The sequence below is a fragment of the Rhamphochromis longiceps genome, linkage group LG8, assembly GCF_057381845.1.
Source record: "Rhamphochromis longiceps isolate RC_006_pf linkage group LG8, R_longiceps_female_GT1.1, whole genome shotgun sequence".
Classification (NCBI taxonomy): Eukaryota; Metazoa; Chordata; class Actinopteri; order Cichliformes; family Cichlidae; genus Rhamphochromis; species Rhamphochromis longiceps.
In genome coordinates, this window is record NC_140564.1 from 7,165,330 (window position 1) to 7,279,296 (window position 113,967).

At 40.9% G+C, this 113,967-nt stretch overlaps 1 protein-coding gene across 1 annotated transcript; it reads left to right on the forward strand.

The window, feature by feature from the left end:
* Positions 1-15,886: 15,886 nt before the first annotated feature.
* LOC146663024 (unconventional myosin-XVB-like) lies at positions 15,887-83,381 on the forward strand. Its single transcript, XM_085415606.1, has 48 exons — positions 15,887-15,950; positions 16,303-16,348; positions 17,177-17,301; positions 18,762-18,876; positions 18,970-19,145; positions 22,918-23,011; positions 35,290-35,352; positions 35,437-35,494; positions 35,630-35,754; positions 36,224-36,319; positions 36,417-36,652; positions 42,253-42,422; positions 42,540-42,612; positions 42,718-42,903; positions 43,012-43,121; positions 45,386-45,453; positions 45,900-45,984; positions 48,282-48,314; positions 49,139-49,219; positions 50,034-50,137; positions 50,230-50,502; positions 55,079-55,154; positions 55,633-55,761; positions 58,030-58,198; positions 59,273-59,363; positions 59,467-59,707; positions 59,868-59,977; positions 61,738-61,797; positions 61,903-61,978; positions 62,097-62,215; positions 63,823-63,938; positions 70,728-70,869; positions 70,995-71,106; positions 71,209-71,515; positions 71,622-71,685; positions 75,713-75,785; positions 75,874-75,950; positions 76,030-76,106; positions 78,801-78,931; positions 79,019-79,113; positions 79,760-79,837; positions 79,938-80,034; positions 80,671-80,819; positions 80,898-81,028; positions 81,818-81,951; positions 82,032-82,165; positions 82,388-82,528; positions 82,978-83,381. Exons 6-48 carry the CDS (start codon positions 22,967-22,969, stop codon positions 83,056-83,058), a joined length of 5,016 nt encoding a protein of 1,671 aa, XP_085271732.1. The 5' UTR covers positions 15,887-15,950; positions 16,303-16,348; positions 17,177-17,301; positions 18,762-18,876; positions 18,970-19,145; positions 22,918-22,966; the 3' UTR covers positions 83,059-83,381.
* The last annotated feature ends 30,586 nt before the right edge of the window (positions 83,382-113,967 follow it).

Sequence of the window (113,967 nt, forward strand, 5' to 3'; positions counted from 1 at the left end):
TTTACTGATTTACTTGATTTACTCTGCCTTACAGAAACCTGGTTGCAACCAGGTTTCTGTAAGGCAGAGTAAATCAATTTGTTGATCAATTATTAAGTCATGTACTAACAGAGACTTGGAGGAGAGAGACCTAATATTTAATAATCCACATTTCACTGTTTTACTCTTTGGTTCAGATGTGGATACTGTATTGTTCTTTCTTTGTAATTGTTTATGTTTAAGTTGTTTGTTGCTGGTTTTTAGTTTGTTATTTGTCTTTTTGGAAACTGACACAGTCTCTATGGAGATGGGTTTTTGGGGGGGTAGCAGGAGGAGAGAAGCTGCAGAGAGGCGTGTAAGACTGCAACTCTGCTTCCTGGTCCCAACTCTGGATAGTCATATTTTGGGGGGTTTAATAAATTTGTCCATATTTCTAGAAATGAGAGCTGCTCCATCCAAAGTGGGATGGATGCCGTCTCTCCTAACAAGACCAGGTTTCCTCCAGAAGGTTTGCCAATTATCTATGAAGCCCACATCGTTTCTGGGACACCACTCAGACAGCCAGCAATTTAAGGAGAACATGCGGCTAAACATGTCACTCCTGGTCTGATTGGGGAGGGGACCAGAGAAAACTACAGAGTCCGACATTGTTTTAGCAAAGTTGCACACCGATTCAATATTGATTTTAGTGACCTCCGATTGGCGTAACCGGGTGTCATTACTGCCGACGTGAATTATGATCTTACTGAATTTACGTTTACCCTTAGCCAGCAGTCTTAAATTTCCTTCAATGTCGCCTGCTCTGGCCCCTGGAAGACAATTGACTATGGTTGCCGGTGTCTCTAGCTTCACATGTCTGAGAACAGAATCGCCAATTACCAGAGTTTGACCCCCGGCGGGTGTGTCGCCGAGTGGGGAAAAACGGTTAGACACATGAACGGGTTGGTGGTGTACCTGGGGCTTCTGTTTAGGACTATGCTTCCTCCTCACCATGACCCAGCCGCCCTCTTTCCCCAGCTGCTTGGGGTCTGCCGGGGAACAGCTAGCGAGGCCTACACTATCTTCGGCTGCACCAGCTACAGGGGCCTGGCTAGCTATGGGTGAATGAAGGGTGCGAAGCCGAGTCTCCAATTCAGTAATCCTGGCCTCCAGAGCTGCAAATATGCTACATTTGTTACAGATATCATTACTGCTAAAGGAGGGCGAGGAGTAACTAAACATCTGACACAATGAGCAAGAAAGTGCAGGAGGGACAGGTGAAGTAGCCATGGTGCTAACGAGTCGGCTACGAGCTAAGCTAAGCTAGCGAAACAGTACAGAGACAGTGAGTGAATGCTTTGGCTATAAATTAGGTAGTGAGTACACAGAAAGTGTGCTTCGGATAGGGTTGCCAACCATCCCTTAAAATACGGAATCGTCCCGTATTTCGAAACAAAAGTACACGTCCCGTATTGAGCTAATAAGGGACGCACTTTGTCCCGTAATATAGTGAGAATCAAAAGTAGTCTATAAATGTTAATGGAATTAACGCTTTGTTTGAAAACACAATTCCCAGCCCCTCTCCTGCTTTGTGACCAATGAGCTGACAGCACACTTATGACAATTCGAGTATGACAATTCAGATTATCTCATTGGTCGAGGAAAGGTCGCTTACAGAGAAAATACCGGAAGACAACAGATGACCACAACAACAAGCATGGCCAACAGGGAAACAAACGCCGACACTGCGGTGCAAGTCTCGGATGACAGTACACCTAAAGCTGGGCAAACACTGTGCGATTTTCAAACTGCACGATTGACTCGCAGGGGTTAGAAGTTGGTAGGTCACGATGCAGGTCTCACACTATACCGCCCGATGCTCTGATGCGACCTGAGAGCTCACACTGTGCCTCCATAAAATGAAGGTTATAACAGACAATCTGTCGCTCGCTCTCTCTGTCTTTCACTCACACAGACACACCACCACCATCAACTTTGCTAAATTGCTAATGAAAAACACTGATCAGGCAGCTGTGATTAAGCAGCAGTGTAAATCCAACTGTTTTCACGGTTGTTGTGGTCGTGATAATTTTGTGATGCCACATCGAAAAGGCTTGGATGAGCTTTCTAAAGTTCTACAAGTTGTGCCTCCATGGCTTGTGTCCAGATCACACGCTGCACAGCTGTGCTGCTCCGTCTTTTTCACCGACGTTTACGTGTTTGCGCGTGCGCAGTGTGAGCGGCTGCGGTGACACCCTCACGAGCGATTGATGATCGGGAGCTGGTCGTGAGGTGTTAATCGCTTCTCGTTACCCCACGTATACTACACGACGCACGATGAAGGCCAAAATCGGTCTGATCACCAAATCCGTCGCACGACTCAGAAATCGTCTCAAAATGGGCCAAAAATCGCACAGTGTGAGCCCAGCATTAGAGCAGCAATGTTTGTTCGCTCAGAGAAAGAAAAATAGGCTGCAAAAGCACAGGGAGGAATGGGAAAAGGAAAACACCTGGCTGGAAAAAGTTAATATGGGCATGTGCAGTGAATATCAGCGCTATGTGGCCAGAAGTGTGATAATATAACTTATTTTGTGTAATAAACATCTGTAAGGATAGATGATTACAACAAATAGATGACTAATACATAAAAGTAATACATAGATGAATAATGATGATGAGTTATGATGCGTAATCATGGGAACAAGCGGGTTTACAAACAGGAGCAGCTGATTAGCATTAGAAAAGCTGAAATAATACCTCAACTGAAGCCAATTGTACTAAATGCACTATATGTGCACAGTTACAAGAATATTTTTCTTTCTATTGTTTTCTATTAATTTATATAATTTTAAGTTAAGCAGGACAGAGTTCTTTTAAAGAAAGATTTACTTATATTCTCAAAAGTTAAGCATGACAGGCTTCTGTTTAAGAAGGAGACCTGTTTTACTGTGTTAATGTTGTCATTTTGAGCTAAAAATAAATGGCTAAATGATCATTTGTTTCCCATGTGTTCATATCACAAAGAATATGCATCTGCTTAAATCAACTTCAAGTCAAATGGTTAAAAAAATAATTTCACACACAAAAAAAGAGCTACCACACTGGGAAGCATAGCTGGACTGGCCATCGGGCATACCGGGCATTTGCCCGGTGGGCCGCTGGCGATTTTTTGTTTTTATGGGCCGATGGATTTTTTTTTTTTTTTTTTTTTTTTTTTTTAGGAAGGGTATATATAATGGAAGGTGTTGGATTGGCCAATTGGTCATGATCGACTCTGGGCTGGACCAATTACAGCCGAGGAGGCTGGATGCACCCTCCCCCTTGTTTAGCAATCACGTGATTTTCGCGCATTGCATGCCGGGAACTCGTGGCAAAACAATCCAAGTACCGCATCAACTGCAAACATTTGCAGCACCGCAAAACGTTCATTCTCCGGTTCCAATACCTTCTTTTTTTTCTTTGCCGCACAAAAAAGGAATATACAAAACAAAAGGAGAACAATGCCGGTCCGTACAAAGACAGACTCGACGAAAAGACAAAGAAAAGATACGAGGAAAAAATCAAAGGAGTGAAAGAGTGGACAAAAGACGTCAGCGTGCTGCCCAACTTTCACCACGCTCATATTTATAATCATACGGTTCTTGGAGTGAGTGCATACACTCATGAAGTTTAGTAACTTCAGGTCACTGCAACAAGCCCAGGTACAGTTTACCGACGGATGGGTACAGGACCTTGAAACGCACCGTGTAGAACGAAAGACTATTGTACATATCATAAGTTTACCAGTCTCACAAATCGTCTTCATAAATACACATTCATTAACAGTTTATTAATAGGACCTTTGAGCTCAACGGTAATTAATTAGTAGTGGAAATAATTTCTGGTAGTGTAACAGTGTTTATGTGGTATTATTCCACTTGCCACCATTATCAGTGTAATGGGGAAACAGCGCCCCCCCTCTCGGTGTGGCTGGCTGCAGTAATCGCTGCCAGTCTGCCATAGCCATACGAGAGGTGAGTTGTATTGTTCCGCACACAATATAGCTAAGTAGTACAGACACATAAAACATGTTTGATTAGCTGAAGAGCACCGAGTGTAATAAGTGCTTAGTGGACACATGTCCAACACCAGTTTTATGTACTTTTCATTTGTTTATTAATGTGTGAAACTGTATGCTAAAGCGGAATGCTAATGAGATGTTCTGCCGTAGTGTGCTGTGCGGAGTGGTGTGTGGCGAGCCTGTGCACTGATAATGCACCGTTGTTTCCATTCAGGAAATAAAGTGGCAACGATCGATCAGAGACTCCTTGTCTTTTTAAAAACACTACACAACGCAGAGTCGAGGAGTCTGTTTGGGCCGAACTGTTGCAGCGGGATGAAGCAGAAACCGGTTACAGTAGCATTACAGAAATGTAGCAGTGACAATAATATTGTATGTTGTAATCGCAATGGACAATTAGTGATACAAAACAACTGTTTTATCTTGTGAATAAAAGTATATGGTTTTGTCAGTGTACCATGGTTATAACAGAAGCGAAACGCAATATTGTGTCAGGACAATTCACTATTTATGCACAATAAACAAAGGAGCATAGTGCGACAATTTCTGTTCAGCGCCAGACTTGCTTGTAACCTATATCACCAATTATGTTAAGAAAAATGACGCATTAACTACTACAAAACTCTGACCTTTGTGGGAATGCTTGGATCAGACTAACATGTGAGCTGGAGTGTTCTGAGATGTTATATTTGGTATATCCAGACCATCCGTCCGCTCTTACTTCGGAAACATGGCTTAAAAATTTTCACTTCAACGACGTAATCCGATAAAAAAAAAACGATCTCTTTACCCATCGGCTTCCCGTGGCTGTCATGCGACCGGCTATTGCAGTTAATAATACAACAGCTTCTTGCCATTTTTTGGGTTTCTTTTTATCGCTGTGTAACTGAGTTCAATTGAAAGCCTGCGTGCGCTAGTACCTCTTGCCACAAGTTCCCAGAATCCTTTGCGGTTTTATCCCTGAATGACGTCACATTTCAATCTTTATCCTGGTGGGCCGGTCTCTAGTCAAAATGCCCGGGCCGATTTTTTGTCCCAGTCCAGCCTTGCTGGGAAGGGTGAAGACAACTGGGTTGCCCGGCCCTGGCCACGAGGTGTCCCTTATTTATTTTTCAGGGAGTTGGCAACCCTAGCTTCGGATGAAGCACGTGAAGATTATACTATGAAAGAAGAATGTATTTGAAAGTTGTTAATTAAATTGCTAAGCAAATAAGTTACTCAGAAACACCACTGTGTTTGAGCAGGAACAGGAAGTGATACTCTACCGCAGAGTGAGTGAACACCAAATGGTCAAACATATGTTAAGTTTACATCTGAGAAGGGAGATCTTATAGACAAGTGGGCTACTTCAAGAGAAGTGAAGAGAGACTCTCTTCACTTCAAGAATCTCTTCGCCAGTTAATCTTGTTGGAAGATTTTAAGAATCTATCACCAGAGAAACTTGTAGTTTTTTTTTTTTAAAAAAGAAAGAAAATTAACCAAAAAAAGAAAAGAGACCACCGAGTCCACAGATTTCAGGCTCAAAGGGAGAGAGTTCCAGAGTCTGTTACAAAAGCTCTGTCAACTTTCGTTTTCAGCCTTGTATGTTTGAAAACCAGCAAGCCCTGATCACATGATCTCAGTGACCTGCTGGGGATGTATGGCTGTAAAAGATCTCTGATGTATGTTAGTGCTTGTCCATGCAGAGCTCTAAATTTCAAAGTCATTAATTAACGTGGACTCTGAATTTAATGGGGAGCCAGTGCAGCTGGATCAGCAGGGGTGGGACATGAGAGTACTAGGAAGACTTGGCCAGAAGGTTTGCAGCAGCATTCTGAACAACCTGCAGACGTTCCAAGGAGGTTACATAAACAAGTGAACAAAGAATTACAATACTCCAAACAAGATGAAACAAATGCATGTATGACAATTTCCAGTTCTGAGCGTGACACAATGGGAGTCAGCAGTATTTCTCAAGTGATAAAAACAGGAGCAAACCAGAGATTTAGCACGCACGTCCAAAATCAGAGCTGAGTCAAAAGTCACAACGAGGTTCCTCCGAGGTTCACACAAATAAGATGCAAACCAGTCCAAAGCAGACCCTGATAATACCACCCAGTGTCTCAGCCCATCTAGCAGAATGTGATGGTCAACAGTATCAAAGGCAGAGGTCAGGTCCAACATCAGCAAAACAGAGCATTCTCCTGCAACACGTCTAATCAAGATGTCGCTTGAGACTCTAAGAAGTGCAGTTTCAGTAGAATAAGCTCTACGAAAGCCAGATGGGAATTTATCCAGAATGCTTCATCCAGAACAGCTATAAGCTGCTTAGCCACAACCTTTTCTAACATCTTAGCGATGAATGGTAGTTCTGAAATTGGTCCAAAACTGCTAAGCAGAGAAGCGTCAACCTTGGGGTTTTTTTAACAGTGGGTGAATGAGAGCAGGGACCTGACCAGAAACCAATGAGGTAACAACTGTAAGCACACAGGGACGGATAGACTGAAAGACATTTTTAAACAAAGATCCAGGTAAAATATCAAGAGAGCAGGAGGATGCTTTCATCAAATCAACTAATTTGACTAACTCAGTCTAACTAAGGACACAGGTAAAAGTCTTTCTAAAATAACAGGTCTAGCTTGAGTTGGAGCAGAGAACAGAGACACAGAAGGAGAACTATTGCTCCTCACATTACTGATTTTTTTCAACAAAGAAAGAAAATTTCACAATCTTCATTTGAAAGAAATTGGGACAGCAGGTGGAGCATTAGCAACAATATCACTAATGGTGTCAAATAACACCTTGGGGTTACCTCTGCTCTTTCAAACTAGGTCTGAGAAATAGGCAGGCCTCGCATCTCGAACTGAAGTGTAAAAGTGTAAAAAGAAACTAAAAGGTCCTTTAAATGATCGCTCAACTTTATGACAACAACGCTTTAGACAGAGAATGCTGTCATTTATCCAGGGGGACGACTTTGAAACAGGAGCTAGTCTGGTTTTGACAGGACATGTGGAAATGGAAAGACAAGAATTATTTAAAAAAATAAGACTTTAAAGTGTATGACTCTTAAGTTCCCCTCCGCGAATCGCTACCTTATCATGCTGGATGGGTTTGTGTGTCCCAGGGATCCCAGGGACACACAAGGGCTGAGGGCTTTTGGTAGGATCTCCCATGCCAAATTGGTCCTGGGTGAGGGACCAGACAAAGAGTGATTCAGAAGACCCCTCTGAGAAGAACATCGGGTTACCGGGGCCCTGCCCTGGAGCCAAGCCCAGGGAGGGTGCTCAAGGGCAAGCATCTGGTTTGTCCAGGAGGCACTGTAGGGGTCGGGTGCATTGTGAGCCAGGAAGGGGTGGAGCCGAACCCGAATACGGTATTTGGAAAAGCACAAATAACGTGTTTTTTACAAATAGTTCTTTCGAACAAATACTTTAAAAAATATTTCTATTCGGGAACAAGAAAAACTTTATATCAAAAAGCTGAGTTTCCTTATGAGACCGCAGTGCATGCCCAGATGAGTGAGTGACGTGTGAAAGAGGTGACTGACACGGGCTGTTCCACACAGCAACAGAGAGGCTCGGCTGAGCGAATAAAGGCTGAACTGCATCACTATTTTTGTTGAATAGATTTTTTTGTACCTTAACTGGGTTCCGGAGGCAGTTTATAACTTTCGCAAAGATCGGGAGATTTTTCCATTGCCCTGCATCACTGACGACTGCAGTCGGGTGCTCGCATGTTCGTTCTGTTACGTAGCTCTGTTGCTCAGTAATTTACAAATAGGCTGTTGACAGAGTAACGTTTACATTCGGTTTAAAAACCTAAAATGATGTTTGTGTAGTTGTGTCGAATTTTATGCACTTGTGGGAGTTATATGGTACGTTTAACTTAGTTTAAGTTCGTTTTGCAGACAGCAAGATGTAGGCTATAGACTAATTAGCATAGCTTCCCGTCACTCGTTAACTTAGCTGAAACTCCCCACATGGATTTGGGCAATCAAATAGAAAAGAGTGTTGCTATGTGGAAGCATTTTACAGTCAGTACTGCAGATGAAACCAAGGTGAATATATATATATATATCAAACATATATATATCAAACATATATATATCAAACATCTGTCAATATCTGCTATGCATAACCATATGCACTTAAAGCATCCTCTCCTGGTACTGGCCTCACCTCAACGCATGGCTTGGGCTCTGGGGCCAGTCTCGAGAAGAGGGGCTGGACTCTGTCTCAGAACTTTAAAAAAAAGTTATAAAACAGGATATAAAATAGATTTAAACAGTTTTACATCCATTATACATTCAGACTATTCTCCAGCCTGGTGACATGAAGAGTTCGATTTATAAATGATAGAAGTGTAATTTGTCTTTTTCATTTAACAACAGGATGCAGATATTATTATATCACATTACAGCAACATCCATCCTGAGGAAAGACAAGTAAGGGAGAAGCAAGATGTTTGCAGAAACCTCCTCCTTTCATCACATTTGTCCTGTGCCAGATGTTCTGTTGACCAAATGAGACAGACATCATGTCAGAAAAATTTGGAGGACTGAAGTTCAATCTTCTTCAGACCTCCAACATAGACCCGCTCCAGAAAAGCCCACAACTTTATAAAGATAATAAACCTCGTTTTGTGTAATATTAGAAGTACTTCAGATTATCCCTGGACAGGCACGGACGCTCTTGACTTTTACATAATGATGCTATTTCAGTCCTTTAGAAAATTAGACTTAGACTTAGACTTAGTTCCTCCTACGCCGGGCGGTGCATCGGGCAGCTAGTGTTCTCCATCGATGTCGGTCAGCAGCAACTGCTTCAGCTTCGTCCCAGGCAATGTCGACAGTTCTCAGATCGTCCATGAATGTTCGACGCCATGTGGTCTTTGGTCGGCCTTGCTTTCGCTTGCCAGTGCGTGGACGCCATGTCATGGCAATCTTAGCTGGGCGATGAGGGGGTAGGCGTAAAATATGACCCGCAAAGCGGAAGCGCCTTTCTGCAACAACATCGGCTAATGGGCGGGTGCCTGCTCTTGGTAGGACCTCCTCATTTGTTATTCGGTCCCGGTAGGAAATTCTCAGGATTCGCCGCAGGCCACGTTGTTGAAGCACGTTCAGGTGTTGAATAATTGCACTTGTTGAGCGGCAGGTTTCACTAGCGTAAAGTGCAGTAGGGAAGACGATAGAGTTCAGTAGTCCAAATAGGTTGGAGACGTTGCAGGACACCAACTGCCTTCCCTACTCTGGCGTCGACATCCCGATCAGAGACCCCGTCATTCGAGATGATGCTGCCAAGATATGTAAAATTCTCTACCTCTACAGCACGTTGTTGGTTGATCATGACAGGAATGCGGGCACATGCATAGCCAACTCGGAGTACCTTGGTTTTTTTGGCGCTGATTCTTAATCCAACTTTCGTCGCCTCCCTCTGCAGGGCCGCGGTCAACTTTTGGAGGTCTTCCTGAGTCGAGCCCAGCAGGCCGATGTCATCTGCGAAGTCCAAGTCAGTGAGATTACGCGCTTCGTGCCAGGGCACACCGATGCCAGCTTGGGCAACTGATCGTCGCATGATGAAGATAAGATAAGATGGCGCCGAGTATGGCAGCCTCGTCGCGAGCTCCCCCAAGCAACGGCTTTCTTCTGTGTTTAATTTTCCTTTTCCTTTATTTTTTCACGAGCAGCACTTGTCTCCTTGTGTACGACCGACAAACCTTACTGGACATAAAAGACGGTCTTTCTTATAACTTTCCGGAGTTCAAGTTTTGCAACACGGACGCTCCGTTTGCAGACCCCCCATTCATCTCACCTGAGACGCCTTTGTTCTCTGGCCCTGGAGGCCGCAAACGCCGACGCAGAGGGAGAAGATCTGGCGTTCTGGTTCGACTGAGACGGCGCACTTACAGACCACCGTTACCCAGTTTATTACTGGCTAATGTGCAGTCTCTGGAGAACAAGCTGTGCGAGCTTCGGGCACGGATCTCATTCCAGCGAGAGATGCGGGACTGCTGCGTGATCTGCCTCACAGAAACCTGGCTATCGGACAAAGTACCGGACTCCGCAATACAACTGCCGGGGTTCTCTGTGCACCGCGCGGACAGGTCACAGGATCTTACTGGGAAAAGCAGAGGCGGTGGTGTATGTTTCATGATCAACAACAGCTGGTGTGATTATGCGAACGTGCACCCGGTCAAATCCTTCTGCTCACCGGACCTGGAGTACCTGATGATTAAGTGCCGGCCATTCTGGCTACCGAGGGAATTTACAGCAGTGATTATTACGGCTGTTTACATACCCCCACAAGCCGACACTGACCGTGCACTCAGGGAACTGTACAGCGCGATCAGCAGCGAGGAAACCGCACACCCAGAGGCAGCGTTTATCACAGCCGGAGACTTTAATAAGGGAAACCTGAAGAAAGTCTCACCAAAACTCCATCAACACATCCTTTTTAACACACGTGGAAACCGGCTACTCGACCACTGTTACACCTCTTTCCGGGATGCGTACAAAGCCCTCCCCCGCGCCCCATTCGGCCAATCAGATCACTGCTCCATCCTGCTCCTGCCCGCCTACAGGCAGAAGCTGAAACAGGAAGCTCCAACCCGGAGGGCGGTGCACTGTTGGACGGACCAATCGGAGTCCGCGCTGCAGGACTGTTTTGATCACGCGGACTGGGAAATGTTTCACGTGGCCGCCAGAGACATTGATGAGTACACAGACTCAGTCTGTGGATTTATCAGGAAATGCGTGGAAGATGTCGTCCCATCCAGAACAGTTAAATCCTTCCCAAATCAAAAACCCTGGATTAACGGAGATGTTCGCGCGGCACTGGCGGCACGGAACACCGCCTTTGCCTCCGCGAACACATCGGACTACAAACACGCACATTACCAACTCCGGAAGATGATCAAAGCAGCCAAACGTGAGTACAGGGACAGGGTGGAGCAACAGTTTGACAACCCTCGGAGTATGTGGCAGGAACTAAACACGATCACAGACTTTAGAGGGAAAACCAGCACACCGCAGACCACGGCCTCTCTGTGTGAGGATCTAAACGTATTCTACGCTAGATTCGACGCAGCGAACACCATGAGACCGGACAGTGTGCGCACCGCGGATGACGTCAGTGCGCACACTGTGTCTGAGGAGGATGTGCGGAAGTGCTTCAGGAAGGTGAACGCGCGCAAAGCTACTGGTCCGGACGGGATTCCCGGCCGCGTCCTCAAGTCATGCGCGGCTCAGCTGGCTGGAGTGTTCACGCACATCTTCAACCTTTCCCTCTCTCTGTCTGTAGTCCCAGCCTGCTTCAAAATGGCCACCATCGTCCCTGTACCCAAATCCTCCACCATCTCCTCATTGAACGACTGGCGACCTGTAGCCCTGACCCCCATCGTAAGCAAATGCTTCGAGAAGCTGGTCAGGGACTTCATCTGCTCTGCACTACCCGACTCACTGGACCCTCTACAGTTTGCATACCGCCACAACAGGTCCACTGATGATGCCATAGCCCTGACACTACACACTGCCCTGTCACACCTGGAGAAGAGAGACACGTATGTGAGGATGCTGTTTGTAGATTACAGCTCAGCATTCAATACCATCGTTCCCTCGAAGCTGGACAGGAAACTGCAGGATCTAGGACTGAGCAGCTCCCTCTGCAGCTGGATCCTTAGCTTCCTGTCTGACAGACGCCAGGTGGTCAGACTGGGCAGCATCACCTCATCCCCCATCACACTGAACACTGGTGCTCCACAGGGGTGTGTACTGAGCCCTCTCCTGTACTCACTCTACACCTACGACTGCACAGCCACTAACAGCTCCAACATCATTGTGAAGTTTGCGGACGACACTACAGTGGTGGGTCTTATCACCAACGGTGATGAGACGGCTTACAGGGAGGAGGTCAGCGCCCTGACCCACTGGTGTCAAGACAACCATCTCACCCTCAACGTCGCAAAGACAAAGGAGTTGATAGTGGACTTCCGGAGGTGCAGAGAAGTACACATCCCCATCACCATCAACGGCGCTGCTGTGGAGAGAGTGAGCAGCTTCCGGTTCCTTGGAGTACATCTGGCTGAGGATCTTACGTGGTCAGTACACACAAACAAAACAGTGAAGAAGGCGCAGCAGCGCCTCTTCTTTCTCAGGAGACTGAAAAGATTCGGCATGAGCCCCTCAGGACCTTCTATCACTGTGCCATCACCACCTGGTATGGCAACAGCACCGCCTACAACTGCAAAGCTCTCCAGCGAGTAGTGCGGTGCTCTGAACGGATAATTGGAGGTGAGCTTCCCTCCCTCCAAGACATCTACAGGAAGCGGTGCCTGAGGAAAGCGGGGAGGATCATCAAGGACTCCAGTCACCCCAGCCATAAACTGTTCAGACTACTTCCATCAGGAAGGAGGTTCTGCAGCATCCGGTCCCGTACCAGCAGACTGAGAGACAGCTTTTTCCATCAGGCCATCAGACTGCTGAACACTTCATAGACACCTCAGCTTCACTACTGGAACTTCAACATTATGCACTCCACACTGTATATAAATGCCACTTGTTTTGCACATATTCAACTCTGTATATTTTATATATTTTATTATTATTTTTTTATTTTTTTTTTTTATTATTATTATTTTTTTTACTATTTAATTTATAAAAATGTGTATACACACACACACACACACACACACGTAGGAAAATATTTAGTATACACATCCAGAAATGCATACACTATTATATATTGTACATATATTTATTAGTTTCAGGTTGGCCATTCTTGTATTTTGCTCGTTTGTGTTGTTGTGTTTGCACATCTCTGTTGCTTGTGGGGCTCGCACACAAGAATTTCACTCGCATGTGCTGTGCCAGTGTGCCTGCACATGTGATGTGACAATAAAAGTGATTTGATTTGATTTGATTTGAAGTCAATTACCAACAGGAAGAGGAAAGGGGATAGCACGCATCCTTGTCGGACGCCAGTATTGATCTTGAAGAAATCTGTGCAGCCGTCCTCCGTCCGGACACAGCAACGGGAGTTTGAGTAGAGACAACGAAAGGCATCTACAAACTGCTGAGGGACTTCATAGTGGCGTAGGATAGCCCATAGAGTCGGCCGGTGGACGCTGTCAAAAGCCTTCTCGAAGTCAATGAAATTAATAGAAATCTTCCTTTGGTATTCCAATGTTTGTTCAATGATCATGCGGAGGGTGAAGATTTGCTCGACGCATGACCGGCCACTCCGAAACCCAGCCTGCTCTTCTCGCAATCGTTCGTTCACTGCGTGTTGTAGCCGATTCAGAAGAGCGAGGCAAAACACTTTCCCGGGTACCGACAGCAACGTGATGCCCCGCCAGTTGTTACAGTCACCCAAATCACCTTTTTTTTGAAGTTTGATGATGGTGCCTTTTGTCCAGTCATCGGGTACATGTGATGTTGACCAGCAGGCGTTTAGGAGTCTTGTAAGGGCGGCTTCAAGATGGGGTCCGCCATGCTTCAGCATTTCGGCGAGGATTTCGTCCAGGCCTGCTGCCTTTCCACTCTTGAGGAGTCGGATTGCTGTCTTGACTTCAGTGATGCTGATTTGTCCGATATCGACAGGAAGAAGATCCATGGAAGGTGCCAGGTCTTCGGCCTCGAACCGTTGGGGTGGCTCAGGTTGGTTCAGAGTATCGCGGAAGTGTTCGACCCATCATTGGTCTTGTTCAGCTGCAGTAAGGAGGACACGTCCATTTTTGTCTCGGCTTGGAACACCGCGGTCACCACGAGTCCCAGTTAGATTTAGAAAATTTATATATTTAAAATATATACAGTCAGGGAAAAATGATTTGAACCCCTGCTGATTTTGTAAGCTTGCCCACTAACAAAGAAATGATCAGTCTATAATTTTAATGGTAGGTTTGTTGAACAGTGAGAGACAGAACAATATCAAATAAATCTAGCAAAATGTTTTTCAGAAAAGTTATAAATGAATTCTCATTTTCATGAAGGAAATATGTGTTTGATCTGCAATCAATGAGCAAGCTTACTAGCTCCCATGAGTGTTTTTTACAGGTAACGAGCTGATACTGGGAGCCTTCTCAACTCGTTACCTCTTTTTTTCTTTCCCTCTGGTCCACTTGGAAAAATAAATCTGTTGGGCATTTTTTTGGCCTTCAGACAATAATACTGTTTGCTACAGTGCTGGACAGGACAGGCAAAATAAATACATAAATGATAAATTGATCATTTCTTTGTTAGTGGACAAACTTACTGCCTGTAGTGGCTGTCTTCATCACTATCCATGGGTCATTGTAGGGATCATAAAGGAGTACAAGTACTTGGGGACCATCTGCAACAGCCACCTGAGGTTCTCCCCAACTCTGAGGTCAACCTGAGAAAGTTCCACCAGTCAATGTACCTCCTTAGAAAATTGAACTCCTTTTCTGTCAGTAATAACATCCTACTGACCTTCTACTACACCAGTTAAAGTGCCATGTCATTTTCTGTGGTCTGCTGGTTCCATACCATAACCCTGCAGCACAACATTGTCAAGTTGTGCTCTAAGAGTATTTGACTTGCAGCTCCCTGACATCTTCAACGCAGCAACTCCACCCCAAGTCACTACTCCACAGACTCCCCCAAAATGGGACATTTTGCCATCATTTTTATGCCATGGGAGGAAGTAGAACTATGTTGTCCATCTTTTATGCAGTCATTGTTCTAATAATGTGATGGAGCCAAGTAATGATTTCTTATTTTGTTTTCCCCAAGGTGGATGTAGCTTTTGATAGTAATGGAGATTCTAAGTGATGCTATTAAATAAAATGAACAAAGCTTGATTCACTTCTGTGTTACCAGGCTATGAGTTTGTAATGGATGGATGTATTGTTCAAATCTTCAGTTTGTTTTATATCATCCTCAGTTTCATATCAAAAATTCAAAAGAAAAAAATCAATTTGCTAATAATTCTGATATTTACAATAACTGGGCTGCTGATGGCATATCTTTGTCTAAAATAAGGATAGTGACTTACTATTCATAAAAACTGACTATGGCAGTAACACAGCTGTGAAGAATTGTTCACGGTCACATCCTGTGGGTGTGTGGGTGAGAGTTTGACACTGAGTGTATCCCCAGTCACTACTGTCCATACAAAAATGCAAGATTGCAGGGACATTTTGGCTTTGCTTTTGCACAGTGGGAGTAATGGGAACAGTGTCCTCCATCTTTTATACAGTAATTGGCTGCAACACGTTCATCCATAAAATTAGCAGTTTTCTGATATTTAATTTTAACAGATTAAAGTCGGCTGCACTGAGAGATAAATGTAAACAATCTTATTGCTAGTTTGATATTTACCTTATTGTTCCTTAAAAGAGACAATGCGCCCTTAAAAGTGGTCAACATCCAAATGTTCTGATACTCATCACTGTCTATCCTCACTCACTGCCCACCTTTCTTTTTCATCAGATGCTAGATATTATTCCAGGATCCTTTTAGTTTATAACCAAATATCAACAAAGTCTTAAATTCTTTTTTAAAGGGCATAACTGATAGAGCTGACCAAATTTAGTCCAATAAAGGACATCTTTGGTGTTCTGTGGGTGGTGTAGGCTCTAACTAAAAGTTATGAGACAGGTGGCTTTCCAACTGAGGGAACACTTTGTGTTTAGATATAAAGCCTATTCTTATAACAGTTCTCACCAGAATGGGTGAGAATTACAATGTTCTAAGATTTAAACTGTTTTTCATATGTAGAATCAAGTACCTAGGGATAAATTGCATATTTTATAGGGATATTTACATTATAACTTTTATATGGCCACAGATGGTGTCAGAGCTGTTCCAGAAGGTTCAAGACAGTTATGTTCAGCAGACAGAGTTGGGCTGGAAAAGAAGGGGCCAGCGCCAACAGTCCACTACTGCGGCTTCGCATTTCCTCCAGTCCTTGACTGAACTTACCACCCGCTTGGAGAGGTACCAACAGAGGAAATTGGCTGATACAGAGCATCATTATCAAATCTGTGGATTTGTTTGGAAACCAGCTCAGTATCATCAGAAGGGATACTTTTTCACTGCTTGTGTAGAAAATACAGTTTTAGCAAATGGTTCCATTCATAGTGCTGTCAAATAGTTTTGACAGATTCATTTGATACAAGTTTAGTTATGATTTTATAGCAACTTTTTTTGACAAGTAAACAAATGGTAAACACTGATGTCAACACAAAACATAGGATTTATTATTAAAAACATTTGCAGTTCAGGCTTTCTTGATTTTAACTCTGCCTTTAGGAATAACCTGTAACTGTATTTTTCTTTGATATTCTAGATGCAAAACTTCCTTCATTCATTGTCTGAAGCCAAACTATGTCAAGGTAACAAGACCAATTTTACAGTAATACACATATTTCTTTTCCATTAACTTGTGACATATGTGTAATGTGGAACAATTTCTACACTGCCCTAAGTCATGAGGTCTAAATAATCACTGAGGACCCTAACCCTAATTCTAACCCTATTTAGAATAATGAACAAAAAAATTGAATTCGGTTTACTTTTTTCCCTCAAAAAGTACTATTTGCTTGTCTAGTAATGGTTTATGTTAGGGTTAGAGACTTGGGTTGGTATCATTATTACTGACAGCTCAGGGCTCAGAAGTTTAAAGAAGGTCAACAATTTGAAGATGAAACCTGTGGATTGGGTTGCCATGGAATTACACTAGTTGTTCCTAGGTGTGTAATGCTTAGATTGAAATGTTGAGAACTGGGACCATGAAACCAAGATGCCAGTTTTTGTCAGCTACTCTGCTGTTTACCAATATGTAGCAGTAATGCTTGTATGACCATAATAAATAGGTTTTTTGAAGGACATAGTTTACATTTACAGTAAAATTTAAATAGACCTTTTCCGTTTTTCATTCACAAGACATGCCATCACATCACAGATGTCATCACAGTTCATTTTCCAGATTCTATTAATATTTGGTTCCCAGTGGGAGCCAGATAAATTGGGTTCTGAACCTTTTTTGTTTTTCTAGAAGGATTCAGATTTAGGATCACAAATCGGAACAAAACATTGGTACAATGGATAAAAATCTCTTAAAGTAGTATTATGACATCCCTTACTATTCATGAAATTGGAGATTTTTTTTAATTACAAGACAATGTAAAACCATGTGTTACTTCTCACATGTTTCTTATCAGCTTCCTGGTATCTTTGATGTGGACTATGTGTCAGCACAGCTGAGGCATGCGGGGTTGCTGGAGACCATCCACATCCGGAAAGAAGGTTTTCCAATAAGGATTCAGTACTCCTACTTTGTCTCAAGGTGCTGCAAACATACATACAGTGCTGAGCTCATTGCTAAAAGATAGTTTGCTTCTCACTTTCCTCCAAGCAGATGATCATTCATGAACGTTAATGTAGCTCAAACTACATGCAACTATTCACTCTTTTCAGTTTAAATTTATAAACAAAAAACAAAAATTTCAATAAAACAGTGGTGTGAAAAACCAGAGTAAAAAACACAAGTGAATCTAAGATGAATGACTGTATTTTTAAAATAAAAATAAACAAACAAAAGAAAATGTGAAGGGAGAAGTGGGTCCTGAATGTTATTCGGCTTCCAAAATGGGGAATAACAAAAAATTTGAGAAACACTGCCATAAACATATGCAGAAAGCTTATTGTTGACAGATTTAATCCATTTGTCAAAGACTAAAACTAAAGACATTGAATTTTTTGTTTAGTGTCTGTTAATCATAAGAACTTTGGCATGCACTTAAGTAGGATTTTTATTATAGGACTGTTACTTCTATCCATCCATTCTCTTCCTCATATCATTACTTGTATTTTATTTTAATTAATGTTGTACTCGTAAATAATCTAAAAATGTCTTCCGCCGCTCCCAATTTTGGTATCACTTTTTAAAAAGCTGTGTCCCTATTTTAAACCTTTTTATTAATCAGTTCTGATCTTTTTGTTTTCATACCACATATTTAGTGATGACATGTGTCAGCTATTCTCTTGTTATGATCTAATATAATATTATAAACTACTAAATTCCATGTGTTAAGTGAATGTAAATTCCATGACTGTAGTTTCCTTAAACACTAATTTCCCTCCAGGTTGCCTCGAACCAAAGGTTCTCCATAAATCTTAGCAAATTTGAAAGTTCCTGCTGTCTCCATGAGAAATAAAATGTAAACATTTTTTAGGTACTGGCATCAAATGATCGATAAGGATTGGTGGCAAATTAAATCTGATATGTTTAAATCACGTTCTGTTCTGGAGGGCTGTGGCTCAGGTGGTAGAGGGGGTTGTCTCCCAATCTGAAGATTGGTGGTTCACTCTCTGGCTCTTTAATCTGCAAGTACCCTTGGGCAAGATACTGACTGCAAGTTGCCCCCTACACTGCAAAAACTCAAAGTCTTAGCAAGTATATTTGTCTTATTTCTAGTCAAAATATCTCATCACACTTAAAATAAGACAAAACCAGCTAAAGAGTAACAACTCAGTAAGATATATGAACTTGTTTTTAAACTGTGGAGCTTGAACTAGAAAATTTTCACTGTTCCATCAACAGATTTTTCCTCTTAGATGTTACTCTTTACCTGATTTTGTCTTATATTAAGTGTGATTAGATTTTTTTTGACTAGAAATAAGACAAATCTACTTGTTAAGATTTTGAGTTTTTGCAGTGTAGGCATCCACTGCATTATGAGTGTGTGCACAAATGTTGGACAAGGTGCTTAAAGGTCTTAAAGGTGTCATGTCTTTCTGATCCAGGTATGGGGTTCTGAAGGCCCAGGAGTTAAATGAAATATCAGACAGAGATCAGACAGTGGCTCTGCTGGAAATATTGGGTGCTGAGGAGGGACAGTACCAGTTGGGACTCACCAAGGTGACAAATTGTTCAATCATCTCACCATTTAGTTTGTTTTTAATTAGAAAGGTAAAGCAGATTTTCATTTACTGTATATGCAACTACATTTAGGTGTTCCTTAAGGAGCAACTGTACCAGCAGCTGGAAGAAAAATGGAGCAGCACTCAAACATGGGCTGCCATCACCATCCAGAGAAACATAAGGGGTTTCCTCTGCAGGAAGAACTTTAGATTCTTCAAACAGAAAGCCATTGTCATCCAGAGCCACATTCGAGGACACCAGGCCAGGTCTACTGAGGGAGAGGGGAAATCTATGCAATCTATGACATTCAATGGTGTTTGAGAAAGTGGTGTTTGGCCCCTTCCTGATGTCATACGTTTTTGTATGTTAATATTAGACAAAGGTAACACAATTAAGTAAAAATCAGTTTCCAAATTAAGGTGTCTAATATTAAGGGGGGGGGAATCCAAACTTACATGGCCATGTGTGAAAATGTGACCCCCACCCCACTTATAACGCTTGTGGCAATTGTGGTAAAAGACCTTAGAACTGCCGGCATCACTTGCCTCAATTAAGGTCAGTGCTCCTGACTCCACCATAAGAAAGGGACTGGGCAAAAACGGCCTACATGGCAGAGTTCCAAGAACCAAAAACAATGCTAAGCAAAAGGAACATAAAGGCTTGTCTCAGTTTTGCCAGAAAGCGTCTTGATGATCTTCAAGACTTTTGGGAAAATACACTATGAATTGACAAGACAAAAGTTAAACTTTTTGGAGGGTGTGTGTCCCATTATGTTTGGTGTAGAAGTAACAGCATTTCAGAAAAGGAACATCATACCAACAGTAAAATATGGTGGTGGTAGTGTGATTGTCTGGGGCTGTTTGGCTACCATTGATCCAAAACATACCAGCAAGTCCATGGCTCAAGAAAAAACAAAATTTCTCTACAGCACTCTAAAAGACTCATTGCCAGTTATTGCAAGTGCCTGATTGCAATTGTTGCTGCTAAGCAATGGTCCAAGCTGTTATTAGGTTTAGGGGGCTTTCACTTTTTCACACAGGGCCATGTAGGTTTAAATTTTTTCCCCCATTAATCATAATGATATATTTGTCTAATATTTACATTTGTGTGTAAATAAATCAAGTGTGAAAAACAAAAAAAGGAAATCAGGAAGGGGGCAAACAGTTTTTCACACCGCTCTGTGTGTGTGTGTGCGTGTGTGTTTATATACTAGCGATCATATATGTGTATATACTGTATATGTATGTATACATATATATGTATGTATATATATATGTATGTATATATATGCACACACATATATATACACATATATGTACTAGTGCTGTCAGCATTAATCTCGTTAAAATGATGTTAATACCATAACCGCATTAACGTGCCAAATCCCTGTTAGCGACAGGGAATGTGCATCTTCTTTTTGTTTTCATATTTTAATTTATATTTAATTGTGTTGTGGTTTGCAGTGTTTTGTGTTGTTTCACTTAAAATTAGTTTAAAAGGAAAAAGCTGAAAATTTAAATAGTTAAAAGTTGAAATGTAAAAAGTTGGTTTTTATATTATATGATATATTTATTACATTTTATGTGGAGTGAATAAATAGAAGTATATTTACAGTGGCCCTAGAGACAAAGCACGTACAAACTCCAAAACACGTACAAACTCCAAAACACGTACAAAACACAAGAGAAGTGCTCCAGGATGCTAGGGCTTTTGTTACCTAGTGGCTACACAAGCCAGGAAGTACCAGCAACCGGATTTGGTGTGTGGTAGTAAGAGGTAAATGAACATTTTTTTTAATTATTTGAATATATATGAGTGGTTGTGTATAAATACACAAACAGCTTTATTTGCAACATGCAGGTTGCCCTGCAGTGAAATGGGACACCCCCCCCCCCCCCCGACCTTACACACACAACACAGACATCACATGGGGATACAAGTCGGAGATCGGTAGCGTTACAGAAAAACACTGAAATATACACTACAATAGGAAAGTACAAGAGGAAAAAAAGAGACCTCTACTCATGCTGTGCTTCCATGGTAGGACAGCATGAGAACAGGAAACAAAAAAATTCCTCTGCACAAAAAGCACATAAATGTCCACAGCACAACATTGTGAAAGACATGACAAGCCACAGGATTGGGTGGGGGGTGAGGAGTAATCCGAAGCGAACACAGCAGCCGCCCTGCACAGCACTACCATTCCAGCGCGGCACATGGACCCGCCGTGTTCCCCCACAGGAAACAAGCATTGAAGGCGTTTGGAAATGGAGGGGGGATGAGTGTGTGCTTATCAGTGTAAGTGTATGTGTGTGCGTGTCCAGAGTTCAGCTGAGACAGTGTCCTTCGCCCTGCCAGGCTAAGTAAACAGTCTACCAGCCAACCCAGGTGGCCTTGCATGGAATGGGAAGGAACAGACTAAACACAGTCGTTATCAGGGAGTTTTTGTTCAGCTCCAGCCTTGCCGCTGGCGCCAAAGGGGCTATCCGCATGAAGTGATGGTGCTTTTTACTTTAGTGCGAACAGCTCATATGAATTTCAAAGCAGTTCTACAGTCCAACACTGGTCTCTCAGTTGGAGAGCCGCGAACTTCCCCATACTTGCGTTCTGTGATGTTGTCATTTCTTGTGCTCAAGGAGCCGATGTCTGAGAACTCACGGCAGTGTGCCTCCCCGAGATGTCATCCAATTATCGCCCAGAGATGTTATTCCAAGCGAGCCCAGTCTGTATCCAGTCTGCAGTCAGAGGTCTTATTCTGAATATTCACAGCAGCCGTAGCCTCTCCAAGATCTTATCTGTGCTACACTCAATGAGCCCATTTTGAGAAACTCACGCCTCTTCCCATCGTTTCAATCCCAGCGGGCAGCCTTGTGGGGGTTTGAACAGCTGGTTCCGCTTTCTTAATTCTTCGATAAGTCAGGGCCAAGCCAGCTCCGATCAGCAAGAACCCTGTTACCATGGTTCCAAATAGGTAGATATCTTCAGCACTCAGGCTCACCCAAGCCCAAACTTCTCGTTGAGAAAGGGGTGTCAGTTGCATTTAGGGACCAGTTGATCAAATCCATAATTCCTCTTTTAGGTTTTAGAGAACAGACTGTGAGGGAGTGTTCCAGGGAAGAAAAAAGCACGAGACAAGACAAGGACATAAGAAGCTAAGCAGGGAAGCTAAGGGAGAGGAGAGGAGAAAAGTGCGACCGCCTTCGCTGAGAGCCAAACGAAAGAGAGCCAGGGATAACAATACACATATGCTTTCAATTGTGTAATTTAAGTGATCTAGGTAGCTCTGTTTTGGAAGTTCAGTTAACGCTAGAAATGTGTTTTGGAGTTTGTACATGCTTTGTCTCTAGGGGCCACCGTATATATTTATATATAAACATATATAAATAAAACCACAGGGGTTTTTTACATTAGTAATTCCTTTGGTGCATAATTTTATGTTGTTGTTAATAATAAATTAAAGCAACAAAACAACCTGAAGAGCCGGTTGGGAGCCGACTCTTTTTAGTGAGCTGAGCCGAAAGAGCCGGTTCTCTAAAAAGAGCCGGAAATCCCATCACTACTGCGTGTTAGCGCATTGACACCGTGTGTGAGCTAGAAATAAAGAACCTGTTGTTAAGGCAGAAGAGGAAAAGATTTGGAAACCTGTCCACTAAAAATTTTTATGAAGCAGTGTAAAAATTAAAACTAGTCTAGGTCAACATGCGATCCACTGTTTATATTTTAAGTTGTTAGTGGGTTGATTTTGAAGCTATATCAGTGTGGATGTTTAAATACAGGTCTGGTTAAAGAAACCGAACAGAACCTTTCAACTTCATTTAACTGTAGGAGCTTTGTGTCTCTGAATACATTGATATTCTCACAGGAAGACTGAGTGAAGAGTAGTTCTGAAACTGCACTAACCCACTGTACAGAAAACCAGTAAAGATGCATTTCATAGAGGTAGTGAAAGGGCATAGTCCTTAAAGGGGTTTAGGACATTGCTTTCAGTTATGTACAAATGTAATCCCTTGTGTGCTGCTGCTCTTCTCCTGCTTTTAGGAAGTACTACAAACGTTTGAAGCAGTCCTTCACTCAGTTCTGGGCTTTGATGCTAATAACCAGGAACACCATAAAGAGACATCACTGGAGAAAGGTATACATGAGAGAAAGAAAGTGTGAAAGAGAGAAAGAGAGAGGTCCTCACTCCGAAGGCCATGCCTGAGTTTGTTGGCAGTCTCATGATTTCTGACTTTCTTATGGAATAATCTGTCGTAATTCTCATGCAAAACCAGCCTCAAAAGAATTAGGCTTGGTGTGGCATCAGTCTGTCTAAAATTCACAAGAATCAGTACTCCTCTACAGTATTGGTCAGGCTTTAAACAAACCATATACATTAATCACCTAATGGGTCCTCACCCTAATCTGGTCTTTAAATCTGATGTCATTAGTCGTTTCCAGTTCCAAACTCCACTTCAGGTCCCAAAGTCAAACGAACACTGTGGCAAACTGTTACAAACTGTCAAAACTCTTTAATATTTAATAAAATGATCAGTGTTGCTGCTCTACCAGGTGTACCAATTAAGTTTAAAATTCAGGTTACCATGAAAACAGAATTTATGAAATTTAGTGAGTTAGAAGTTAGCAGGGAGTTGACTCGCTAGTTTCGACCTAAACGCAATATACCTTGTACTGATTGAGGAATTAAAGAAAATATATAGTAAAACATACAGCTCTGCTATTACTTCTGACCTAAATGAAGACAGAAAACTGAACAGCAGTGAAGTTTGTAGGGTTACTGAAGTTGGACTCCTGAAGAAGGCATATCTTCGCGACTGCAGTTTGGAGTCCTTCTTCATACAAATGCTGAGTCTCCAGGGTGAAATGAAGGACCTTTCTGATGGAACAAATCAACCGCTGATGATTTTTTACATTTTCATTGTAAGTGGGCCAAAGAAGTTAATTAAAAGTAGTCTAACATAAATGTAAATGCTGTAATTTGATTATTTTAATAAACCATGTAACTTGGATGGATTAGATGCTGGCGTGACCACAATGCACACGTCTGATGTCGGTCACAGTGGCCCAAGGGATCGCTCAGGGAGTTTGTGTGTTCGCTCAGACACATTAAAAATTAGAGGGAACATTGCTGTCAGCCTGAAGGGCAGTGTCCACAAAATAGGACTTATTAAACATGTTAAACCTTTAGGGTAATTAACTCAACCAGGTAACAGCAGCATTGGTTGCAGCTCAAAACATAAGTACAAAACAGCAACAATACAGCATTCCCACTCCCCAGTCCTTCCTTCCCTCCCATTACCCCAGTGTCTACAGATCCAGCCTCTTGACTGGCCTGCGTACCCAGCCGCACCTTGTGCGTACCTGATCCGGGACGTCTGCGTGAGTGGCAGTGTTGCCAATTTAGCGACTTTGTCGCTATATTTAGCGAGTTTTCAGACCCCTTAGCAACTTTTTTTCTAAAGAAAGTCGCTAAAAAAAGACGTGAAAGCGCGTATCGCTTTTACTCTCAACAAGCAGCGGGTGCTGTAACGCAGTCAGTTCTTCTTTTACTCTTATGCTGTTTTGTGGATCACAAGGTTTAAAACTACTTATAAACACACACACACAAAGTAACTCCACCAGAGTGCCTATTTCGGGTCACTTGCTGGTCCAAGCCCGGGTAAAGGAGCAGGGTTGGAATTGTGACATTAAAAAAAACAATAATTGCTAAAAGAAATTTAATTTGTAGTTCTAAATAAACTCTAAATGCATTTTTTACTCACTTTATGTCTCTTCCACGATGTTATTTCTCTCTCCAACAACATAGGTTACAATTAGATTAGCATGATCAATCATGCAAATTAGGCGATGACGTCATTTAGCGACTTCTAGCGACTTTTAGGACAACCAATAGCGATTTTCCTTACTGAGGAGTTGGCAACACTGGTGAGTGGGTGCAAGCATTGGGGCCGGACTAGGGGCCAAGGGTGGGGTCTCTGAAGTGGAGACACCAGCGCACTGGGATGGCAGCCCCTCAGTGTCCACAGTGGGTGGTGGAAGGGGTTGTGGCATAGCCTGTGGAGATGGTTCGAGGAGGAGATGGCGGTGGTTCCGTTGCAGCACTGCACCTTGGGGTGTGGCAATGAGATAGGACCTCAGAGTGACGTTCTCCTTGGAGACAATGGCAGGTATTGCCCAAGCCTTCTCCTTGTCCAGCTTAGTAAGGACAGATGGTAGTGATGGGATCTCCGGCTCTTTTTAGAGAACCCGCTCTTTCGGCTCGGCTCACTTCAGCTCCCAACCGGCTCTTCAGGTTGTTTTGTTGCTTTAATTTATTATTAACAACAATATAAAATTATGGACAAAAGGAATTACTAAAGCATATGTGTATTGTTTGTGTATTTATACACAACCACTCATATATATTCAAATAATTTAAAAAAAAATGTTCATTTACCTGTTACTACCACACACCAAATTGGGTTGTTGGTACTTCCTGGCTTGTGTAGCCACTAGGTAACAAAAGCTCAACACTGCGCCTAGCATCCTGGAGCACTTCTCTTGTGTTTTGTACGTGTTTTGGAGTTTGTACGTGCTTCGGAGTTTTTACGTGTTTTGGAGTTTGTACGTGCTTCGGGGTTTGTACGTGTTTTGGAGTTTGTACGTGCTTCGGAGTTTTTACGTGTTTTGGAGTTTGTACGTGCTTCGGAGTTTTTACGGGTTTTGGAGTTTTTACGTGTTTTGGAGTTTGTACGTGCTTCGGGGTTTGTATGTGTTTTGAAGTTGTGGATGGAGTGGCGGTAGGGGCTTAGTACCATGGCGGTGGTCGTAGTAGAACGCCTGCTCGGCCTTCTGACTAGCGTCCCTTCGTTTAACCTCTCTTTTGGTGGGCCATTTAGGTTGAAGATTCTTCTCCAAGGTGGGCAGGGTTGTCCTGATCTTCCTCCCAAGTTCCGCTGGGCTGAAGCCTGTAGTGGCACAGGGAGTAGACCTACAGCACATTAGTGCTATTAGTGGGTCATCATGCTGGAGGATTTTCTTTGCGGTCTGTACTGCCCTCTCCGCGTGACCATTTCCCTGTGGGTGGTGGGGATTAGATGTTATGTGGGCGAAATCTATCTCCCTCGCGAAGGCCTGGAACTCAGAGCTGGAGAACTGAGGGCCATTGTCACTCACCACCTCGTCAGGGATCCCAAACCTAGCAAAGGTCGACTTCAGTTTCTGAACAACCTGGCCACTGGTTGTGGATGGTAGATGCAGTATTTCCAGAAAACGTGAGTAGTAGTCTGACACAACAAGGTAATTATTCCGGTTGTGTTCACAGAGATTCAGGGCTATCCTTTGCCATGGACGATCCGGCAAAGGTGTGGAGATGAGCGGCTCCCTTGTCTGTGTTGGCCTCTGCGCCAGACAGGTGTGGCACTGCAGCACTGCATTCTTTAGCTCAGTGGAGAGCCCCGGCCACCACACAGATGAATTAGCCCTATCCCTGCACTTGGTGAGGCCTTGGTGCCCTTCATGTAGTTTTTGTAGAATGGCTGTTCTCTGTGACTTTGGAATGACAATCCTGCAGCCTCGTATGACCAGGCTGTCAGCCTCTGATAGCTCGTTCTTCACTTTCATGTACGCTTTGATGTTCAGTGGCACACTAGCTCCATATGCAGGCCAACCCCTGCGTATGTACATGATGACAGTCTGTAGTTCAACATCAGTTGCAGTAGCTGCTTTAATGCTTTCCATTCGGCTTGGGGATCCTGGAATGCCCTGTAACACGGTGGCTATGTAGCAGTCCACTTCACTGTGAGTGCTAGTGTCATCCTCAGCCCGTGACAACGTATCGGCGATGACAAGCGTTTTGCCAGGAACATAGATGGCCTCTGGCTTGTACCTCATGAGCCGCATCAGGAGGCGTTGACACCTCAATGGAACATTGTCAAGGTCCTGGCTTGTTGACCAGGGGCACCAAAGGTCTATGGTCAGTCTCAAGCCTGAAGCGATCTAAGCCACATAAATACTTATCAAACTTCTCGCAGGCCCACACACTCGCAGCACCTTCTCAAGTCGGGTGTCGTGTTGTTCTATGGTGGCCCCATAGACCGGGATGTCAACCATAAAGACCTCCACACCCTCAAGCCCCTCCACACCCTCGAGCCCTTCTAAGGTCAACAACATCTTTTGCTGAAAGATCTCTGGTGCACTTGTTATTCCAAAGGGCAGCCTCTTAAAACAATACCTGCGGCGCGATGAATGTCGTTAGTTTGCAGCTCTCGTGGTGCAACGGGATCTGCCAAAATCCACTGGCAAGATATAGCGCTCTCTTTTGACAGACTTATTCAGCTTTGACAGTGTTCTTCTTCAAGACAGGCACCATTGGGGCACACCATTCGGTAGGTTGGGTCACCCTCTCAATGACACCATGATTCTCCATTCTTTGTAGTTCCTCCTTCACTTTCTGCAGCATGGGGAAAGGCACACGGCATGCTGTATGGACCACCAATGGCACAGCATTGTCCCTTTACTGAATTTTGACTGGCTCATTTTTTAGTGTTCCGTGTTCACCATAAAGTGGTTGGTTCCTGGTAGCAATGAGCATTGCTTCATCAATTCTTCCCACCAGGTTCATCTGCACTGACAAGGAGCGGCTGAGAAGGTTGTTAACTCTGCGTCCACGAACCACATACACCTTGGACAGGTAGTCTTTGCCTTTATAGCTTATTGTGGCCTTGAAGTAGCCGAGACATAACATCTCTCCTCCGGGGCTATCTAGAGGGAGATTAGAAGGCTCTAGTGTTCTCTTATGAGCAAGTGTGTGGAACGTGTCTTCATTTATGATAGTGACATCTGCTCCTGTGTCGATCTTAAATTCTATTGGGGCAGAGTCTAGCCGTAACTGCACAGTCCATGCTTCACTATGTCCTTTTGCATTACACACTGAGCCTAGAAAGTATGAGGCCTGCTTGCTTTTCTCTGTCTCAGTAACCTCATTCACTGATCTGGTGTTACGACACACCCTGGCCCAGTGTCCCATTTTTCGGTAGCCATGGCAAACAGATTTTGCTGCTGGGCACCTTTTGTCCCTGGCATGCTGTGTCTTTCCACACTTACCGCATTTCTTGTCACGCCCCGACCAATTATTTTTCCGTGGGTAGCCTGCCTCGCTGTTGTTGTTGTGATTTCCAGTCCATGATTTTCCGTTTATCCCGTACCTCCTGTACTGAGCCTCCCGCATCTCCCTGCAAGCTGACCTGCGCTGCGACCTCCTCTGACTGTCTGGGTTGTTTGCGCCAACATGAGGTCCTTCATCAGCTGTAGCCTGCGGGAGAGGTCCTTGTCTAGTATCCCGACCACAATACGGTCGCGGATATCTTCCTCTTTACATGCACCAAACTCACAGTGCCCTGAGAGGTCATACAGGGCTCGGATAAAACTCTCCGCCGTTTCGCCTGGCCGCTGGACACGCTGGTGAAAACATGCTCTCTCATGTATAATGTTCCTCTGCGAGAAAAAATACTCGTCGAACTTCCTCATTACACATCACGACTTTCATCAGCGGCGAAGGTGAGTGACTTGTAAATGTTCTCTGCTTCATTGCCCATCGCGTAGATTAGACAGCTCACCTGTACTTGTCCTTCGTCTTTGTGGAGTTTCGTTGCGATCCTGTAGCGCTCGAAACACTGTTTCCAGTCGGGCCATTCCGTTGGCTTATCGAAGGGGAAGCTTGTCGGGGGATTAAACTTAGCCATTCGTTGTTTCCTCCCTTATGACGTTATTCCGGCGATGGTCCGGGTGAGTTCTGACACCATTGTAGAATGACCACTCGGTAGCTTTCTTATGATGCTGCTTTATTGAACGTATATCCAGCATGGGTTATTACAGTACAACAACGGGTGCGGTAGCTAGGAGTAGAACAGCACATAGACAGCCCTGCCGCAAAGCATGTCAGGGTGGCATAAAGCCGCAATGCCCACCCCCTCAACACAGGCAACCCAGTATATGACAGCCATCAGTGTAAATCTCAATAGGTCAGCATCTTCCTCTGGCACATACATGGTGAAACAACTTTGATGTCAGACATCAAAACAACAGGCTCTTTTCTGAACCTTGTCAGCACGCAAAGTTCTTGGACTAATCAAATGGCATATTTGATTAGTCCAAGAACTTTGAGTCTTCCTTGGATAACCCAATCTGCTCATCAAGACTGCTCTGAGGGAAGTCCATCTTGAACTGCTGTTTCCATAGCTTGTCCAGTGTAACAGCAAAAACTCTGTTGGCTGTAACTGTTGACAGCCATCCTGGCCAATTCACAGCATTCTTGACTAAGTGGCCCATTCACTGTCCAAACGAGCATGGTCTTAATGGCGGAAGGTCCATCACCTACACTCTGGATGACCTTTAAAGGTTCTATGGCTCTGGGCATATTCATGCCGATCAAAAGGTCCAGAAAGGTATATGTTTCTACAAGCTTACAGTCTTGTTCACCGGAACCAGTAAGACCATTAGTCTGGATTGTAACAGGATCTGCCTCATTGTGAAGTTTGACCTCTTTCTTCTCCTTTTGGTGGATATGGAGCATAGTTACATGTCTGAAATCACAGATTTTACACAAAATTCATTTTCTGCATTCTTGGGTGGTGTGTCCAATACAACTCCAAATAGATGCTATTCTTTTTAAGAAACGAAATCTTCTCCTTATGAGGTTTCTTATCAGGGAGAGTGTGTGTCCACCTTTGCAGAACAGACAAGCCATCACAGCACTGTGACAATCTTGAGCCCCTTTTTGATTCTTTCTCTCAGAAAAAGTTGTGCCAAAGCTACTTCCTTTAGCCCTTGGATGTGGAGAACGTCTCCCTCCATCACTGCCCTTGGCTGTTAGATGTGTTGATGGAGCATCACATAGATTTCCAAAGACAGGATCTGTAGCAATTTTAACATGACGCTCAAGGAAGGAAGCCATGTCAGTGAATGCAGCTCTGTGATGTTGCCTCTCCTGGATGTCACATGCTACTGTTCACCATTTGTCTTTTAATTTACATGGCAGTTTTATAATCACAGCAAGCATATTGGCAAGCGTAACCTCTTCCATTGCATTGCAGCATCTATGTATAAGCAAACAATACATCTGAAAAGCCTTTCTGTCTTCTCATCTAATCAGTGGCCATGAGTGAACTTTATTCAGATAAGCATCTCTGGAACAAAAGTCTCTGTGTCTGCACTGATTTCAAGCCTGTTACTCTTTTTTTTTTTTTAATATGATTCTATTCCACTGGATTTCCATGAACCAGTGCTCTCCACAGTGGATCCAGTTCTCAGCACATTCACTTTTGCAACAATTGCAGCTATTATCTGCTTCAAGCTGTTTGGAAACCTTGTTCCATCTTTCTCCTCAATTGTTCCTCCTGTTCTTCAAGAAAATGTTTTTCTTTGAGCATATGCTGGCTGTAACAAGGCAGCCATTTTAGCTTCTGCTCTGAGACATGCAGATGAAGTAGATGATATTTTTGAGCTCAACCTACTGCCTTGGTTTGACACACTATCAGATGGCAACACATCATCATAGACATCATGCTGGAGATTAAGAGACAGTTGAGGTTCTTTTCCAAAGTGCTCTTGAACCCTCACTTCTCCTAGGGGTGTTTCCTGTGACTGTACCCTGTCAGGTGACGGCCTGCCTGAACGTTTGTCAGTTTCAGACAGACATATTTTAACACCCTCCATAAACCCTTTATTGTATTTAGCAATGCTTAAGAACCATGTATTTTAATTATCTTTCTAATCAAATGAGATTAATGAAAGAAGAGATTTATGCAATGCCTACCATCCTTAAACAGGTCTCTTAACTCATAGTTAAATTAAACGATTCAACTTGTGAATAATTTATAAATTTATTTCATTAGCTCTAAGACATAATGACCCTTTTCATTTTGTTTACATGCTTTTTCCGATCTGTTTGGATAGTTTCAATTTTGTTTGCAAGAACTTTCTCGGTGAGAACAATTAATCTTTTATAATTTTCAGGTTTTCCAACAACAGATGCAGCTTGTGATTAGAGCAGGGCGATATGACCAAAAATATTTATCACGATATACATTTGAAAATTTGCGATAACGATATAACTGACGATATAATTGACACCAGACAAAATACTTTACAACTCCACAACTTTATTTGTGCAAAACAAAAACAAAAAAACATCAATGTATTTTCACTTCAACAAGCAGCTGTTTTTTATGTGCATTAAAGTTATATAAAAATTTAACAGTGCAAATGCAAATTCCTTGCTGCCAGTTTAACCAAACCTGATTCCAAATAGAGCACATTTCATTCATAATGTTGTCAGTCCAAGCCCATTATGTATTCACGATTTGAATCCTGGGTTGTGTGAAATCCCAGAAATAAACAAAGTGAATCTGTGAACTGAGGTGTAGGTCTATTAGGTTATGTTGTGGTGATCCTCGGGTTGGGGGATGGGTGTTCATGCTGGAGTGCAAAATTAAAACCTGCCTGTATGGAAGATGGATTAGAAAAGTTCAAAGCCATCAGGTGCTCAGTTTAGAAAAAAGAGAAAAGAAGAGGAGGAGAAACGAGCAAAAGATACAGGTAAGCAGATGTGTCATTGGATAATGGCACATCTGCATCCTGAAACAATCAGAATCAGCCCAGTGCACCAAACAGGCTAGGACCGCCACTGTGCGGGAGGCTCTGTCGCTGGCGTTTTTGCTGACAAATACTGGCGACTGTCAAACCTTTGAGTCACTGAACAGCTGAATAGGGGACTAATTTTGACACACCCGCTGTTCAAACATAAATCCAAGTTTCAGTTTAAGTCTCTTTTATTTGTTATCAAAATCTTTAAAAATCCATCCGAACATCAGTGATCACAACATTCAAGATTTGAGTGGTCAGCAAAAGTCAACTTCCCCCATCACCCACCCACTCAAAAAAACTCCCTCCATAAGCTCACAGGTGATATAATAATCACTACCAACACCACATGACCCAAAGCTATGCCTATCCACCACAGGCTGGACTAACCTATAAGAACAATGTGGCCGGGTGTGGTCAGCGGTGCCGTAGCAGAGAAGGCGGATGCATCTAGACGGCATCGCAATCACGCCTTGCCAGCTTAAAAGCGGTGTAGGGTGTTGTGTTGTTGTTGTTGTGGCTACGTGTGGATGGCAGCTAGGGAGCTGCAGCTGTAGAAGTGTGTGAGCAGCAACCGGTTAATGAAGTAAAATGTTCCAGTATGCAGAATTGTGGTCGCCTCATGTAGGGCTGGGCCATATACCGTTCACGGTAATACCGGTATAATGTTGGGCAATGATAAGAAAATGAAATATCGCGATAGAATATGGGTTAAACGCACATGCGCAGTGCCTTTGTTTTCATACACACATGGCGGAAAAAGCATGGCGGCGACGGAGAATGAGAAGGGTGAAAGCGGATTGTTGAATGAAACAGATGAACCAGAACTGGTTTGTAAAAATGCTGCAACTTCAGTGGTGTGGAACTGGTTTAGCTTTCGTCCGTCAGATACACAACAAAGCACTATTTTTGGTAGAGCGTGCTAGCGGGCCGTCGTTATTACCGTGTTTTTTTAGAAAATACGGCACACTTAAAATCAATCCTTTGATTTTTCTGAAAATCGACAGAGCCCCTTATAATCCCGTGCGCCTTATGTATGAATTCTGGTTGTGTTTACTGACCTCGAAACGATTTTATGTGCACGGCGCTCGAAAATCTGTCAAATGTTTTAGTACGACTTTGCTAAGCTACGAAGCTGCACCGCTTGATGGATTGTCGGAGCATTACGGCTATCGTAGGCGGAGCCTCGCGGAGTGATACGTACTGTGCTTCAACATAATGTTACCGTATTGTGTGTGTATAACCTCTTTTTAAGTTTTTTAAGTTTTGTGGATTCAATGTATTTTGTGAAAATACATTGATGGGTTTTTTGTTTTTTTTGCACTAATAAAGTTGTGGAGTTGTAAAGTGTTTTGTCTAGTGTCAATTATATCGTCAGTTATATCGTTATCGCAAATTTTCAAATGTATATCGTGATAAATATTTTTGGTCATATCTCCCTGCTCTAGCCTCATGCTGCCTCCTGGGTTTCAGCACCACTGTGGCAGGAATGAGGCATGACGCAACCACGATTCTGCATACTGGAACAGTTTACTGGCAAAGTCATTTTTCAATCATTTATGGACTATATTATATCCCATGTATGGTCAATGTGTATGTTTGTTTTCCTATATTATGCCATACATGTATTTAATTTTAGATACATTATTATAGGGGATTTCTGAAAAAAGGAAGGTTTATAGTTAACTCTATGGCTTACAATACCTGCCTTTACAAGGTTGTATTGGATTTTCTCATTGGCTTATATATTTCAGCTTATCAATATTTTCCTCATAAAAAGCAGTCTCTTTCCTTCCCTTTAACTAGCTTTCTTATCTTGTGATAGCCTTGTCACGTGTACACAACCGCACCTACACTTACAGCCCCTCTCCGTTCTTGGACTTCAAACCCTCTCAGTGAAATTCGAAGCAGCACTGCATCTCTCCTTCCACCTTTGAAGCGTGTCTCTTAGACTTCATGCTTCGTATCTCTAACAGGTAGGCTGTTTTTCTCTTTAACCATGTAAGTTAGATCAGATGCCAAATGTAACTGGCATTTTTGTTTCCTCAAGGCATAGTTTACACCAGGAAAATTTGGAAATCTGATACAGGCAGTTTACTTGTTATCGTAACAGCTGAGACGCCTCTCTCAGCTGTTGCTTTCTGTGGATCATCTTTTGTTTCTTGTCTGGAATAGCAGTAAGCTGATATTTTTCCTCTTTTTGGTCTTTGTTTCTGTCATATTGCTCTCGTGCTGCTTTGTGTTTTATGAGCTTTGGACTATGAACAGTGGAGCTGTCAGGATTAGGCGATGAGCTCCCAGTAATTCAAGCTTGGTTATTGTCATGATATATATATATATGTACATATAGATACACTAATCTGAAAACGTTTTTTCACTGTAAGTTATTATTCTTTGTCTTTATTCTTTTACTCTTCTCACTTTTAACATGCTGAGCCATATTGTTAAACGTACACTTCTTTAACTTATATTAAAATATCTCCGTGATTAAATAATGAGTTAAGTTAAGATCAAAGTGGGCGGTATTTGAGTTTGACATCCCTGATGGTAAATGGGTTGGTTCTTATTTAGCACTTTTCAACTCTACCTGAACGCTCAAAGTGCTTTATATGACATGCGTCATTCACCCAATCACATCCAATCATACATGTACTTTTTTTTTATGCTTAAGATCCCTAAGGCCCCTGGTACCATTAAACTGTAGTTTAACATTCTGTGATATAAATCTTTTTATCATATATTTTTCATTCATCAAAGGCTCTCAGTTACCTCGTCAAATAGCTGGATTGTGCTCACTTGTTAAGTCACTGTTCCGATGCTAAATAATGCTAATGCTGTTTTCTGTCAGGTAAAGACAAAAGATCAACATTTTCATTAAAGTAATGCATCAGAAAGATGTGAATTTATATTTATCAGTAGGGTATGAAAAATATACTGTATGTCTAGTCTGAAATTATCTGAGTGTTAAATCTGAATGAGATTAGAAAGGCACTATATGAGTATTGGTCGTACTGGGTATGACAAGATGCACACTGATACAGCAGTTAAACAACCATCAGTGATCCAGCCCCGATTATAAGATTTAATAAATGTAATAAACAATGTAATAAATTGTTTTATTAGCCTGATTGCAAGTATTTGTTTAATATGTATCATCTTCTTCAACAACAGTTTAAGGTTCGTTAACGGTCGAATGGCACAGTAAACTGTTATACATCATATATATATACATGTATATATATACACATATATACACAAAAAGCATGTTTGCAAGTTGATATATATCCACACCCATGGGCTATTACCGCACCTAATTTTATTAGTAGGCATTCCGTTGTCTCAAGCTAGATGGAGAGCAGGATAAACAGTTGGGATGTGAAATAAAAATGTACAAACATATCTATAAACACTGGAAAAGTCAGAGATATGGGTTGGCTTATGTCATAAACGAACCCTCTCGGACCAATACTGTTACAGTGACTACTAAGCTGTAAACTTCCTGATAAAAGTTGAACTTACTGGACTCTGTGTGGCCTTTGGTACAAGGAGGAGCAACAGCCCTCAGGGTGTGGAGTGAGTATATAACCAGACATGTATCCAAGAATAGGTCTGACAGAACGTGTGCCTGTGGGTGCAATGAAGTGCTATTAAGTTTTGCTTGGATAACTCAGAAACAAGCTTAAGGTGAAGAAAGCTATTGTTTAGTATGACTCTGGGTGTATGTTCTGAAATTATTTTTGTTCATGGTCACATTAACAACTAACTGACATTGTCTCTGTGTGCTGATTTCAGGAATTACATGACAGAAGCCAAGTGAAAGCCGTGACAAGGGCAAAGTCTGTCTCTCAAGAGATGGTGAGAAAATAAAAAGACGACCCACGTACTTTGTAAATTCCATTCTATAATAACTGTTTCTCTGACATTTTGCTTTCCTTGTAGGATGTGAGGATGTTAGAGATCCCTGCTGAGCTGTCCGCCAGACTCCACAGCACAGCAGGTTATAGTCATAAAAAAATCAAACTACAGAATCTATATGAAGAAGTCACAATATGAACATAAACAGTACTAACAATTTTGGTGGATCCATTCATCCAATGAAGCTTGTGAATGCACTTGTGCCTCTTTCTCACAGGGCAGAAGCAGGGATCAGGAGTCACAGAGGTCTCACCTCCACAGGTGAAAGCAGAACATAAGCTCAACCTGCCTCTTGATGTTGACAGCTACCCATTCTCACGCTATGCCAAGTCTGTATTAAAGGTGAGTAAAATATGAGCTCCCTAACATCACATCCGAAAGCATTACATTGACTTACAATAATTTAATCACCTCACCTCAGTCTTAAATCCTCTCATCTGACTTGGGCTCTGGAGGCAACAAGCAATCTATCAGGACCAAGGTATCTAGATATTTAGTTAAAGACATCCTTTCTGTGGCAGTCATTGTTTACAAAAGCAGTTAATTCTTTTAATTAAAACATAGAACACCTTGTGGATATTTAGACAATGGGACCTTTTTTTTTTAAAAAAAAGGAATACTCATGTTAAAAGTATTTAAATAATAAAATAAATCAGGACAACTCCAGTTTTATGATGTAATCGCCAAATATTAGAAAAAATTTTTTTGACACACTTCTATAAAAATTTACCATGCAAAGAAGTCCACTCGTGCATGCATGTACTGAAAAAACATTAGCTACATTTATTGTTCGTACTCGTGTCTCCCTCAGGATACATGGTGCCAGCCTCAGGGATATCCCCTTCAGAAACCCCTTACAGCTCAAGAACCTGAAGATGCCAGAACTGCTTTGGAGATTTACAAACTGGTATTTTGAATTCATTAGAGTCTATGTGGCATTAAATACATTAAATATGATCTTTTGTCGTTAACTTAATTTTTTGTTTCATATCGTGTCTTTACAGATTTTGCATTTCACAGGAGATGTAGATATTAGCAGCTGGCAGGAGCAAATTTTAGGCAACTACATAGTGGAGAAAGGCCAAAGCCTGCCAGCCTTGAGGGATGAGATCCTGGTCCAGCTGGTTTACCATACTTGGAGCCTGAAGGAGGAGCAGCAAAGCCTGAGGGGCTGGTTGCTGATGGCCTGCTGCCTAAGTGCTTTCACACCATCACCATCACTGGACAAACATCTACTCAAGTAGGCGATGCAAAAATGAAAAGTAACCGTAACTCGAATATTGTGTTTTGAAAAATTTGGGGGAGTTGACATGCTGATGTCCCTATCACCCTATCAAATGAAGGGACAGATCTGTTGGTTTGAAGTCACCTCAAGGCGACTGTTGTTGTGATTTGGAGTTAGTACTCACATCATCTTTAGATAATACACATAGGCTCTTGACTTTATGCATAATGATGTCACATTCAGTCCTGTGGAAAGTTGTGTATTTAAAATATACACATTACCCTTAGCCATTACTGGCTACTCTGGCATGAATGACTCTAAATAACTTTATGGTAAATAACACAATATAGGCAAAAAAAATAATGTGAAAGATTCCACATTAAAATGTTTTAGTTCAACATAAATTTGAGGATATTTAACCGTTCGTCAGATTTTATTTAATGATGTCGTATGAAATTATAATGTTCTCTTCATGCAGCTGAAGCTGTGCAGGTCTGAGATCAGCAGCTTTCCTAAACACCAAACTGAGTTACCGTTTATGCTCTATATAGTGACAAAGTTATATAATGATCATTAATCCCTTTGATGTTATTTCTTTACCTTTATTTAAAAGAAAAAAAACAGCTTTCACAAAAGCTTTCACTGACACTACATCATGTGATACTTCGGCCTTTGTACTTTTGTACTCATCAGTTAACTTTGGAGTTACTATAATGAGTGAACATGCAGGGTAATTTGTCTGTTGTCAGTGGATGGTGCTGAGGTTTGAATCTTGGGGTAGCTGCTATAATCACATAGAGAAAGGTGTTTAGGTGGGGTTTACTTAACTTTATAGTTAAGTGGGAAGCTTTGCGGAGGAAACCTGGTCTTGTTAGGAGATACAACATGCATCCCACTTTGGATGGAGCAGCTCTCATTTCTAGAAATCTGGCCAGATTTATTAAACCCCCAAAACATGACTATCCAGAGTTGGAACCAGGAAGCAGAGTTGCAGTCTTACATGCCTCTCTTCAGCTTCTCCTGTTATCCACCTAAAACCCCATCCCCTTAGAGACTGTGTCAGCTTCCAAACAGACAAAAAACAAACTAAAAACCAGCAAAAAAAGAGACTTAAACATAAAAAAAATTACAAAGAAAGAACAATACAGCATCCTCAACAGCGCCAAAGAGTAAAACAGTACAATGTGGATTATTAAACATTAGGCCTCTCTCTTCCAAGTCTCTGTTAGTACATGAGTTAATAATTGATCAATAAGTTGATTTACTCTGCCTTACAGAAACCTGGTTACAGCAGGATGATTATGTTAGTTTAAATGAATCAACACCCCCGAGTCATTCTAACTAATCAACCAAAGACCAAGACAGATTTTCAACCCTTTCACACATACTGGTCACTACAGTGGACAGCTATTCAAAGGCTGTTTTCTTGTATTTGTGTCAGTGTTGATGGTATTAGTGATGGGTCGGTCGTGAACGAAATGGCTCTTAGAGCCGGGTCTTTGACGTGAACGACGCGAGCCGGCTCCTTATCGCGAGCCGTGGGTTTTTTTTTCTCTTTCTCTCTCTCTCTCGCACTTTTTTCCGCTTCACTCCGCACGCGAGCCTTGTGCTTTACGCTGGGCAGAGGGGGGAGGGGCGGTAGTTACACTCAGTAGCACAGGAACAGAGCAGGAGGGGGAGAGAGAGAGAAAGAGAGCCAGGGACAACAACGTCCCATTAGAAAGGTATAGTAATCATCCACAACTATTTTCAGTTGCAGATGATAAAGGATTCAGAAAGTGTATTCATGCAGGCCCATATGACAGAGAATGTGCATCTTCTTTTTGTTTTCATATTGTAATTTATATTTAATTGTGTTGTGGTTTGCAGTGTTTTGTGTTCACTTTAAATTTGTAAAAGGAAAAAGCTGAAAATTTAAATAGTTAAAAGTTGAAATGTGAATAGTTTATTTTTGTATTATATGATTTATTTATTACATGTCATGTGGAGTGAATAAATAAAAGTATATTTATGGTGGCCCCTAGAGACAAAGCACATACGAACTTCAAATCACATACGAACCCTGAAGCACGTACAAACTCCAAAACACGTAAAAACACGTAAAAACTCCAAAGCACGTAAATACACGTACAAACTCCAAAACACGTAAAAACTCAGAAGCACATAAAAACTCAAAACACGTACAAAAGACAACAGAAGTGCTCCAGGATGCTAGGGGGCAGTGTGGAGCTTTTGTTACCTAGTGGCTACACAAGCCAGCAAGTACCAACGACCGGATTTGGTGTGTGGTAGTAAGAGGTAAATGAACTTTTTAAAAAAAATTTGACTATATATGAATGCTTTTGTATAAATACACAAACAATACACATATGCTTTCATGCTTTCAATTGTGTAATTTAAGTGATCTAGGTAGCTCTGTTTTGGAAGTTCAGTTCATGCTAGAAATGTGTTTTGGAGTTTGTACGTGTTTTGTCTCTAGGGGCCACCGCATATATTTATATATAAATATATATAAATAAAACCACTTTCTTTCTACATTAGTAATTCCTTTTGTGCATAAATTTATATTATTGATAATAATAAATTAATTAAAGCAACAAAACAATCTGAAGAGCCGGTTCGGAGCCGAAAGAGCACATGAACCACTGCATTGGACACTGATGTGACACTTTATACCTGCCACCCAGTCAAAACGTATGTTGTCCACCTAAGTGGACATGTAAAAAATTGTTTGAAAAGTACATATTTTAAAAAAGAAATGAAGTTCAAAAATCTTTTTTCATGCCTAAAGATAAATAAAACTACTTAAGAAAAATATTCCTGAATTAGCTTGTCATAATTCGTGCATGAAAGGGTTAATTCATTTGAAAGCCTGATGCTTGCTTAGCTTTTTCCACCCTAGTTGGAAAACTCAAGAAAACAGTCGGGATTTGTAGCTGTAGAAATAAAATTGAATTGACTCTGTTATTGTCAGTCTGCTCCAGGATAACGATGTCCCACTTCTGCTGATTTTGTCAAATGTTTTTATGAGCCTTGCCTTCAAATGAATATATCTAAGACTAAAGAGTGATTTCAGGAGATTTTATTTTTATTAAAATTCACATTGCAGAATATGTTCAAAGTTATAAATCTCTTGGAAAAAACCTGCACATAAAACTTGCAGTTACTAACATGGACTTACAACAACATCCATCCATCCGCTTCCGCTTATCCTTTTCAGGGTCGCGGGGGGCGCTGGAGCCTATCCCAGCTGTCATAGGGCGAAAGGCGGGGTACACCCTGGACAGGTCGCCAGTCTGTCGCAGGGCTAACACATAGGGACAGACAACCATTCACACTCACACCTAGTGGCAATTTGGATTATCCAATTAACCTATCCCCACAAGCTGCATGTCTTTGGACGGTGGGAGGAAGCCGGAGTACCCGGAGAGAACCCACGCAAACACGGGGAGAACATGCAAACTCCACACAGAAAGACCCCGGTCTGATGGTGGAATTGAACTCAGGACCTTCTTGCTGTGAGGCAACAGTGCTAACCACCGTGCCACCGTGCTGCCTTGATAAAACTGTGATGATTTAATTTGATTGTTCTTTCCTTTATGATACTTATCTGTAAAGAACAGAAACAATCAAATTGTTAACAGCCTGATTGTCAAACCACAGCTGAACCAAGCATCTCTGTATACCACACAGTTAGTGGTTGGCTGGTTCAATTTTCCTTGACAGTTCACACCCATTGCACAGTAAGTTTCAGTTTCTTCTTTCTGGGTAAAGATTTCATTTGACTTTGAGGCTTCATTCTAATATTGTACAGTCTTTACCTTACAATAAAAAGCACCTAGAGAGAAGCTATATAAATAAAATTAACTAAATTTAAGTCAATCGTTGGTGACTTTGTTAGTGTTATAAAATATGTTCATTTTCACCAGACCTGATGCCTCTGCCAAATTTTTGTAGTTCTTGAGCATATTGTAGCCCTCTAATAAGGGATTCGTTTTTGTAAAAAATTAAATAAAATGGCAATATTAAGAATAATAAGCAATAATAGGGCCCTTGGCAGATCTTAAGGTATACTGCAGTATGGGGTTGGTAGAGTTGAGGCATTTCCTGTAGTCACTGGGATGTCTTGCACCCTGTCTTCTAATGTGGCTGTAGCAAAAACAAGTTACTTCCCACTTACTGTGTCCGCTAGGTAGTGTACAACAACACATAATATTATAAGTCATGCTGTTGCATATGTAAGAAAACATCAATATAGCTTTGTTAGAACAAAACTTGAATAAATTAACTAGCAATATGTCCATGGTGTACCTTGCCTCTTGCTCCAGATGGCTCCAGCCCCTTATATATATATTTAAGCATGCCATAAGCAACTCATTCCATAACTTCATGGAATGGATTTCTATGCTGGAATCTAAGCCTTACATCACAGAGCACAATTCCCAGCATTAGATGCAGTGCTTCAAAGCACACTGCCACTGGACTCTACAGCAGTGGATACATGTTCTCTGAAATGATGAATGACACTGTGTCTGACAATCTGATGAATGAGATGCCAGAAAAACAGTATTTGTCTAAACGCATTGTGCATGGGAACACTTTGGGGATAGACCCTTCCTGTTCCAACATGTCTGCGCACCAGTGTACCATGCAAGGTCCATATAGACAAGGGTGAGTTTGGTGTGGAAGAACTGCACTGGCCTGCACAGAGTCCTGATCTCAACCCTATAGAACACCAAAAGGATGAATTAGAGCAGAGAGTGCAAGCCAGGCCTTCTCATCCAACATCAATGTCTGACCTCACAAATGCACTTTTGGAAGAATGGTCAGAAAATTCTCATTAACACATTTATAAACCTTGTGGAAAGCCTTCCCAGAGCAGTTTAAAGCTGCAAAAGATGTGCCGAGATCATATTAAACTCAATGAATTAAGAATGGGATGTCACTCAATTTCATGTGTGTGTGAATGAATTTGTGAAAAATTTATCCAGGACGCATTTGCAATTTCAGTTGAGCGTGCTGAGTATGGTGCTAACACAGCAAGAAGCTGTGTTAGCACCATACTCACAGAGTAAAACTCGCTTCACTTTGGACAGTGATTCTGATCATCAAGTACTTTCTTGTTCATGACAGGTTTGAGCTTTGGTTGTTCCTGAACATCCTAACCATTTTTTGTTCATCTGAGGGTGACAGTTTGGATCTTCTTCAGACTTTTGCAAAGTGGTGGCACATCTTATTTACAACTGACGAACATGCTCGGATAAATTATTTGAGCCTGATTGTATAATTTTGACTCTGTGTTGATTTAAGAAAATACCAAATAAAACTGGAACGCATTTTTGCACCTGATTTTTATTTTTTTTAAATCAAAGAACAGTTCAAAGAAATCATTAAAAGCCTAAAATTATGATGTCATTCACGTCCATGATGATGAAGGTATTTAAACTTCAGACCATAATCATAACTTCCTCTGTCGCATCAGCTTAAACGACTATGAGACTGCAGCACATGACAAATAAACTTGCTTCCCAGTACTTTTTATTAAACTGTCAGATTTTGTTACTCAGTCACTGAATGGTGTTCTAGATTGTTACGACCCACTTTAACCCCTGCAGGTATGTATCTGACTATGGTCCAGGGGAGTACCGTTCACTGTGCCAACATAAACTGCTGACATCTATGAAGCTTCCATCTCCAACCTGCCGGATGTACCCACCCACCGAGCTGGAATGGACATCCAACCAGAGAAAGGGAACCATGTTGGTAGACGTTCACACCTACAATGGTGAGACTAACTGAACATTTCCATTTTTGTACCATGAAACTGGATCAGTGGGCCTAAAGGCAGTGCAAAAATATCAGCTTTAATAAACTCACAACACCATTTGGCGTTTTATTTCAGATGAGAAGTTTGTAACTGAAGTGGAGTCTTGGACCACAGGAGAGCAGCTAGCGTCGTGGATTCTTCATTTCAGGTATAAGTTGTAAACATATGTGATTTCCCCCACTTTGCTAACTAATGTTTGCATTTACATGCATCTTCCTTAAAATTTTGTGTAATGTGTTGTTTTGTGCCATAGAGGTGTTTCGGAAGTGGTACAGGGCTGGTCAGTGTCTCTTTTTTCAATCGATGACGGCTGGTCTGATTTAGCTGGCTCAGATTTTGTCATGGATCTGCTGGCTGGAGCTGAAGCTGAAGTGCTCCCACCAGAAGGGACTCCCACCTCTACTAACTCTGATTACCTGTTCAGCAACCAGGGAGATAGGTAAAATAGTGAACAATTGTTTGGGGGTTTGTTTGTTTCATTTTCTTGGAGGGTCGGGGGCATCTTTTAAAGAATCCAGTGGCACTTATGACAACTGTTTTTCTATAGGATGTTAACAACCGATCAAGATGACTTTATACCACCAGCACCACCCATACAAGCTCCTGGTCTACCTCCTTTTGAAGGAAACCAGTGGAGAAGAGATTATCCACAGGAAGGTAAGTATTATATGGTGAAATTTTAGTACACTAGTTATCTAATTAACACCGTCAGGAAGACCAAACAGAGCCATCTACTAATGTAAATATTTAGCTATAGTTTGTCTCTTAGGAATTAACCACTTTCAGTTTAATGTTATTTATTTATATAGTACCAAATCACAACAGCTGAATCAAGGTGCTTTATATTGTAAGGTTAATACCCTACAATAAAACAGAGAAAACGGAGGCAATTCCAACAACAGATGACTCCCTATGAGCAAGCACTTTGGCAACAGTGTGAAGGAAAAACTCCCTTTTAACCAGAAGAAACCTCTGTCAGAACCAGGCTCAGGGAGGGGCGGCTATCTGCTACAACCATTTCTGGTTGAAGGGGGTAAGACAGGACAAAGATATCAGTTAGAGAAACATTCTACAAAAAAAGACCTATAATTTTAATTTATGTTTTGTTGTGTTTCCCACTATGACTTCACATGTGATTGGCTGCTTCCAGTAATGGCAGCAACATGATAATATCAGATCATGCAAGGAACGGCTGTCTGCAAGTGCACACAGGCACAGTTCATTACTTGTCTCACCAGAAAGATTTTTTATTTTCTAGACCATGCAGTCCATCTAGCTCTAAATGTGTCCACATAGCATTTCAGAAAATGTTTCACTAAACATGATAATGATATATAAAAGAACTGACGACAACAAAAAACTGCCACAAAAATAACAAGTGAGATAGTAAGCTTTATTTTGCAACCATCACTTTAAACCAGCAGATAGGTTGTCCTCCCTCTGTCTCTATCTATATCTATTATGGCTGGGGGATAACAAGTATGTCCACACTAATTATTTAATATTGAATAGACATCACACTGCAAAAAGATCTATACTAGTGCTGGGGCTGCACGGTGCTAACGCGTTAATTAGCTAAACATGCTAACACGTTGACGCCGTGCAGCCCCACGCACGGGGTGATCCGCATTAACTCACTAACAGAGATTTGCCACATGCGGTTATGGCATTAACAAGATTAACGCTGACAGCACTAATCTATACACTACAAACCAAAATACATTCAGAAAAGTTAGGTGTGTGAAACAGTGGCTCCCAGTGAAGGGCCGTTTTTATCTGTACAAATGCCGCCTTGCACTGCTTTATCCCCTGGCCCAGATCTGGGGCACCCTTTCACGTGAGGTCAGTCAAGGGTCTGGTCCATTCCCCAAATCCAGGCACGAACCAGCGGTAGTAACCAGCGTGTCAGGCTACATTTCACTGTGTGTTATACTTGTATAACTATGCATGTGACAAATAAAGAACCTTGAACCTTGAACCTTGAGCCAGCCCCAAGATGCAATGGCTACTGTTTTCTCCACCTGTAGGCACACCTGCCCGCCTCCCAAATGGTACGCTAACACTGTGCCTCCCTTGATCCAAACGCAGACTTCTTTGGGTTGGCTATGAGCCCCGCCTACATCAGGGACTCCAGGACCACAGCTACCCAGTACACATGCCGGTTGTTACTATGGATGATAACATCATGGAGAAGGCTGTTTTTTCCTTGGATACTGCAGACAAGGGAATCTGCCAGTAGCCCTCGGTTAAATCCAGTGTTGTGAAAAATTAAGCCGGATCTTTCCAGTTAAGGAGTCCAGCAGCCCCAACCCAGGCCATGAGATAGGCATCAGACCATGACACCTCATTCACCAGCCATACCACCTCATAGTCAACATCGCCAACTCACCGTGTGGCCACAAAGAGTCCTTGCCACTTGGCGAGTGTCTTTACGCTTGAAGAAGGGCATAATACAAGCACTTTGTCTCCCATTGAAAATTGCCTGAGTCTAACCCCTCTGTTATACAGGTGCTGTTGACATTCCTGGGCCTGGAATAAATTCTCCCTTGACAACCTTGACAATGATTGCAGCTTTGCTTTCAGGTCCAGGACATACTAAATCTCATTTTTAACTGGGCTTGGGGGGAAAGGGGGAAAACACAATGAAGGCCTGGGGAGCCTCCCACACTGCAAACAACAAAGGGTCTATCCAGCAAGCCCAATTCCTTTCATCCTCATGAATGAACTTGAATAACAAAATAAAAACAAAATAAAAATACTATTATGATTATGATTGTGTCAAAAAGTAGTATAAAAAATATTATGTTGATATTTAGTTTTTGGTTGAAAAAATAAAGGAGTAGTCGTACAGGCAACCAGCAAAGACAACACAAAGGTCCTTTTTTTTACTCTAACTAATGAGAAATTCTTTCCATCTTCAGGGCGCAGTCGACAGATGGAGGCCTATGTTGATGACATATTTGAACCCGTACTGGACAATGGACCTCCAGTGAGTTGTGTTGTGTTTCTTTGCAGTTTGGCTTATAATTTTGTCTTCTAGCTGAGGGCACAGTGACTACTAGGCTAGTATTTCCCAGAGAAAAAAATGTTCATGCATGATAACTTTACTTTCTCTGATACGAAAAACAATGTAAGAAAGGAAAGATATAAAGAGAAAAAGAGAGATGCTTTAAGGTAAAGACTGCTCATTTGATAAATTAGAAATTTAATGCTTGTATATAACGATGTAATTTATACTAGACAGTATGTGCAGGCTAAACTGTGTAGTATGCATTTTTAGTGTTTAGTTCAGAGATATGCTTATATATTGTAGAACATTATTATGTTGTTACTGAATTTGTTAAGGCTTATTTCCAGCAACTCCACGTGTAGTTGTGGCTGCCGTGTCACTTATAATGTGATACACAGCTCATTTTTGTGTGTTTGTGTGTGTAGGACATGGAAAGAGTAGCTATTCTGAATCGCAGGATGAGAGGGGGAGGGGGGATTGGACCGATGCACTCTGGCATGTATGGAGCAGGTAGGAAATTCACACGCCACATGTATTTACTTCGTAGTTGAACTACAAAACATTCTTAAACGTGTAGATTGTTCATAATGTTCACACTAAAAGGTAAAATCGATCTGCTTAGGGGTAGGGGCAGCAGCCTACGCAGACAAAGCCAAACCTCCCTCTGCCAAGTCACCTCCAGCTTATCCAGGGTAACCCCAGGCATTCTCAAGCCAGCTAAGAGATGTAATCTTGCTAGTGTATCCTGGGTCTGGCCCAGTGGCTCCTCCAGGTGGGACATATCCAGAGCACCTCACACAGGAGGTGACCAGAAGGCATCTAGTCAGATATCTGAACCATCTCGCTGGCTCCTTTGAATGTAGAGGAGCAGCAGCTCAACTCTTAGCCCCTCTCAAATGACTGAACTCCTCACCCTATCTCTAAAAGAGAGACCAGCTACCCTTAGGATAAAGCTTATTTCTACTGCTTGTATCCGCACCCTCATTCTTTCAGTCACTACGCAAAGCCCGTGACCATAAGTGAGACAGGGGACGTAGCTTGACCAGTAAATTGAGAGCTTTGCTTTTATGCTCAGCTCTCTTCACCATGATGAAGCGGTACATCGTTTGCATCCATCCATCTTTGGTCCCAATCCTTCTATCACTCACTTCCTCCCCTCTCTCCTCACTCGTGAACAAGACCACAAGATACCTAAACTACTCCACTTGGAGCAGCAATTCATTGATGACCCTGCGTGGGCGCTCCAGCCTTTTCTGACTGAGGACCATGGCCTCAGATTTGGAGGTGCTTCACACTAGGTTGCAAACAACTCCAGTGCAAGCTGGAGGCCAACTCTACTTGCAATGAAGCCTGATGAAGCCAGCAGATCCACATCCACCTACACCTAGAAATTATGTCCATAAAATTATAAAAAGAATCATTGACTAGTGGCAGCTGTGGCAGAGTCCAACAACCACTGGAAATGAGTCAAACCTATTGCCAGAAATGTGGACCAAGCTCACATTTCTCCTTTGGCTCACAACAACAGGCTAGAACACCCCATACTCCTGAGTATGCAAAAAAAAAAAAAAAAAAAACAGGACAAAGAGCTGGTTGAGTGTTCTGCATCCAGGACAAAAAAAACTGCATTGACCAGGGTTCAACAAATGGAAGAGCTTTCCTTTCTGCTCCGCCCCCCTGGGGGGCATGAATTACTCATCTTGCCAGGTGGGTAGCAGTGTGATGGGCGACTCTGCTTCCTCTACAGAAGGCATGTCAGTGTGGTTAAAGAGGTCCTCAACGTTTTCCTTTTACCACTTGACCATATCCTCAGTTGAGTTCAGCAGCCCCCCACCCCACCACACACCCTGTGAGTAGAGCAATGCTTTCCCTTAATGAGATCCCGAATGGTGCCAAAATTGATTCAAGACTAACAGAAAGTCATGTTGAATCTGTTGGGCATTTTTCTTGGCCTTCAGACAATAATTCTGATTGCTACACTGCCAGATGGGAAAGGCAAAAAAAGAGAAGAAAAGAACAAAAGGCCAATTCCTCAAGGGCAACTCCAGACTGGAATAGAGTCCAAACCCTCTCCAGGAGATTGGTTATGGAGCCCAAGTAAGTGAGTTGAGATGAGATCTACTATATGTAACCAGTTGAAGGAGCTTGGAAAGAAAGTAACTGGCCTTTTTTAAGTTTCATGAAGACATTTCATCTCTCATCCAAGATGCCTGGTCCCTTGTTTTAGTTCTTTTCATAAGGGTTGATTGAATTACTGTCTGTAATTATAATTTAAAGAATTGTATAAATCTACAATGTTTTAAAAAGTGTTATATGTTTAAAACGATAACTCAGTATGAAGAATGCGAATGAATGTGATGTTGGTTTGGGATTCGACCGGAGAGAAATGTCAATATTAGTTTGTTCCTGATTTTTGGTGCCCATCGGTGATATAAGTTCGATGGTAGATAGGGGGCAGGGTTTAATAAGAATATTTTCTTCTTCCTGCTCCTTTTCACACATGGTTGTTGTGTTTTGTTGATAGAAGATGTGGTTGTTTTGTTTGATTTGTAGTACCAAGTGTGAAATAAATAAAAATGAAATGAAATGAAATGAAATGAAATTACTCTTTGTCTGACCCCTCACCCAGGAACAATTTGGTTTGGGAGACTAGGGGGCAACAGACGCCCCTGGCACCTGGGATTACTAGGACACACGAACTGAAATTGTATTGCTGCTCGTCATATATCTTATACACATTTTTGAAAGACAGGATTTTAGCTTGTTATGTGCCATTTCAACTGCACACTAAAACACCATTTTTACAGGTATGCCTATGACAATGCCAAGCTATCCTTTGGGTAAGTAATTTATTACATTTCTGATATAAAGAATCAAGCCTTCACTTCTTCTTTCATCATTGAGAAAATATTCACTTTTTGTCATGCCATTGATTATGAATGTCTTTAGGCCAGCCAGGTTTGTTCTAAGATCTCCATTTGATATGCAGTTAGGGGGCCCTGTAGAAGGCACACTTCAGTATAGTTAACTAATATAACCGAACACAGTACTGCAAGCCTCATTAGTTTACTGCCTATCCTTCAACATTGAAAAGCGGTGAACCATTATCCCTTCTTGACATACAACATGATATATGTAGTGTTGAATTTGTAGTTTTTTCACATTCTGTTTATAATTTTAGTAATTCTTGATAATTCTTGATCTTTTTAACCTCTTAAAAAGGGGGATATCATTAGCTTACTTTGTAGACATACACTAAACAAGCATAGTTTCACAAACTAGAAAATATCTTTTATAGGTCTAGTGCTGTCTGATTTCAATTTGGAGATATCTAATAGGTGACGATTTTGATCAGGGGTCAGGTTGGGCCTAAACGTACCTGCTGTATATATTAAGCAGTTAAAATAAACATTGTTGTTCTGTTTGTTGTTGTTTTTAAAGCCATTTTAAAGCTGATTTGGTTAATGCTGTTTCTTGGTTTATTCCATGTGGAGTTTTATATCTCATATCTGTGTATGTATATATGTATATCGCTTATACTGGTTATCTTTTAGAATACTCATATGCAGTTTAATTTTTATGTTTTGGATTTTTTTAAGTTATGGATTCAAATAAATTACAGAAAATGTTTCAATTCTCCATATGTTGCTTTCTGTATGTATAGGAGCACCAGTCAACCCCGCAATGCCCAGTTATGGTGCAAATCCCATGATGCCAGCCATGCCAGCCATGCCAACCATGCCAGGTAATTCTCCAACATTTCTTATTCATTTTTTTCAGACCTGGGCTCATATGATGACACAGATTATTGGTAGGTCAACTACCACCTCCTAAGGGACAGCCAACCAGCCTCCTCTGACACTGCCTCCTGGACCCACTGCATCCCCACCCCCCCTCTAGCACATGACACTCCGCAACGTAACCCCATGTCCTGACTTAGTCTAGGGAGTCTTAGCCTACTCACCCCTTAAAGTCTCATTCAGGCAGTCCACCAACTCATTAGTCTGAGGGTGGTAAACGCTGGTCCAAAAGGTTTAATGCCCAGTAGTTCTTCTTGTGTGCAAGACATGAACAAAGTGCCCTGGTCAGTCGGTATCTCTACCCTGGGATCCCGACTCAGGATATGACTTGAAACAGTGCACTCTTTGCTGAAATGCAGCACTGCTTTGGGATATTGTGTTGCATTAACCTGCATCAGAACGAATACAAAGTGATATCCCCATGCACTCCAGTGAAATGCCCCCCCCCAAACAACTGGTACCAACAACTGTGTGCATTCTTCCTGCATGGGATTGTCATGACTCACTCTGCATAATCTTTCCATAATCATCACAAAATAATTAAATGCCAACGCTACGTCAGGTCGCACTTTGACCATCAACATTTGTGGTCAAAGTCCAACATTTGTCATCACAAGACTGCTCTGGTGGAGCAAATAACTGGAAGTGCAAAAAAACAAAATTATATATGCATGAAATAGTTTATAAGCACTGTGTTTGCGGAGTTTTATATATGTATTTAAATATGTGTAACAATTTGTCATAATTGATCATACACAGCCATGATGATGCCTCAGGCTCCCATGCCTGCTCCTGCTGCTGACCCCATGCAGATGGCAGCAGCAACGCAACAGGCTCTAATCAACCAGCAAGCCCTTCTCATGGTCAGCACTATGATGATCATTTTGTTCACATCCTTTATCACCCCTTCATCCCTCGTAAGGCCAAAGTTTAAATTTCTCCCCTGTCCTCTCAGGCCCAGCAGATGACCATGCAGGCAATGACTCTGTCCCAGCAGCAGGCACAGGAGCAGCAGAAGAAGGAGCAGGAGAGACTGAAGAGGGAGGAACAAAGGCAGAGGGAACAGGAAAGAAGGCAGGAGGATGAGAGGGAACGGAGGCGTAGATCAGAACGGCGTTCTAAGGACCGTTCAAGTTCACCTCCTCCTCAGTCTCGCTCACCCCCACCTGTCCAGTCCAAAGCATCTGCGCCTAAAATCACCCAAAACTACAGTCAGCCTGAGGCAGAGGTATTTATATTAAATATATATAAACACCCAGCACGCCCCTGCGGGCGGTTTATCCTTCAAGCTCGGGTCCTCTACCAGAGGCCTGGGAGCTTGAGGGTCCTGCGCAGTATCTTAGCTGTTCCCAGGACTGGACTGCGCTCTTCTGGACAGAGATCTCCGATGTTTTTCCCGGGATCTGCTGGAGCCACTCGCCTAGCTTGGGAGTCACCGCACCTAGTGCTCCGATTACCACGGGGACCACCGTTACCTTCACCCTCCACATCCTCTCGAGCTCTTCTCTGAGCCCTTGGTATTTCTCCAGCTTCTCGTGTTCCTTCTTCCTGATATTGCTGTCATTGGGAACCGCTACATCGATCACTACGGCTGTCTTCTTCTGTTTGTCTACCACCACTATGTCCGGTTGGTTAGCCACCACCATTTTGTCCGTCTGTATCTGGAAGTCCCACAGGATCTTAGCTCGGTCATTCTCCACCACCCTTGGGGGCATCTCCCATTTTGACCTCGGGACTTCTAGGTTATACTCGGCACAGATGTTCCTGTACACTATGCCGGCCACTTGGTTATGGCGTTCCATGTATGCCTTGCCTGCTAGCATCTTGCACCCTGCTGTTATGTGCTGGATAGTCTCTGGGGCATCTTTACACAGCCTGCACCTGGGGTCTTGCCTGGTGTGATAGACCCCAGCCTCTATGGATCTTGTACTCAGAGCTTGTTCTTGTGCTGCCATGATTAGTGCCTCTGTGCTGTCTTTCAGTCCAGCTTTGTCCAGCCACTGGTAGGATTTCTGGATATCAGCCACCTCCTCTATCTGCCGGTGGTACATACCGTGCAGGGGCCTGTCCTTCCATGATGGTTCCTCGTCTCCCTCCTCTTTCTTGGGTTTCTGCTGCCTGAGGTATTCACTGAGCACTCGGTCAGTTGGGGCCATCTTCCCAATGTATTCTTGGATGTTCCTTGTCTCATCCTGGACTGTGGTGCTGACACTCACCAGTCCCCGGCCCCCTTCCTTCCGCTTAGCGTACAGCCTCAGGGTGCTGGACTTGGGGTGAAACCCTCCATGCATGGTCAGGAGCTTTCTTGTCTTTATGTCAGTGGCTTCTATCTCCTCCTTTGGCCAGCTTATTACCCCAGCAGGGTACCTGATCACGGGCAGGGCGTATGTGTTGATGGCCCGGATCTTGTTCTTACCATTCAGCTGACTCCTCAGGACTTGCCTGACCCTCTGCAGGTACTTGGTGGTTGCAGCCTTTCTAGCGGCCTCTTCATGGTTCCCATTTGCCTGCGGGATCCCCAGGTACTTGTAACTGTCCTCTATGTCTGCAATGTTGCCTTCTGGTAGTTCAATCCCCTCAGTTCTGACTACCTTCCCTCTCTTTGTTACCATCCGACTACACTTCTCCAGTCCGAACGACATTCCAATGTCATTGCTGTATAGCCTGGTAGTGTGGATCAGTGAATCGATGTCTCGTTCACTCTTGGCATACAGCTTGATGTCATCCATGTACAGGAGGTGGCTGACAACTGCTCCGTTCCGTAGTCGGTATCCGTAGCCAGTCTTGTTAATGATCTCACTGAGGGGGTTCAGGCCTATGCAGAACAGCAGTGGGGACAGAGCATCTCCTTGGTAGATCCCGCACTTGATGGTAACTTGTGCTATGGGCTTGGAGTTGGCCTCTAGTGTTGTACGCCACATCCCCATTGAGTTCCTGATGAAGGCTCTTAGGGTCCCATTGATCTTGTACAATTCTAGGCATTCCAGTATCCAGCTGTGGGGCATTGAGTCATAGGCCTTCTTGTAATCAATCCAGGCAGTGCACAGGTTGGTCAGTCTGGTCTTGCAGTCTCGGCTGATTGTTCTGTCTACCAGTAGCTGGTGTTTTGCACCTCTGGTATTCTTGCCAATTCCTTTCTGTGTCCCGCTCATGTATTGACCCATGTGCCTGTTCATCTTAGCCGATATGATGCCTGACAGGAGCTTCCATGTAGTACTGAGGCAGGTTATTGGTCGGTAGTTGGAGGGGACCGGTCCCTTCTTGGGGTCCTTGGGGATCAGGACCGTCCGGCCTTCAGTTAGCCATTCCGGGTGTCTTTCGTTAACTAGCAGCTGGTTCATTTGTGCTGCCAGACGCTCGTGGAGTGCAGTCAGCTTCTTCAGCCAGTAGGCGTGAACCATGTCGGGCCCTGGTGCTGTCCAACTCTTCATACTGGAGACCCTTTCTTGGATATCTGCCACTGTGATGGTTACTGGACCCTGTTCAGGGAGGTCGCTGTGGTCTGCCCTCAGATCCTCTAGCCACTGAGCATTGCCGTTATGGGTTGCATCCTTCTCCCATATGCTCTTCCAGTATTGCTCCGTCTCCAGCCTTGGTGGTGCTGTTCTCTTATTGTTCCCTTGCCACTGAGAGTACACCTTTGCTGGTTCTGTGGAGAACAGCTGGTTTATTCTCCTGCCTTCTATCTCTCTGGTGTACCTCCTCAAGCGGCTGGCCAAGGCTGTGAGTCTTTGCTTGGCAGTTTCCAAGGCCTCAGGTATGGACAACTTGCTGTATTTCTTAGGCACCTTATTTGTCGCACCTTTCTGCAACTCCGTTAGTTGGCTAACCTCCCTCCGTGCTACTTTGATCTTGCCCTCTAGCCTCCTTCTCCATGGAGGGTACTGCCCCTTGTGGCTGTTCAACTTGTAGCCAAGCATCTCACTGATCACTGCTGCCGTATTGTAGATCAGCTTGTTAGTGTCGGTAATCGTGGTTGTAGGTATTGCCCGTAGTGCTGCATTAACATCATCTAGCAGACCTTCTGAGGGTACTTCACGTAATCTTGGTAACCGGCTACGGGGGATCCAGGTTTCAAGCTTGGCCATGATCCTATTTTTCAGGTCAGTTCCTCTCGCACTCAACGATCCTTCTCCTATCGCACTTGGGGCTATGTACCCAATCTCGGGTGGGGGTGATGATATCTCCCCCCTGACCTGGCGTCCTGACTCCTCCTTGCCGTAGCATTTGTGTTGTACCTCGTCAATCTCTAGCTGTGAGAGCAGTCCCTTCTTTCGAATGTTGGAACACTGAGCTACTAGTTGTTTCGCCGTCATTGTGGATGTTGGGTATCGAAGAATCCATAGGTCCCTCATCCTATTCATGTAGCCCCTTCCGCCGGGGTTACTTGCGTAGTAGCATTCCAACAACGCCCTGTTTTCGTCCCTTGCCCACCGATGCCTTCTTGTTCCAGTAGCCCACTTTTCGTCAGGGTGCCCTGGTTCCTCAACACCTGACGCGGACCTTGTTGATCCGGGCGACGTCCGAGCCGGCATGCCTTCATATTTATCTGTCTCGCTCATGTCTGCGGTAGGCTTGCTTAGCATAGGGGGTCTAGCCTTAGGACCCTTACTGGATACAGACGCCCCAGGCAGGAATCGAACTTGCGATCCTATATATATATATATATATATATATATATATATATATATATATATATATATATATATATATATAGTATAGTTTATAGCATATTGTGTGAGCAACTACTTTTCAAAACACTGTCAGTGTGGTACTTGTATTCAGTTGGTTACTTGCTGTGACATTTTTTAAAAAAATCCTTGCCCCCTTGAATTTCTGAGCATTACTGCCCACTCCCACTTTCCCTCTCTGTCACATCCACCCGCTCCCGCAATATTTGTATCCAGTCCTGCCCACACCCACAGACTCATAGTTTTCACATGGCGTCAGAGCTAGGGGGATGCATCCACCTAGAGGGAAAAACAGTACTGCAGTCCTTTGCACTCCTTTGCCATCAATCACAGTTTAACAAACCGCCAGATAGTTGCTGTGCTGTCGAATGCACAAATCTACATTTATTTACAGCTGCCAGAAGAGCGTAAAGTATTGCGCCAACACGCCTCTCCTAACCCCACCTTAGGGAATGACCTAATCACACCAATCCCTGCTTCTCCACATTAACCCCGCCTGCATTTTAAACTGTAGGAATGATTCACTGACATTATGAAAACTTTACTGTTATGACACAACATTAAAGTGACAAATGAATACTTTTCTGGTCCTACACTGTAAATGTCAAAATGAACAAAACATACTTTTTCCATGTGGTAGTTTATTTGAGCTAGTTATGTACTGCTTTCCTTTGCTTTAACTATGAACTGTTTCTTGTTCTTTACCTCCTACATGGCAGCATTGTTTGCCCGTCCAGACTGAAATTACAGGTAGCTGTCCGTACTTTGAAACTATTGATCCTGGGAGCAGTGTAATGTGAGGGATTCTCTACAACATACGCATAGATGTGACTGAACTGGAGCTCGCAGATTGTTAATCAAAAATCCCCCCAAAATTTTTAGTGTACAATCTTTTATAAATGACTTGCAAATACATACATATTATTCAATTGAAATGATGACTGACTTGTTTCTGAAAACAGCTGGTCAATACACTTACAACGTAGGATACAGACAGTGTTTGCTTTAGTCTTTCAATTTGGATTTTTTACCTCAAACTCTGTGAATGTGAAACAATAGTGTCATGTCATTATGCACTTCCTTCTCCTTATCGTTTAAATGTTACTTTTACAGCCAGAAACAGAAGTAAACTTAGATGCAGATGAGCTATACTCTGTCAAAGATAAGAGGGACTTCTTCCAGAAGATTGGTGAGTTCAACAGCAAAATGTTCTTTCTTGCTCAAATGTATCATTCACAAGATATATGTTTGACAGATTATTCAAGTCATGTATAACATTTATAAATTTCTGCAATAACCTTTTCCCTTTCACCACGCTTTTATCTCTAATGTATTGGTCAGATTCATGCCCAAGAATTTTTCTTGATTCCATATTTTCTTGAATGCTTGATTCATGACTTTGTAAAGCCAGGGGTTTAGCCTATTGTTTATTTTTGTTAAGAAGGTCCTCAAGTCAAAATATACAAATTAAATGATTTTAGGCTGCAATCTTTATGGAGTTGATTTTGACTAGTCGGTCCATGTTGTGATGTTTTTATGTTTTACAGGAGGTTTAAATATTGTTTTTCTATTTATAGAATTCAATTTGCATTTTCAGTGATTGCTCCTGTAGTGTTTTTTTTAAGTCATGGTTTTTCTTAATCCCATTTTCTTGTGCTGTCCTACAGCCACTCAGCCCAACCCTAAAGACCCTAAAACCCTAAAGACACGTCAAGCCCCAAGCACAACCAGACAGCAACAGCACTCACCTCCATTAACTTCTCCTTTGCCCCCACCTGTAGCAGCTAAGCCAGAAGGTAAGAGGATTTTACAAGTTCAAGGGTTCTCTGAACTGATCCTTCCTCTAAAAAGCTCATTTTAATTCAGATCATTTAGGGTAATCTCCAAACTAACTACCAAATAAATGGTAAAATGATAGCAAATAATAATATTTTGTACCAAAAACATTATGGATTCAAGTCTTTTTACACGTGAAAGTCTGAGCCAACGTTTATAGAATAGAATAGAATAGAATAGCCTTTATTGTCATTGTACAGAGTACAACGAAATTGGAGTGCCACTCCCTTGGTGCAAGATTCAATAATAAATATAAATGTAAAATATAAAAAGTACAAAAAAAAAACAATCGTAAGTACTCAAACAATAGTATGTACAATATATACAGGATAGCAGCATTAATATAATGACAGTATGAATAGCAGCATAATATAATGACAGTGACGGTATGGAATAGGTTCAATTGTTTTTGTGCTTATTTACTACGGTGATAGCTCTGGGAAAGAAGCTATCCCTGAATCTGTTTGTCCTGGTTTTATGTGACCTGTACCATCGGCCTGACGGTAATAGTTCAAACAGTTGGTTGCTGGGGTGAGAGTGGTCCTTGATGATATTGCCAGCTCTGCTGAGGTACCGAGAGTTTGCAGTGACCTCCAGGCTGGGCAGAGAGCAGCCAGTGATCTTCTGGGCTGTGTTGATGACCCTCTGCAGTACTTTCCTGTCCGCAGCTGAGCACCCTGCATACCATGTTGTTATGCCGTACGTTAGGATGCTCTCTATGGTGGCTCTGTAAAATGTCACCAGCAGCCTCTCCTCCAGGTTGTTCCTCCTGAGCACTCTCAGAAAGTGGAGATGCTGCTGGGCCTTTTTTACCACCGCCGTAGTATTTGCAGTCCAGGAGAGGTCATCAGATATCTGCACGCCCAGAAACCTCATGGAGTGTTCCCCCATCCACACGTTCCCGTGGATGTAGAGTGGGACCGGGTCTGCTCTGCCCTTCCTGAAGTCCAAGATAAGTTCTTTAGCTTTCGTGGTGTTCAGTTGGAGGTCGTTAACTGAACACCACTCAGTCAGTCTGTTGACCTCATCTCTGTAGTCCGACTCCTCCCCCCTTGAGATGAGTCCAACCACTGTGGTGTCATCCGCGAACTTTATGATGGTGTTTGAGAGATGGGTAGGGGAGCAGTCGGAGAGCGTAAACAGGAGGGGACTCAAAACACATCCTTGTGGAGACCCGGTGCTGAGTGTGATGGTGCTGGACCGGTGGGGGCCGAGTCTGACAGACTGTGGTCTATTTGTCAGGAAGTCCTTGATCCAGAGGCAGATGGGGGTGGAGAGTCCAGTTTCTGGACCAGGATCTCCGGGATGATATGATTGAATGCTGAGCTGAAGTCCAGAAAGAGCATTCTCACATAGCTTCCTCGGTGCTCCAGGTGACTCAGCGCAGTGTGGAGCGCTATGGTGATAGCGTCCTCGGTGGATCGATTTGTCCTGTAGGCAAATTGGTGGGGGTCCAGAGTGGGAGGCAGACCGGCCCTGATGTGCTGACAGACCAGTCTCTCAAAGCACTTCATCACTACAGGCGTAAGTGCAACAGGCCTGTAGTCATTTGGGCTGGCCACAGCTGTCTTCTTGGCGATGGGGATGATGGTGGAGATTTTGAGGCAGGGCGGGACGGTGTTTGATGACAAGGAAAGGTTGAAGATTTTAGTGAAGACTTATGTTGTTTGCATGTTACATTGTTTGTTTTTAATTTTGCTTAAGCATTTTTATCATGCAGCTAAGAACTTGACATAACATACCATTATTCTTGCATTATTTACTATTTGGGCTACCTCTCCTTATATGCAACAGTGTTACAATACTGCTGTTTCTTTTTTAATCAGGATTCTTTGCTCTCCTGTACACTTGCATTTGAACTTTTTACAGTATTGTTGCAGCATATTTTAATTACAAACTCTAACTCCTCCTTCACTGATGTGTTACTGTAATTCATTGTTCCTGTCAATAGCTTCAGTGATGACCTTTCATACTTAATGAAAATTGGCCAAAATACTGAACCATCAAAGAAAGTGGGTTCGGTTCAGATAATAGTCCGAGCCAAAAACTTACATGTGAAAAGATCCGTAATACAATCTGCTGCTAATGACTTGGTAACTGATGGCACAGGGCATCTTTACTGCAGAATTCTGACCTCAGCAGGCTGTTTTGGTGCCACTATGGATCAGCAGCATATTAGGAAGGCTTGGTGTTTATATCTTACATTTCCTGCGTTTTGTCTCCCATAGTGAAACATCCACAAAGCCCACCTGCAAGGGAAGTTGACCCCCCAAAAGAAAAACCAACCCCAACTCCCCTCACTAAGCCTCAACCTGAACCCACTTCCAACATTCGGGAAATCATCAAACAGTTCAACAGCCGACCACAACCAGAACCCGAACCCTTTCAGCCCGTCAGGTCTGAGCACTTCATCCTCTGTGTACACATTTCCATTAAAGCCTGAAATTGAAGTTTCCTTTAATCATCTGGATACTGCTTGAGCATTCTTTATATCTTACATGTGATGAAAAACTACCAAAGATGAGTCAGCATAAATGTTGGGGGGGAAATGGAAAGGCATTTTAGATCGTCAGAGGTTTGAGTATCACTTTAAACATAATTGGAGCTTTAACCAAATTTTGGTGAATGTGTCCAGTTTGCAGCCAGTCACATGGCTATCCTGACCAATTCAGTCTGTTGATGTCGCCAGCTCTGATGTTACTCCTCTAACAGACCATAGGAGGTACATTGCACTCTCTAAAACAGACTGAGAGAAAATCCCTGACATTTTGCTGTTCACTTGCATCTCTGCGTCCTAAGGACATAGAGCCAGTTTATTCCCTTTTTGTGTACAGACTCAGGTTGTAAAAGGGTCACCATCCCAGGTCCTTAGAACTTTGGGGATGATGTCATCGGGGACTGCAGCCTTGCTCTCGTGTAGTTTCTCCTGCTGTCACTTAACCTAGCCAAAAATTACAATAGGGAAGGGGTTCATTTTATGGGGAAGTTGAGGAAAAGGGAAAAGCGCTGAAAGTAGTCGAAGTTTATGGAATCCAGGATGTGTGATGGAGGAAGCACCACAATGGTATAAACTAACCTAACCCTGTTAAAGATATTATTTAGCTCTTTTGTTCTCTGCAGATTGCCCACTGGTTGTCCGTCTCCCACCTTACACACAGTGGTTTTCTTCTTCCCACTCTATAGCATTGGTGGTGATGTTAGGCCTCCTGCTCTCTTTGTTTGTACGCCAGTATTAATTATGAGTCAGAGATTTAGGTATCTTTTCCCTGGAATTTAAAAAAAAAATGTAAAACTAATGTTTAAATGTTTAAATGTTTTTTTTGTTTCCTTTTATCAGATTTTACATCTTAAGCTAGCTCGTTTTACTCATATTCTATCAGTTCATAATAAAACTTGTTGAGAGCGTGCATGTAAATGAAACCTTAATAGAATTGTCTTGTTTTCTACATATCTTTTTTCTCCTCTTTGCAGACACCCTGCAAAATCATTTGTAAAGAAGAGTAACCCCAAAGAGGAAGCTCTGGCTAAGCTTAAAAACAAAGCACCAGTGGCACAACAGAAGGTCAGAATACAAACAAATAACTAGAAATCTTTTTTGTTTGTTTATGCAATTACACTCTTAATTAGGTAATTCTTTAACAGTTTGACATCCTTCCTGTATGTAGAAACAGTGGCTGCCTCCTCCACCCCCTTCTCCAAAGACCCGTTCACCACAGAAATCTCCACCATCAACAAGGGGTCGCAGAGTCATCTCCAACAGCATGAGACAGAAACAGCGCTCCCTGGAGGACCTGTTCAGCTCCCAGCAGCCCCAGCACCCTCCTCCTTCTCCCCCTGACTCCCCACCACCTTCCCCAGGCTTTCAGGACATCCCTGAGCCACCATCAATGGCTGCTCCATCAATAAGTGGGTGTCCCCTGACTTCATGTTTCCCCATACATCAGCATTATTCTGTGACATATTTGGCTGATAAATAGCATCGGCCGACAACAGCTCTATATGCCCTCATATAGCTGAGGGTATGTATCTTTGTCAGTAACTTTAGTTTACTGTGTATTAACTATAGATGATGATATGCCAGAGGACGAAGGCATTCAGTCCAAACTCCACCGCTTCTCTGCTGGGGTTTACTTCTCATACTACAACATGCCAGGAAAACTGTTCCTGCGAAAAGAAGTAAGATTTGCATGCACACAAAAACAATTAGGAGGTTCACTTATATGGATACTGTTTTGGGTCCTTCTTACCATCGTGAAGGACCCATCAAATAGGGATGCAGTGGGTTTTGTGGAAACAAGATTGTTATAAGAGGAGAAACTCCTTTCTTGAAAGACCAAGGTCTTTCATAAAATTCAATTTTGTTTCTGCCAAATCCCAAGCGCCTTCAGGCAGTTGCCTCAAGGTGTTTAAGGTAAAACGCAGTAATACAATAATATGCCCCCTTTAACCAAACACTTCACGACAGTGGAAGGGAAAAGCTTCCTTTAAACAGGAAGAAATCTTCAGCAGAACCGAAATTAAGGTGGGGGTGATGGACGGAAGACAGGACAAAATAATCAATGTGCAAGAGAGTCAGACATTTATAATAACTACTGAAAATATAGAGTGGTGTGTAAGCACAAAAAACACTCAGTGCAGTAGGGTAGCCGCCAGCAGACTAGGCCTATTGCAGTGTAACTATGGGAGGATTTAGGGTCCCCTGATCCAGACCTGCTTTATCAAAAAGGAAAGTTTTAAGCCTAATGTTGAAAGCAGAAGAGTCTGTCTGGCTCCTGAATAGTAGCTGGTTCCACAGAAGATGGGCCTAAAAGCTGAAGGCTCGGCCTCCCATTCTACTTACCATTCTTGTTGTTCTCAGGAACCACAAGTAAGCCAGCAGTCTGACAACTGCTGTCATTACGCTCACTGCACAATTCTGGAGCAATTGAACGCATTTGCGTTTTTTAAGAAAGCCAGAAAATAATTGTTATAGCAGTCCAGCCTAAAAGTAAAAAATGTGTTAATATTTAAGCGGACAATGTGTTACGGCCGAGAGGGCCAGGCTGTGGGTGTGGACTCAAATGCAGACACAGAGGGAGGCAAAACGGGCGTGAACACAGTGCTTTATTTACAGTGCCTAGTTAACTTACAAAGCAGGAAACTATGAATGCTATGAACTGAGAACCATGAGGTCAAACTATGAACATGAAACTGAGTGCTATGACTAGGTGCTAGATTTCATGGATGGATCCTGGGAATGGAAAAAGGGGCAGCGGCTTGGATGGAGGTACGCAGTCACTATAATGAGAGGAGACAAGTAGTCAGTGGCAGTCTAGTGAATCACAGCTGAAGGATTAGACTATGGTGGTTAGGGCTTACGCGTTGCAGGTTCAAGTGTCATGCGAGGAGGGGGTGTCCAAGGGGTTCTATGTGAGGAGTGTCCAGAATATACTTGGAGTGAGGGACTTGGCAGGGAGGCAGGCAGGTGTAGTCCAATGATGGAAAGGAAGCAACCAGATGACAGAACCAGCATCCAGGCGGAGATGTGAGTAGTTTAGTTTGGGAAGTGTGACTGCCAGGTGGGTCGTGAGTTAGCAGAAGATCTGGTCTGTTGTGAATGCTGGTCTTATATGCTGGTGACTTGATTGGAACCAGGTGTGGAAGCTGGTGGAGCCCAGCGGAGTGGAAAAACCCCGTACTCACCCGAACCATGACACAATGCAATTAAAAACGGCATTTCACTACACTTGGAATTTGAAGTACAGCTGTTATAAGTGTGTTAGCCCTGCGACAGACTGGTGACCTGTCCAGGGTGTACCCCGCCTCTTGCCCTATGACAGCTGGGATAGGATCCAGCACCCCCGCGACCCTGAAAAAGATAAGCGGAAGCGAATGGATGGATGGATGGATGGATGTTGTTGTAAGTCCATGTTAGTAACTGCAAGTTTTATGTGCAGGTTTTTTACCCCAGAGAGATGTTTAACCAGCCCTATATTCTTAATCTGTTGTGTGAACAGGTCTGTATATTTCTTTTGTTCATCTATATATCTGATAGACATGGTAGACACACAGAGTTTGGAATTCTGTAATACTCTATTTTTACTTTTTTTTTTTTTTTTTAGATAATCAAGGACACTTACTCTGACAGCTGCGAGAAGATCAGCAAAGAGGAGAGAAGGAAGATGAAAGATCTGCTGGGTAAGATTTTGACAGTTTATCATAAACCTTAATGCGACAATGCTGCTTTTCCAATCATTATCCGCCAGTGGCTTGAAAGAATATGACTCAGTTACACCATTTTTGCCACCCACAATAGCAAATTTCAACATAGGAACAACTATAAACACCATCCAGGACAACAACATGAAGAAGAGGATTGTCATTGCAGCTCGAGACAACTGGGAAAACTACTTTACTCGTCTGTTCCCTGTGAAGGTGAGCAGACCAAAAAATCAAAGTAAAAAACATCCAAACTGTACTGTCCGTTCTGTGATCAGTCGAGTTCGATTGCTGCTTCTCTGAGCTTCACTGCTCTTTGTGTGTTTAGCCAGCTGTATTCTACAATATACACTCTTCCACACCTTTATTTAGTATAACTATTCAAAAACAGGTACAGATTCAGGTTATTCTATCTAAGCAACCAATCAAATAGCAGCAACTCAATGCATTCAGGCATGTAGAGGTCCAAGAGGACCAAGAGGTCCTGCAGATATTTCAACATATATTTATATATGTTTTAATATTTCAGTAGCTGCAAATCTACCAGGATTTTCCCACACAGCCTTTGTCAATCACACACAGTTTTGTATGTGATTAAGATAAGATCTTATTCTAGCAGTCAGCCTCATTGATCATATGAATAGGGCATCTAACTAGCCAGAAATTTAAGGTCATCCAGGTCGTCATGTGTTCAAGAAATTCCTGCATTCTGGATAGATAAAGCTGGGTATCGTCTGCAAAGCAATGAAAACTTATGCTGTGCCTTCCAATTATACTCCATGTAATTAGCTACATTAAAAACGTAATTAGTCCTAGCACTAAACCCTTGGATTTCCATAATTAACATTTAACATTAACATTATGTGTGAAGAGGACTTCCCTGTTACATGAACAAATTGGAGTTTGTTTGATAGATATGATTCAAACGGATGCAGCACAGACAGATTATGTATCAAACTGCACAGAAAAGTTGTCCGTTTGGTGAAAGAGCTTCCCCTGCAGCCTTTTATTCTGTGACACAGTTTACACAAACACCCATAGTAATTGAACTAAGATTTACAAATTTAAGTAACACAATTACAACATTTAACAATTTCAACCTAACAGATTGGATGGGGAAAAATGTGTGTAGAGTATGCAGGGTTCACCATGAGGTTATATTACTCTGATTGGTTGAGTATCTCCATGGTATCAGCTGGAAGATTGCACCATATGAAAAATAAGATTGTCAATTGATAAATTCAGATTCAACATTACTCTGGATTGTTTCTGCCCATTTTGATGTTTTTATTATAAGATAAGATAAGATAAGATAAGATAAGATAACCTTTATTAGTCCCACACGTAGGAAATTTGTTTTGTCACAGCAGGAAGTGGACAGTGCAAGAGTTATGAGGCAAAAATTAGAATACAATAAGAATAAATACAGTACACAACTGTACAGAATAGAATAAAATAAAATACTATATACAGTAGAATAAAATAAAATAAATATACAATAAGATAAAAATAGGATACAAATACAAATACTATATACAACTGAGTAAAAATACAACGATGACAGAAAGGATTATTGCACTTAGTATTATTGCATATGTATGGATGTGTGTGCTTGATCAGTTAAAGTCTTTATTATGGAGTCTGACAGTCTGACTGTATAATAACATATACAGTATGTTCAGGGGTATATGATTGAGATATTGGGTCTTGATTGAGACACTAAAGTCATGAGCTGTGTAGTTTAAAGTGCAATACAGTAGAATCTATTGCACTTTACACTTCTTACAGATATTTATTTGCAAGCATCTCCTGTTTGTACGCAGCCAGACAGTGGGGATGCCCAGGTGTTGGGTGTCTCTCATCGCGGGATTCGTCTCCTTAAGATGGTGAGGGCATTGGGGATAAACCCCAAACATCTCCGGCTACTCAGAGGTTACAGGTAAGCATTTGCATGCACAAATTCACAGAGTAAGGGTATTTATTTGAAATACTTTCTCACTGTGTATGTACATTCTACATACTATCCATTTTTAATATTAAAATAAAAAATCTCATCTGGATCCATAATATACATGCTAAATAAATGATATAAAACGTAATTATCTCTACGTAAAGTTCATTATTTATTATCCTAAAACAGTCATTCTCAAACTGCAGGCTCCCTCTAGTGGTACACAGGAAGTCTCTGAAAAATATTTAAGATTAAATAATTATACCATGTTCTGACTGAGGGATTTCTGAAAAATTAAAATGCACAGCTCGGCCACATACGCTTTTTTTTCCACTCGATAAAAGTTAACGTAAGGATTCCCGATGGTTAGGGACAAATGCAATCACATGGCAGGGTGCTGTAAACAGACCAAACTTCAGTCAGGAGAACAACTGAGATAATCCATCCACAATATGAGGTTAGTCATTAATATACTGCTGCATGGGCTGGGCTGTAGTTAGATCGTAAGGGTTTAAAAACTGGGCTTTAAAATGAATAGTGGTAATAAAATCTGAGAGAGGCCGACAGTGATCACTGCCTTTTTTTAGGGGCTTGTTCAGATTAAATAGAACAAGATACAAAGCATTAAAACATGTTAAAAACACAACAGCCTTAATAAACACAGTAGTTTGGACCCGGAAGCAGGGTTATACGTCATCACTTAAAGACCAGACATCCCACCTACAGTTGTTATTATTATCATTTGTCACATCCTGTTTATGACAATTAAAATGAATAACATTCATATAAGAAATAAAATTGTCTCATGTAAACTGGATATGGGTTTAAATAGGCCTATACTACTGTACTTTTATGTCGATCATAAGTTCCATAACTTTAATCAGTAAGGATTTCCAGGAGCCACTCAGCAACCAGTCCCACCAGCCTTGCTTAACGGCTACGTAGTCCTGCTGCTGAGCGTCTCTCAATTGTTTCAGAACATTCAAAGCATTTGTCATGTTTAATGAGTGTATGTTGTCAGGTATGTAGGTGCAACAGGTGATGTTGAACAACACGCAGAGACCTCCTTTCTCTGCAAGAATAATGTCCAAAGCTACTCGATGTTGCATGACAGTGATGCGGATTGCATCAATTTCTTCATTCTGTGCTTTGTCAATGCGGGTGGAAGCATTCAAAAACAGTCCAAAACGATAGTCTAAAGTCTCTATTTGTAGTGCGTGCTTTCCTACTCCGATCCAGGGAAACAAAGCGTGCATTACCTTCTGGCCGTTGGTCCAGAGTTGTAACTTACAAGCACCTAAGCACAACAGCTTTGGGGCTGGGGCTGGTGCTGGTGCTGGGGCTGGTGCTTCTTCTGGATTCATCGGGCTGGTTTCCTCAGTCATCTTGTTGGTCTTCAGGCGTCCCTGGTGTCGTTATTGGTTCTTCTCCTTGGTGGGATAGGTCACTCTTTTACTATGTGTCTGTTCTTCAGGATGACCTGGTACACCTAAACTTCTGGTGAGTAGACTGCCAGCGAAGTGGAGTGGCGGGATATACCCAATCAGCCCTTCCTCCACCGGCAGATCACCTGGAAGCTAGGGGAACCGGCGTCTTATTGTGGTGCAAACACTTTCTTCACGTGGCTTTGATGGATCCACGAAGGTCGTTCGGCTATCTTACAAGCTGTCGGTGTAGTAAGCAACACCTGGAAGGGCCCCTCCCACCTCGGAGCACTCCAGTTTTTCCGCTGGAGGACTTTAATCAGAATCCAATCACCGGGGTTCAACCTGCAAGAGACTGGAGATAGATCACTCGGCAGTTGATTGCTTAGTATCACTTCTTTATTCTCAAACAGTTTTGTCATCCATTCTGCCATCGTTGTTTCTGCAGGAAGCAGGGTGCTGGGGTTTAGCTGATTACACTTCTCTATAGTAATGTGTGAGTGTGAGAGCAGAATACCTACATAAGAGAGTTGTCTCCGAAAGCTTGAGTCAAAACTGCCTTCATGTACCCCGCTACTCCATCGACATGGAGAACAAAAGGTTCTTCATAGTCTGGTAATGCTAAGACGGTACATGTTTGCAATGCTATTTTTAAATCAGTGAAGGCTTTTTTTCTGCTTCTAGGGTCCACTGTATTTTGTCTTTTAATGCTAGGTCTTTTCCATAAATTAGGTTCTGTAGTGGCTGGGCCAGCAGTGCATACTCTGGGATCCAGCACCTACAGAAATTGCACAGACCTAAATAACTCATCATTTGTTGCTTAGTTATTTGGTTTTGCTGCATTTTGGACTGCTGTCTTTCTGCTCTCTAGTAGGGTGCGGCCTTGGCCTGTTAGCTGATGTCCTAAATAGATGACTTTATCACTCCACAGTTGTAACTTGTGTTGTGATACTTTGTGGCCTTGTTCTGCCAGATGTTGCAGAACCGTCATTGTGTTTTCTTTACAATCATCTTGTGTATGGCCTGTAATCAATATGTCATCTACATACAGCAGAAATTTTCCTGGAGCAGAGAGAGAGCAAAGTGACATTGATTTCTTTAGAGCTTCTGCATACAGTGTTGGGCTATTTTGAAATCCTTGTGGTAGCCTCGTGTATGTGTATTTTTCATTATCAAAAGTAAATCCAAATAGATTCTGTGAATCTTTATGTAAGGGAACAGAGAAAAATGCATTTGAGAGGTCAATCACCGAGAACCATTGTTCTTTTGGTGTTACTTGATTTAAAATGATATGTGGATTTGCAACCACTGGAGGTATTTGCTCTGTTACCTTATTTATTGCTCTTAGATCATGAACTAGGCGATATTTTCCAGTATTGGCCTTTTTTACTGGAAAAATTGGTGTATTACACGTGGCTTTATTAGTTTTCACGAGAATACCTGCTTTCTGCATGTCTGCTATTACTGGCCTAATTCCTTCCTTTGCTTCTGCACTCAAAGGTTATTGTGGTTTCACAGGCCTTCTGGCCCTGATGCTGACCTAACTATCAGAGTGTCATTAGAGAATCTCATTTTCACTTGAGGCATTTTTAGATACCTTCTAGTTTTTCAAAGAATTCACACATCTTACATATTTCAAACTTTGAAGTTTTTTGTTTTGTGTATATATATATTTTTTCCTAAACTTTGCATTGTTCATAGCTCACAGTTCTAAAACTGGGCATTTGTAAATCATATGCATTTGTAAATCATATGCCTAATCACTATGTGTCACCATAATCCACAAGTATTGGCACAAATTTGTTTCCAAACCAACAAAATAATCAAAAAACAAAAACAAACAAAAACATACATGAGTCAGGATACAAAAAGACAAAGAAAAATGCTGCCAGAAACAGAGCAGAAGTGTGAGGGGAAACTGAGCTCACAGACAGCTGCATGTGTTCGCTTTTAATAGCATGCAGCCTCTGTTCTAAAAAAACCAATAAATAAAAAATAAAAGAAAATGTGTAACATGCTTATCAACTTAGCGGTGTCCACACATTTAATTCAGCTTCATAATCCTGTAGGTTTAGTTATTATCTACAGGGTTTGGCTTATTAGTTGTTATTATAGATGTGCTCTGTATCGCAGTAATATTTATCTAGGATAAATGACAGGTTTTCAAGCAGGTTAAGTGCCTCTATGCACCTAATTGGTTTAGATATTGCTTTTATTTTCTTCATCTCATATTTCATTATACTGAGTTTGAGCAAACCTTTAAGCTTGATGCAGACTACTTCATAACAATTGTCCATCTCACATCATACTGGCTAAGATACTTCTTGTCAATATTAATATTATATTTTTTATTAATTATTATCATCTTTTTCTCTCTATATAATAACAATAGTATATCACAATATTTTATTAGTGTATATCACTATACTACTACTGAGCCAACTTAATAGTTAGGATCATCTTACTCAGCAAACAGATAATTTATAGTTCATCCAATCTGTACAAATTTGCTTTTTCTCTGAACAGGTTTGTGCCTAGTTTTAGACTGGTCTTCTGTTTGCCTCATCTCAGATCCAACCTTCAGATTATTATATTTTATTTTGTATCCATCAGGGACTGTGAGTGAGCTGCAGTCTCACCCACCCTCCAGGATGGAAACATTTATCTTTTCACACACTTTCCTTGGCTGAACAATGACACAGCCTTAATCTACCTTATGCATCTCTCTTTTTTTTTATAGAAAAGGTCTTCATATGAATGATTTCCTTTTATTTATTTCATACAATCTGGGCATGATGGGTCATAAATGCACTGATTTTTGCAGCCACGGCCACTATCTCTATGTGACATAAAAGGGGATCGGTTAGATGCTGTTTTGTCACATGTCCTGAGGCTGATTTCACAATTATAGTGTTTTTTGAGAATGTTACATTTGGGACTTCTACAGTTAAAACAGTTTTACAAGCTCCTGTGTCCCAAAACATTTTTTAACGGCACACCTTTCACATATATTACAACTGTTGGCTTGTCTTCTGAACCTAACAGTAGTTGTTCTACATTGTAAACCTCCGCTTCATCTGTTTCACTTCCTTCCTCTCGTGCTAGTCATTCATCACTTTCCTGTTCCTGAATTACACTCCTGCAGTCTCGAGCAAAGTGCCCGTTTTTTTTCCACAATTACAGCATTTAATCTCTCTTTTGTCCCTTCTTTGTCCTGCTTTTTACTTTCTTTTGACTTTTTTCCTCATATAGCTCTTTTTGCAAAGCGGTTTTTAAAGCATTTATTGAATCAGGGGTGCATTTGCCTTGCCAAGCTGGACAATATATTTTATGTGGATTTCTCCATCTTTTTGCACTGATTATTCCTGCATTTGAACAGTTTTTTTTTTTCTAACCACTCTTCATCTGCTGTTAATTTTACTTTAGCTTTAGAATTACCCATTTTGAACTAATTACGTCAGAACTGTGACACTGTCTCTGGTATGACGAAGCGGGCAGGTTATCAATAACAGGCTTCTACTCTCCCACTATTTGAGAGAGCGGTTATTGATTTTACGTGATGACGCACAACCTTATCTCCACTCCAACCAGTTCGTGAGTGTACACAGGAAAACAGTTTGAGAAGCGGTTCGACCGCGTATTGGGTCGTAAATGACAACTCACTCCTCTTAGTTAACACAATTAGAGCGCGCTTTTATAATTTTTATTGAGATTTTCCGTATTTTCGTTGTGCAACCTTCTACCTGTTCCGTTGCAGCCACTCCCAGAGCGACCGGAACTCGTTCCGTTCAGCTGCTACCCAGAGCAACCGGAACTTTTAATAGCGATTTCTAGAATCTCGCTCTTGCCTGTCGTCTCTAAGTCCCTCTTGGACTGAGATCTGTCGGCGCTAACCAGGTTTACACACTATTTTAAAGGAAAATCTCAATATCAACGTATTTTAGCGCTTGATGGAGTGCAGTGTTTCATATTCACCTTACTGTGGCGCTGCGTTTTGGATCCGGTTCATCTGGTCCTGGCGCCGTGGGGCCTGTATAAGACGCTGACCGGAGATCGAATGGTCCCGGTTTTTCTCCTTTACTGTGCACAGGTTTTTTCCAGCGCAGGCAACACGACATCAGGATCCGATGAAAACCGTCTGTGGACAACTAGACGTTAAAAATAACAGTCAGTTCTCCGGCTCGGAGGACCAATTAAATGTCAGGGGTAGACATTTGTTCAAACACAAGTAAGAGAAATGAGACAACTGCAGACCGACTCAGAGTGTAATTAGAAAACGTGCGCACGGGTGAATGTCTCTGAGAAGACAAAACACACCAAGCACAGGCTCGCTTGCTTTATTTATAAGGCAAAATGGGTTACATAGTACTTCCTCTTTTAACCGAAAGGGAAAAGGCCAGACATTACCTAAGCTTATCTGACCTCTGTACACAAACTAAGAATAAAAACATAGAAGTATATCACACTTATCTGACATCACACACACTGGGTTAAAGAATACATACTTGTATACTTGTCAAACATCTCAGACACTAAAGTAAGGAATGCATTATGTTCTCTTTAACAATAAACTTGGTTATGTGAAAATATATGAACACTCGATTATAAGGCACACTTGATTATACTTGATTTCATAAAAATCCTCTCACACATTTGTACACATATTTACAAATAATGATAAAAAGTGAGTGAGTACATTTCAACATTTTCAGCAATCACTCACAATCCTGGCACTGCCACGGTATCTGTCGTCTGCATTTACCACATGTGTACCTGTAGCAGTGAACACATCGCACAGTGGCCTGATTTTTTTTGCATCTGTGTTTGACCTGACACGTGGCCCTTTTTCCGCGGGGGTCTAAGGTAGAAAACCAAAATGACTGCTCTCCGGGGGTCTAAGTGTTTTAAAAGCGATATATTTTATGAGGTGGTACTTGTTGTGAAAAGTTTGAGAATCACTGTCCTAAAATATTATTTATTTATTTATCATCCTCATTAGCAAAATATGCCAGCCTGACCTGGAACTGCCCCCTAAATTGGCCAACACCACCTCTCCCCCTGCAGCTCAGCGAAAAATACACCTCATGGCCACGAAAACAAACATTGTTAACTTTGCCTGTCAGTCGTTTTCATAATGTGGCTTTCAAGTACAGTCCAAAGTTCACGCTCCCAAGATATCAGCAGCTATATTGTTCCACTGTTTTCATCAGCTAGATTAAGTTGCTATGGTAATAACTATCACAGGTCTCGTGTGCTATTCCTTATGGACGTTTTTGCTACATCTTTGATATTTTAATTCATTGTTGCTGTTGGTTATTGCATTAAATGTTAACGTGGGTCTTCATGAATAAAGTTTTGCAGAGGTGCTGTCAGCTGAACTTCAGGGTGAAGACACAGTGGCACTGAAGCTGAAGAGTGAAAAACTGGTGTTGCAGTCACGCAGGGCTCCTCAGATCATTGCTATGATTCAGTCATTCATCCAGGAACTCATCAAGGTACTCTTTTTATAATCATAGTTCATTCCATGGTCTATAATTTTAAAGGTTTTCAGCTTATATTCACAGTCTCCTTGTCTTTAGAGCCTCTTTAATTTTAGTTCATCTCTCACTCCTCCCTTTAGGACTCAAACCATGTAGTTGCCCTGAAGAGTTTTGTAACAGATGACAAGAGTCTACTCAGCTTCAATAAGGGTGATATAATCAAACTGCTGCCAATGGAAGGGCTAGAGCCAGGTAAAGTCATGACTTGAATTGTAGTCATATGTTTATGTTAGTTACTAAGACAAATATTATTTTCATTGTTTCCAGTCTAATTAGATTTGTCTGTTTCACCAGGCTGGCGTTTTGGCAACAAGGGAGGACGTTCTGGTCTTTTTCCAGAAGACCTCACCAAGCCATCTGCAGCCCCAGACTACCACTGTCTCAATCTAAACCACAGAGATGAGAAGAGGAAAAGCATGAGGAAGACTCTCATCAACAAACACATGGGCAGCAGTAATTCAAAGCAGCCTGGAAGAGAGGCTTCACCCCACGGTTTGGTGCATGGATCTCTCCAGAGATCACAACAGAGCTCAATGCAGGGCTCAGTCCTCAACTTAGAGGTGAACTCACCGATGGCTGACTTTGCCATGAAGTACTTCAGGTAGGATAAAAGTATGCTAAGTATTATTGTGAACTATGCTGAAGTGGTTTGGGGTCATATAACATGGAAAGTATAACTTTGTTCCACCCTTCTTTGTTTATCGAAGACTGGGGACAACAGGTCTGCCAGCCAACGGAAGGAATTTTTCACAAGTGATTGAATACACAGAGGTAAGTGTTGCAGTCCCTCTGATGTCATATGACCACATGTTTTAGTGCGAAATTAGTTAGATCTAATGCTATAACCAATAGTTAATGCACACCTATAATAGATGCCTTCCTGCAGTAAAATATGCCTCTGAAAATAGAATAGAATAACTTTATTATCCACATCAATGGAAAATTGTCTTTCATTCACCAAGCCATGAACAAATTAGTCAAATCACTTTATATCATCGCACATTCATACATACACATACAAATACAACAGAACAAACACATCACAGCATGCCTGATTGGTCTTGGGACAAGGGCTGTACTGGGACAAAAAATCGGCCCGGGCATTTTGACTAGAGACGGGCCCACCAGGTATTATAGGAAAAACCATGAAGCCTTTGAATGAAAACAAACGCTGTTGTCACAGTGATGTACACTGTCTTGTTGGTATATATGTATCAGTCTAATAAACCTAAACCTACACCATCCTCCCTATTCTGGTATTCAAAACAGTACCCGAAAGTAGACTGCTTGGTCGAGTTAACCTCCTAAACCATCTAGAACACATGGTGAAAACCTGAAATTAAGACAGAGAAGACTAGAGGTGAGACATGATCATTACTGATGACAGATTTAGATATATTTTCATAAACCATTCATTTTCCACATCAATAAACAGCATGGCAGGGCAAAATATTTTTTCTAACATGGCAACCTTTAAAAAGTGAAAGGAGACAGAAAGACAGGTGAGAAAGAATAAAACTTAATTGACTTTTTGATGGCATTTTACACACAGTACTGGTGCAGTATCTAGAAAATGTGGGAAAATACTGGAATCATATACAGTACTTAGCTACTTCTGAAGAAATTATGATGGGACCCTAAAAAAAATTACTATGTACAATAATGGATTTCTATACATTTTACATCAGATGAAAACGTTTGTAGTAAGATTCAGATAATTATTTGTTAAAAGTGAGACATTTTAAATGAGAATAAGGAAGAAAAGTATTTCCTTGTGCCCCCCTTTCCCTGTTAATGCCCTACTTGGCCCCCTGGCAACACTTTGCTAGACCCGCCCCTGCACAGTTACCAGCTGGTAGCTACTTAAAAAAAGGATCCTGGTGTTATTTGTCTCTCAGAAACAGTTCATAACTTTCCTTCAACTGATTCATGTCACCTAAAAGGTAAACCTGTTTCTCCATCACCTGTTCAGCTCTGATGATTCAGTAAGGACATCTCCTGGTTTCATCTTCATGTTTCCCTCTCACCACATATCCAAACCGACATCATGACCAGCAGCTTTACAGCTGTGGCTCCAGCAAACATCAGCTGATACTAGAAAGTAATATTAAATAAATTCTAGCTGATCAAGCTTAAACGTGCTGCTGTTGTTTAGCGCGACATCCACTGGTTTCCTCTTTCTGGTGGACGATAAACAAACACGAGAGAAAAGCCAATCAGCTGATCACTGATTTAGTTTCATGATTGAAGTAGAAACAGGAGAGAGAGAGGAGAAGAGGCAGCTGTGCAGCAAAGACACAGAATAACTCCAGCTTTGTGTCTTTTTCATTGTAGCTGAAGTCCGGGACAAACCGTGTTCCTTTTCAGCTCAATACCAAACGCGCAATATTTTCTCTGAATACCAGACGATTCCGTTTTTACAGGACGGTTGGAAACTCTAATAACTAACCTTATAAATAAAATAAGATAAAACAAGTTCAACATCAATAATATCATAGCACCCGCCCAGCAGTATATAAAATCCGTCATGCTAGCTAGTACGCAGCACGAGTTATTGTAACTGACTGTAAAAAGTCAGCACAACGAAAATAAAATAAACTTGGTTCATATCTGACCCAGATAGACTGCAGGTCATAACTTCTTACCTGAAGTTCAGTTCACCGCCTCCGGTCTCTGCTCCTTCTGCCTTTCCGTCATCCACCTGCCAGCGTGTTGCGCCTGCTGGCCTCCACCACTTGCTAATGTTACTGAATCTGTAGAAGCTCCGCAATAGCCACCACCAAACAACTGAGTTATTTTTTCACATCTCCCTTCATCTGGCCAATCCACCACCTTTCAGTGTTTATACCGTTACGGGAAAAAATGGGAAAAAAACCCATCAGCCCATAAAAACGGAAAATCACCATCGGGCCCGATGGCCAGTCCAGCTATGCTTGGGACAAATGATTCCTTATAGGCTACATCTTTTTGCTAGCTAAAGGTGTCCTACAATGTCCAGATAAAGAGGGTGTTCACTAGGGCTGGGCCATATCATACCGTTCACGGTAATACCGGTATAATGTTGGGTAACGATAAGAAAATGAAATATGGCGATAGAATATGGGTAAAACGTGCATGCACAGTGCCTTTGTTTTCATACGCACATGGCGGAAAAAGCATGGTGGCAACGGAGAATGAGAAGGGTGAAAGCGGAGCGTTGAGTGAAACAGATGAACCAGAACTGGTTTGTAAAAATGCTGCAGCTTCACTGATGTGGAACTGGTTTAGCTTTCGTCCGTCAGATACACAACAAAGCACTTTTTTTGGTAGAGCATGCTAGCGGGCCGTCGTTATTACCGTGTTTTTTGGAAAATACGGCACACTTAAAATCAATCCTTTGATTTTCCTGAAAGTCGACAGCGCCCCTTATAATCCCGTGTGCCTTATGTATGAACTCTGGTTGTGTTTACTGACCTCGAAACGATTTTATGTACACGGCGCTCGAAAATCTGTCAAATGTTTTAGTACGACTTTGCTAAGCTACGAACCCGCACCGCTTGATGGATTGTCGAAGCATTAGGGCTTCGACAATCCGCGGAGTGATACGTACTCTGCTCTGTGTGTGTATAACTGTTTTTAAGTTTTGTGGATATTCTACATGGTTATGCTGAGGATATGTCGGCCAGTTTCCACTGGAAATGCCTTTTGGTTAAACTGTCAGCAAGGAATTTGCATTTGCACTGTTAAAGTTTTATATAACTTTAATGCACATAAAAAACAGCTGCTTGTTGAAGTGAAAATACATTTATGGTTTTTTGTTTTGTTTTTTTGCACAAATAAAGTTGTGGAGTTGTAAAGTGTTTGTCTAGTGTCAATTATATCGTCAGTTATATCGTTATCGCAAATTTTCAGATGTATATCGTGATAAATATTTTTGGTCATATCGCCCTGCTCTAGTGTTCACAGTCAGCAATGATAGATCAGACTTTCCTCAAAACGGCCCAATGATAAAGCTATACAACAGTTCTGATAATCGCTTTGTTTTTGATGGCCACAGTCAGGTTGCTATACCAGACTGAAACTGAACATAAGGATCAAGTTTATCAGTCAAGGTTACATAGCCACAACGTTTTGGAAAGACTTTATCTCCAAAGCCTCTTAACATCCTAATAACAATCTCTGATTAACTTTCTCGCAAATAGAGTCAATATTAACCATGAAACTAAATGATGTATGTTCTCAAATATTTAAAGCTATTAATGATTTTCTTTCATTTAGAAATGCAATCTTTCTCTTACTGAGACAAACCTTGAGCTCTTTTGTCAGCCACAGCTTATTATTTGTGAACATAGTAAATTTTCTAGTTTGAATCACAGATTTCTCATGAAATTGTATATATGATGTAATGCATCAGTTAATTCATGTGGATCGTTAATTGTGTCAAAGAAGTTTGTTACTTCAAAACAGTGTCTTAATCTTCTGAAGGGAGGAGAAGTAATTGACACATAATTTTAACAAATAAAATAGATATGATCTAGAATCATCACACCTAGTTCTATCCAGAATCAACAAATTCTTTGGCGTTGTCCACTCCAAAGCCATCGATGGCTCTAACACTGAGGGATATTATAGAGACTTTGTGTGGATCAAATGAGTAACTCCCATGCTTTGGCAAAAATAACTGTTGAACATGATGAATTCAGACTGTATGGCATTTCCAAGATGTTTATTATACATATTTGAATCTAGTCAGTGTTAATGAAGCTTTGTGAAATAATAAAACTAAAAGCTAACTGTGATGTGTGTCTTTTTCACACAGACTCCCATCCAGGAATCTCTCATTCTCTATAATGACCCTGAAATCAAGGAGTTATCTATTCAGTGTTTCACAAGTGAGTGTACCCACAATAACACATGGTATTATACATTGAAACTTTTTTTCTGTTCTTTCTTCATCCACGCATTTGTCTGTCCTTTCAGACATGATGGAGTACATGGGAGACATGCCAATGAGGAAGAACAGCAGCCAGCCAGAGTGTCTGAGGCAGATTCTTCTGGTGAGTGCATATTCAAACAGTTTCTGTAAGTTGGGTGGACTTTTGTTTTAATAGTAATGACTCTCTCACTTCTGTTCAGCTAGGGAAGGAAAAGGAACTGCTGAGGGATGAAATATTCTGCCAGGTTATCAAGCAAACTACCAACAACCCAAAAAAGTAAGCCTATCAAAAGTAAAGAGTCTATTTAAAAGCCGTAAACTGCGATTGAACAGATTTGGGTTCTTAAAGAGATTTTTAATTTTTCAAATTTAACTTTTGTTTACAAATTGCACATTGACTGAGCTTGCATGAAGTTATGTGCTGTACTGTACTGTGCTCATTCATACCTGTTCAGGCAGATTGTCCAGCACTGCCCTTTCTGCCACTTTCTGTTTTACTTAAGTAACATTGAATGGTAGGTGATTAAAGACTTACCATGATTTTCAGTAATCACGTCTTATGCTTTACCTACACTTATAACTGATGAGCTTTGATAATAGCTTAAATAACTGTGTTACATTATGATACATTTATTAATAAGTTTATTCAATGCATGCAATTTACTGATGTTACTTTAACTTCTAATGTTTCTTTTCAACTACCATAACACTAGCCAGTTATCATGTGCTGTATAACCCAGAAATCATCTTTTTAAGGTATTATTCTCAGGTATAAATAATATTATACATACTGAGTGTCACGGCGGTGGAACGGACTCAGGCGCAGACTGAGAAAGCACGGTTCAACAACTCTTTATTAATCACACTGGTGCGCTATATACACATGAAGGGGGGGTGGGGGGAAACACCAGGGTCCCGGGGATCAACAGGCTGGGGAGACACACTTCTTCGCACTCGCTCTGCTCCTCGTCCAAACAGTCTCCACACAAGCAGCTCACTCTCACTCACGGGGTCCAGGGGTCACAAAAGGGCTGATCCAGGTAAACGTATTTACACAGACGAGGGTAAGTCGAAGGCAAGCACGGGAACAGCAGAATCGCAAAGAAGCCAGGCGATACTAACAAGAGTTACTCAATATTCCAGTGACGAGTAGCTCAGAGCCCCTGCCTTAAGAAGAGCCAGAGATCAACTGCAAATCACCCGTGATCAGCTGCAGGTGCGTGGGCCAAGGGCGGGAGCCCAATCTGAGCTCCGCCCAGGCAGACAGGTAGGAGAGAGAGATAGAGAGAGAGAGAGCACAAGGCGAGGAGAGCAGAGAGAGAGTGAAACAACAAACACTTGTGGCCACACTGGGCTGGCCGGGGAGGCACAGGGACCATGACACTGAGCTTACATTATATTGCATCTTCTACTATTTCCTAAAACCGTGTTTTAAGATGGTAAATAATATATTTTTAAACTATTGATTGTGAATTATAGGATTGCAGTGCTAACTGTAGAATGGAATCAGATTTTGACAAAGATTAACCAGAAGTGTAGAACTTTAACAAGTTATCCAAAGCTTCAACTTCAACATTAGCACATTATTAGCAAAATAAAAGTCAACTTGAAGAACAACTGGATGCTTTCATTATGAGTCAGTTAGAAATCCAAAATATGAATTATTAGTCTTATTAGTCTCTTATTAGTCTTCCTCCAAGACAGCAACAAGATAGCACTTTGGGATTTGTTATTGGAGCCGACTAGAAAGACGGCTCTGATAAATACCACCGAAACACCAAGTTCATCAAAAAGGTTTAGACAAAAACATATGGAAAAATACAAAACAACGACACATCTTAAACAAGCTGTCTTGCTGTTAAGCAATATCACAGAAAACTATCCCCATTAAATAAAGATCAAAATGCACCTGCTGTTTCTTTTCCTGGAACAAATAACAAATATGGAAAGGCAAAAAAAGTATTAGTAAGATAAGAGATTCTTTGTGAAATGTTGGATCTGAGAAAAGCTTAAACACTATAATTGTTGAAAACCATGCAGTGTTTAATTTTTTTATATAAATGTAAGTTCTGTTTATCTGCAATTGAATATTTAAAAAGAATATTGTTTCAGTCGAGAGGTGGTGTTTGTTTATTTGCTTTTCATTCTCAACTTATTAATTTGATGACAGCTTTGTATTTTCTTACATTAATGTCATGCTTAGATGTATTTTTATGCTTTGTGGGACAATTTGTCATTTTTCTTTCATAAGTAATATAAATAATAAAAGTAATTCAAATGGTAAAGCAGGAATACAAACAAAGTAAGAGACTTCGGTAATATTGCTGTTTTGAGGATTATATTATGATAAAATTCCTTATTAATTAATGATTTCTGCAGGCATAAAAGGAAAAATAACTTGCAATCCACATTCATAGAGAGATAAAGGAGGTTTTGTCTTTATCTTTTAGATGAAAATAAAGAAAGGTAAAGGCTTTAGGCAGTCTCTTGTACTTGTACTTGGGGCATGTACAGTTTCACACTACAGTTACATTACACCTCAATCTAAAGTGGGAAAAAAGTGCAGTGTCTCAGGCTCATCCCAACACAGCACTGACCTCACAAAGGTGAATGCCATGGCAGTTCACCTTATAGATACAGTAAGCCGAGGGAAATAATAAGTGCACATGCCTCCATCTTTTACATCTTCTACTTTTACATGTTTTGCAAGATTGTAATATATAAGAGCTAAAAAGAGAATAGTGCCTTTTTATTATTTTTTATTTATTTATTATTTCTTTTAATTGGCTCTTTAGCATCATCTTTAGTGTTTAAAAATCCCTTACAGATTCAGGATCATTCATGCTTCTCACTTCCACTAACCGCTACATATCTGCAATAATTACAGTGCACTATTTACAAAAAAATTCAACGTTGATTTTTCTTTCTTTGATGTATTCTTTGCAATTATTATCTGATCTTGAATCTGCAGATCCAGCTGTTCCTTAGGTTGGCAACTACTCAGTGTGGTGGCTGGCTTTTTCCCTTGCTCTGCTACACTGCAGCCTTATATCACACGCTACCTCGATGACATCTCTCAGGATTATGTGCACCCATACCATGGTAGAGGAAGTTGTTTTGATGAGGAAAAAACTTATATGTCAATTTAATGTTTCAATAGCTTCTTCACTAATATGATGTCCTCCTCAGAACTGGCATCTTTGAGTCATGATAACCTCCAGCGCTCTCTTCGCTTTGGTGGTCGCCGCAATATCCTCTCATATCCCGAGATAGAAGCAATACTGGCAAGTTGACTTACTCACTCAAACAATACAAAGTTCTGATTGATCTGGCCTCATCATATAATAATGAATATTTCAGACTTTGCTCTCAGACTATAGACTTATTTGTGATTCTGACACTTTGTAAAAGTAGAATAAGATGCAGAGCTTTCAGCTATCAGGGCCAGCTCGGGCTTTTGGGAGACAGATGCCTTCTTTTCTTTTCTTTTAAGATTAAGCTTTCATTATATGAAAACTGTTATTTAGACTTTGATTAGGTGAATCATCCATTATTTAGGCTACTATTCATTTAGAGTGCTGGGGGAGTGCTTTTTTTGGACACTCCCTTTTTTCACTCCCCATGTGTTTATGCTCCAATATTGCATGTCATTAACTTTTGCTTAGTCTCTCTATGTGTTTATATGTTTTGTTCCATTTGTCGTTCTTGTTCTCTCTATGTTCTTTTTTTGTTTTTGTTTTTCTTCTCTTTCCGTTGACACCCAATCCAGCCACAGTAGATGACTGTGCCTCCTTGATACTGGCTCTGCCAGAGGTCTCTCCCTGTTCTTGGTTGTAGGGTCCTGACCCAGCTAAAAAAGAAAAGCCTTAAATGAACTGAATGTAATTAATTCAGCAGATCTCATTTTGAGTTTGTTTTCATTTTCTTCAGGCTGGCAAAACTTCTATCTATATTCCTATCCACCTGCCAGGAGGAGTGGAATTTCCCATACAAATAAAAAACTTCAGTGTAAGATTTATTTATACATATTTATTTATCCATCAGTAAAACCATCTTTATATTATTAATTATTAATATTCTATGCTGTAATTTTTATTGCTTCACATAGGTCACTGAAGATGTGGTAATGGAGTTGTGTAAAGAAATGGGCATCACCCAACTCAAAGAAATCAAAGAGTTCTCCATCCTTGTCATTAGACAACAAGGTAAACCAGAATAATGACATCTCTGTCTGACACAGAAAAAAAAGTTCAACTCAAATTAAAGTACTGTGTCTTTAAAGCTATTATGTGCAAATATATCAAAACATCTGCAATCCTATTTCTAAAAGGTAATTTGTAAATCTTTGAAAAACTATACATAGCATATCACCTTCATGTATAAATATTTGTGCATGTATGTATAATATTAATAATATTAAAATTTGAAGAATTTTATTAAAATTAAAAGAAGGGTAGAACAGGCTCACATTTACTACTGTTGCTTACTTTTTTTCATTATTAAAATAATGTTTCATAATGCTTGTTTGTTTTCACTATATTAGTACCCACATGGTGCTTTTACTGTAAAGTCATGGTTGCCTGAAATGAGAAATATTTTTCCTAAAAAAGGCATTGTCTTAACACCAAGGTATATAAAAAAAAAAACCAATACAGTGCAGAACAACTGAACCCAACCATTTCCCAACAAAACAGCACAAGCACGGGATTCCTCACTACAGGGTTCAAGCATTCAAGTTTTTCTTTTATGTTGTCCCTTCAGTGTAGATGTTTGTGGATACTTAAGAAAAAGATGAACAGATTTTTGCCCCCTTCCTTACTCCTCTGCTCCCCACTTCTTAGATGGGATGGTGCGTCCCCTTCATTTTGAGGAGTACCTGTTTGACTTTCTGGTGGAGGACAACTCAAGCTCCTTGTTGCTGAGAAGAGTGATGTGGAGAATGCCTCTTTCTTTTATCAATGACCTTTATGTGGATTTCCACTACCAACAGGTAACATAATGACTTGAATGTAGCTTGAATAATCTTATTCTAATCTAACCATTACTGCTTGTGTGTGTTTGTGTGTAGCTTCTTGCAGACTATCTGAGCGGACAACTGATGCTTCCTCCTGTCACAGGAGGGTCATCAACAATCCAGCAGATAGCAATGCTGTCAGCCCTGCAGCATCTGGCTCTGGGCCTGCAGGACCAGCCCTCACTGTGAGTTACACAGTCACAATAATCAGTTTAAGAGTGGACTGTTTATAAAAGACTACCTTTAATCACCTGTTGTTGCCTCAAAGAGCTCCATCTTGTGTGTGTTTCTGCTTTCTTTAAAAATCTGACTAATTAACATATTTTTGTTTGGTTAAATTCAAAATATAAAAATACAAATAAAAAGTTGTTTTTCCTTTACAGAGGTGTGATACTTGATGATACTTAATTTATTTATTATTATTTTTTAGAACAGCCATCTGATAACACATAATTGGGTAAAAAAAAAGTTTTATATTTTACATTTTTCAGTGATTTGAACTATTGCAAATATCTCAAGAAATATCATGCAGTCATCACTTAAAATGGTCAAGACAGAAGGTGGGGTGCTACGTTAGCAATTGAGGCTAGCAAGTTATATTCATAACTTTATCGTGGCAAATTACAGACACAGAAGTAATATAGTCCGGGGGCAATGACACATATTTAGAGCCTCAAGTAGACAGTAGAGGAACTGCACTGTTTTCGTTTCCAAGTTCAATGCTGGCCACTTGATTTTGCCAGGGTTGTGCTGGTATCCATCAAAGGGTTTTATCCAGTTTTGATGACTAAATGAGTAGGTGTGTCCTGATTTGTATTGTAAGCACTGAATACAGTGTTCCCGGACAATAAAGAGAAACACTTTTGAAAAACTTTCTGGCAAATTTTATTCTTTGAAACATGTCACTAACATCATGTATGTAATGTTAGTAAATGTACAGTATGTATATACTGATTTGTGCATTTCTCTTTAAGGTCAGAAATAAAGGGGTACCTGCCTTCACAGACTGGGCTCCGTAACAAAGTGGAGGAGATCCTCACTTTCTGTCAGGGTCGGAATGCTGCCATGCAGTCCCTTAGCCCTCAACATGCCAAAGTACAATTCATTGGTAGGTAGTATCTCTTCTCTAGCTCATCTTTTCTCTTCCTCCTCTGTTGATAATATTTGTCTAAATTCTGTATTTTTCAGAGGTTCTGAGTTCTCTGCCCCTGTTTGGATCCAACACTTTCCTGGCTGAGAAGGTAAGCCAGCGTGGTTGTCCTTCTCCGTGTGTGGTCTGCATCAACCAGGAAGGAGTGCTGTTCCTACACTCCAAAACACAGGTGCTGGTCTTTTAAAGAGTGTCTCTTGCCTTCTGTTCTTCTTTTCTGAACTTGATGATTTTTTCATAGAGTTTAGTGTTTTTTTTTTCATTAAATAAGTCTAAGATCCAGTCTGAAGCATAATTTGTCCTGTGTCAAGCCACAAATCTCTCTGCTAATGCTAACCAAAAGGTGTATGATACATCATATCAGCTGTTTTGTTGTTGTCTCTGTTTGATGCAGGAGCAAGTGTTTCGGATTCCTCTGACTGATGTTCAGTTCATGCGCACCATTCACCCCAATAAAAAAGGCAAGGTGCCAGCCGTGGACATTGACTATGGCAATCCAGCTGCTCCCAAAAAAATCACCATTCGTCTCAAACAGGTAATGACTTTTTGATCTGTTTTTATTTCACTGTGTGTGTTCTGTATTTTTCTGGAACAAAAAGGCATTTTCCTCGTTTGGCATCTTGGTGTGTTCCACAGTCGTATTAGAGGATAAAAATGTCCTGATACTTCTGCTGGTTTTTCATACTATTTGTTTTCCATAATTTGGCATTTCCAATTAATCTTTTATTCAATCAGTTGTTTTAACATTTGACCAAAGCATCCCTTAATACATTAAAAAAAACATCCATTCACTTTCTCCAGTGTTATAAATCCTCTCCTTTAAAGACTTTTTCAATAAATGATTACTCACATGTCAAAATGCTTGTCAATGATTTTGTGCAGTGGGTTAACTTCTAATTTGGTGTCAGGGACACACATCACCAAAGAAGTTGTCAAAAGATTTTTGCATTCAAGTCTAATTTAATTTTTAAATATCTGTTTCAGGCTAAACAGTTGTGCCACACCCTTGCTCTATTAATGGAAGAGCTGATTCGACCGGCAATCTCCAGTTCCATTTCAAAGTAGATTCAGTAGATACAGAGAGAAAAGACAGGTTTTGTTCTTTTTATTGTTATTGTTGTTTTATTGTTGCTATTGTTGAAACAAACTGAGTAGAAACATGCAGAAATGATCCTGATATGTGTGCTGTGTTATATGAATGGAAACCTGCAACACGTAACACTCATTAAGGAGCATACTAAGTTAGAGACAGTAAAGTATTAGAATAAACGTAAGCCTTAAATTTGATCATAATCTGAACTATAAACTGTTGTTGGAATGCAAAGTTGATTAATTATTGGAATGAATGCTGATGTCATTTAAGTAAATTAGCATCATTAAAGATTTACATTACCTGCTTAATAAATCGTATGTGCATTTTTTTTCCTATCTTCTTTCACTAGTAGACTTCCATAAATGAAGTATAATGATCACAGATGCAACCTGAAAGCTGTAATTCTGATCAAATTTACAACTCTGCAGTTAATCAAAGCAATAAATATTTTACTTTATGACAATTCACAAATGAGTACTCCATGACTGCACACCTACTGAGCTTTACTTAAGTATACATCAAGACAAGCTTTCTCAGTTATTCTTATTTCAATGTGATACGTATTTAGGAAGACATAATGTGGCTGGGCTCTCGCTTAGAGATGGGGTGAGGAGCTTGGTCATTCGGGAGGGACTCTGAGCAGAGGCGCTGCTCCTCCACATCAAAAGGAGCTAGATGAGGTGATCCAGGCATCTCCAAGTCAGACCAAGACCAACCCCAATTCCAGAAAAAAAGTAAAATATAAATAAAAACCGAATATTTTATTTGCAAATCTCATAAACTCATAATTCACAATAGAAAATAGAAAACATGTAAAATGTTTAACATTTTACTACTGCATAAAAAATATTCATTGAATTTAGATTTTTTTTAATTTTGATAATTTCAGTAAAATTCACAAATAATACATCTAACACTCTTAAGAGCTTGAAAAAAGAGGGCTGCTGGACTTCAAGTTTCTGAAGACATTTTACTTCTCATCCAAGAGCCTTCTTCAATCTATAACTATCAAGGAGCAAGCAGCCAAGAACATACAGGTACAGGTTTAATCTTCAAGAAATGGGTTTTATTATACTGCAAAACAAAGTTACTACAAAAATAATTCAAAATGACAGAAACCGTCGAATAGCTCATCTCTCTTGGGAACATCTTGCGGCTAACGAAAGCCACTCGGTGTCATTCACCCAGTGGTCCCTGTAGAAAAACAGCCCCCGGACCCTTATCCGAAGCATCAGTTTGAAGATTAAAACAAAATTTGGGCTATACAAGTCTGTACTCTTATTCAGTGACTGGAGCATTGCCTCTGTCTCGTCCGTCCACCAAATCTAGTTAGGACACCTAGAGCCTATTACATTGGTGAGGGGGAGACGCCCTGGCAGAGAGGGATAAATAGGGATACATCGGTGGTAGAACCCTGCCATGCCAAGAAAAGATGTAAGTTTTCTTGTCTGTGGCAAAGGGCAGGACTCAATAGCACCAATTTTGCTTACTTGCGGTTTTATCACCCCATTTCCTATGACAAATCCCAGATATTCAGTTTCATCTTCGACAAAGACACATTTTGATGGATTAACAGTTAGCACAGTTGCTTGGAGATGCCCTCATACCTTTGCTAGATGTTTGAGGGGTTCGTCTCAGGTATAGCTATATGTCATAATATCATCAAGATACGCTGCAGTGAAACACACAGTACCTCATCCATCAGCCTCTGAAATGTTGCAGGGGCTCTACGTAATCCAAAAGGCAGGACTGTGAATTGGAATAGCCTTCATGGTGTCCAGCAGGTGGTCAGCTCCCCTGAGCGTTGAGTGAGTGGTACCTATGTTAGGTATAATAATGAACAATAGCTTGTGAATTTAGACATGCAGACAGTGTCCCTTCACCTTTAAACCTCTACACTTTCTGTCTAAATACAGATGATAAGGTGGGTCATTGGGACTACTTGAGACAAAACAATATCTGGAGTCTCAGTCAGGGTTGCTTTTACGGTCACTAGGACAGCATGTTATTGGGTGAAAGATGAGAGAATAGGGAAAAGCATTTAGTACTCATGTAGCAGACTTCCCTTTTTAGGTGCTGTTACGCCGCTAGTCTAGGCGTGTAGAGACGCACATAAGATTCTGAGGAGAGAGAAGCAAGTACCCTCCCTGGTTCCCAAGCCAAACAACGAACCCGGTTATGAGTAAAAAAACAAAGGTGGCTCTCAGGTGACTGTTTCCTCGCGGCTACGTGCAGTGGGGCTAGGGGAGGGTCTGTGCTGACGGACGTGGGTTACTGACCTGGTAGCCTGGCTGCCCCTGGGTGGGTCCGGGATGGGCGTGAGGTTCTGGGGGCGCTCTGTCTCTGGGCTGGGGCCCGGGCCGGGCCTCGGGGGCTTGGGTCCTGGTTGGTGTGTTGCCAGGGTTGTGGGCGGGTGGGTGCATGGGGGCCCAGCCCTGGAGCAGGGTGCCGCCGGTGCATCGAGCCACCTGGGGGGCTCTTCAACTGGTGGGGGAGATTGTCACATCTTGCAGGAGCTTTCCTCTCCTCGGGAGCTCTCTCTGCAGGAGGGGGAGATACAGGAGAGGTGGAGGAAGATCTCAGCCTGGGTGTTTACTGTCTTATGTAGTCTGGAAGATGAGTGGATGGTGGGGTGGGTGCAGTTTTCTCTGTGGTGGGGTTGGGTGGACTGTCCCGGGCTCTGTGGGGCCGGGAGGCGCTGCTGCACTGGTCCCCGGTCTGGATGGGCCTGGGCCCCCTTTCCCTGGCGGGTCGCGGAGTATGGGAGTGCCTACTGGGGTCAGCGGGGGAGCTGGCCCCAGGGAGGGGTCACTTGCCCCTCCCTTCCTTCCCTCCCCATCTCCAGCTGCCTCCCTCTTCCCGCTCCACCACAACCACCCACACATGCAGGACCTTGGAGTAGGGGTATGTCACCAGGGTGCAGAGGAGGCTACCCCCCCCCCCCCCTCTGTCCCCTTCTGGCTGCCTCTGCCTCAATTTTATCCCACAACTTAGACATTCACATTACTCACACTCTCATTACACATACATATAGGATCTTGGGGGTGGGCACGATACACGGAATCCAAAGTACCATCAGGGTGTACACCTCACCCCTGGCGTCGTTGCCCACCTCTCAAGGTTAAATACACGCAGACATTGAGGGTTAGCAGGAGGGGCTATGCGCTTACCTGCTGCTCTCTGGCAGGTAGCTCCATGCCCCCCTGGGTTTTAAATGCACCTTAGAACACACATGCATCAACACTACAATGAGCGGGTGGAGGGAGGTTTGGAGTCTTCTCTCACCCCCATTCTCTGCGACCTGCTGGAGCGGGGTGGCTAGGAGGAGGAGTTGGCCGTCCGACTGCGGTCTGGAGTGTGGGGCCTCCCTGCTGCTGCGGAGTCGGGGCGGTCTGCCTCCCCCCACCGCAGGGAAAAGGGTAACACCACCTGGGTCTGGGTGCAGTTCCCCCTCCAGGGGCAAGGGTACCTAGACCCGGTTTGTAGAGTACGCTTGGGGAGTGTGATCGTGTGTACAGCGTCTCTTTATGTCTGTCTCCACGTTGGTTGAGTGTGGAGTAAGTGCATATGAGAGCATGAGGGTGGGAATGGATGTTTGTGTCTGTGTGTGCCTGTATGTCTGTGTCTATATGTCAGGTTGGGTATCAGACGCCACCTCTCTGGGGACATCTTAGGCCCTCCAAGGTTTGGAGGCCTATCTCCCCCTACCACCACTTCCCCTGCCAGTGGCGGACTCCCTCAGACATCGGTGCGTTGGTGTTTCTTTGTGTCCGGGAATGGGCGTCCGGGTACACACCGGCTCACTCCTTGGCGGCCGCTTATCGGGGCCTGGAGCCTGGGGCTCGTTCGGGCCACTTCGGAGGTGGGGTGCCCCCGGCCTCTCGGCCTGGGGCTCGGTCACTCAGGCATGGCTGGCTGCCGGCGGAGCTCACGGGCGCGTCACTGCAACTCCCCCTGGCTTCTGCTCCGCGGCTGCTGAGTGAGCCCTCATCTGGGACTCTCCTCAGCTCTTTCTGGGACAGTGGCGCGGCTGCCCCTCTGTTGGTCTTCCTTGGTCTCTTGTGTTCTGGGGGCCTCTGGATGTCTGGAGTCTTGATCTCCTCCATACCTGCTTCATGCCCTGGAGGACGGGGCTGTGGCCCCCCCACACCTCTAGCAGATCATTACATGAAGGAACCTTTTAAAAAACAAAAAACAAGCGCGTCCATGCTCACAGGTGTACACACGGGTGATCACACCCACAAACTACACCCTTTTTGGCTTCTACCTCAAAGCACACTGTGTTCTGTTGATCTTATGTGCTGCACAATAATGTTTAATATTTAGTATTTACTGTCATATTCCCATATATCATTGTGATGTTGTTTATTCTATTACTCTTGTTCTCTTCTGCTTGTTTTCTTTTTTCTTTCTCAGCAGGTGATCCAGGTGATTGATATATGCATTTTTTTTATTTCTTTTTTTTTTCTTTTCTGCTCATTCTGTTGGTTTTTGTCTTTTGCCCTTCTCCCCCGTCCCTCTTCTCAGCTGTTTCTCTTTCCCTCTTTCTTTCTCCCCTTCTTTCCCCCAGTCAAGTCTGTCCCATGTTCAGTAAATGAAAATAAAATAAACAATAAAAGGTGAATCAAATGGACCATTACGGCAAGGCTGGGATGGTCAATTTGGTAAAGTAAATCCGTTGGGCATCTTTCTTTGCCTTTAGACAACAATTCTGATGGCAAAAGAGCCAAACGGGACAGGCAAAAAACCCCCCAAAAAAACAAAAAACAAAGGTGATTTTATTAAGTGACAAGAAGCACAACTCCAAGGTGAGCCCAGGCCAAAATAATAAACAAAACCAACTAAGTCCCACCAGAGAAAACTAACTAAACCCTAAGAAAGAAACAAAACAAACAAATGACAGTAACTATCCCTCGCTTCCTGGACCAGAAACAGAAGAAAACAGTTCAAAACAAAAAGGCGACACACCCCTTCGGCTTCAGCCTATGCACACATAAGCACTGGACTCATACAGGGAGTGCAGAATTATTAGGCAAGTTGTATTTTTGAGGAATAATTTTATTATTGAACAACAACCATGTTCTCAATGAACCCAAAAAACTCATTAATATCAAAGCTGAATGTTTTTGGAAGTAGTTTTTAGTTTGTTTTTAGTTTTAGCTATTTTAGGGGGATATCTGTGTGTGCAGGTGACTATTACTGTGCATAATTATTAGGCAACTTAACAAAAAACAAATATATACCCATTTCAATTATTTATTCTTACCAGTGAAACCAATATAACATCTCCACATTCACAAATATACATTTCTGACATTCAAAAACAAAAAAAAAAAAAAAACCAGCGACCAATATAGCCACCTTTCTTTGCAAGGACACTCAAAAGCCTGCCATCCATGGATTCTGTCAGTGTTTTGATCTGTTCACCATCAACATTGCGTGCAGCAGCAACCACAGCCTCCCAGACACTGTTCAGAGAGGTGTACTGTTTTCCCTCCTTGTAAATCTCACATTTGATGATGGACCACAGGTTCTCAATGGGGTTCAGATCAGGTGAACAAGGAGGCCATGTCATTAGTTTTTCTTCTTTTATACCCTTTCTTGCAGCCACGCTGTGGAGTACTTGGACACGTGTGATGGAGCATTGTCCTGCATGAACATCATGTTTTTCTTGAAGGATGCAGACTTCTTCCTGTACCACTGCTTGAAGAAGGTGTCTTCCAGAAACTGGCAGTAGGACTGGGAGTTGAGCTTGACTCCATCCTCAACCCGAAAAGGCCCCACAAGCTCATCTTTGATGATACCAGCCCAAACCAGTACTCCACCTCCACCTTGCTGGCATCTGAGTGGGACTGGAGCTCTCTGCCCTTTACCAATCCAGCCACGGGCCCATCCATCTGGCCCATCAAGACTCACTCTCATTTCATCAGTCCATAAAACCTTAGAAAAACCAGTCTTGAGATATTTCTTGGCCCAGTCTTGACGTTTCAGCTTGTGTGTCTTGTTCAGTGGTGGTCGTCTTTCAGCCTTTCTTACCTTGGCCATGTCTCTGAGTATTGCACACCTTGTGCTTTTGGGCACTCCAGTGATGTTGCAGCTCTGAAATATGGCCAAACTGGTGGCAAGTGGCATCTTGGCAGCTGCACTCTTGACTTTTCTCAGTTCATGGGCAGTTATTTGGCGCCTTGGTTTTTCCACACGCTTCTTGCGACCCTGTTGACTATTTTGAATGAAACGCTTGATTGTTCGATGATCACGCTTCAGAAGCTTTGCAATTTTGAGACTGCTGCATCCCTCTGCAAGATATCTCACTATTTTTGACTTTTCTGAGCCTGTCAAGTCCTTCTTTTGACCCATTTTGCCAAAGGAAAGGACGTTGCCTAATAATTATGCACACCTGATATAGGGTGTTGATGTCATTAGAGCACACCCCTTCTCAATACAGAGATGCACATCACCTAACATGCTTAATTGTGTGGATGCCTTAATAGGCATCCACACTATTGAGTTCCTGTTTCTCTTTATTGTGTGGATGCTTTAAGCATCCACACTATTGTTTTCCTGTTTCTCTTTATTCTTTATTATTGTGTGGATGCTTTAAGCATCCACACTATTGAGTTCCTGTTTCTCTTTATTCTTTATTGTGTGGATGCTTTAAGCATCCACACTATTGAGTTCCTGTTTCTCTTTATTCTTTATACTTTATTCTAGTTGCTTCCGTACACTTTTCGCCGTTTAACTACTTCCACAATTTTTGTGCTATTTTCACCGTTCAAACTTTAAACTATTCAGCTATTTTTGCTAATTCCTGCTACGATTTTTGCTATTTTTAACTATTATACTTTTTAAAATATTAAGCTTTTTTCCTTTAATTTGTCCCATTGAAATGAATGGGAAACTTCTGCAATTCTGCTAAATTTTGCCTGTTTTTGAAACTTAACTACTTCCTCATATTTTCACCTAGAACAACCATTCAAATTTTAAAATGTTCACAAATTATTTGGCTATTCAGGTATGATTCAGCTTTTTCAAATCTTTTACTGTTTTACTTTTATGCCTCTTAAAGTTTTGAGTTGCAAAATTGTGATTTTTCACAAAATACATGTGTTGTTATGGTTGCTATGCTCTTGGCTTCCAGTGTGCCACTGAAGGTTTTGCAATTTTCACTTCATGTCCGAACAACTTCCTGCTACTTGCTCAATTTTCACTCAACTTCCACAAATTATACATCAAAACGTAGGTATTTTTGCTGGCTTTCAGAAAATGTCACCATCATTGTTGTGGGATTTATAGAATTTTTGCAAATCTCCTCAGACTAACACAAGGTCAGAAAACTCTCCATATAAAGTGAATGGAGAGCTTGTTCAAAATCACCGCTGGATTTCTGTAATGAGAGGCATATTCGAATCGTCATATCTCCTTAACGAAGCAAAGTTAAGACATGAGGCTTGTCCCCGAATATCTTCAGACACCCCTGACGCTCACAATTCAAGAATTTCTTTCTCACCTATTACCGTTCTGAAATGAGTTGGACTTGTTTGAGGGTAGGAAATTCGTCCTTCGCTCAGATTTCTTCAGATTTCAAACTGTGGAAATGAACCACTTTTTTCTCTCGTCATAACTTTTTGTTGGATTTCCACAGAGACCTGAAAATTTCCATGATTGTTCACCAAAGCCTGCTGTCTCTTACGGTGAAAGAATGATATCGATACTCCAAATAGATTTCGAGTTAGAAAGCGTTGTTTGAAGGCAAGTCAAGGCAGTTTTTGCTTCGCTCTACTCCGTTATGGTGCATTACAAGTCAAATATCTTTAATAATTCATATTTTAATGATAAATTGTAAACACTGGAAGATCCCCCCATCTCTTCTGAACAAAACGGTGTAAGAATGACCGCTCTAGCCCCTACGGTTTGGAAATTATGGTCATTTGTTTGAGGGGAGTCCTCACTATGAGAAATAGGCTGCAATAATCCTGTGCCTCTCTGTGCTGCGTGTGTAAAAAGAGGCACATGTTTTGGCGGGAAAAAGTACACAGGCTCTCTGATTGGTGGATTCAAATTCAGCAGCTCCCAGGCTGACCTAGAAACTTACTTCTCTCTCCCTGTGCATTTTTTTGCTGATTTTTTCATTTAACAAGTATATTTGAGGGACCCTCAGCATGTTCAGCATTTTTTCAGCTGTCCATTTTGCTTTTCCAATTTTTCTGTTTAACTTATTACTATTGTGCTAAATAATACTATTTCTGCTATTTTATAAGATTTGTGCCTAATATAGTATTTCTGCTAAATTACAATATTTCTGCTTTTTATACTATTTGTGCTAAAACATAGTATTTCTACTAAATGTAGTATTTATGCTTAATCATACTATTTCTGCTTTTTATGGGATTTGTGCCTAATATAGTATTTCTGCTTTTTATAGGATTTTTGCTCAAACATAGTATTTCTACTAAATGTAGTGTTTATGCTTAATCATCCTATTTCTGCTTTTTATAGGATTTGTGCTTAATATAGTATTTCTGCTAAATTATAGTATTTCTGCTTTTTATAGTATTTGTGCTAAAACATAGTATTTCTACTAAATGTAGTATTTATGCTTAATCATAGTATTTCTATATATTTCTGCCAGGTCCCCAGGCAGCCAATCCTCTGTGAGGACTGAGAAATTCAAATTTTCAAATCAGGGCCTGCACGGCTTCCCAGCCAATCATATATGTGTCCTGAGGCATTCAAATTTGCATATTGGGGCCTTCATGGCTTCTAAGCCAGCCAATCATATCTGAGGGCTGAGGAATTCAAATCCACAAATCAGGAACTGCACAGCTTCCCAGCCAGCCAATCATGTATGTGGGCTCCAGGTATTCAAATTTGCATATTGGGGAATTCGTGGTTTCTAAGTCAACAAGTCATCCATGTCATATATCTCTAAAAATTCATATTTTAATGATAAATTGTCAACACTTGAAGATTCCCCCATCTCTTCTGAACAAAACGGTGTAAGAATGACCGCTCTAGCCCCTATGGTTAGGAAATTATGGTCATTTGTTTGAGGGGAATCCTCACTATGTGAAATAAACTGAAAGAAGCAGGTCTATGTCTCTGTGCTGCGTGTGTAAAAAGAGGCACCTGTTTTGGCGGGAAAACGTAAACAGCCTCTCTGATTGGTGGATTCAAATTCAGCAGCTCCCAGGCTGACCTAGAAACTTAGTCCTCTCTCCCTGTGTGTGTGTGTGTGTGTGTGTGTGTGTGTGTGTGTGTGTTTAGTGGGAGAGAGAGGATCCTGCCCTTATTTGACAGCATGTCATTGTAGGATTTAAATTGAACATAGTTAGACTGGTTGACTGGATTAGAGCCTGTGTTTGTGTGTCCCTCTGTGCATTTGTGTTTCAATAAGTTATTACTATTCTGCTAAATCATAGTATTTCTGGTACTTTTCGGTACTTGTGCTAAATACAGTATTTCTGCTAAATCATACTATTTCTGCTTTTCATAGGATTTATGCCTAATATAGTATTTCTGCTAAATTATAGTATTTCTGCTTTTTATAGGATTTGTGCCTAACATAGTATTTCTGCTAAATTATAGTATTTCTGCTTTTTATACTATTTGTTATAAATTATAGTATTTCTGCTTTTTATAGGATTTGTGCTTAATATAGTATTTCTGCTAAATTATAGTTTTTCTTCTTTTTATAATATTTGTGCTAAAACATAGTATTTCTACTAAATGTAGTATTTATGCTTAATAATAGTATTTCTATATATTTCTGCCAGGTCCCCAGGCAGCCAATCCTCTGTGAGGACTGAGACATTCAAATTTTCAAATCAGGGCCTGCACAGTTTCCCAGCCAATCAAATAAGTGTCCTGAGGCATTCAAATTTGCATATTGGGGCCTTCGTGGCTTCTAAGCCAGCCAATCATATCTGAGGGCTGAGGAATTCAAATCCACAAATCAGGGCCTGCACGGCTTCCCAGCCAGCCAATCACATATGTGGTCTCAGGCATTCAAATTTGCATATTGGGGAATTCGTGGCTTCTAAGTCAACAAGTCATCCATGTCATATATCTCTAAAAATTCATATTTTAATATTAAATTGTCAACACTTGAAGATTCCCCCATCTCTTCTGAACAAAACGGTGTAAGAATTAGTGATGGGTCGTTCGCGAACGAAATGGCTCTTAGAGCCGGCTCTTTGACGTGAACGACGCGAGCCGGCTCCTTATCGCGAGCCGTCACGTGGTTGTTTTTTTTTTTCTTTCTCTCAGCCTCTCTCTCGCACTTTTTTTCCGCTTCACTCTGCACGCGAGCCTTGTGCTTTACGCTGGGCAGAGGGGGGAGGGGCGGTAGTTACACTCAGTAGCACAGGAACAGAGCCAGAGAGAGAGAAAGAGAGGCAGGGACAACAACATTAGAAAGGTATAGTAATCATCCACAACTATTTTCGGTTGCAGATGATAAAGGATTGAGAAAGTTTATTCATGCAGGTCCATATGACAGAGAATGTGCATGTTCTTTTAGTTTTCATATTATAATTTATATTTAATTGTGTTGTGGTTTGCAGTGTTTTGTGTTCTTTTCACTTTAAATTTGTGAAAGGAAAAAGCTGAAAATTTAAATAGTTAAAACTTGAAATGTGAATAGTTGATTTTTATATTATATGATTTATTTATTACATTTTATGTGGAGTGAATAAATAAAAGTATATTTACGGTGGCCCCTAGAGACAAAGCACATACAAACTTCAAATCACGTACGAACTCTGAAGCATGTACAAACTCCAAAACATGTAAAAACACGTACAAACTCCAAAACACGTAAAAACACGTACAAACTCCGAAGCACGTAAAAACTCAGAAGCATATAAAAACTCAGAAGCACATAAAAACTCAAAACACGTACAAAAGACAACAGAAGTGCTCCAGAATGCTGGGCGCAGTGTTGAGCCTTTGTTATCTTGTGGCTACACAAGCCAGCAAGTACCAACGACCGGATTTGGTGTGTCGTAGTAACAGGTAAATGAACTTTTTTTTAAAATTATTTGAATATATATATGAGTGCCTGTGTATAAATACACAAACAATACACACATGCTTTCAATTGTGTAATTTAAGTGATCTAGTAGCTCTGCTTTGGAAGTTCAGTTCATGCTAGAAATGTGTTTTGGAGTTTGTACGTGTTTTGTCTCTAGGGGCCACCGCATATATTTATATATAAACATATATAAATAAAACCACTTGTTTTTATGTTAGTAATTCCTTTTGTGCATAATTTTATATTATTGTTAATAATAAATTAATTAAAGCAACAAAACAACCTGAAGAGCCGGTTCGGAGCCGAAAGAGCCGGCTCTTTTTAGTGAGCCGAACCGAAAGAGCCGGATCTCTAAATAGAGCCGGAAATCCCATCACTAGTAAGAATGACCGTTCTAGCCCCTACGGTTTGGAAATTATGGTCATTTGTTTGAGGGGAGTCGTCACTATGAGAAATAGACTGCAAAAATCCTGTGTCTCTCTGTGCTGCTGCGTGTGTAAACAGATGCACCTGTTTTGGTGGGGAAAAGTGCACAGCCTCTCTGATTGGTGGATTCAAATTCAGCAGCTCCCAGGCTGACCTAGAAACTTAGTCCTCTCTCCCTGTGTGTGTGTGTGTGTGTGTGTGTGTGTGTGTGTGTGTGTGTGTGTGTGTGTGTGTGTGTTTGTGTGTGACAGAGAGAGAGAGAGAGAGAAAGCCTTTTAATGGGATGATCCCATTGTAAGATTCAAATTCAATATATTTAGACTGGTTGACTGAATTGGATCTTGTGTGTGTGTCTCTCTGTGCATGTGTGTTTCCTCATGTGTACATATTTGTAATTGTGTGGCAGTCATAAATTTTTTTGCAGATTTTTGTCATTTAACAAGTATATTTGAGGGACCCTCAGCATGTTCAGCATTTTTTCAGCTGTCCATTTTGCTTTTCCAATTTTTCTGTTTAACTTATTACTATTGTGCTAAATCATACTATTTCTGCTATTTTATAAGATTTGTGCTTAATATACTATTTCTGCTTTTATAGGATTTGTGCTTAATATAAAATTTCTGCTTTTTATAAGATTTGTGCTTAATATAGTATTTCTGCTAAATGTAGTATTTATGCTTAATCATACTATTTCTGCTTTTCATAGGATTTGTGCTTAATATAGTATTTCTGCTAAATTTAGTAGTTCTGATTAATTATAGTCTTTCTACTAAATCATAGTACAGTATTTCTGCTTTTTATGGGATTTGTGCTAAAACAAAGTATTTCTACTAAATGTAGTATTTATGCTTAATCATACCATTTCTGCTTTTTATAGGATTTGTGCTTAATATAGTATTTCTGCTAAATTATAGTATTTCTGCCAAATTATAATATTTGTGCTAAAACATAGTCTTAATTTAAAATTACAATATTCATAGTTCATCACAGTGTCTCTGGTAAATCACAATATTTCTGCTCTGTTGTACTATTTTTCTAAATCATAGTGTTTCTGTAATGTTTAAGTATTTTTGGCTAAATATATTATTTCTGTTATCTTATACTATTTCTCCTAAATTCTTGTATTTTTGAGAAGTTATCATGTTTCTGGTAAGTTACAATATTTCTGCTAAATTCTGCTATGCTATTGTATTTCTGCCAAGTATTATGTTTCCTCTAAGATATTGCAGTTCTGCTAAGTTATTCCATTTTAGCAAACTTCTTTTGCTTCTGCAAAGTTTTTACAATTTCTGCAACTTTTCAGCTTTTTCAGCTACTTTTTGCATACAGCTTCAGCTTTAAGCATCCACACTGCATTTTCGCAGGAAATGCAAATTTTTCTAGTTATTATTCTAGTTGCTTCCGTACACTTTTCGCCGTTAAACTACTTCCACAATTTTCAGCCGATTTTCACCGTTCAAATTTTAAACTATTCTGCTATTTTTGCTAATTCCTGCTATGACTTTTGCTATTTTTTGCTATTATACTTTTTAAAATATTAAGCTTTTTTCCTTTAATTTGTCCCATTGAAATGAATGGGAAACTTCTGCAATTCTGCTAAATTTTGCTTGTTTTTGAAACTTAACTACTTCCTCATATTTTCACCTAGAACAACCATTCAAATTTTAAAATGTTCACAAATTATTGGGCTATTCAGGTATGATTCAGCTTTTTCAAATGTTTTACTGTTTTACTTTTATGCCTCTTAAAGTTTTGAGTTGCAAAATTGTGATTTTTCACAAAATACATGTGTTGTTATGGTTGCTATGCTCTTGGCTTCCAGTGTGCCACTGAAGGTTTTGCAATTTTCACTTCATGTCCGAACAACTTCCTGCTACTTGCTCAATTTTCACTCAACTTCCACAAATTATACATCAAAACGTAGGTATTTTTGCTGGCTTTCAGGAAATGTCACTATCATTGTTGTGGGATTTATAGAATTTTCGCAAATCTCCTCAGACCAACACAATGTCAGAAAACTCTCCATATAAAGTGAATGGAGAGCTTGTTCAAAATCACCGCTGGATTTCTGTAATGAGAGGCATATTCGAATCGTCATATCTCCTTAACGAAGCAAAGTTAAGACATGAGGCTTGTCCCCGAATATCTTCAGACACCCCTGACGCTCACAATTCAAGAATTTCTTTCTCACCTATTACCGTTCTGAAATGAGTTGGACTTGTTTGAGGGTAGGAAATTCGTCCTTCGCTCAGATTTCTTCAGATTTCAAACTGTGGAAATGAACCACTTTTTTCTCTCGTCATAACTTTTTGTTGGATTTCCACAGAGACCTGAAAATTTCCATGATTGTTCACCAAAGCCTGCTGTCTCTTACGGTGAAAGAATGATATCGATACTCCAAATAGATTTCGAGTTACAAAGCGTTGTTTGAGGGCAAGTCAAGGCAGTTTTTGCTTCGCTCTACTCAGTTATGGTGCATTAGAAGTCAAATATCTTTAATAATTCATATTGTAATGATAAATTGTAAACACTGGAAGATTCCCCCATCTCTTCTGAACAAAACGGTGTAAGAATGACCGCTCTAGCCCCTACGGTTTGGAAATTATGGTCATTTGTTTGAGGGGAGTCCTCACTATGAGAAATAGGCTGCAATAATCCTGTGCCTCTCTGTGCTGCGTGTGTAAAAAGAGGCACATGTTTTGGCGGGAAAAAGTACACAGGCTCTCTGATTGGTGGATTCAAATTCAGCAGCTCCCAGGCTGACCTAGAAACTTACTTCTCTCTCCCTGTGCATTTTTTTGCTGATTTTTTCATTTAACAAGTATATTTGAGGGACCCTCAGCATGTTCAGCATTTTTTCAGCTGTCCATTTTGCTTTTCCAATTTTTCTGTTTAACTTATTACTATTGTGCTAAATCATACTGTTTCTGCTATTTTATAAGATTTGTGCTTAATATAGTATTTCTGCTTTTAATAGTATTTGTGCTTAATATAGTATTTCTGCTTTTTATAGAATTTGTGCTTAATATAGTATTTCTGCTTTTTATAGAATTTGTGCTTAATATAGTATTTCTGCTTTTTATAGGATTTGTGCTTAATATAGTATTTCTGCTTTTTATAGTATTTGTGCTAAAACATAGTATTTCTACTAAATGTAGTATTTATGCTTAATCATAGTATTTCTATATATTTCTGCCAGGTCCCCAGGCAGCCAATCCTCTGTGAGGACTTAGACATTCAAATTTTCAAATCAGGGCCTGCACGGTTTCCCAGCCAATCATATATGTGTCCTGAGGCATTCAAATTTGCATATTGGGGCCTTCATGGCTTCTAAGCCAGCCAATCATATCTGAGGGCTGAGGAATTCAAATCCACAAATCAGGGCCTGCACGGCTTCCCAGGCAGCCAATCATATATGTGGCCTCAGGCATTCAAATTTGCATATTGGGGGAATTCGTGGCTTCTAAGTCAACAAGTCATCCATGTCGTATATCTCTAAAAATTCACATTTTAATGATAAATAGTTAACACTGGAAGATTCCCCCATCTCTTCTGAACAAAACGGTGTAAGAATGACCGCTCTAGCCCCTACGGTTAGGAAATTATGGTCATTTGTTTGAGGGGAGTCCTCACTATGAGAAATAGGCTGCAATAATCCTGTGCCTCTCTGTGCTGCTGCGTGTGTAAAAAGATGCACCTGTTTTGGCGGGAAAAAGTACACAGGCTCTCTGATTGGTGGATTCAAATTCAGCAGCTCCCAGGCTGACCTAGAAACTTACTTCTCTCTCCCTGTGCATTTTTATGCTGATTTTTTCATTTAACAAGTATATTTGAGGGACCCTCAGCATGTTCAGCATTTTTTCAGCTGTCCATTTTGCTTTTCCAATTTTTCTGTTTAACTTATTACTATTGTGCTAAATCATACTGTTTCTGCTATTTCATAAGATTTGTGCTTAATATAGTATTTCTGCTTTTAATAGTATTTGTGCTTAATATAGTATTTCTGCTTTTTATAGAATTTGTGCTTAATATAGTATTTCTGCTTTTTATATGATTTGTGCTTAATATGGTATTTCTGCTAAATTATAGTATTTCTGCTTTTTATAGGATTTGTGCTAAAACATAGTATTTCTACTAAATGTAGTATTTATGCTTAATCATACTATTTCTGCTTTTTATAGGATTTGTGCTTAATATAGTATTTCTGCTAAATTATAGTATTTCTGCTTTTTATAGGATTTGTGCTAAAACATAGTATTTCTACTAAATGTAGTATTTATGCTTAATCATAGTATGTCTATATATTTCTGCCTGGTCCCCAGGCAGCCAATCCTCTGTGAGGACTTAGACATTCAAATTTTCAAATCAGGTCCTGCACGGTTTCCCAGCCAATCATATATGTGTCCTGAGGCATTCAAATTTGCATATTGGGGACTTCATGGCTTCTAAGCCAGCCAATCATATCTGAGGGCTGAGGAATTCAAATCCACAAATCAGGGCCTGCACAGCTTCCCAGCCAGCCAATCATGTATGTGGGCTCCAGGTATTCAAATTTGCATATTGGGGAATTCGTGGCTTCTAAGTCAACAAGTCATCCATGTCATATATCTCTAAAAATTCATATTTTAATGATAAATTGTCAACACTTGAAGATTCCCCCATCTCTTCTGAACAAAACGGTGTAAGAATGACCGTTCTAGCTCCTACGGTTAGGAAATTATGGTCATTTGTTTGAGGGGAGTCGTCATTATGAGAAATAGACTGCAATGATCCTGTGCCTCTCTGTGCTGCGTGTGTAAAAAGGATGCACCTGTTTTGGAGGGAAAGAGTGCACAGGCTCTCTGATTGGTGGATTCAAATTCAGCAGCTCCCAGGCTGACCTAGAAACTCACTTTTCTCTCCCTGTGTGTGTGTGTGTGTGTGTGTGTGTGTGTGTGTGTGTGTGTGTGTGTGTGTGTGTGTGTGACAGAGAGAGAGAGAGAGAGAGAGAGAGAGAAAGGCTTTTAATGGGATGATCTCATTCTAAGATTCAAATTCAATATATTTAGACTGGTTGACTGAATTGGATCTTGTGTGTGTGTCTCTCTGTGCATGTGTGTTTTCTTATGTGTACATATTTGTGATTGTGTGGCTGTTATAGATTTTTTTGCTGATTTTTTTCATTTAACAAGTATAGTTGAGGGACCTTCAGCATGTTCAGCATTTTTTCAGCTGTCCATTTTTGCTTTTCCAATTTTTCTGTTTAAGTTATTACTATTGTGCTAAATCATACTATTTCTGCTATTTTATAAGATTTGTGCCAAATACCGTATTTGTGCCAAATATAGTATTTCTGATTAATTATAGTTTTTTCTACCAAATCATAGTACAGTATTTCTGCTTTTTATAGGGTTTGTGCTTAATATAGTATTTCTGCTAAATTATAGTATTTCTGCTTTTTATAGTATTTGTGCTAAATTATAGTATTTCTGCCAAATTATAATATTTGTGCTAAAACATAGTCTTAATTTAAAATTACAATATTCATAGTTCATCACAGTGTCTCTGGTAAATCACAATATTTCTGCTCTGTTGTACTATTTTTCTAAATCATAGTGTTTCTGTAATGTTTAAGTATTTTTGGCTAAATATATTCTTTCTGTTATCTTATACTATTTCTCCTAAATTCTTGTATTTTTGAGAAGTTATCATGTTTCTGGTAAGTTACAATATTTCTGCTAAATTCTGCTATGCTATTGTATCTCTGCCAAGTATTATGTTTCCTCTAAGATATTGCAGTTCTGCTAAGTTATTCCATTTTAGCAAACTTCTTTTGCTTCTGCAAAGTTTTTACAATTTCTGCAACTTTTCAGCTTTTTCAGCTACTTTTTGCATACAGCTTCAGCTTTAAAGCATCCACACTGCATTTTCGCAGGAAATGCAAATTTTTCTAGTTATTATTCTAGTTGCTTCCGTACACTTTTCGCCGTTAAACTACTTCCACAATTTTCAGCCGATTTTCACCGTTCAAATTTTAAACTATTCAGCTATTTTTGCTAATTCCTGCTATGATTTTTGCTATTTTTAACTATTATACTTTTTAAAATATTCCACTTTTTTCCTTTAATTTGTCCCATTGAAATGAATGGGAAACTTCAGCAATTCTGCTAAAATTTGCTTGTTTTTGAAACTTAACTACTTCCTCATATTTTCACCTAGAACAACCATTCAAACTTTAAAATGTTCACAAATTATTGGGCTATTCAGGTATGATTCAGCTTTTTCAAATCTTTTACTGTTTTACTTTTATGCCTCTTAAAGTTTTGAGTTGCAAAATTGTGATTTTTCACAAAATACATGTGTTGTTATGGTTGCTATGCTCTTGGCTTCCAGTGTGCCACTGAAGGTTTTGCAATTTTCACTTCATGTCCGAACAACTTCCTGCTACTTGCTCAATTTTCACTCAACTTCCACAAATTATACATCAAAACGTAGGTATTTTTGCTGGCTTTCAGAAAATGTCACCATCATTGTTGTGGGATTTATAGAATTTTTGCAAATCTCCTCAGACTAACACAAGGTCAGAAAACTCTCCATATAAAGTGAATGGAGAGCTTGTTCAAAATCACCGCTGGATTTCTGTAATGAGAGGCATATTCGAATCGTCATATCTCCTTAACGAAGCAAAGTTAAGACATGAGGCTTGTCCCCGAATATCTTCAGACACCCCTGACGCTCACAATTCAAGAATTTCTTTCTCACCTATTACCGTTCTGAAATGAGTTGGACTTGTTTGAGGGTAGGAAATTCGTCCTTCGCTCAGATTTCTTCAGATTTCAAACTGTGGAAATGAACCACTTTTTTCTCTCGTCATAACTTTTTGTTGGATTTCCACAGAGACCTGAAAATTTCCATGATTGTTCAACAAAGCCTGCTGTCTCTTACGGTAAAAGAATGATATCGATACTCCAAATAGATTTCGAGTTAGAAAGCGTTGTTTGAGGGCAAGTCAAGGCAGTTTTTGCTTCGCTCTACTCAGTTATGGTGCATTACAAGTCAAATATCTTTAATAATTCATATTTTAATGATAAATTGTAAACACTGGAAGATTCCCCCATCTCTTCTGAACAAAACGGTGTAAGAATGACCGCTCTAGCCCCTACGGTTTGGAAATTATGGTCATTTGTTTGAGGGGAGTCCTCACTATGAGAAATAGGCTGCAATAATCCTGTGCGCCTCTGTGCTGCGTGTGTAAAAAGAGGCACATGTTTTGGCGGGAAAAAGTACACAGGCTCTCTGATTGGTGGATTCAAATTCAGCAGCTCCCAGGCTGACCTAGAAACTTACTTCTCTCTCCCTGTGCATTTTTTTGCTGATTTTTTCATTTAACAAGTATATTTGAGGGACCCTCAGCATGTTCAGCATTTTTTCAGCTGTCCATTTTGCTTTTCCAATTTTTCTGTTTAACTTATTACTATTGTGCTAAATCATACTGTTTCTGCTATTTTATAAGATTTGTGCTTAATATAGTATTTCTGCTTTTAATAGGATTTGTGCTTAATATAGTATTTCTGCTTTTTATAGAATTTGTGCTTAATATAGTATTTCTGCTTTTTATAGAATTTGTGCTTAATATAGTATTTCTGCTTTTTATAGGATTTGTGCTTAATATAGTATTTCTGCTAAATTATAGTATTTCTGCTTTTTATAGTATTTGTGCTAAAACATAGTATTTCTACTAAATGTAGTATTTATGCTTAATCATAGTATTTCTATATATTTCTGCCAGGTCCCCAGGCAGCCAATCCTCTGTGAGGACTTAGACATTCAAATTTTCAAATCAGGGCCTGCACGGTTTCCCAGCCAATCATATATGTGTCCTGAGGCATTCAAATTTGCATATTGGGGCCTTCATGGCTTCTAAGCCAGCCAATCATATCTGAGGGCTGAGGAATTCAAATCCACAAATCAGGGCCTGCACGGCTTCCCAGGCAGCCAATCATATATGTGGCCTCAGGCATTCAAATTTGCATATTGGGGGAATTCGTGGCTTCTAAGTCAACAAGTCATCCATGTCGTATATCTCTAAAGATTCACATTTTAATGATAAATTGTTAACACTGGAAGATTCCCCCATCTCTTCTGAACAAAACGGTGTAAGAATGACCGCTCTAGCCCCTACGGTTAGGAAATTATGGTCATTTGTTTGAGGGGAGTCCTCACTATGAGAAATAGACTGCAATAATCCAGTGTCTCTCTCTGTGCTGCGTGTGTAAACAGAAGCACCCGTTTTGGTGGGGAAAAGTGCACAGCCTCTCTGATTGGTGGATTCAAATTCAGCAGCTCCTAGGCTGACCTAGAAACTTACTTCTCTCTCCCTGTGTGTGTGTGTGTGTGTGTGTGTGTGTGTGTGTGTGTGTCTGTGTGTGACAGGGAGAGAGAGAGAGAGAGAGAGAAAGCCTTTTAATGGGATGATCTCATTGTAAGATTCAAATTCAATATATTTAGACTGGGTGACTGAATTTGATCTTGTGTGTGTGTCTCTCTGTGCATGTGTGTTTCCTTATGTGTACATATTTGTGATTGTGTGGCTGTTTTAGATTTTTTTGCTTATTTTTTTCATTTAACAAGTATAGTTGAGGGACCTTCAGCATGTTCAGCATTTTTTCAGCTGTCCATGTTGCTTTTCCAATTTTTCTGTTTAAGTTATTACTATTGTGCTAAATCATACTATTTCTGCTATTTCATAAGATTTCTGCTTAATATACTAGTTATGCTTTTTATAGGATTTGTGCTTAATATACTATTTCTGCTTTTTATAGGATTTGTGCTTAATATACTATTTCTGCTTTTTATAGGATTTGTGCTTAATCATACTATTTCTGCTAAATGTAGTATTTATGCTTAATCATACTATTTCTATATATTTCTGCCAGGCAGCCAATCCTCTGTGAGGACTCAGACTCATATCACATATCAGGGCCTGCACGGCTTCCCAGCCAGCCAATCATGTCTGAGGTCTTTTGTTTCCTCTCTCGTCATATCTCAGCGACGGATGTACATAGAGCAATGAAAATCGCAGTCAAAGTACACCAAAGTCCGCTGATTCACCCAGTACAAGGATTATGCTTCTAGTCCACCTAGTGTTTGAGTTACACAACGTTTTGTAACTCCAAAAAACTGCGTTTTTCGCCTCTCACCTCGATCTAATTCTGACTGCTCATCACCCTGTTTTTCCAAGCGGCTGCTCTTTTTCCCAGTGGCGCAGTTGGTAATGACACGGGTCTGCAAGCCAAAGGTCGCCGGTTCGATTCCACCTTGGTCAACATTTTTTTTCCCTACAAATTAATACACTGTCACAGACCAGTAATTCATATTCATCATTTATTACAATTCTGCAAACTTTTGTGATTTTACGAGCTTTTCTAATATGGACCTCACATTCTTGTTAACACTCCATGGCACAAATACTCTTCCCTTTAGGCTCTGTGTATGTGTGTGTGTGTATCAATATTTCTCCCATTTTAAAGTATTACTCCTCCATAATTGTATTTCTGTTAAATCAAAGTACTTTTACTACATCTCAGTACTTCTCCTGTATCATAGTATTTCTGCCAAATGATAGTATTTCTGTCAAATTATAGTATTTGTGCTAAAACATAGTATTAATTTAAAATTACAATATTCATAGTTCATCACAGTGTCTCTGGTAAATCACAGTATTTCTGCTATGTTGTACTATTTTTCTAAATCATAGTGTTTCTGTAATGTTTAAGTATTTTTGGCTAAATATATTCTTTCTGTTATCTTATACTATATCTCCTAAGTTCTTGTATTTTTGAGAAGTTATCATGTTTCTGGTAAGTTACAATATTTCTGCAAAGTTCTGCTATGCTATTGTATTTCTGCCAAGTATTATGTTTCCTCTAAGATATTGCAGTTCTGCTAAGTTATTCCATTTTAGCAAAGTTCTTTTGCTTCTGCAAAGTTTTTACAATTTCTGCAACTTTTCAGCTTTTTCAGCTACTTTTTGCATGCAGCTTCAGCTTTAAGCATCCACACTGCATTTTCGCAGGAAATGCAAATTTTTCTAGTTCTTTATTATTCCGGGTGTTTCCGTACACTTTTCGCCGTGGATCTACTTCCACAATTTTTGTGCTATTTTCACCGTTCAAACTCTAAACTGTTCTGCTCTTTCTGCTTATGCCGGCTATGACTTTTGGTGTTTATTACTATTATACTTTTTAAAATATTACACTTTTTTCCTTTAATTTGTCCCATTGAAATGAATGGGAAACTTCCACAATTCTGCTAAAACTTTCTTGTCTTTGAAACTTAACTACTGCCTCATACTTTCACCTAGAAACTCCATTCAAACTTTAAAACGTTCTCAAATGATTGGGCTATTCCTGTGTGATTCAGCTTTTTCAGATCTTCTACCGTTTTCATCTTATCTCTCTTTAAGTCTTCAGTTACAAAATTGTGATTTTTCAGAAAATACATGCGTTGCTATGGTTGCTATGCAATTAACTCAGAGGGGACAGTGAAACTGTTTGAATTTTCTCTTCATGTCCAAACAACTTCTTGCTACTCGCTCAATTTCCACTCAAGCCGCACAAATTATACATCAAAACGTAGGTATTTTTGCTGGCTTTCAGAAAATGTCCCTATCATTGTTGTGGGACTCATAGATATTTTGCAAATCTCCTCAGAGTAACACAAAGTGTGAAAACTCTCCATATAAACTCAATGGAGAGTTTGTTCAAAATCACCGCTGGATTTCTGTAATGAGAGGCATTTTCAAATTGTCATATCTCCTTAATGAAGCGAAGTTAAGACATGAGGCTTGTCCCCGTATATCTTCAGACACTCCTGATGCTCACAATTCAAGAATTATTTTCTCACCTATTACCGTTCTGAGATGAGTTAGACTTGTTTGAGGGTAGGAAATTTGTCCCTCGCTCAGATTTCATCAGATTTCAAATTCTGGAAATGAGTCACTTTTTTCTCTCATCATATCTTTTTGATGGATTTCCACAGAGCCCTGAAAATTTCCATGACTGTTCACCAAAGCCTGCTGTTTCTTACGGTGAAAGAATGATTTTGATGCTCCATATAGATTTAGAGTTACCAAAGGTTGTTTGAGAGCAAGTCAATGCAGTTTTTGCTTCGCCTCTACTCAGTTATAGTGTATTACAAGTCATATATCTTTAATAATTTATATTTTATCTCTGAATTATGAAGACCTGAAGATTCCCCCATCTCTTCTGAACAAAACGATGTCTGAATGACCGTTCTAGCCTCTACGGTTAGGAAATTATGGCCATTTGTTCGAGGGGAATCCTGAATGTCAGAAATACACTGAAGAAAACTCACACCTCTCTCTGTGTCTGTGTGTGTAAGGGCTGACTACAGCAGGTGCAGCTAATTTAACTGACCTACATATACCAAGCCCAGACTCTCCACAGCTCCTGTTCCCTTTACTCTCTGTGTATGTGTGTCTGTGTATCAATATTTCTCCTATGTTTAAGTATTACTCCTCAATCATAGTATTTCTGCTAAAGCAAAGTACTTCTACTACATCTAAGTACTTTTGCCAAATCATAGTATTTCTGCTAAATCATAGTATTTTTGCAAAAATCATGGTATTTGCGCAAAATCATGGTTTTGGGGCCAAATATTTCTGTTATTTTATAATGTATGTGCTGAATATATTATATGTGCCAAATCATAGTATTTATCCCAAATTATAGTATTTATGCCAAATTACAGTATTTCTGCTAAAACGCAGAAATAGTACCTTTTAGCAGGAATTTCTACCAAAAGATAGTACTTCTGCTAAATCAGAGTATTTCTGCTAAACCAGAGTATTCCTGCCAAATCATAGTATTTGTACTGAAACATGGTACTTCTGCCCAATCATAGTATTTGTACTAAATGATAGTACTTCTGCCAAATCATAGTATTTGTGCCAAAGCACCGTATTTGTATGGAGTCATAGTATTTCTTTTAAGTCATAGTATGTATTTCAATCAAATCTCAGTAGTTGTTGTTAAAACGCAGTATTATTGCCAAATCATAGTATTTGTACCCAATCATAGTATTTCTGCTAAATCATAGCATTTGTGCCAAATCATGGTATTTGTGCAAAAACATAGTATGTCTGCAAAACCATAGTATATCTCTTATGTTATAGTATTACTACTAAGGCATAGTATTTCTGCCAAATCATAGTATTTGTACTAAATCATAGTACTTGTGCCAAATCATAGTATTTGTTGCACATCATAGTATTGGAACCAAAACATAGTATTTGTCCCAAAGCATCGTATTTGTATTGAGTAATAGTATTTCTTCTAAATCATAGTATTTCAATCAAATCTCAGTAGTTGTGTTAAAATGCAGTATTATTGCCAAATCATAGTATTTGTACCCAATCATAGTATTTTTGCCAAATCGTGGTATTTGTGCCCAATTAATAATTCTGTTATGTTATAGTATTACTACTAAGTTGTAGAATATCTGTTATGTTATAGTGTATCTGCAGAATATAGTATGTGTCCCAAATCATAGTATTTATACCAAATCACAGTATTTGTGCTAAAACATAGTATTTCTGCCATATTGTGGTATTTGTGCAAGAACATTGAACTGTTATGTTATAGTATTACTACTAAGTCATAGTATTTCTGCGTTGTTATAGTATTTGTGCTAAAACGTAGTATCTCTGCCAAGTCATAGAATTAATGCAATTTCATAGTTTTTTTTTAGGAAATCTGTTATGTTATAGTATTACTACTAAGTCATAGTATTTCTGCCAAATCATAGTATTTGTACTAAATCATAGTACTTGTGCCAAATCATAGTATTTGTTGCACATCATAGTATTGGAACCAAAACATAGTATTTGTCCCAAAGTATCGTATTTGTATGGAGTAATAGTATTTCTTCTAAATCATAGTATTTCAATCAAATCTCAGTAGTTGTGTTAAAATGCAGTATTATTGCCAAATCATAGTATTTGTACCCAATCATAGTATTTTTGCCAAATCGTGGTATTTGTGCCCAAATAATAATTCTGTTATGTTATAGTATTACTACTAAGTTGTAGAATATCTGTTATGTTATAGTGTATCTGCAGAATATAGTATGTGTGCCAAATCATAGTATTTATACCAAATCACAGTATTTGTGCTAAAACATAGTATTTCTGCCATATTGTGGTATTTGTGCAAGAACATTGAACTGTTATGTTATAGTATTACTACTAAGTCATAGTATTTCTGCGTTGTTATAGTATTTGTGCTAAAACGTAGTATCTCTGCCAAGTCATAGAATTACTGCAATTTCATAGTTTTTTTTAGGAAATCTGTTATGTTATAGTATTACTACTAAGTCATAGTATTTCTGCCAAATCATAGTATTTGTGTGAATTTGTATACTGTAATATCACTGTATTATGTAGTGGCTAAGTAGGGGCTGTTTACTAAGTGCATCAGTGTAAATAGGTCATCTCTTGTGTTGGAGTGCCCTCTTGTGGCGCCTTTTGGGTAGTGCCTTAGTAAACGGGAACCCTGTAAAAAGTGGCATCAGACTGATTTGTAGTGGAGGAATTTGTTGCCAGTTTTCTTAATCTTTAATCTGTATGCATGTTGTAATGCATACCCTGTTCTTAATCATAGAAACCACACCATATCACCTCTCCACATCCTCCTACTGTATGCCATACCTCCCTGTACCATCCATCTGACCGCAATAAACTCCACCTGTGGTAATCTAATCCCTGGATGTCAGCCTCTCCTTCTGACCGAGGATAGTTATAGTATTTGAGCCAAATCATAGTATTTGTGCTAAAACATAGTATTTCTTCCAAATCATAGTATTTGTGCCAAAGTATAGTATTTCTTCCAAATCATAGTATAACTGCACAATAAAGGTTCTTGAGCCACATCAGTGTTTGTGCCAAATCTTAGTATTTCTTCTAAATCCTAGTAATTCTGCTCAATGATAGAATTTCTGCTATGCTGTAGTACTTTTTTCCTAGATTGTAGTACTTCTGCTAAGTCAAAGTATTTCATGTAAATCATAGCATTTCTACCAAGTCCCAGTGTTTCTGCTTAATCATAAATAATGTTTTAGTACAAATTGTATGATTTGGCAGAACTTTCTGTGTTCCAGCACAAATGCTATGATTTGGCACGAAAAAAATATTATTTAGTATAAATACTAAGTTTTAGCAGAAATACTATGTTTAAACTTTAAAAAATTCTGCTATTTCTGCTGATGTGTGTTATGACTTTTGACCATTGAAATGAATGGAACACATTATCAATGTGGTCACTGATTTTGCATGATGGGCTGAGCTGTGTTTTAGCTCAGTGAGATAAGCATCCGTTCTCAGACTGGGAGGCCTGGGTTCAAATCCAGCTTATGGCAACATTTCTTTCAATTAACAGTTTAACTCTTTTCAACACAAATTTCATCATTTTCACCCCTTTTCAGCAAAATTTTCAGTTTTTTTAACCCCTTTTCAGCACAAATCCAAACTTTTTCAGCTCTTTTTCAGCAAAAACCTCTTTTCAGCAGAATTCTGCCCATTCAACTCTTTTCAGCAAAATTTTCAGTTGTTTCTGCTGTTTTCAGAAAAAAAACTCTTTTCAGCAGAATTCTGCTCATTCACCTCTTTTCAGCAGGAATTCTGTTGATTGAACTCTTTTCAGCAGAATTTTCACCTCTTCTTTTGCCCAAATTCTGCTTATTCACCTCTTCTGAAAAATTTTCAGCCTTTCCACCTCTTATCAGCACAATTCTCAGCAGCTTCTGCTCATTTCAGCACAATTGTCAATCTCTCCACCATTTCTTTGTGAGAAAGTGTTTGGCTCAGTGCCCTTTGACCAGAAGGGCCAGGTTCGAATCCTGCTCAGGGCAGCTTTTTTTTTTTTTTTTTTTTTTTTTTTTTTTGGTTTCAACTTTTTCAGCTTTTTTCAGCAGACATCTTCAGCGTTAAGGCATCCACACTGCATTTTCGCAGGAAATGCAAATTTTTCTAGTTGGTAGTAGGCTTTCGAGCCTATACAGCTTGGAGTAAGACAACATGCATGAAGAGGATGATGTGGACAAAATACTCATTTGCCTAATAATTCTGCACTCCCTGTATACTCACATTTGGCGGCTCTCAAGGAGCTCACTTACACATATACAAAATTACACAAAGGGCCAGGTCTGAGTCTGCTGTCAAATCGGTTCACTCTCGCTCGCTTCTCTCTCTCTCTTCCGGCAGCTGGCAGAACAGCTTTTTTTTTAACCCAGTCCAATGATCCATGGTCCAATCAGCAGCCTACTGCTCTTTATTAGAGGAAAGACCTGCAGAGATTCTTAAAACACAGTAAAGAAACACAACACAGCAGCTAACACAGATTTCCTATGGCCACGGGCCGTAACAGGTGCTGCTCCCCTGAATTGGACAAGGCTGAGTGCTGAGAGGCTGGGACCAGCTTGGGGCACCAACGAAGGAAGAATTAAGTGTAAATTATGATTTCTCCCTATCAGTTTTAACCAATCACATAGACGCACATTCTCATATAAAACTTTGTATACTGTTAATTTGAGGTACTCTTTTGGGAAGATGGACCGCAGCAAACTGTTCTACAGCCTGTGGTTATTGAGCAAAAGAGATCCATGGGCATGATAATTTTTTTTACTATGCTTTACTAAATAATAATTGAAGGAAGAAGTGTTGTACTGGTGATTTCTCAAGGTAGATAAAGGAACACATTATCACCTGCCAATAGCCCTTGCAGAGAACTAGAGTTGTGAGATATCAGGCTTTCCAAGGCGCTCAATCATATCATTAATTCTAGGTGTCGGGTATGAATGTTGCCATCTTATACCTGCTAGCTCCAAGTTTCTACTGGATCTGAAAAGGTCCTTGCCATTTAGCTAGCAGTTTGCTATCGTTACTTGGAAGGAGTACAAGTACCTTTTGTCCAAGATTAAATTACCTCTCCCGGGCTGACCAATCATATCACACTTTCTGATGTTGGTGGGCATCTGCCATACAAGCTTGGAGCTAGCTCAGTCATCTTCTCCAAGTCACTCTTTCATCATAAGAGATAAAATCAGTAGCCTCTGCCGCTCTCTGGTCACCGTCCCGTGTCTCTTTTAGTAAAGAGAGAGAGCCCCTTAATTTATGACCACATATCAGTTGTCATGTAACAATTTGCGTAACATTTGCTTCAGGGTCTGTTTGAAGGGCTTAGTCAGGCAATCTGTTTGAGGGTGGTAAGGAGTGGTTTTAAGGCTTTTGATACCAACAAGCTGGTAGACCTGCTCTAATAAAGATGGCATAAAATTAGTTCCACAGTTTATCAGGATCTCATGAGGGAATCCCAACCTTGAAAAAAACTGCACCGGACAAAAAGCCACAGATTTTGCTTTTATACACTTCAGAGGAAAGACTTCAAGATACTTGAAATTTAATCTGCAAGCAAAGCAGGCAACCATTATATGACCAGCAAATAACGGTTGCCTGATTTGCTTTTCTCAACAGGTCTGACGATGTCCGTTCCCAGCCATTCAAATGGGGTGCTAATAATTGGTAAAGGCTCTGGAGGGGATTATTGATGTTAGGCCACATCTGCACACAGGCCTGGCCAGTGCAAATGCATCCTAATGTGTGTGCAATGGTTTTATGCTTCCCCAAATTACCCTCATGGCACAGAGTGCCCCAAATTTATACCACATCCTCTTTCCTCTTCTAGGAAACCTGCCGGCGATAAAGAATGCTGTCTTTCAGGAAGAAACCCACATTGCTGTTGACATCTGGTTTAATTGTTCCTGCTTCTTGGCTTACCAGGGTTTTTAAAATCCAAAGGCCTCTCAGGCTAAAAGACAAAAGGTGGTTTCAAAAATTTCTTTCACCTTTTCTGCCTGTGGGACTTCTGCAACTTCCTGGGTGCTGTCCAGGAGATGAGGGAAAGTAACAAAGGTGTCCGGGTAAAAAAAAAAAAAAAGGAGACAGGGAGGCAAAATGGTTAAATGGTTTTATTAATGTTCCTATTACCAGCTAAACCAAAAGAGACGTACAAGCCGCTATCACCTCTTGAAGAAAGAAGAGAACAAAATCCAGGTGTTGGTCAATAAACGGAAAAGTTAATTAAAAAAAGGTTTAGTCACTAAAACACACTCCTCTCCACAGAGCAGGAACAATCAGGCACCATATACACACAGCTCACTAGCTGTAAAAACCAACAAGGCTCTCTGGCACTAAAGTTCACCTTTCTCTGGCCCTAAGTACTCTTAATTGCTGATGGGAGTCAGCTGTACAAAAAAGCTGGCACTTAAGGTAGGGGGGATAGCAGGACACACCCACACAAGGTCAGTTTCCGCTGGCTTCATAGCTTGAGCTCTAGTCACTACAAAATGTGTGACAGCAGTCCAATAGGTCAAACACCTCTCTCCACTTGTTTCCGCAATTCTTCTGGAAACCACAAAGGCAGCCATTACTACAATCCACACGAGCGAATAACACAAACACTTTCACAATGCTAGCTAGGGACTGACGGAGTTTCTCACAACAATCCAGCGTGAAGCTCAGAATGGAGCAAAACTCCTTCCAAACCCGCGATGTGAAATGCAGACCCCGATCGGACACAGTGTTTTTGTCATGGTCTCCGCTCCTCGACAGCTGACAGCTGTCAGGTGCTTTGTTTTTGTTTCCCTTTCTCTCTCGCCCTCTTCCATTCTCTCTTTCTCCTGCCGGGGCGGAGCTCAGTATGGGCTCCTGCCCCTGGCCTACACACCTGGAGGTGAGCAGCACATCTGTTGCTGATCATAAGAGATTGGAACCCTTCTTAAGAGGGCGAGTCTGCTCTACTCGTCGCTGGATCGTTGAGCCTTCAGCGTCAGTCGTCCTGTATTTTGTAAAGTCAGTTTGTGAGCCTGTCTGAACCAGGAAACTAATGGTTTTTTTCTGCCTGTGTATAGATCGCCTCTGGACCTGTTCTTTCCCTGTGCATGGCGACTGAACGGAAGCAAGAGAGATAAAGGAAAGGAGAGGAGATGTGCGAGGGCTGAATGAAAACCTTCCCTTCCTGGACTCCTGCCTCTTTCACTCCTGGACCCTGGAACCCCGGCCCCTTTTCCCCTTGACATCACTATATGTATATATGAATTCCACTGTAGAGGAACACTGTAAATAAATGCACCTTTTGAAGACACTAGTGGTCTGCGCGTGAGTCCGATCTACAAAACCTGACAGTTTTGACTAATTGTGTCCGATTGATCATGTGTTCCGCCATGTAGGTGGAACACATGATCAGTCAACAGCTTCGCTGTCTCCAAGGCGGTGGGAAACTTGGGCAGAGCAATGAAATGGGTAGCTTTAAAACAAAAAGGATCCACAATAGTGAGTATGGTGGTATTACCTGAGGATGGTGGTGGTCTAGCTATGAAATTCAGGGCGATGTGTGACCAGGGTGAGTGTTTCTGATTATACCCTCGATCTCCCATCTGAGGGCCACGATGATGCAGGCTGCAGGCAGGATCGTCTCATCATATTCGGAGGCCTCGTCCAGTGAGGAAATTTGCAGAGAGAGCACATCCAGCTTCACATTACGAGAGTTGGGTCTGTACGTGATGGTTAGATTGAACTGAGTAAAGAACCTGGCTTGAAGGGAGTTGAGGCACTTTGCCATTTACAGGTACGGATGTTTTTATGGTCCGTCCAGATGAAGAGTGGCTGCGCCATCCCTTCTAGACAGTGCCTCTATTCCTCCAAGGTGAGCTTTATTGCCAGCAATTCCCAATGTCCCACGTCGCAGTTCCTGCTTAGCCTGTGAGAGATGACAAGAGAAATATGCACATGGGTGAAGCTTACCCCCGGAGTCCTGGGATAACACAAAGCATCCACTTCTAAGACGAATGGCTGAGAGAAGTCTAGTTGCACCAAGATGGGCGCAGAGGCAAACTTCTGTTTGACTTGGGAGAATGCTTGCTGTGCCACCTGGTGAACATGCCTCTCGTGTTCAGCTATGGACATCTTGAAAAATCAAAATATTGTCAAGGTACACAAAAACACAGTGGTTAATGAAATCTTTCAAGAAGTCATTCACCAAGGACAATTGATAGGCATTCCTTAAATCCACTTTTATGAAAATGGTGGCCCCCGTAACCGTTCAAAAGCGGAAGATAGTGGTGGCAGGAGATACTTGTTCTTTAGGGTTATTTTGTTCAGCCCCTGAAAGTAAATGCATAGATGGAGGGACTTGTCCTTTTTCTCCACAAAGAAGAACCCTGCTTGAACTTGGAAGAGCGGATTATTCCAGCTGTCAGAGAATCAGTGATGTAGGGTTCCATGGCTTACAAAGACTGTACAGGCGACTGGTGGGGAGTGGTGCCCCCAAGAGCAGATCAATTCCACAGTCATATGGTCTCTGCGGAGGAA

What these genes read in the sequence shown, in the direction of transcription:
- LOC146663024 (XM_085415606.1), top strand. Translation starts at nt 22,967, where the DNA reads ATGCTAATAACCAGGAACACCATAAAGAGACATCACTGGAGAAAG. An exon ending in CCTTGTCATTAGACAACAAG is followed by an intron (nt 80,035 to 80,670) that starts GTAAACCAGAAT and finishes CCCACTTCTTAG; the next exon opens with ATGGGATGGTGCGTCCCCTT. An exon ending in TCCTACACTCCAAAACACAG is followed by an intron (nt 82,166 to 82,387) that starts GTGCTGGTCTTT and finishes TGTTTGATGCAG; the next exon opens with GAGCAAGTGTTTCGGATTCC.